General features: G+C 45.4%; 2 protein-coding genes, 1 long non-coding RNA gene and 12 other non-coding genes across 16 annotated transcripts in view; 7 read left to right on the top strand and 8 right to left on the bottom strand.

Moving 5' to 3' along the window:
• The window catches only part of Snx6 (sorting nexin 6), a 43,158-nt gene extending 4,030 nt beyond the window's left edge, over window positions 1–39,128 (top strand). For both annotated transcript variants that reach the window (XM_059279403.1, XM_059279402.1), the window contains exons 3-15: window positions 12,288–12,392; window positions 12,976–13,086; window positions 17,045–17,166; window positions 19,522–19,645; window positions 23,831–23,926; window positions 25,904–26,009; window positions 27,592–27,667; window positions 29,664–29,703; window positions 31,839–31,925; window positions 34,047–34,206; window positions 34,282–34,367; window positions 37,489–38,599; window positions 38,847–39,128. In XM_059279403.1, the coding sequence (XP_059135386.1) occupies window positions 12,288–12,392; window positions 12,976–13,086; window positions 17,045–17,166; window positions 19,522–19,645; window positions 23,831–23,926; window positions 25,904–26,009; window positions 27,592–27,667; window positions 29,664–29,703; window positions 31,839–31,925; window positions 34,047–34,206; window positions 34,282–34,367; window positions 37,489–37,542 (1,167 nt within the window). In that variant the 3' untranslated portion in view covers window positions 37,543–38,599; window positions 38,847–39,128. The remainder of the gene's footprint in view (window positions 1–12,287; window positions 12,393–12,975; window positions 13,087–17,044; window positions 17,167–19,521; window positions 19,646–23,830; window positions 23,927–25,903; window positions 26,010–27,591; window positions 27,668–29,663; window positions 29,704–31,838; window positions 31,926–34,046; window positions 34,207–34,281; window positions 34,368–37,488; window positions 38,600–38,846) is intronic.
• LOC131924829 (U6 spliceosomal RNA) lies at window positions 32,116–32,222 on the top strand. Its single transcript, XR_009383083.1, has one exon. It is a non-coding gene; the product is annotated as a U6 spliceosomal RNA (small nuclear RNA).
• A 5,239-nt stretch (window positions 39,129–44,367) lies between the features above and the next one.
• Window positions 44,368–44,532, top strand: LOC131924816 (U1 spliceosomal RNA). Its single transcript, XR_009383074.1, has one exon. It is a non-coding gene; the product is annotated as a U1 spliceosomal RNA (small nuclear RNA).
• Window positions 44,533–51,663: 7,131 nt separating this feature from the next.
• Window positions 51,664–51,827, top strand: LOC131924813 (U1 spliceosomal RNA). Its single transcript, XR_009383071.1, has one exon. It is a non-coding gene; the product is annotated as a U1 spliceosomal RNA (small nuclear RNA).
• Window positions 51,828–58,407: 6,580 nt separating this feature from the next.
• Window positions 58,408–58,571, top strand: LOC131924814 (U1 spliceosomal RNA). Its single transcript, XR_009383072.1, has one exon. It is a non-coding gene; the product is annotated as a U1 spliceosomal RNA (small nuclear RNA).
• Window positions 58,572–62,325: 3,754 nt separating this feature from the next.
• LOC131924810 (U1 spliceosomal RNA) lies at window positions 62,326–62,489 on the bottom strand. The gene has a single exon (XR_009383069.1). It is a non-coding gene; the product is annotated as a U1 spliceosomal RNA (small nuclear RNA).
• A 13,733-nt stretch (window positions 62,490–76,222) lies between these two features.
• LOC131924791 (U1 spliceosomal RNA) lies at window positions 76,223–76,386 on the top strand. Its single transcript, XR_009383053.1, has one exon. It is a non-coding gene; the product is annotated as a U1 spliceosomal RNA (small nuclear RNA).
• A 3,929-nt stretch (window positions 76,387–80,315) lies between these two features.
• LOC131924780 (U1 spliceosomal RNA) lies at window positions 80,316–80,479 on the bottom strand. Its single transcript, XR_009383046.1, has one exon. It is a non-coding gene; the product is annotated as a U1 spliceosomal RNA (small nuclear RNA).
• Window positions 80,480–87,273: 6,794 nt separating this feature from the next.
• Window positions 87,274–87,437, bottom strand: LOC131924756 (U1 spliceosomal RNA). Its single transcript, XR_009383041.1, has one exon. It is a non-coding gene; the product is annotated as a U1 spliceosomal RNA (small nuclear RNA).
• A 7,182-nt stretch (window positions 87,438–94,619) lies between these two features.
• LOC131924744 (U1 spliceosomal RNA) lies at window positions 94,620–94,783 on the bottom strand. Its single transcript, XR_009383040.1, has one exon. It is a non-coding gene; the product is annotated as a U1 spliceosomal RNA (small nuclear RNA).
• Window positions 94,784–100,281: 5,498 nt separating this feature from the next.
• Window positions 100,282–102,247, bottom strand: LOC131924099 (uncharacterized). Its single transcript, XR_009382781.1, has 2 exons — window positions 100,804–102,247; window positions 100,282–100,562 (listed from the first exon to the last, which is right to left on the bottom strand). It is a non-coding gene; the product is annotated as an uncharacterized LOC131924099 (long non-coding RNA).
• A 6,572-nt stretch (window positions 102,248–108,819) lies between these two features.
• Window positions 108,820–108,983, bottom strand: LOC131924812 (U1 spliceosomal RNA). Its single transcript, XR_009383070.1, has one exon. It is a non-coding gene; the product is annotated as a U1 spliceosomal RNA (small nuclear RNA).
• Window positions 108,984–115,067: 6,084 nt separating this feature from the next.
• LOC131924733 (U1 spliceosomal RNA) lies at window positions 115,068–115,231 on the bottom strand. Its single transcript, XR_009383029.1, has one exon. It is a non-coding gene; the product is annotated as a U1 spliceosomal RNA (small nuclear RNA).
• An 897-nt stretch (window positions 115,232–116,128) lies between these two features.
• Window positions 116,129–139,116, top strand: Eapp (E2F associated phosphoprotein). Its single transcript, XM_059279289.1, has 6 exons — window positions 116,129–116,305; window positions 119,515–119,696; window positions 121,059–121,154; window positions 126,597–126,714; window positions 130,372–130,485; window positions 138,577–139,116. Exons 1-6 carry the CDS (start codon window positions 116,232–116,234, stop codon window positions 138,842–138,844), a joined length of 852 nt encoding a protein of 283 aa, XP_059135272.1. The 5' UTR covers window positions 116,129–116,231; the 3' UTR covers window positions 138,845–139,116.
• Window positions 130,874–130,979, bottom strand: LOC131924708 (U6 spliceosomal RNA). Its single transcript, XR_009383008.1, has one exon. It is a non-coding gene; the product is annotated as a U6 spliceosomal RNA (small nuclear RNA).
• Window positions 139,117–142,124: the final 3,008 nt, after the last annotated feature.

Here is a 142,124-nt window from a genome sequence, read left to right as displayed (position 1 = left end):
TCAACCTCAGGTCATTAGGCTTGGTGGCAAGTACCTTAACCTGCTGAGCCATCATACTGGCTCCTCTGAAGCCTTGACTCCTTCATAGTTGAGAAATTAAAACTTCTGAAGAGTGTTCTTGAAATACCTCTAAAGTATTCAAGAGTAAAGTATTCTTGAAATACTTCTAGATCAGGTTAAATGTAGTGCGTGCCTGTAATCCCAGCATTTGACAGGATTGCCTTGAGTTCTAGGGTAGAGAGACTGTGTTACCTAGAAAGTGCTAGGACACCTAGACTACAAATCAAGTCCTTATCTCAACCTCTGACCGAGAAAATACAATACTTTGCAGCAGAGTCACCTGGTGTCCAGATGTAGTAGTGCCTTCCTGTGGCACTCCAGAAATTGGGACAGGAGGAGGACCAGTTCAAAGCCAGCCTGGGCTACAAAGCAAGACCCTATTTCAAAAACAGAAAGGTCTGCCCAGACCTCACTTGGGGCGTTTGAAAAGCAAAACAGAAAATCTAGGGTCCTTGCCCTCCTAACTAAATTGGGATCTCTTGGTTGGAAAGGACAGCTATTTTTAAAGTTTATTTTAGGATTTATTTTACTGTTTATGTATGCATAGATGTGTGTGTGTGTGTGTGTGTGTGTGTGTGTGTGTGTGTGTAACTTCTAGAGGAGGCCAAGAGAAAGCTTAGAATCCCCTGAAGCTGGAGTTAACAGGTGGTTGTGATTTGCCCATTTTGAGTGGTAGGAATCAAACTTGGGTCTCAGCCATCCCTCCAGCCCAGTTCTGTCCTGGCTGTGGGTCCTGGGGTTGGACTCAGGTCAGTAAGCCTGTGCAGCACACTTTACTCTCTGGCTCCCAACAACCACTTTTTAGCATTGAAGAAGTGGGTGCTTTGAACTCCTGTTCACTGAAGTTTGATGACTCTTGCACATTTAGTTTGCTGTTTTCCTCATTTTAGGGACAGAAATTGGCCTGTTTAAATGTCTGTGTCATTTCTCTCCTGATAGAAACAGATTTTAGTAGTTAGATCTTAAGGCCCTGCATTTTTTTCAGACTTTAGCTGTTCTCAACCCCTGGGTCACAACCCCTTTGGGAGTCGAATGACTCTTTCATAGAGGGTCTCCTAAGACCATCAGAAAATAGATATTTACATTACAATTCATAGCAGTAGCAAAAATACAGTTATGAAATAGCTACTAAATAATTTTATGGTTGGGGTCATCACAACATGAAAAGCTGTATTGAAGGGCCGCAGCATTAGGAAGGTTGAGAACCATTTAATGGGATAAATCCACAGAGTCTTTTTAATGATCAAAGGAATTTATTTGGGGGTAAACTCAACCATGGGAGATTTATCGTAGGGTCTGGGGAAGCTGAACTGTGTCCCGCGCTGAACGGCTGGGTCCAAGATCTCAGCATCCAGAACCACCAAGTAGCCAAGAGGGTCCAGCATACACCAGGTCTTAAGGGTCCCTGGTGGCCACGCCCAGAGACCAGTACCTCAAGGTCATAGGCAGGTGTAACAGCAGCTGCCTCACTAGGGGCAGTGCTTCAGGGCATGGCTCAAACAGCTGTCCACTACAACCATTGCTTTAGATTATTTTGCTCAGCCTTTGAAAAAGGGCATCTATTTTTTTCTTTCACACTTGTTTTTTGTTTGTTTGAGGGATGCACATGAAGGGGCAAAGGACAGCCAGTGGAGTTGGTTCTCCCCTTCACCATGTGGGATCTCAGGTTGTCGGCTCCTTTACCTACTGACACATTGACCAGCCCTTCTTTTATTTTATTTAAAATTTTTTTGTTTTTGCTTTTTGTTTTTCGAGATAGGGTTTCTCTGTATAACAGTCCTAGCAGTCCAGGAACTTGCTCTGTAGACCAGGCTGGGTTCGAAGTCACAGAGATCCATTTGCCTCTGCCTCCCAAGTGCTGGCATTAAAGGTGTGCACCTCCACTCCTGGCTCATCATGGTATTTTTATCGAGACAGGCTCTTATGACAGGAAGAACTAAAGAATAAAATAGTATTAGCTGGATATGGTGATACACAGCCATAATCCATGCTCTTGGGAGAACTGAGGCAGAGAGGGATGGCCAATTTGAGGTCAGCCTGGGCTAGATCGTGTTTCCCTACCCCCAAAAAGTTAAAACCGAAACAAAGCTGACAGTATTGGAAGCTGCTGGCTGGGCTTTGTTTTCCTCAGAAGCCACATGCAGAGAAATGAGCAGTCGTCCCATAGTAGTAAACAAACGAGTCCTTTGAACTGGAAGCACTCGCTTTTGATGGGCAGTGCGTGTGTCGGAGTGAGTGATGGTCTGATTTTCGTAGCATGTAGAGAATGCTCTTTCAATTCTAAATGGTATGCTGTCTTAAAAAAATGACTTTAGATGGGGTGGCTGCCTCTTCTGGACTCTTGGTCCAGCTGCTCCTCTGTGTTCCTTATCTTAGTGGAATCATTTTCCAGTTGTGCAAAGAACCTCTGAATCATACATGGATTTCATCCTTGTATCAGAACAGTCACTGAGGCCAATTTAATTTCACCTTAGAATACTTGCTCTTTCTTTTTAAAAATTTTACAACTTTTTAGGGGAGGGGTGTTTCGAGACAGGGGTTCTCTGTAGTTTTGGAGCCTGTCCTGGATCTCACTCTGTAGACCAGGCTGGCCTCTGCCTCCTGAGTGCTGGGACTAAAGGCGTGTGCCACCGCCGCCCAGCTAAAATATTACAACTTTTATCTGTTGTGACTGGAAGTGTGGAGGTCAGAGGACAGCATTATGAAGTTGGTTCTTTTTTGCACCTTTACATGGGCTCCAGGGATGGGTCATCAGGTTCATACTGTCAGTCATGTTCTAGTTTGCTTTCTATTGTGATGAAACACAGGCCAGAACCGTGCTGGGGAGGAAAGGGTTTATTTGGCTTACGGGTTATATAATCCAGTGAGGGAAGCCAGGGTAGCAGCTCAAGGCAGGAGCTGACAGACAGACAGACACATGGAGGAATGCTGCTTCCTGGCTTGCTCAGCGACTTTACTTACACAACCCAGGCTCACCTGAGTAGGAATAACGCTGAGCGGGTCTGAGTGTGGTAAGTGGCAAGTCCCTTCATCCACTGAGGCAGCTCATTGGCCCTGCCCTGTTTTTTTTTTTTTCAAGGCTTTGGTGTTTTTCTGGATTGTAGCAATGTCCCTTATTGGTCTTTTATCCTTCTGTTTTCTATGTGCCCTTTTTGTTTACTTAACACTTTATGATTAAAGTTATTAAATCGTTTTTCTTCCCAGGAGTACTTCCTTGTACTCCATTTCTTTTCAAGTAAGGTCTAAACGTCTTATGCTGTATTCATCACTGTCGACAACCCTTTGTGGCTGGCTGGTCCATGCCACTCCCACCCCACTGTGCTCATGAGGTGCCCCTCACACACCTTGTCCTTGACTGTCGTTTTTTGGTTATTTGCTTTTGAGACAGGGTTTCTCTGTGTAGTCCTGGCCGTCCTGGAACTTGTTCTGTAGACCAGGCTGGTCTTGAACTCAGAGATCCGCCTGCCTCTGGCTCCCAGGTGCTGGTGGCCTGCACCACCATGCCTGGTGTGGAAATTGTACTTTTAAAGATACGTGCATTATCTCTGTGCCTGTATAGTATTGACACATTTACACAGATTGAGAAAGATTAGACAACTAGTTATGGTCTTACACAGCCAGTAGGAGCTGTAGTCAGACACATACTATTCAGCTCTGGGGTCTGGACTCCTAACCTCTTTGTTGTCACCAAAATGAGCTAACTCCTGAATGTTGATCTGGGGTTTTGTAGATACAGAGGAAGGGTAGGACTGCTGGCAGAAAGGATAGTATGTGGGTCCTTTGGTTCTCCTTGGAGTGCCCGACCTGACTGACTGAGGCAGAGGATGCAAAGGTAGCTATGCTGGAAGACTGAATCTAAAGTCCATAATGACGAGAGCTGCAGGCCCTGGGAGTGCTGAGGGCCCTAAGCTAGAAAGTGCATGTGTTCAGACACTAACAGTGTTGCATTGCACTCTTAACGTGGAGAGTGGAATGTGCTTCCTTTGAGAAGAGCAAAGAAAGCAGTTAATAGGTAACTCTGGAGCACAGCAGCTGAGGTGTGAGAATGCAGAGCTAAAGCTGTGAAAGAGTCCTGGGGTGGAGAAGCCAAGGAGTGCCGGGCAAGAGTTACTTGGGTTATTTTAGCTACATGCTTATGTGTATGTCTGTGTATAGGTGTGCATGCATGAGTTCAGAGGTTGTAAGAGGACACGAGCTCCCCTGGAGCTGGAGCGGAGGCAGTTGGGAGCCCCTTGACCTGTGTGCTGAGAACGGGATTTGGGTCTTTTGCAAGAGCAGTTGGATGCTCTTCACTCCTGAGAGTCTCTCCAGCCCTTTTTTTATTTGTTTTAAAAGCACTTTATTTCTGTAAGAGTTAAACATACGTAACTGAAATTAGCATATATTCTAGACTCTGTTCTATGCGTGTATTTGGCTGAAACTCAACTTGGAATAATTATGATGCTCATTTATACCAACAAATGCTGGTAACTTGATCTGGTTAGTAAAAATTATAGATTTAGCTATATGAACGTAATATACAGGGAAATTATGGTCAGATTTATGTACAAAAATACATGAAAAAAGATTTTTATTAGCATACATAATAGGTTTCATTGTGGCATTGTTCTTTCTCTTATTTTATTTACTTAGTTTTTTTTGGTTTTTTTTTTTTTTAAATGTGTATTGGGTGTCAGATTCCCTGGAACTAGAGTTATGGACAGTTGTGAGCTGCCATGTGGGGCCTGGGAATTGAACCTGGGTCCTCTGTGAGAGCAACTAGTGCTCCTAACCGCTGAGCTATCTTTCCAGACTCCTCTTTTGTTTATTTATCTATTTATTTCTTTATTTATCTTGTTTTTTGTTTTTGTTTTTTGGTTTTTCGAGACAGGGTTTCTCTGTGTAGCTTTTATGGATCTCACTCTGTAGACCAGGCTGGCCTCGAACTCACAAAGATCTGCCTCCCAAGTGCTGGGATTAAAGGCGTGCGCCACCACCGCCCGGCTTATCTTGGTTTTTTTTTTTTTGAGACAGGGTTTCTCTGTGTAGCTCTGGCTGTCCTGGAACTCACTCTATAGACCAGGCTGGCCTCAAACTCAGAAATCTGCCTCCTGAGTGCTGGGATTAAAAGTGTGTGCCACCATGCCTGGCCCTTCTTTTTTTTTAAAAAAGAGATTACATGTATTTATTTTCTGTGTAAGGGAGGAAAGCACACTCCTGCCACGGTGTCCATGTGGGAATAGAGAACAACTAGAAGCAGCCAGTTCTCTTCTCCATGTAGGTTCTGGGGACCAAACTCCGATCAGCATGCTTGGTGGCAGTGCCCCACATTATAACATTTTGATACATATATGTAGTGTATTTTGAGCATCTTTACCATCCATCGCCCTCTCGTACCCCTACTCCCATGATCCCCTTCCTCTTTCCCACTAGCCCCTCCCTTCTACTTTTATGTACAAGGTGATTTCTATTTTATTTATTTATTTTGTTTTATTTATTTTAACTTTATTTTTATATGCATTGGTCTGAAGGTGTCAGATCCTGGAGATCTGAACTTACAGTCAGTTGTGAGCTGCCATGTGGTTGCTGGGAATTGAACCCGGGTTCTCTGGAAGAGCAGCCAGTGCTCTTAACCATTGAGCCATCTCTCCAGCCCCTATTTTGGATTTTTTGAGACAGAGTCTGTCTTTGTAGCTTTGGCTGGCCTAGAACTTGCTATGTAGACCAGGCTGGCGTCAGACTAACAGAGCTCCACCTCCTGGTTGCTAGAATTAAAGGCATGTACCACCACACCCCACTTAGTTTAATTTTTAAAGGATTTCACTTATTTATTTATTTTTTTGTTTTTCAAGACAGGGTTTCTCTGTGTAGCTTTTGCGCCTTTCCTGGAACTCACTTGGTAGCCTAGGCTGGCCTCGAACTCACAGAGATCCACCTGCCTCTGCCTCCCAAGTGCAGTGAGCCAGGGGATAAGTGGGTTAGAGTCAGGTGAGAGTTTAGAGGTCCTGGTGGGCTACTGTAAGGACTTGGGCTTCTCCGAGCGGGAACCCTTTTGAACACAGGAGTGATGTCTGGTGTAAGGAGATTGTAGTGGTGGGTCTGTAAGGAAGAGATTGCAGAAGGACAGCGCAGAAGCAAGAAACGAGCAGGAGATGGCAGTAGTTGGTTATTTTCCCTTCTTTCTCATGCACCTCTATACGTTTGCTAATGCTTTTCTAGCAGAAGAAAGTGGTTGAATTTTTTATGTTTATCTATCTTGTGTGTGCACACGTGTATGACAACTTGCTGAAGCCCTCCTTCCACTATGTGAGTTCCAGGGTCATACTCAGGCTGTCGGGCTAAACAACACTCTACCCACTGAGCCATCTCAGGAGCCCGTGAATATCTTTTTGTCTAAGCAGTTATAAGTGGAGAATTAACCAGCCAGCAACTGGCCAGCATCTTTTTCATGTTCTGGTGCTTTGAGGCAGGGTCTTACATAGCACAGGCTGCCCTCAGCTTCCTGTTTAGATAAGGATGACCTTGAACTTGTGATACTCAGGACTCCACCTTCCGAGAGCTGAGACTATTGTGTACACCACCACACCTGGTTTAGGGTCTTTAAATGATTAGTCAGTATTGTAACGTGTGTGTGCGTGTGCGTGTGTGTGTGTGTGTGTGTGTGTGTGTGTGTGTGTGTGCGTGCGCGCATGTGCTTGTGCAAGCCCCTGCGGTGCAGGTACCCTTGGAAGCCAGCTCTGGAGCTGGAGTTAACAGCGGTTGTTAGCCACCAAGTGGGTGCTATAAATCAAATTCCTGTCCTGTCCTGAAAGAACAGCAGTTACTCTTAAGTGGCTGAACCACCTCTCCAGCCTAAGGTCTCTCAGTTCTTACTTATTTGTATGTACTTTCTGAGACAGAGCTCGCTCTGTAGCCCAGGCTGGAATTCCCAGAGACCTGCCTGGCTAGTGCTGGAATTAAAGGTGTGCGCCACATCCCTGAGCCTTAGATTATTTTTAATGATACTATATCTTTGTTGCTGAATACACATGTTGTGTCCTTGTCTTTCTTATGAACAACAACACAAATGTTTAACTTATTCAGTCTCTAACTAAAAAAAGTACAAAGTTTATTGGTCCAAATAAAGATTAAACCAGTTAAAGTCTAATTAGAAAGTTCTTCAAGGGCTGGAGAGATGGCTCAGAGGTTAAGAGCACTGGCTGTTCTTCCAGAGGTCATGAGTTCAATTCCCAGCAACCACATGGTGGCTCACAACCATCCATAATGAGATCTGGTGCCCTCTTCTGACCTGCAGGTGTATATGCAGACAGAACACTATACATAATAAATAAATAAATCTTAAAAAAAAAAAAAAAAAAAAAAAAAGAAAGTTCTTCAAACTGAACTCACTAGTTGGAAAATTTTAATTAAATGTTGGTGATCACAGGTTGTCTGCATTAAGTCTTTCCCTTAATAAAACCTTCTGAAGTTACTTTTTTTTTTCCATAATGGAAAAGAGTCTACCTGGGAAATCTATATAATTTATGTAATTAACATTAAATTTACAATATAGCGTTTTATGAAATCTAAGTGAAGGTGATTGAAATTTTTTCAGTGTAATACAAAAAAAGAAAATATAGTTAAAATACAGTTTTGTGATTAACTAAAAGATTTATTTTAGTATATTAAAATATAAAAATATGCACTGAACGCTGGGTAGTGATGGTGCATGCCTTTAATCCTAGCACTCAGGAGGCAGAGGGAGGTGGATCTCTGTGAGTTCGAGACCAGCCTGGTCTAAAGATTGAGTTCCAGAACAGCCAGGGCTACACAGAGAAGCCCTGTCTCAAAAACCAGGAAAAAAAATGCGTTGAAGCAGGTTAGCAAATTAGCTTTCAGTGACACTTTGTGCTGATGTGGGAGTAATTTCATTTTATACACTGCCACCTGAGGTCAGGAAGCAGGGGGGTTTCATCTTAGAGACTGGCTTTTCCATTATATATCTTGGTAATTATTAATAGGACTTGAAAAAAAGTCTTATGTATGTGAAATGCAACTTACTGTCAAGCGAAGTAATCCTTTGTGTCTACTTTTCTATGTGCTCAGGTCCTAGGAAGTAATTATTGGGGTGTGAAGTGGGTGTAGAAACCGACTATAGGGAGAATCAGAAGGAACACTCTGGCTGAATGTTGTATTGATGATGACATATAAATGAAAGAAATCGGGTGTGAGGAGTGTTCCATTTGTATCATGAAGAGCTTTTTTTTCACCTCTGGAGATTGGTTCGTTCTCTCCCCAACCCTGTTTTTGGTTTTTTGAGACAGGGTTTCTCTGTGTAGCCCTGGACCAGAGGCTGGCCCTGAACTCAGAGATTCACCTGCCTCTGCCTCCTAAGTGCTGGGATTAAAGGTGTGCTCCACCCAACTGGTATATACTTTCTTTCTCCTTTTTCTCTCTCTTTTTTTTGTTTTGTTTTTGTTTTTGTTTTTTTGAGACAGTTTCTCTCTGTAGCTTTGCGCCTTTCCTGGAACTCACTCTGTAGCCCAGGCTGGCCTCAAACTCACAGAGATCTGCCTGCCTTTGCCTCCCAAGTGCTGGGATCAAAGACGTGCGCCACCACTGCCTGGCGGTATGTACTTTCTACAATCAACTCTAGAACTAAGTTTTGTTTTTGGAATGGGTAGTGAACTCTAATTTTAAGATGAAAAAGACATGGTAGGTTGACTTAATCACAAGTAAGGCATTAGTACGTATAATATGCGTTAGTAAGGGATACAAGAGAGAAGTCACAGAAAAGTTAGGAAGTTAAGAACTAGGGCTGGGGACGACCCACTGGATGAAATGCTTGCTGTATGAGCGTGAGGATCTCAGTTCTAATTCCCAGAGCCTGCTGATAAAAACAGGTTGGACATGGCGATATATGTTTGTGACTCAGCATTGGGGAGGTGGACACAGGCAGATCCCAGGAAGTGGTTGACCATCCAGGCTAGCCGAAACTGCCAGCTTCAGGTTTGGTGAGAGATGCTGTCGCAGAAAGTATGACGAGCTGGGCATGGTGTTGTACTCCTTTAATCCTAGTCTTGGGAGGGAGAGGCCAGCCTGATCTACATCATAAGTTCCAGTGTAGCCAGGGCTACCCAGTGATACCTCATCTCATGCAAAACAAAATATGGTGGAGAGTGACAGACATTTGCCCTTCACAGCACAAGCATTACCCTACAGCTGCAGAAGCCACACAAGAACTAAAAGCAGGAAAGTTAAGTTTGTTAAAGGGGCACAAAGGGACTCTGTGGAAGTGATAGAAATGTCCATTATCTCATTTTGGCATTTTGTAATGCGTGTGTTTGTTAAGGCTTCCAATTAATTTTGACTTGCATATTATATCTAAATTATTTGAAAATTTGAGTCAGGTGGTGGTGGCACAAGCCTTTAATTCCAGCACTGAGAAGGCAGAAGTAGGCAGATCTCTGTGCGTTCAGGCCAGCCTGGTCTACAGAGTGAGTTCCAGGATAGCCAAAACTACACAGAGAAACCCTGTCTTGAAAAAAAAAAAATGAATCATGGACTAAATCAGCATTTATCAACCTGTGGGTTGCGACCCTTTCACAGGGGTGGCCTAAGACCATTGGAAAACATAGGTGTCTACATTATGATTCATAGCAGCAGCAAATTACAGTTATGAAGTAGCAACAAAATACTTTTATGGTTGGGGTCACAACAAGAGGAACTGTATTAAAGGGTCGCAGCATTGGGAAGGTTGAGAACCTCTGCTCTAGATAAAAGTGTGCATTGTGTGATACACGGATATTTATAGAGATAGAATCAAAAACAACAAATGCTAGCTGAGCATGGTGGTGAATTCTATAATTCCATCCTACCTGTAAATGCCAGCACTCAGGAGCCCTTGAATTCAAGGTCAGCCTGGACTGTAAAGTGAAACCTTGTCTCAGAGAACAAACAAGGAAAAGCCAGGAGTTGTGCTATTGATAAAGGGGGAGGCATTGTGTTTGGTGGAGAAAGAAGGGGAAGGGAAAGAAAAAAATTACTTTAATAATCTGGAGTAATCTTTGTTTTCTGGGGCAGGGTCCGGCACATAGCTCAGGCTGGCCCATTGTTCAGTGTGTAACCTAAGCTGGCCTCAAATTCATTCCTGTTTTACCTTCTGCTTGTGGGATTACAGATGTGCACCACCACATCTGGTCAGGTTGATTCTTTTTTTTTTTTTTGTTTTTCAAGACAGGGTTTCTCTGTGTAGCTTTGCGCCTTTCCTGGGACTCACTTGGTAGCCCAGGCTGGCCTCGAACTCACAGAAATCCGCCTGCCTCCCGAGTGCTGGGATTAAAGGCGTGCACCACCGCCGCCACCCGGCCAGGTTGATTCTTATCAGTTATGTTTGGGAAATGCTAATCTAGGCAGTGCATATATGACAGATGAGGAAATGTGAGCTGGGGATGTAGCTCAGCAGTCGAGCACATGCTTGCCATGTGCAAAGATCAACCCTAACACTACCCCACTCACCCCCAGCTTGTGCTTGCTTGTGCCTGTGTGTGCATGCCAAAAAAAAAACCCAAAAAACAAAAAAACCCGCAAAATAGAGAATGTAAAGTTATTCAAAAAACTGTATTATTGATATACTAGTTTCTCTGGGTGTTGCAATGAATTAGCACAAATGGATTAGAATAACAGCAATTAATTTTTATAATTCTGCAAGTTAGAAATCAGCATTAGGAGCTGAGAGATGTCTCAGCAGCTAAGACCACTGGCTATTCTTTCAAAGGTCCAGGGTTCAGTTCCCAGCACCCACATGGTGGCTCACAACCATCGGTAATAAGATCTGGTGCCCTCTTCTGGCCCAGGTATACTGCAGAGCACTCATACATAAAATATATAAATAAAATAGTCAGCATTAACCCGGGTATCGTCGCTCCAGAGTCCTGGGGGTCTTGTTCTTTCTCTTTCGGCTTGGACGTAGCAGCAGCAGTCCTCACTGGTGGCTGCAGTGCTCCGATCTTTGCAGGCATATGCCTTCTCTCGGTTGGACTAGTTGGTCCTGTTTGGAGACAGTATCTCACTGTAGTCCTGACTGGCTTGAAACTTGCTCTGTAGATTGGGCTGCTTCTAATTTACAGAGCTCCACCCATCCTCTGCCTCTAGAGTGCTAGGCCCACCCTGCCTGGTTTGGCCTTAAAGTTTTAAAGTATACCTAGATGAGCTAGGATAATCTCATCTCAGAACTCTTAATTGAATCAAATCTGCAAAGGCCTCTTGGCTACATAAGGCCCATTCACAGATTGCAGGTTTAGATGGAGATACTTTTAGGAGCCATTAGCCAGCCTGCCACAGTAATTATTTTAAAAAAACAAACTGCCGGGCGGTGGTGGCGCACGCCTTTAATCCCAGCACTCGGGAGGCAGAGCCAGGCGGATCTCTGTGAGTTCGAGGCCAGCCTGGACTACAGAGTGAGTCCCAGGAAAGGCGCAAACCTACACAGAGAAACCCTGTCTCGAAAAAACCAAAAAAAAAAAAAAAAAACAAACTATAAAGTAAAAAGATTCCTTACTTTTTTTTTTTTTTTTTTTTTTTGGTTTTTGGAGACAGTGTTTCTCTGTGTAGTTTTGGTGTCTGTCCTGGATCTCGCTCTTTAGATCAGGCTGGCCTCGAACTCACAGAGATCCACCTGGCTCTGCCTCCCAGTGCTGGGATTAAAGGCGTGCGCCGACACCACCTGGCGATTCCTTATATTTTTGATTGTGGAGGTTAAGATGGGGTCTAGCTGTGTAGTCCAAACTGGTCTTGTGTTTATCATTCTGCCTCAGCCTCCTGAGTGCTGGGACCATAGGAGAGAGAGTTCATACCCTGATCTCTCTGTTTTGGTTTTGTGTCGTCTTGTTGTGATGGAGAATGGAATTACATAAACGTACACAGGGCCAGTTTTCCTGATACATACCTTTAATTCCCACCCTCAGAAGACAGAGACAGGAGGATCACAAGTTTGAGGCCAGCCTATCTGTCTTTTAAAAAAGAAAAGGGGACTGTAAAGATGGCTCGTCGGTTCAGACCACTTACTGCTCTTGTGCAGGACCCTAGTTCAGTTCCCAGTACCCACGTGGCAGTTCCAGGGGATCCTACTCCCTCTTCTGACCCTCAGGGGCCCCTTCATGCACACATGCACATACGCACGCTCAGACACACACACGCACGCACGCACGCACGCACGCACGCATGCACGTAAACTAGAAACTTTCTTTACACTGTGCTTTCTCTTTTAGCTTAAAGCAATCAATGTAGATCTTCAGAGTGACGCTGCCCTGCAAGTGGACATTTCGGACGCTCTCAGTGAACGGGATAAAGTCAAATTCACTGTTCACACCAAGGTAAAGTGGGGCTTGGTATTTGGTGTTCCTTTAGAAATGCTGACACTTGTGTGACGTGGTTGATTGGTTTTGATTCAATTGATTCAAAACTTAAATTTTGAATTATTGGAAAGAGGCATAGGTCTTAATTGATTCTTTAACAAACAAGTTTAGGGAAGTTACTTTTTGTTTGTTTGTTTGTTTGACCTTTTTTTTTTTTAAAAAAATATGTAGTTCTTCCTGTCTGGGAATTGACTATGTAGACCAGGCTGGAGGAGTTAATTATGATTTTAGGAGTTAACACAGAACCTACATATAATTTTAATTTCTAGGTTCGTGTGTGAGTGAGTATGTGTGTATGTGTGTCTATGTCTGTCTGTCTATCTCACTACGTAGCTCTGGCTGGCCTGGAACTCACTTTGTAGACCAGGCTGGCCTCAGCTCCCAGAGATCTGCCTGTCTTCTGTGTGAGGGCCACTACACCAGCCAATAGTATAACCTTTAAGTGATGATAACAGTATAATAAATAGGTACCTGTTGACTTTTTTTTTCAAAGATCCGAGGATAATTTTACTTTTATTCAGGAAAATTGCTGTCTTTGCAGAGTTCATTGCCAAATTTTAAACAAAATGAATTTTCAGTCGTTCGACAACATGAGGAATTTATCTGGCTACATGATTCCTTCGTTGAAAATGAAGACTATGCAGGTTACATTGTAAGTATTAGGTTTCATTTTCTTGTTAAGATTTTTTTTTTTTAATGTGCATGCATCTAGGTGTGTGAGTGGAGTTGCTCACACAGGCCAGAAGAGCTACTGTGGAGTTGGAATAACAGGAAGTTTATGAGCTACCTGACATGGGTGCTAGGAACCAAACCAGGGTTCTGTGGGAGAGCACCAAACTGCTGAGCCATCTCTCCAGCTCTTATTTTAAATTATGTGTGTATGAATCTGTGTGGGGGTATGTGCATGTTAGTACAGGTGCCTGTGGAGGCCAGAGGCATCAGATGTCCTTGGAGTTGGAGTTACAGGTGGTTGTGAGCCACCCAACAGTATTAGGAACTGATCTTGGCTCCTCTGCAAGAACTCTGTATGTCTTTACTGATAATCATCTTTCTAGCCTGGGTTTTCATTTTCTTTTTCTTTTTTTTTTTTTTTTTTTTTTTTTTTTAAAGATTTATTTATTTATTATATATACAGTATTCTGCCTGCATGTGTCCCTGCAGGCCAGAAGAGGGCACCAGATCTCATTACAGATGGTTGTGAGCCACCATGTGGTTGCTGGGAATTGAACTCAGGACCTCTGAAAGAGCAGTCGGTGCTCTTAACCACTGAGCCATCTCTCCAGCCCGGGTTTTCATTTTCTAAGAACATTTTAGAAACCCATGTGGTTTTGTTTAGCATTTTTAGTAACTGATGTGATTTGTAAAAATACCAATTGTGAGGCATTGGCCTACCACCTTTTATCCTGAGATGTCTTGTCACTTTGAAAATGTTAGACTTTTTTGCTTAACTTTGAATTCTTTTTATTTATTCAAAATAGAGTTTTGCTGTATTGTCTAGCCCTTTTGTGGTCTGGAACTCACTGTTTAGTGTGTAGTCCAGGCTGACCTTGAACCTGCAACAGTCTTGGTTCTGCCTCTCAAGTGCTAGGGTTACAGGCACGAGCCCTTCTAAACATGGATAATTAGCATTGGAGTAGGTGATTAATTGAGGAATGTTACAAACTGTACTGGTTTGGGATGCTTGAGTGGACAGAAACTGGAGTTTAGAAGGCTCCTTAAGATGTTGTAATCAGTAGTAAGTGGTTATTCTCCTCAGCTGTTGAGCACAGCCAGAGTCCTGAAATTTATGATTTCCCTGAGGTCATCATGGCCTTACTGTGTGTCTTCATCTTGAGGCCAGCACCCCCTTGAGTCATCTGTTTCTGTAGCTCAGATTTTGGTGAATGACCAATAATGTAGTCTTCTTTTTGCATTCTAATTCCGACTTTCCCCACTTTCTAGGATTAAAGTTGCACACCACTACACCTGCCTAGAAGTGTCTTAAAATTTTTTTAATTTTTAATATTTTTGTTTGTTTGTTTTGTTTTTTCAAGACAGGTTTTCTCTGTAGCTTTGGAACCTGTCCTGGAACTCACTCTGTAGACCAGGCTGGCCTCAAACTTACAGAGATCCACCTGCCTCTGCCTCTGCCTGCCAAGTGCTGGGATTAAAAGTGTGAGCCAACACCACCTGACTTTTAATGCTTATTTTAATGTGTGTGTACTTATTTGTTTGTGGAGCATATACATGGGATTGCAGACATGTGCCACTGTGTCTGGCCTGTGTGTAGGACAGGAATTCAGGTCATCAGGCTTTGTGCTGTGGTGCTATTACCCCAGGCATCTCTCCACTCCTTAAGAAGCATCCTAATGTTGTTGTCGTTGCCCATAATAAACAGTATTGTGGGAGTTGGGCACTTGGAGGGGTGAGGCAAGAGGCTTTGCTTCGGCCTCTGCCACAAGCTAATAAAATAATGTTATCCTCTATTTCTTCATTTGTAGCTAGAGTTTTCCTGCCTGGCCCACAGTCAGGACAAATCTCTGACACCCTCCAGTCCCACAGCCACTCAGACCCAACCAAGTAAACACAGAGACTTATATTGGTTACAAACTGTATGGCCGTGGCAGGCTTCTTGCTAACTGTTCTTACAGCTTAAATTAATCCATTTCTATAAATCTATACCTTGCCACATGGCTCATGGCTTACCGGCATCTTCCCATGCAGCTTGTCATGGTGGCGGCTGGCAATGTCTCCCTCCCAGCCTTCCACTTCCCAGAATTCTTCTCCTTGTCCCGCCTATACTTCCTGCCTAGCCAATGGCCAATCAGTGATTTATTTACTGACCAATCAGCAACACACTTGACATACAGACCATCCCACAGCACTTCCCCTTTTCTTTTCTTAAAAAGGAAGGTTTTAACCTTTACATATCTCCAAAGTCAGCTTGGTATATTTGGGAATTTGGGCGTAGCTTCTCTTACTACTTCCTGCTGGAGGGGGGCGCTGTATCTTATGGGGACACAAAGAAAATTTTAGGATTATGGAGTAGTCCATGAGAATGTATCATCTGAGCCAGTTGCCTTGAAATGGTTCTAGATGTTGGATCATCTGGGCCATGGTGTCATCAGAGACCTTTCAGGTGGTCTTGGCTGGTCAAGCCTGATGTATCTTAATCTGGAACAAATCCATAGCCTCTGGCTTTCTGTGGAAACAAAATCAGAGCCTCTTTTCCAAAGCAACATATCCTTACATCCAAATTTTGAAGTCAAGGTATCTTTAAAATATACATTTTGGCATAACTCAACAGCTTTTGTAATCAAATGTTTTTCTTCAGTTACGAATATCAAAGAGAACATAATCCAAATTCTCTGTGTGGTAGCCATCTTTACGTGGCTTATTTTTTTATATTAGCTTGAGCCTATTGCTTTAAACTGCAGCCTTCTAAGCCTGAAATGGCGCTGGCGCTATGGCTGCTGGCTCCGCCCACTTCAGCTTCCCAACATGGCGGTAGTACGTTTTCTGCCAGCTCTGGGAGCCATCAACTCTCAGAAATAGTGGGTCTATGCTTCTATCAAAGCAGTGTGTAGCTCAGAAACCTCTTTTTTTTTTTTTTTTTTTTTTTTTTACTAGCAAAGGCTAAATCCACCACACAGCTTAATGTGCCACTTGCAGAGGCCTCATTCCCGCCATACTGCAGGTCGAGCATGCACGCCAGGAACCCGCCATAGTAGCTCAAACACGCAGGCTGCCGCTAGCTTGAAAGAGACAACTAGGAGCTGTTTTTAGCTCCATTTTAGAATCTTTTTACTCAGGTTTTAGGTGGAAACTCTTGCCAACACGTTGGACGCCATTTGTAGCTAGAGTTTTCCTGCCTGGCCCACAGTCAGGACAAATCTCTGACACCCGCCAGTCCCACAGCCACTCAGACCCAACCAAGTAAACACAGAGACTTATATTGGTTACAAACTGTATGGCCGTGGCAGGCTTCTTGCTAACTGTTCTTACAGCTTAAATTAATCCATTTCCATTAATCTATACCTTGCCACATGGCTCATGGCTTACCGGCATCTTCCCATGCAGCTTGTCATGGTGGCGGCTGGCAGTGTCTCCCTCTCAGCCTTCCACTTCCCAGAATTCTTCTCCTTGTCCCGCCTATACTTCCTGCCTAGCCAATGGCCAATCAGTGATTTATTTACTGACCAATCAGCAACACACTTGACATACAGACCATCCCACAGCATTCATTGGTATACAGGAACCCAGAGATCTTGGTTTCTAAAACTAGTGAGGTTTTCTAATCTCAATTTTGGTATTTCTGGTGCTCAATTCATTTGGTGTACTTTGGCATTATCCATTCACTATTGTGTTTTGTTTGGTTTGAGACAGGATTTCACTTTGTAATTAAGGCTGTTCTTAAATATTAGGTAGGCCAGGTTGGTCTCAAGTTAGCAGCCATTGTACTTCAGCCTCCTGAGTACAGGAGTCCTGCAGGTTATTCTCTGACCACTGCACATGCTTGTGTGTGTGTGTGTGTGTGTGTGTGTGTGTGTGTGTGTGTGTGTGCGCGCGCGCGCACCTAAAACCAAATGTTAAAGAAAGAAGGAGTTCCTGAGTTTTTGGTTTTATTATAGATCCCACCAGCACCACCAAGACCTGATTTTGATGCTTCCCGGGAAAAACTGCAGAAGCTTGGAGAAGGGGAAGGGTCGATGACAAAGGAGGAGTTCACAAAGATGAAGCAGGAGCTGGAAGCGTACGTGACGGGTCCTGTTAGTCCTGTTAACTGCTTGTTTGGTGCCTGTTTTGAGTTCTCTGATACCATTCTTTAACCGTTTCACTGGAGTGACTGAAAAATCCAGGCTAAGTCCTCAAAGCCAGTGTAAATGATCATGATCAGAGCCTCTTCGTGAAAATCAGACAATTACACAGATTTTTAAGTTATTAAAAATTAGGATCTAAAACCTTCTTAAAATATTAGGAAGCGAGCTGGGTGGTGTTGGCACATGCCTTTAATCCCAACACTTGGGAGGCAGAGCCAGGTGGATCTCTGTGAGTTCAGTCAAGGCCAGCCTGGTCTACAGAGTGAGTTCCAGGATAGGCTCCAAAACTACACAGAGAAACCCTGTCTCGAAAAACCAAAAAAAAAAAAAAAAAGAATAGGAACAAACTAATATAAATATTTAAAAGGATGTTTTTCTCATTAAATTACTTTTAGGGGGCTAGAGAGATGTCTCAAAGGTTAGGAGTGCTTGCTGTTCTTGCAGAGGACTAAAGTGTGTCAGGTGGATTACAACAGTAACTCCAGCTTCGCAACAGCTGATGTCCTCTTCCGGCTTCCTTGGCAGTCAAACGTGCACAAACACATGTGGGCGAAATTATTTTTATATAAACTCCGCATATTAAGTCCTTGAAAAATTGATAAATTTTCACTTTAACATATTTGAGAAAATAGTTTAAACCCCCTCTTTTTTATTAAACTTTTGAACTTTCTACTTTGGGGAGATGTGAAAGTTTATTTTAATTTTTATGATGCTCAGCATCAATCTGATATCCCAGAGAGTCCATCTACCTGCCCACAACAAAGATACCTGCCAAGTACATTTCCAGATCTTAAATGATAGTTACAGAACACAATATGAATTTTACATTTTCAATATATTATTTATAATTTTATTTTTTTCAAAGTAGCAAGAAAACTTTATTCATAAATAAAGGAAAAGTAGCCAGGTGGTGGTGGCCGCACACCTTTAATCCCAGCCCTTGGGAGGCAGAGGCAGGAGGATCTCTTGTGAGTTTGAGGCCAGCCTGGTCTATAGAGCAAGTTCCAGGACGGCCAGGACTGTTTCACAGAGAACCCTGTCTTGAAAAACAAACAAACAAAAAACAAAAAATAAAAAGGAGGAAGCATAGATCAGAGATACACTGTCAGCATTGCTGGGAATGGGATTGCTCAGCAGGCAGAGCGCTTGAGTTGAGTCCCCAGATCCCACCTAAGGTGGGACGGGAGAGCTGACTCCACACACACGCACACAGTTCAAAAAGGAGACAGAGTGACTGCAGGCCATGTGAGTAACAGAACACTCGAGGACCTTGTCAGTGTTCTGAGAGTTGTCCGAGGGAGTTGTTTCTCTTGTCACCTCCTTTCTCTGTTTCTGGCCCTTCTCCTTTTGTGCATTTTCCTTACTCTTCTTTTTAGTTAGTTTTTAGGCATCTGTCCCCAGTTTTCAGAATTTCAGTAAGTTATTGGAAAGATAAATGAGCAGACTAGGTTTTTGTCAAAGTGTAAAGTGACACGTCCACTCTGTCAGCTCTGGTGCAGCAGTCTCATAGACTACTCTAGTTACCGTTGAGAAGACCGAGCTGGAACTTAGCAGAGTGCACCCTGCTGAAGCCCTGGTTTTCAGGTGGCCCTGATGATGGTTCTTTGTGGCCTGGTTAGAGAGAGCCTTGGGTTGGTCCTCCTGCTACCTCCACCCTCTGCACTGAATGACGACCCACAGAGATCAAACTGCTCCCAACATTGAGCCTCTGATGTGTGGTGTGTAAAACGTACACTTCTTGCATGAAGTTGAAGCAAGACTACCAGGCTCTTTCCTGTGCTGCTGTATGGTTGCTGGGAGTCATTGATAATATACTTCAACACATTTCTTCATTATAAGGTCATAAATAGTTACTCTGTGGTTGGTCTTTCTCACATACTTTGGTTACTATATGAAAATAATGATTAACACTAAAAATAATGATTAACAAGATTAGGAATTTTTTTGTGTTAGGTGTGTAAAGGCTATAATTATATAAAAATTGAGCTATGGTTGGTTGTATCAAATAATTTCTCTAGAGCTAAAAAACAAATACTCCAATAGTAACCCAACATCAAGTTTGTAAGACTTGAAATATTAACATTTAGATACAATAGATACTAAAATAGCATGAGGCTTTTTCAGAAGTGAACTTTATATTATTGCTAAACAGTTCAGCTAAAAGCTTTGTTGATAAGAATTATGTCTTTGCCTTTCTGGTTTTTACATTTAGAATGTTCCAGAGAACAATTGTCGGAGTGACTTCTAGTTGGTGCCATTGCTCATTTTCAATTTTATGTTGTTTCTAGTGAATATCTGGCAATTTTCAAAAAGACAGTTGCAATGCATGAGGTGTTCCTGTGTCGTGTGGCAGCGCATCCTATTTTGAGAAAAGATTTAAATTTCCACGTCTTCTTGGAGTATAATCAAGATGTAAGTATCAAATCACTGGATTTGCAGTGGTAGAAGTTGTTGTTGCTGTTTATTATTTTCTCTGATGTTTGGAAGGATGGAGGAGATAGCACTCGCTTAGCACGAGCAAGGCCCTGGGTTTTTGTAGCCTGTACCGAGAGTTTTATAATCGTAGAAAGGGCAGAGCCGTCTCCCTGCTCCAAATGCTTTGATTTTTCAAGGCAGTCTAAAGTGTCACATTTTTAGTAGTGAAGCAGAGAACTTGAGTGGACCAGTTAAGTTATAAATTGAACTTTCGTAATCTAAAGACCTGAAATAAACAACTTTGTTTTGTATTTCTCTGAGACAGAGGCCCAGGTGTCCCAGATTCCTCAAACTCTGTGCAGCCCTGAATGACACAGGACTTCTGATCCTCCTGCCCCCACCTCATGAGTGCTGTGATGATAGGCATGTGCCACTGTGCCCAGTGTTTGTGTGGTGCTGGGCGGAGAACTTAGAGATTTATTTAGCCTCTGTGAACTGAGCTACATCCCCAGGCCAAAAACTTTTTTTCAAGTCTGTATTTCAGGCTAGCTTCAAACTCTCAATACTCGCTCTGTTTACTTACTTAGTACTTAAGATTACACCAGGACTAGACTGAACTCTAACCCGCCTGGCTTCTTTTTAAACTTTTTCATACTCAGTCAATTCAGGGACTGTGATATGGCTCCAAGAGGAGAGACACCTGCATGAGTCCTGTTCCCTATAACCTTCTCATGTGACCTTTTCCCTGAACACCCAACCCCCAGCTCCAGGCCTGGGCCAGATTGTTTGATATTCAGGTATTTCAAAGTTTAGTGATATCAATGAATGTAAATCCAAATGCTTATTTTTGCAATGTAAGGAGTTCCTTTTATAAATTCAGGGGATAGATAAGCTAATTATGATATTTGGTTTTAGTAGCTCTCATGTATTGTTTATTTTTTTTATTTATTTTTTTTTTTATTTATTTATTTATTTTTTTTTTGGTTTTTCGAGACAGGGTTTCTCTATGTAGCTTTGCGCCTTTCTTGGAACTCGCTTTGGAGACCAGGCTGGCCTTGAACTCACAGAGATCCGCCTGGCTCTGCCTCCCGAGTGCTGGGATTAAAGGCGTGCGCCACCACCGCCCGGCGTATTGTTTATTTTTAAGTAAAATATATAAATATTAAAAAATAAGGGGAGGCAGAGGCAGGCAGATCTGAGTTCAAGGTCAGCCTGATCTACTACTGTCCTGAGCTAGTTCCAGGACAGCCAAGGCTACACAGAGAAACCCTATTTACAAAATACAAAACAGGGCTGGAGAGATGGCTCAGCTCAGCACTGGCTACTCTTCCAAAGGTCCTGAGTTCAATTCCCAGCAACCATATGGTGGCTCACAACCATCTGTAATGAGATCTGGTGCTCTCTTCTGGTGTGCAGGCATACATGCAGACAGAACACTGTAAACATAATAAATTAAAAAAACAACAAAAAAATTAAAAAGATATATATCAGTTATGTACAATACATTAATTATATAATATATAATTAATCAATATATATTATAAATACTTTTAAGAATAAATAATTATAAGCTGGAAAGGTGGCTCATCAGTTAAAAAGCACTGGCGGCTGCTCTTCCAGAGGACCTGGGTTCAATCCCCAGCACCCATATGGCAGCTTATAACTGTCTGTAGCTCCAGTTCCAGGGGATCCAACACCCTCACACAGACATACATACAGGCAAAACACCAATGAACATGAAATAAAAATAAATATTTTTTAAAGAAGTAAATAAGGCAGGGCGGTGGTGGTGCACACCTTTAATCCCAGCACTCGGGAGGCAGAGCCAGGCGGATCTCTGTGAGTTCGAGGCCAGCCTGGGCTACCAAGTGAGTTCCAGGAAAGGCGCAAAGCTACACAGAGAAACCCTGTCTCGAAAAACCAAAAAAAAAAAAAAAAAAAAAAAAAAAAAAAAAAAAAGGTAAATAATTGAGCGGGGCATGGTGGCGCACGCCTTTAATCCCAGCACTCAGGAGGCAGAGGCAAGTGGATCTCTGTGAGTTTGAGGCAGTCTGGAAAGGGAGTTCTAGGCCAGCCAGGGCTACACAGAGAAACAAACAAACAAAAAGTAAATAATTGTAAAAGAGATAAAACTCAGTTATAGGCACTCACCTGGCATATGAGCTCCCAGGTCTTTTGGGGGTGGGGGGTGGGGTGGGGAGACAGAGTCTCCCTATGTATAGCTGATCTGGAACTCCATACATAGAGAGTTGACCAAATAGTCTCCTCAGTGCTGGCATAAAGGGGTGCACCATCATACCCAACTCCAGCATGTTTTTTGTTTTGTTTTTCGAGACAGAATTTCTCTGTGTAGCCCTGGCTGTCCTGGATCTTGCTCTGTAGACCAGACAGGCTTCTAACTCACAGATCTTCCTGCCTCTGCCTCCCAGAGTGCTGAGCCTAAAGGTGTGCACCATCAGGCCTGGCTGTAGTTCAATTCTTATTTTATTTTACTTTATTTTTTGAGATGGTTTCACTATGTAGCTCTGCTGTTCTGGAACCCATTATATAGACCAAACTGGCCTTGAACTCACAGAGATATTCTGCCTCTGCCTCCCAGTGCTAGGATTAGAGGTGTGTGCCACCACACCTGGCTCACTTCTGGGGTTTTTATTTGTTTTATTTTGGTTGTTTGCTATGTTTTTGGTTGTGAACCTGCTAAGCCATCTCTTTAGCCCATTTTTTTTTTTTTTTAACAACTATATTAGTTGATTTTGTTGTTGTTTTGGGGAGAATGTTTCTCTGTGTAGCCCTGGCTGTCCTGGAACTCACTCTGTAGACCAGGCTGACCTTGAACTCAGAGATCTGCCTGCCTCTGCCTCCTGAGTGCTGGGATTAAAGGCTTGAACCACCATGACCAGGCTGTTTTGGTTTTTTGTTTGTCTGCCTGTTTTTGACATTATAATTTAATTACAACATTTCTCTCTTCCCTTTCTTCCCTCCAAGCCTTCATATACCCCACTCCAGTCTCCTTCAAACTCATAGCCTCTTCTATCTATTGCGTGTCTATATGTATTTGTATACACATACAGATTTGTACATATAACCTGTTAAGTCCGTATAACTTTACTTGTAGGTATGTTTCCAGGGCTGTCCTTTTGGCGCTGGACAGCCACTTGGTGTGCTCTTCGCTGGGGAGGACCGCCTCTCCCAGTCCCAGCTTTACTCAGTTGCTGTCTTAGTCAGGGTTCTATTGCTGTGAAGAGACACCATGGCCACAGCAACTCTTACAAAGGAAAACATTTAACTGGGGCTGGCTTACAGTTCAGAGGTTTAGTCCATTATTGGCATGGTGAGAAGTATGGCAGTGTGTAGGCAGACATGGTGCTGGAGAGGGAGCTGAGAGTTCTCCATCTGGAGCAGCAGGCAGCAGGAAGAAAGAGTGACACTGGGCCCGGCTTGAACTTCTGAAACCTCAAAGTGACACACTTCCTCCAATAAGACCACACCTCCCAATGCCACTCTCAAAGCATTCAAATATGTGAGCCTGTGGGGACCACCTTGAACTCACGGAGATCTGCCTGCCTCTGCAGTGCTGGGATTAAAGGTGTGTGCCGCCGCCATGCCCAGCTCTGAATTAAACGTTTGGTTGCCACTTTAGTATTATACTATTTGTCAGAGAAAGGTGAGAGTACTGCTTGCAGCTGAATTATCAGATCATCTTGTAAAATTAAGCGGGCCCTTACCATCTGAACCTTGGAGAGTGACCTTGAGCATTTGTATTTCTGCTGATTTCTTCTTTCACTTTTAAAAGAAAGGTTTCAGGGTTTTCTGAGATAGTCTTGTATAATCCAGGCTGTACTCAAACTTGCTGTGTAGCTGATCATGATCTTGAATTCCTGTTTGCTCCCATGTGCCAGGTGTGTGTCGCCATGGTTGGCACTCTTAGAGATATACACAGCAATGGTTACTTTTAATTTTAATCCCAGCACTCAGGAGGCAGAGGCAGGAGGATCTCTGTGAGTTCCAGGCCAGCGTGGTCTAGAGAGCGAGTTCCAGGCTCCAAAGTTGGACAGAGAAACCCTATCTCAAAAAAAACCAAAAAAAAAAAAAATCCTATTTAAATGTCTTAAGAGTTAAAGAGGTATTACTGTTTGTAGCTTCCAAAAATACTAACTTAAATTGCCTTTTTATTTTTTTCAGTTGAGTGTTCGAGGAAAAAATAAAAAAGAAAAGCTCGAGGATTTTTTTAAAAACATGGTTAAATCAGCAGATGGAGTGATTGTTTCAGGAGTAAAGGTAAAGTTTATACTTGAGCAGCGTTAGTTGAAAATACATACTTTTTGTTTTGTAGATTAGGTGTTACTGTTTAGCCCTGGTTGGCCTGGGACTCACAGATAGGCACAGGCAGGTGCCTCAGATTCTAGGACTAAAGATGTGCCCCACAGGGTGGGCTGCCTCTGAGCACCTGGTCTTGCTTGCAAATGTTGGGGCAGACCTGGGATTGGATCTAGTCAGATCTCAGCTGAGATTTTGGGAGTGTCTTTGGGTAAATGTATGATGTTGGGAAAAACTTTTTGCATCTTCAAAATGAAGTGATATCATCGGGTGGTGGTAGCGCACGCCTTTAATCTCAACACTCGGGAAGCAGAGGCAGGCAGTTCTCTATGAGTTCGAGGCCAGCCTGGTCTACAGAGTAAGATCCAGAACAGGCACTAAAACTACACAGAGAAACCCTGTCTCAAAAAACTTAAAAAAAAAAAAAAAGGAAGTAATATCACTTGGTTTGCGGGATTATGGGGAAGATGAAATGAAGTATGTGTGAAAATAAATTTTTTTTTTTTTTCATTTTTTGTTTGAGACAAGGTTTCTCTGTGTAACAGCTCTAGCTGTCCTGGAACTCGCTCTGTAGACCAGGCTGACCTTGAACTCAAAGAGATCTCCCTGTCTCTGCCTTCCAAGTGCTGGACTAAAGGTGTGCGCCACCACCACCTGGCGGATGAAAATATAAGAGTAACTTTTTTTCCTTAGTGGTGCTTTTAAAATGGTATGAGAGTTTACTCATCTGGGACCTTTCTTTGGTCAGTGTTACAATATCAGCAGCTGTTAAGAAAGGTGAATAGTGCTTCTGTTTCATTGTTACTGCTGCTCCGATCTGCAGGAAAGCCTGTGTGTACTATTTAACTTACACTCTGAGCTTGTGTGGACAGTTCGAGTGCCAGCCGCTCTCCAGCCAGGACAACTTGGTCTTCTCTCTGGTGTGGCTGCGCATTGATAGCTCACATTTCCGTAGCTGGTAAATGTAAACCACTGTTGGTTGTGATTTTCATAATCAGTGGACACTCTTAGCGTGTGTAATGTATTCATTTGTAGATTTTGATTACAGTCTTCATTAGAACCCTGCAAGTTAGCAGCATTTTTCCCCATAGACTGACAAGTTTAAAGCGATGTGAAATGGCACTTAGCTAGTGCAGACTTGCTGTGCAGTCTGTTGCTATAAAGCCTAAATTATATCGGTAACGCTTTCAAAGAGCAGTTGCTAGAAAGCACTATTAGTGTTTTGTTTTTGTTTTTGTTTTTGTTTTTTTAAACGTATGTCTAGCTTAATTTCGAGAAGAGATTGAGGGCTGGAGAAATGGTTCGTTCGGTGGTTAAGATCACTGGCTGCTCTTCCAGAGGACCCAGGTTTGAGCCTCAGTATCCATGTGGTCAGCTTTAGGGGCTCTCACGACCCTCTTCTGTCCTGTAGGCACTAGGTACACAGGTGGTGTGCAGACATACATGCAAGCAGAACAACAATACATACAAAGTAAAAGAAATACATGCTTGAAGTTAAAAAAAGATCGAAAATGGTGGTTACCTGTGTCACTGCTCCCAAGAGGCTCATTTGGCTGAGTTCATCCCCACAGATAGTTAGGCTAGGGGGTCCCTGAAATGCATAATGGGCCGGGAAAGCAGGTTTTCATCTCTAGATACCCAAGCATGTCTCACTTGTCCTCAGAAGCATTTGCTGCTGCCTCCCGACAGCTGTGTCTGTAGCAGCAGAGCGCAGGCCAGAGTCTGTTTCAGGACAGACACACAGGGCACTCTAGCCTTCAGCTGTAAACCACGGCCTTGTCTGCTGAAGTCTGACTGCGTGGGCACGGTCAGTGGAAAGCCTGAGTGCTGGAAGGGAGTTGTGCTCCTTTCCTGACGAAGTTTCATAATGATGTCAGGGTTTCATGTCACATAGAGCATGTGTGTGTGTAAACAGCTAGCTCTCTCCTCATCCTGCAGGACGTAGACGACTTCTTTGAGCATGAACGAACATTCCTTTTAGAATATCATAACCGAGTCAAGGATGCGTCTGCGAAATCTGACAGGATGACAAGATCTCACAAAAGTAAGACTTCTGTGGTAAAACTGTTTTGAAGATTGTCTGTTTTGCTGGACATGGTGACAGGCCTTTAATCCCAGCACTCTGAAGGCAGGGGCAGGCAGATCCTCTGAGTTTGAGGCCAGCCTGTTCTACATAATGAGTTCCAGGACAGCCAGGGCTCTGGAGAGAGACCCTGTCTCGAAAAAACAACAACAGAAAAGATTTGTTTTGTGTGTATTTGTGTGTATGCCTCATCGTATGTGTGTGTGCACCATGGAGGCCAGAAAGAGGGCATCAGATCCTCTGGAACTAGTTATAGGTGGTTGTGAGCCACCTGATGTGCGTGCGGGGAATCAAACCCAGGTCCTCTACAAGAACAGCAGATGCTCTTAACCACTGAGTTGAGTTACTCTGTTATCCACTGAGTAACATCTCTCTGCCCGACCCCCCAACTTACATTTCAGTTGAGATAATTGTAAAGTTGACATGTTACTTAGACTTGATAAAAGTCTGATTTTTAGAATGGTGGTTCTTAAATTCTGGTCTATGACACTCAGGCCCCCACAAGTGTCTTCTTTGGAACCAAATATATTCCAAGCTGACATACCCAAGGTCCTAAGGGTGGTTCCATGTTGCACTATAGTCCTCCCTCATCAGGTGAGCTGCCTGTGGATAAATCCTGAGAGTCGTGCTGAAGTGGAGTCTTTTGCCCTGTAGCATCTGAATAAAGGGGGTATCATTTGTGAGTCCCCTGTGTCTGTCAAGTCTGTTCATAATGCCTACCTGTCGACCTCCTCAGTGACTTGCAGCTTTGCTAGTATCTGTTACCAGATTATTGTAGCAGTTTCTTGGCTGGTCACTGCCTTTTCTGTCTTTCCACTTTTAGACTGTAGATAGCAGATTTGGGGGTAGAGGGGTGCTAAAATCCTTTTTAGGTTGATTTTTGCCACCTTATGGCTTAAATACTTATTGATATCTGCTGGGCGGTGGTGGCACATGCCTTTAATTGCAGCACTCAGGAGGCAGAGCCAGGCAGGTCTCTGTAAATTTGAGGCCAGCCTGGTCTACAGAGCAAGATCCAGGACAGACACCAAAAACTACACAGAGAAACCCTGTCTCAAAAAAAAAAAAAAAAAAAAAAAAAAAAGTATTTATTGATATCTATCCCACAGACCCAAACTCTTTCGGTTTGCAAGACCTTGACCTCCAAAATGTTTGCAGTTTTTCTGTCTTCATCCACTCCCCTTTGTTTCCAACAGTACTGAGTCCCACCTGCTCTGAGTGCTGTTGTGTGCCTGGGATCTTCTCTGTGCTGCTTTCTTTAGTCAGTCAGTGTGTGCACTCTTCGCTGGTGAAGATTTTCTCATCCTACACGCTTCAGTTCATTCTTCAGTTTCCATAGTCTTCTCCAACTTAGGCAGCATTGCATGCTTCTAAAGCGTTTTTACATGCCTGGTGTATCTGCCGTATTGCATTACAGCTGCTTGTACCATTTCCTTTACTGGGTGTCTCTTATTTTGTAGATAGGTAATCAGTAAATATTTTTAAATCAACAGTTAATATATTATTAAAACTTGATTTTTAATTCTTAAAACTTTCTCCATAGGTGCTGCTGATGATTACAATAGAATTGGGTCTTCATTATATGCTTTAGGAACTCAGGACTCTACAGATATATGCAAGTAAGGATTATAGTTAAGAACGTGAATATAAGGGAAGCAGCAGAGGAAACAGTGTTTGTAATTGACGTAGGCATTTTAGGATTTTTTTATCAACCCATTTATGAGAAACTGGATTTTTATTATAGTAAAATGGTTGGTTTCTTTTTTGCCTTCTCATTCTCAAATTATTATTTTAAAATATAAAACACTTCAGGCTAGGCATGGTAGTGCATACCTTTAATCCCAGCACCTAGGAAGCAAAGGCAGGCAGATATCTGTGAGTTTGAGACTAGCCTCATCTACATAATTAGTTCTAGTTCAGCCATGGCTACATAGTGAGACCCTGACTATAAATAAATACTGAACATTTAACAGATTTGCTATATATTTCATTGGAAGTCAAACTAAACTCTTTCATTTAACTTAGTCTACCACTGAGCTAAATACCCAGTACTCCCCCATCTCCCCCCACAAGTTGTTGCAAGTTTACACATGGCCCGCACAAGCTTCAGACTTGCTATGTAGCCAAGAGGGACCTTGGTCTCTGGATTCTCCTGCCTCTGCTACCTGAATGCTGGCTACTGGGATTTACAGGCACAGGCCACCATTCCTGGTACTCCAGTTAAACATTAACTTTTTTATATGTATTTTGTGTATGTGTGTGTGTGTGTGTGTGTGTGTGTGTGTGTGTGCGCGCGCGCATGCGCGCGCGCTAGGGATGTATATCATGGCAGCTCATGGGACTGAAGCTGAAGCCAGTCTGGTAGACATGACCCTTTGCCTCAAAAAGAAAATGAGGGCAGATGTGATGCGCATCTGTCCCAGGACCTGGGAGGCTAAGGCAGAACAGTGTTGAGTTAAGCCAGCCTGGACTACACAGTAAGGCCTTGTCTCGTAAAATCAAAAGAGCAGGAAGAAAATTAATCTTGGAACTGGAGAAATGGCTCAGTTTGGTTCCTAGCTTGTATGTATGTGACTTATAGCCGTGTGTAGTTGCAGTACTGGGCGATCCAACACCCTCTTCTGCTGTGGGAACAGCATACCTACATAGAAATTAATTTGTATGTACATTTATGTCCACACACATAGAAACAGTAATTTAAAGAATACATATATTTATATGTATCTGTATATTCTATCTACCTACATACATTTTTTTTTTCACTTGTATGTATGTGTGTTTGTGTGAGTATGTAACACCTGTGTGTTAGTGTCCTCGCAGGCCACACACTATGTCAGATCCTCTGGAACTGGAGTTCCAGGTTACTGTGAGCCCCTGACATGGGTGCTGGGTCCTCTGAACTGCTGAGCCATCTGCTCCAGACCCTTCCACTCCACCCTCTCTTGTTGAGATAGAGTCTTACTGTGTAACTCTTGCTGACCTCTTACCTCACAGAGGTCCGCCTGCCTCTGCCTCCTGAGAGCTGGGATTAAAGGGGTACGCCACCACCGGCCTGGCTGTTTATTTATTTGGGGTGGGGCACACATGTAAGAGCATGAGTGTAGAGTCCAGAGAACAACTTGGGGGAGTCTGTTCTCTCCTTACACCATATAGTTTCTGGGGAATCAAGATAGTAATATTCTGGGGATTTTAAATAAGCAGTTTATTGTAAGAGCAGGGAGGTTTTTATTAAACTGTTGAAGTCTTTAGTTAACAAGACCATTGGATACTTTGTGTGATGAAACAAGAATGTCTTGGGGATTTTTGTTTTGTTTTATTTATTTATTTATTTATTTATTTATTTATTTATTTATTTATTGTTTTTTTCAAGACAGGGTTTTTCTGTGTAACAGTTTGGGCTGTCTAGGAGCTCACTTTGTAGACCTGGCTGGCCTCAAACTCACTGAGATCCTTCTGCCTCTGCCTCCCAAGTGCTGGAATTAAAGGCATGTGCCACCACTGCCTGGGAAGAATGTCCTTTATTAATATGGTTTGGGGATATTGTCTCTATACACTTAAAGTGAAAAATTAATCAAATGCTGCTTCTGATGAAAGTATTTTATTTTTCCCTTGAAGGTTTTTCCTCAAAGTTTCAGAACTGTTTGATAAAACAAGAGTAAGTATTAAGCTTGAGAGAGCCGCTGCATATATAATTATACTTGTATTAATGGTAATTTATTGTGCCCCTAAAACAGTGAAACACAAGCGGTACCTCCCCAAGTTCTCAGACTTCCACACATACCTCATGACCCAGACAAAATAAAATTAATGTAAAAAATAGTTCAAAATATCAGCTATGGTGAGTCACCCCAATAACCTTAGCACCCAGAGGGCTGAAGCAGGAAGGTCCTGGTTCTAAGACAAGACTGGACCACAGAGCATGACCTATCACCCCCCCCCCAAAAAAAAAAAATTTTTTTTTTTTTTTAATTAGGACCAGTGAGGTGGCTCAGTGGTTAAAGATCCTAGCTGTCTTGACCTGAGTTCAATCCTTAGAACCCACGTGATAGAAAAAGAGAACCAACTTCTAAAGGCTGACCTCTGACCTTCAGCACTAGTACTGTGGGATATGTGGTTCCATTTTACCACATTTTGCTTCTACTAAAATGAACTTGAACATTCAGGTTGCTCTGCAAGCTTACTCACACTTGATGTTTTTTACCTGTGTTTTAGCTACTCAATGAGCATGCCTTTTAAGAAAAATAGACAGTTTTTTTTTTTTTTTAAATTTTCCAGAGCTGAGGACCAAACCCAGGGCCTTGTGCTTGCTAGGCAAGCGCTCTACCACTGAGCTAAATCCCCAACCTGACAGTTTTTTGTTTTTTTTTTGTTTTTTTGGTTTTTCGAGAGAGGGTTTCTCTGTGTAGCTTTGCGCCTTTCCTGGATCTCACTCTGTAGACCAGGCTGGCCTTGAACTCACAGAGATCCTCCTGCCTCTGCCTCCTGAGTGCTGGGATTAAAGGCGTACACCGCCACCACCCGGCTCCAACCTGACAGTTTTAACAGTAATTTCAGGTATTCATTTTTGAGTCAGGATCTATCTCAAGCTAGTCTTGAACTCTGTACAGCGGAGTTCTCCACCTCTCGAGTGCCTGGATTATAGGTGTGCACCACCATACCTGACCTGGTTTCAGATTACAGAAAAGAATTATAAAGTAGTAGGAAAAGTTATGTGCACATCGCCAAGGTTTCCTGAAACTGAACATTTCTGTGTGGTTTATAATTCTTTTATTCCGATGTCCAAGTTCATCTGTGTTGTGTCTTTGTATGCATCTCAGTTCTGTTTTTTAATACAGCCAGTACTAAAATGAAAAGGAAAAAAAGAAGAAGAAAGGAAAAGCCAGGCAGTGGTGGCACATGACTTTAATCCCAGCACTTGGGAGGCAGAGGCAGGCAAATCTCTTAAATTCAAGGCCAGCCTGGTCTACAGAGTGAGTTTCAGTATAGCCAGGGCTACACAGAGAAACCCTGTCTCAAAATATAGCCAGTAATATTGTTTTTCTCAGTGTCACCAAATAAGATCTTGCCATTGTGACTTTTTGTGGTATAACAAGTCAGGAGACACATAAAGTTTCTTATTGTATTTAACTAATATAAAACATCTCTTAGGCCAGACGTGCTGGCGCACATGTTTAATCCTAGCACTCAGGAATCTGAGGTTCAAGGACTCTGAGTTCAAGGCTAGCCAGGGCTACAGAGTGAGACATTTTCTCAAAAGCAACATTACCCTTTGTCTTCATTTCTTTTTCTTTTTTGAGGTTTTGGTTTGGTTTGGTTTGGTTTGGTTTGGCTTTGGTTTTTGTTTCTTGAGACAGGGGTGTAGCCCTGGCTGTCCTGGTACTCCATCTGTAGACCAGGCTGACCTTGAACTCACAGATCTGCCTGCCTCTGCCTCCTGAGTGCTGGAATTAAAGGTGTGCGCCACCACCTGGCAAAGAGTTCTTTTTAACTTCCCTTTCCATCGCATCTTAAATTCCTTCATCTGTTGGTGAGCACGTAGCAGTTGCCATTGTAGTAGATTCTGTAATAGTGAAGCCAAAAATGAGAGGAAAGCCAAGTTTCCAAATACAGAATTTTCCCCAAAATTCATTAGCGTTATTTGATTTCCCTTTTCATTTCTCCTTGGAATTTTGAAAGCCGCCCAGATAAAGCAGAGTGGGTTCTGTAGTTCTTGAACATTTCCACACATTAAAAATGGTTTTATTTAGAGCAGAATGTAACAGGTGATTTAATGCCGTTTCCCCTTTTCAGAAAATAGAGGCCCGAGTGTCTGCTGACGAGGACCTCAAGCTTTCTGACCTGTTAAAGTACTACCTACGGGAGTCTCAAGCAGCTAAGGTGACTGGCCGTCGTAGAGGCTATCGGGTGTGAGGCCGTGCGCTTGATGATGGGCATACTGGTTTGCATTTCCAGGGTGTGTGTAGTGCTGTGTGGTGGCTGAGATCTCAGCACATGGAGGAGGCAGCAGAAAGGAGATGAGGCTAACTTGGGCTGTGTAGTGAGACCTTGTCTTAAAAACAAGTGTTATGTGCTCGCTTCGGCAGCACATATACTAAAATTGGAACGATACAGAGAAGATTAGCATGGCCCCTGCGCAAGGATGACACGCAAATTCGTGAAGCGTTCCATATTTTTAAATCTTAAAAAAAAAACCAAAAAAAAAAAACAAGTGTTATATGAAATTACCTTTCTCAGAGCCAGCATGATGTCACACACCTTCCTTTAATCCCAGCCCTCAGGAGGCAGGTGGATCTTTGAGTTCAAGGCCAGCCTGGTCTGCAGAGCGAGTTCCAGGACAGCCAAGGCTACAGAGGGAAACCCTGTGTCAAAAAAAGTAAAATGCCGAGCCGGGCGGTGGTGGCACACGCCTTTAATCCCAGCACTCTGGAGGCAGAGCCAGGCGGATCTCTGTGAGTTCGAGGCCAGCCTGGGCTACCAAGTGAGTTCCAGGAAAGGCGCAAAGCTACACAAAGAAACCCTGTCTCGGAAAAAAAAAAAAAAAAAAAAAAAAAAAAAAAAAAAAGTAAAATGCCTAAATAAGATTTGTATACCTGCTGGTTTCTCATTTGGTCTAAATAAGTCCTTGTCTGAGGTGAGAATACTATTAAACACAAGTACCTCATACTTAAGTCAACTCACACTTCCTGCTGTGTATAAAAGACTAAGTAATCAAACAGCGAAGACCCAGAAAAATAAAATAAGACAAATAAATTAACACAGATGTAGAAAAAGCACCAAGAACACTCTAGTTTCCAAATCAGTGGCTTGAGGATTTACCGAACGAGCAGGGACAATGGTTTGCGGGGGTTTTGCTGGGATTAAGGATGTGCACCACAGCTGGTGTGGTGGTGGCGCCTGCCTTTAATCCCAGCACTCCGGAGGCAGGGGCAGGTGGATCTCTGGTCTACAGAGAGAGTTCTAGGGCAGCTTATTATAAAATGTGGTTGAAATGGCTAACTTTTTAGAACATGGCTTTAAAAGTAAATCTAGCTGGTGCTCGCTTCAGCAGCACATCTACTAAAATTGAAATACGCAGAGATTAGCCTAATGCAAATTCATGAATCCTTCTTTTGTAGGGGTGTTGAGGTAGAGTGACAGAATCTCACTGTATTGCCCTGGCTGGCCTCAAACTTACAGACATTTATTTTCCTCTGCTCACCAATGCTCAGATCAAAGGCATGCACCACCACACCCAGCTCAGTATTTTTAAGTCCATTTTGGAGATCAGCATTTACCTTTTAATAAATATTGTGGGATTTTTATGTTTTGTTTTGCTTTTTTGTTTTGTTTTCAAAAGAAGGAAGAAATCAGCTGGGTATGGTAGGCCTTGCCTTTAATCCCAGCACTGGGAAGGCAGAGGCAGGTAGATCTCTGTTGAGTGCCAGGTCAGCCTGGCTACATAGTCAAAACACTGTCTCACAAAAAGAAAAAAGGCAGCGGTGGAGTGGGGTGGGGTGTAAATCGGGTCTGTTGTGGGGTGTGCCAGTAACCCTGGCCCTTGGGAAGTGGAAACTGAGGCTCTGGAGTTCAGAGTCACCTGCAGCCTTGTAATAAGTTTGAAGCCATCCTGACTACTGGAGACCCCGTCCAGAATGGGTAAGTACATGGAGGAAGAAAGGTGATAGTGAGCATGGGTTTTCTTACTGAACAGTGACTAGTGTCTAAAATTGGTTCGGATGATTATACAGCTCTGTGCACATAGTACAAGCCCTGGGTTGTGTATTTTAAATGAGTGAGTTATAAAGTATGTGCATTTGGCGTCAATTAAGCTATTATTTATTTATAAAAACAAACAAACATTTAGGGCCTGGTGTGTAATTAGTGGTGAACTAGGAGGCCCTGGTTCCCCCAGAACAAAGCATTTACAAGTTCCCTCTGTGTGAGTGTCCCTGCGGCTGCTGGTGGTGGTGTCTAAGGCAGGAGGGCGCAGGGCACACTGAGTGTGCTTCTGTTTTGCAGGACCTCCTCTATAGAAGGTCCAGGTCGCTGGTGGACTATGAAAATGCCAATAAAGCCCTGGACAAGGCAAGAGCAAAGAACAAAGATGTTCTACAGGCAGAAACGTCCCAACAGCTGTGCTGTCAGAAGTTCGAGAAGATCTCTGAATCTGCAAAACAAGGTACTGTTGACAAACCTTTTAGTGCAAGGTGTGCTTTGTGGTGGGTCCTTCTAATTTTTATGTTTTTGTTTACAGAACTGATAGACTTTAAGACAAGAAGAGTTGCTGCATTCAGAAAAAATTTAGTGGAACTGGCAGAACTAGAACTAAAGCATGCAAAGGTAGTATCATTAAATATTGAATCATTTAAATTTTAAATTGAGTCAGTTATAAAATAGATGGTAATCCTTTGATCAACCTCCTATGGGAGATTGACACACTGTCCTTGATTTATTTGGATGCTTTACACTGTGTGTGTGTGTGTGTGTGTGTGTGTGTGTGTGTGTGTGTGTGTGTGCGCACCGCCTTGTATAAATTTGCAGGTGGAATTCAGGGCCCATGCTCACGCAGTAAAAGTGCTTACATGATTGGCCGTCTCACTGGCCTTCCCTTGGGTCTGTGGTTTCAGTACTGTGGTTATGTGCAGGGTCTTGCATGCAGGCCAGCGCTCTGCCCCTGAGTTCATTCTCATCCTGACAGAATGGGAATTAGGTTGTTTGTTTGCTGTGGTTGAGGCAGCTTCTTACTCTTGAGGCTGGGCTTAAGCTCATTAGGTAGACCAGGCTGGCTCTGGATGCAGTGATCTTCCTGCCTCAGCCTCTACTTGGGAGGTTGTTCTGTGACCTCCAAACTACACACACCCATGCATACACACACAAAATAATGTAAAAAAATACTTCTGGTGTTTGCCAGTTATAGTAATACATACCTGTAGGACACACTGAAGAGGTCACAAGTTCAAAACCAGCCTAGGCTACACCTTTAAGGCTGGAGGGGTGACACAGCAGTTAAGATCACTTGCTGCTCTTGAGGACTGGAGTTTGGTTCCCAGTACTCACATCAGGTAGCTCATAACTATCCTAGCTCCGAACCCAGGAGATAGGACATTCTTTCTTGTCCTAAATAAGTACTTGGATGTATGTGGTGTTCGCTCCCCTCAGCTGTCACCCCAGCACTTCTAGGGCACAGCTGTAATTTGAGCACTCCTAGGGCACAGCTGTAATCAGCATTCCTAGTGCACACCTGTAACCCCAGCACTCCTAGCTCAAGATGAAAGACAGAGACAGAACTGTAGATGTAACATGAATTGCTAAACAGTCTTATTAATAAAAAACCCAGAGCCAGATATTGGAGTGAACGATGAAAGATCAGAGAAGCAGAGCAGCCACACCCAACCTCACCTCCTCAACTCCTCAGCCAATCCTGTTTCCTCAGACTGGAAGCCTCTGAGTCCCACCCTGAGGGTCTCAGTTGAACTGCTGCTAAAGAACCTCTAGTTCCTGGTCCTCACGCCTTATATACCTTTCTGCTTCCTGCCCTCACTTCCTGGGATTAAGGATGTGTGTTTCCCAGTAAAGGCATGAGATATCAAGTGCTGGGATTAAAGGCGTGTACCACCACGCCTGGTCTATGTCTAATTTAGTGGCTGGCTGTGTTCTTAGATCCCCAGATAAGTTTATTAGGGTGCACAGTATATTAGGCGACAAAGTATATCACCACACAGAACTGCATAAGCTTGTGGGTCATCCAGACTGCGAGCAGCACAGCAGCAGGAAGAAGGTACAGAGTGAGGACTGACTCCTACAAGTTATCCTCTGACCTCTGCAAGAGGGGACGGATATGGCTGAAGTGTACTTACATCTCCCTCCCCTCCCCTCCCTGACCCTCCCCTCCCCCTTTCACACACAGAGTAAATCACTTTTAAGTTAAAAAAGGTAGGAGAGACAAGACTCCTGCACATGTTTGTAATTGTACACATATTCACACAATGCACAAGAAAAAATTACTTTTTGCAATTTAAAAATGGAAAAGATGGCGATGGAGAGATGGCTTCGCAGTTAAGAACACTTACTATGCTGGGTGTGGTGGCCCAGGCTTGTAATCCCACAACTCTGGAGGCCAAAGCAGGTAGATCTTTGGGAGTTTGAGGCCAGCCTGGTCTACAAAAATAGTTCCAGGAGCCAGGGATGTTACAGGGAAAGCCTGTCTCGAAACACCCCCACCCCCACCCAAAAGAGAGCTCTTACTGGTCTTGCAGAGCACTTGGGTTCGGTTCCCAGCACCCACAGGAGATTCCCAGTTCTGTCTAACTCCAGTTCTAGGAGATCTGATGTCCTTTCTGACATCCTCAAGTACAGGTGCGCAGACGACATAGAGGCAGGCAGAATACTCCTCCATACAAAGTAAGATGGCAAGTCTTTGTGTGTGTGTGTGTGTGTGTGTGTGTGTGTGTGTGTGTGTGTGTGTGAGTGAGAGAGAGACCTAATTCATTCATAGACATCTAAAATGGATTTGCATCTGTTTGTCTTTGGGAGGGGTTCTTATGGGTGTTCTAGTGCTGTAAGAGACCCCATGACACACAACACTTGCAAAGGAAAACAGTTCATTGGGGCTGCTCTATAGAGGTTTCTTTAGTCCATTATCATCATGGTGGACACCATGGCTGCGGGCGGGCAGACGTGGTGCTGGAGAGGTAGCTGAGAGTTCCACCTCTGCATCTGTAGGCGGCAGAGAGAGAACCACGGGGCCTAGCTTGGGCATTTGAAATCCCAAAGCACACCCACAATGACACACTTCCTCCAATAAGGCCACACCTCCTAAAGCTGCTCCCTAAGCGTTCAAACATGAGTCCATGGGGCCGTTCTTACTCAAACCACCGCAGTTGGGTGTGGCGGAACTGAGAAGAGACTGGGTCTCTCTATGTAGTCCTAACTGTCCTGGAACTCAGTAGATCCACCTGTGTCTGCCTCCTAAATGCTGGGATTAAAGGCATGCGCCACCATGCCCTTAGTCAAGATCTTGTAAATTTTGAAGAAAGGTCAAATGTTCTACAAATGGCTAGATGCATGTGAATTTGTAGAATACTTTTGATTGTAATGCTAGCATTTTTATTTAAAAAAGAAAAACTAGCATAGGGCTGGAGAGATGGCTCAAAGTCAGACTATGTAAACCATTAATACTGGTCTGAGTAGAAATTTGGTGAACAGGCTGGCACTTTGTGTCTTTAACCATGATAGAAGTGTTTCTAGAATTCTGGCACCAGAATACCATTTCTATTTTTTTATCCTGTCTTTTTGGTTGCTTGGTGATGCCTCTGAAGGCAGCGGGCACACCCATGGGCCCAGACATACACACGGGCAAAACACCCACACACATCACAGACAATAGAAAATATTCACAAACAGCGACTCTCAAGCTGCTGGGACTAAAGAAATTGACGGTGGGTTTGCTCCTCCCTTCCAGGGCAACCTCCAGCTGCTGCAGAATTGCCTTGCCGTTTTAAATGGAGACACATAGGCCACACTCCGCCTTCTGTTGAAAAGGGCTGCCTTCAAATCTCCTTTGTTTTCTTGATGACTTCCGGCATCTAAGCTCACTGGGAACCACAGATCAGCTGGCACCGTGCATCGGCTCTTCTTCTGAGAGACAGTGGAGTGGCGGGGCTCACCGGCCGAGGGCAGCGTCTGCCACCCCACACTTGACCTTCCGAGAAGCCCAAAGTTCAACGTCCTCTTTCCTTTATGTAGCCTGTCTTAACTGTGTTTATTTCGTGCATAGCGATCTTACGGCTGGCGGCCTTATTTACCTCTCGATCTCTTTCTTGTCCAGTTTTAACATTCTCAAGAGTCCACTGTCCACACAAGATAACGGTTGCCTTTCTGGATTTCTTTTTTTTTTAAGCATCCTGTGCCCTGCTTTCTTTCATGTATCCGTGTAAACATCTTAATGAGACTTACTTTGAATTAATGAAACGTAAAGTTTGGGGTCAGTTTTGTGAGCTCTATCAGTATGGTCGATCTCTGAAGAAAAGCAGATGTGTTCGTATGTTTGCCTTAAACTTGTGAACTAAACCAATATTGTAAAGCGCCCAGCGAGACCAGCGGCGTTTGGACTCCGTGCTCCTTGTATCGCTCTGGAATTTGGGGTAGCGATAATAAATCTACTCCAGCATTATGCTTTACAGTGCAGGTTTTTTGTTTTCCTCCCCTTCTTTCTTTTGAAATGGCCAGTTGAACCAAGTTCACCGACCGCTTTACTGTAGAGCGACCTGGTCTTCTGGGTGCACTCCACAGAAGCAGCAGCTGGACAGAGGCAGATGACTGCCTTTTCCGGAATGCAGGAGCATCACAGTTCTCTGGACCCGTCCCTAGCTCAGCCAACCGCGTCCCTCCTAGTTACCATGGCAACCATGGCAGCATATTGACTGGCACAGAGGAAAAGTCTTCTGCTAGAAGGAAGAGCTCTTGAGTTGGTGAGGGAAGTAGATTCCCCGGGATGAAAGTTGGTGTGCAGATGGGATGCCACGCCCGGGCTCTCTATGGGGAGTGGACGAGATCCCCGTTCCCAGCGTAAAGTAGGTGGAATGGATTTCTCTGTCTTTTTCCAAGTTCTATTTGGAAACCACGGGGATTCAGGCTGGTCATCCCTGGAACAGGTTTCTAGTTTGTTTACAATTTTCCAAACCGTCCCGAAGATTGCCAGAGCCGCCTTGCAGGCGGTGGCCCTGACCCCCACCCAGCCTTTCCCAGTGCATGTTCTCTGGCTGGTCGGTGTGCTGGTCAGTGTCCTCTCCGACTGACACGTGTCCCCATGCTGTTCAGAGTCGGTGTTCCTGGTGTTGGCCAAGAGATCCTTTCTGTCCTTCGTGTCTGTGACCTCCTGTGGTAGAAACACACCCACACGGTGTCCACCAGTGGGTGAGTGCAGGACCAGGAGCCCTTGCTTCGGGACCCGTCCACGCCTCACCAGCTGCCCTTGTGGCCTCAATCGGGTTTGGGAAAGATCCTCTTGACGTCTGCCTCAGTCTCTGCTCTAAAGTTCATGTTGACCTACCTCACAGGGGTGTTGTGAGGATTAATAAATGTTGGTACCATGCTTTGGAACCGTGAAGGTGCTGTGTAAATGCTGAGGGATGGTTGAGGGCCAAATTGTACGATGGTTCTCTCCCCCAAGGGTTACTGTGGTTTTGATCAATGCGGTCTCTTTGGAGGGGAGGAAGTGGAGTAGAGTGCACCCTTAGCCTCTGGTGTCTTTTTTATTTTATTTTATTTTGAAAAAAATTTTAGTTTTTTACTTATTTTTATTTACTATTTAGGGATGTTTTTACCTGACTACTGTCTGTGTACCATATGTGTGCAGTACCAGAGCAGAGTGAGTGGAGAAGAGAGAATCGGAACCCTAGAACTGGAGCATCGTTGTAGTTACTGGGAAAGGTACCCAGGTCTGAGGGAAGAGCAAGTCAGGGCTGTCAACTGATCAATTGATCTGTCCATCCATTCATCCATCCATCCATCCATCCATCCATCCATCTAATCTATCTTGGTTTTTTGAGACAGGGTTCCTCTGTGTAACTTGTCTGTCCTGGAACTCGCTCTGTAGATCAGGCTGGCCTTGAACTCTCAAAGATACCTCCAGAGTGCTGATATTAAAGGCATGAGCCACCACCGCCAGATCCTAACTTACAATTTTAAATGGGTATATGTAGTGGGTGAGGGCAGGGACTCAGATGGTCAGAGAACAACTCCAGTGAGTCTTACACCAAGTGGACTGTGGGGATCAAATTCAGGCTGTCACTGTTTGTGTTCTTACTTTGTCTCTTTGGGGGCCTCCACCCAGCTCCCAGGTAAATCACACACAGAGGCTTATCTTAATTATGAATGTCTGCTTTCAGCTTGGCTTGTTTCTTGCCAGCTTTTCTTAACTTTAAATTACCCTGTGTCTTTCCCTCTGGACTTTTCCTTTTCTTCTTAACCTTTCCTTTCACTCTGTCTCCGTGACTTGCTGTGTAGCTGGGTGGCTGGGTGGCTGGACCCTGATGTCCTCCTCTTTCTCTCGCTGATAGATCTCCTTTCTCCCAGATTTCTCCTATTTATTCTCTCTGCCGGCCAGCCCCGCCCATCCTTTCTCCTACCTCGCTATTGGTGGATCAGTTCTTTATGAGACCATCAGGTGTCTTAGACAGGCACAGTAACACAGCTTCACAGAGTTAAACAAATGCAACATGAACAAAAGTAACACCTTAAAACAATATTCCCCAACAGTCAGCCATGACAGCAAGTGTGTTTTTCCCCCTAAGCCGATTTGGCAGGCCCTGGATTCATTGTTAGAGTTTTTCAATTTTATTTAAACTTGTAGGGTGGGGGTAGGTAGTAGCAGCTGTACAGACTAGCCAGGGGACTTTGGGTGGGGGTTCCAAACATACATAATGAGTGGACAGTGCCAGGCTTTCTCACTAACACCTGGATAAATAACATGTAGGGGGCTGGAGAGATGGCTCAGCTATTAAGCACACCAGCTGCTCTTCTAGAGGTCCTGAGTTCAATTCCCAGTGACCAACCACATAGTGACTCACAGCCATCTGTAGTGGGATCTGATACTCCCTTCTGGGGTGCAGGCGTACATGCAGATAGAGCACTCACATACATAAAATAAGCAAATCAGGTTCTTTTTAGATTTATTATGAATACAGTGTTCTCCCGGCATTTATGTGTGCACGCTAGAACAGGGCACCAGATCTCATTATAGGTGTTTGTAAGACATCGACCATGTGGTCACCAGGAATTGAACTCAGGACATGTGGAAGAGCAGCCAGTGCTCTTGTCCTTGGATTCATCTCTCCAGCCCAATAAATAAATCTTTTTACAAAAACAAAAACATGTAGCTGTTCATTGTGGCATATTCCTGTAATCTCAGTGCTCAGGGGTGAGGAGGCAGGAGAGGACTGCTGCTCTAAGATTAAGGCCAGGCAAGACCACCAGTGAAAACCTGCCTCAAAAGAACAAGGGGGACCAGGTGTGGTGCACACCTTTATTGCCAGCTGCAGCAGGTGTCATTTCTGGTTCACACTCTGAATTCCAGCTGCAGCAGGTGTCATTTCTGGTTCACACTCTGAATTCCAGCTGCAGCAGGTGTCATTTCTGATCACACGCTGAACTCCAGCTGCAGCAGGTGTTATTCTGGTCACACCCTGAACTCCAGCGGCAGCAGGTGTCATTTCTGGTCACACCCTGAACTCCAGCTGCAGCAGGTGTCATTTCTGGTCACACCCTGAACTCCAGCTGCGGCAGGTGTCATTCTGGTCACACCCTGAACTCCAGCTGCAGCAGGTGTCATTCTGGTCACACCCTGAACTCCAGCTGCAGCAGGCACCATCTCTGAGTTTGAGACCGGCCTAGTCTACATAGTAAGTTCCAGACCAGCCAGGGGCTATATAGTTGCTGCTCCCCAACCCTCCCCCCACTTTTCCCCAAAATGGTTTGGAGTCAGCAAGGTGACTCATTGGGTAAAGGTGACTGCTGCCAAGCCTGACAACCCGAGTTCGATCCCCAGACCCCATGAGGTGGAAAGAGAGAACTAACTCCCAGAATCGGCCCTTGACCTGGACAACCTCGCGTGCTGTAGCACCCACACATGCTCACAACTAGATTTAATGAACGAAACCCAAAGGAAAAAGAATGTATGGGCGTACTTAGGAGAGCCGCTCTGTGCCTGTGGAACAGGTCCTTGACTAGCTGGCTGCCGGTCCCTGTAAACACATCCACTCTGGATCCCCTGCTGTGGGTGGTGTACGTTGAACATTTACCGATCATCCCCGGAGTCTAGGAGAGGTGGCACCAGTGGTTGTCATAAGCATGTGGTATTCCTAGCCCAGAAGCAGAATTGCCTACCCGGTGGGAGGCCCGGGACGTAAAGCTGAGCAGACAATGTAGGTTTGGCAGCGAGTGTGAAGAAGGGCCGAACTGGAACCGTAAGAAGCCGACTGACTTGATGACTTATTCCTACAGTGAGGCTGGAAGACTGAGTGAAGCGGAGCACGGTGCAGAAAACGATCCAGAGAAACTCGGGTAGTTGGATTTCAATACCTGCTCCATCTGGTGGCAGATTCATTATCAAGAGCGGGAGTGAGAGGCCTGAAAGATGGTCCATCTGCCAAGAGCCTGTCCTACAGGACCAGAGTGGGGTTCTCAGCACCCACTTTAGACAGCTCACGACGTCCTGTAACTCCAGTTCCAGGCTGTCTGGCACCGTCTTGGACTCTGTGGGTACCTGCACAATACACACGCACACGTACGTTGTGGTGTAGCACTCTCTTGGGAGGTTGAAACTTCTTAAGCCAGGAGGTACACGACTCAAAATAGCTTCAGAAAATCCCTGAAACTGACCAGACCCACCAGGCCCCGTCCTCCAAGGAGGGCGAGAGTCCCCCTAGAGGAGCTAGCCCCAAAGGAGCCTCTGAAAGCAGAGCAGAGGCCTGGAGGAAACAGAAACCGGCCCAGCTGTCTGGAGGAGGTGGAGATCCGAGCTGTCTGGAGGAGGTGGAGATCCGAGCTGTCTGGAGGAGGTGGAGATCAACCTAGACTCTGAAGGGGACACGCTCCTGCCTGCTTGAGCTGCCTGCAGGCTGAGCACAGTGGACTAGCCCCGTGTGCTGGGGACGGCTGGGTGGTACAGCTGTCTTTGAGTCAGTTCTGCTCGCACGAGTGAGCCCTCATCCATATCCTTGTAAATAACCCCCAGAAAACTCCTTGGTTCACCAAGGTGGCCTTTACAGAATCCACACTCTTGGCTGCTGTGGGTTCCCCCTCTAGGGTGAGTAGCCCCGTATATTGCAGCTCCCCGGGAAAAGGCTTGGCACAACACATAACAGCCACAACCAAAAAGGCTTTCGAACGGGAGATGAGACACTCCTTGAACTCTACGTTGTGTGTTTGTGGGGGGAGCATGTCCACCCACATCCATCTGTTTCCTTTAGAACACAAGCCAAATAGAAAGTGCTGGTGAGGCGCTCTCTGTTGGCATTTAACCTTGACTGAGGATCACTAAGACTGAGCACCTCAGACAGAGGAAGGACTTTTTCTCCCTCACCCAGAATGTCAGAAGAGCCTTTGGAGGGAGCTGTGTTCTGCCCTGCTGTGAATCAGCCCACCTGTGGTCTCTGCCCCAGCTCCAGGCCTCAGCCTGATTTCCAAGTAGAGCAGTGGGGAGGAGGAAGGCTGGAGCAGGGGCTTTGACTTTTATTTCCTGGCAGATGCTCTCCCTGACTGGGGTTTAAAAAGAGGTCGATACTCTAGGCCAGAACGGTCACTCTGCAGAACCCACAAGATGACTCGGTAGCCTGGGACTGAATATTAAAGGGAAAGAAGGGAGGAAGAAAGGAAAAGAAAGAAATTACTCCTATGCTGGGCGGTGGTGGCGCAGGCACTCTGGAGGCAGAGGCAGGCCGGTCTTTGAGAGTTCGAGGCCAGCCTGGAGAAACCCTGTCTTGTACACTTAACAGCTGAATATATATATATATATATATATATATATATATATATATATATATATATATATATATATATTTAAACTTGGGAGTAATAATGGATCAAAATTTACAAAATAAAGTACTGTTTAAAAAAAATCACTCTTTCAAAGTTTACTAAGTGGTCAGTTAGAGGGGTGAGAAGTTAAGCACATGTGCCTATCGACCTGAGAGGTCTCCCCAGGTCCATGTGGGGAAACGACCCCACCACCAGTCGTCCTGGCCTCCACCCACCCCCCGCCGCCATAAATATGACGTCAAGACTCAGGCCCAGTAGGTCCGGACAGTTCTCTCGCCTCTGCTTCGCAGTGTTAGGATGACAGGTGTGAGCACCACAGTCAGCGTAGTCATGGTTTCTGCTGAGAACTTCTGTGCGAAAGGAAAGTAGTTCACTGGGCCGAGGGTGCAGCTCGACCGGTGGATGGACTCGCTTGCCTGGCACGCACAAATTCCCGAGTGTGTGACCCCAGCAGTGGACGATGACACACAGGCAGGATCTGAAATTTAGGGTCCTCCTAGGCTACGTAGTGGGGTACGGGGAGTCCCTGGGGCTATCGCGGTCTCCTGGCAAAAAAAAAAAAAGCACGCGGGGCGGGGCTATGCAGACGAGGCGGCGCGCAGTGGCTGCTGGTCTTGCGGGCTCGGAGGGCGGCGTCCCGCGCGGCGACGATCCCGTGTGGGTGAGTGTGATGTCCGTGGGGCCGAGAAGACAGCGACAGGTGTGGAGGGCGTGGGCTTCGATTCGGTGTGTCCGGCGCGGTGACCGTGCGTTAAAGGGATGCGCGTGTGTAAGGCGAGCGTGCGGGCTGGGGTCACAACCCATACTTACCTGGCAGGGGGAGATACCATGATCACGAAGGTGGTTTTCCCAGGGCGAGGCTTATCTATTGCACTCCGGGTGTGCTGACCCCTGCGATTTCCCCAAATGCGGGAAACTCGACTGCATAATTTGTGGCAGTGGGGGACTGCGTTCGCGCTCTCCCCTGACATTTGTGGTACAGAAATAGGACCGCTTTCCTTATTTTCTTTCTACTGCTACAAGCTCGTTAGTGTGTCCTTACTGCTTTAACCTCATCATCCACGCCGAGTCTTAAGGTTCTTCGTAAAAGTTGAGACTCACTGGTTATCTGGCACAACTCCGAGTCCAGCAGGCTCCTTTTCTTCTGGTTCGGTACTCCTGCAGTCCTAGAACCACTTTCTGTTAGAGCCAAGGAAGGACCTCACCGTGGTGTGTCAGCTCTTTTCTCCAAGCATCAGCACCTACGTTGCCCCCCCATCCATCCATTCACTCTGCACAGTGGGCCCCTACAGTCAGGTCGGGCAGCCCCAGAGAGAAGAGGCAGAGAGTACTTCCGGGGAGACTTCCGGTCCCCATTGGACAGAGTTCAATGGAGCACTATGAGTCGCGCCAAGAAGGGTGAGAGATTTTTGTTTCTGTAGTGGAAATCTAGTAGTCATTGAATCTAAGGTAAATATTGGAATGAAACAGTTGTTTTCTGGACGTATTTAGACCTTGAAGAAATCGATGTTTAAAACAGTGATTGTTTTCTGTGATTTATAGAGTTGTTTTTCAGAAGGAGCTTTACAGCCTTGGGGTGAGTTTCGTCACAGTAAGGTCCTGGCAAACCTGGACCGTCTTGGGCTATTGAGTACTGCCAACAGTGCACATGAGGACTAAAGTCTCAGGGATAGCTGTGACGTTTTCCTTCACGAAACATGTAGATCAGACCAGGGGCTTTGGTAAGAGGAACTTGTTTTACTCTAAAACACAACTTCTGTGTACCTATCAATAAGGATGCTTCTGCGTGGCTGTTCGGGGTTCAGTCCATCGAGGCTGGACTGCCCTGCTGCCTCAGACCCTGACTACATCCTAGAGTAATCCTCATCTTACGATCTTCCCGAGTTAACTCAGAACACCAACTGTTTCATCCTCAGCTGTTGAGATTCGAGGTGCATCTGCCTGCCCGAGGCCTTTCTAATAATAAACTTAAAATCCAGCACCTTCTGCTCTCGCTGAGGGTCCCAGGTCCATCCCTCAAGTCAGATGACTACCACCCAGCCTTGCAATTCCTGCACCGGAAGACCTCTCCCCTGGCTGGCCTCTGCACACACATGGCATTCACAAACTCTAAATATCTAAACCAGGGTGAGCAGATGGATGGTTCCGGCGGTAGAACACTTCTGTGAAGTGCATGCACCTTAATCTCATACTGCATAAGGCTTCCAAACTTCTCAGCCAGGCGTGGTCGCTATAAGTTAGTGTAGTTCTAGGCCAGCCTGGGTGATGGAGTGACGAGACACCCTGTCTCAAATTCCCTCCCCAAAGCTGGTAGAAACGATTCCAGGAAAAGGGAGTAAGTACTCTCCTTTTCAGGTTAGGTTCCGTGGCTGTCACTCCTTTAAAGATGTGGTGGAGCATGGCCACCCCGGGGACTGGCTGAGCACCATTAAACCGGTCCACACACACACTCTAGTCCTTTGCCGGGGCGGCACCTTTGTTCTTGAGGAGCTCAGGCCTCTAGATCAGAGATGTCTTTGGTTCAAGCTTCTAGTGTCCCGTTTTTGCAGAATCAAAACACTTCTAGGGTCTGGAAGCCTATCAGGGGGATAGCGTGGTCGTATCTGTGAAGGCCCTCTTCTAGGTACAAGTCACTACTTGGAGTCCTCACCGGGTGGAAGATACAGTACAGTTGTATTGGAGCATTGCATTTTGGGGGCCAAATGGTGCGTGTATCCTGGGAGTGAAAAGAGATTGGGAATATGTATGGAAATCGTTGTCATGGGCACAGAAAGTGAAATCACACACACACACACACACACACACACACACACACACACACACACACCACATACAAGGGCAGGGGTGGGGACCTGGAGAGATGGCCCAGCAGTTAAGAGCACTGGCTGCTCTTCGAGAGGACCCACATGACAATTCACAACTGTGTGTAACTCCAGTTCTAGGGAATCTGGGGATCTGATGCCCTCTTCTGTCCTCCACTGGGCACTATATACATGTGATACACAGACATACACACAAGCAAAACACTTATACACATTAAATTAAAGTTACTCTCCCCCTACCCCTCTCACTTTTGTTCGTTTTTTTCCAGACAAGGTTTCTCTGTGTTGCCCTGGCTGTCCTGGAACTTGCTTTGTAGACCCAGCTGGCCTTTAACTTGCTCTGTACAGCCGGCTGGCCTCGAACTCACTGAGATCCACCTCTCTCTGCCTCCCAAGTGCTGGGATAAAAGGCTGGTACCACCATGGCCCAGATTATAAATAAATCTCTTCTTAAAAATATTGTTTTGGTGGCACATGCCTTTAATCCCAGCACTTGGGAGGCAGAGCCAAGTGGATCTCTGTGAGTTCGAGGCCAGCCTGGTCTGCAGAGCTAGATCCAGGACAGGCACCAAAAATACACAGAGAAACCCTGTCTCAAAACAGTATTGTTATAAATATTGTATTGTGTGCCAGGCAGTGGTGGCACACGGCTTTAATCTGAATACTCAGGAGGCAAAGGCAGATGGATTTCTGTGAGTTTGAGGCCAATCTGGTCTACGGAGCAAGTTCAGGACAGCCAGAGCTGTTGTTACACAGAGAAACCCTGTCTTGGAAAAAGGAATTGTACCGTTTCACGTGTGTGGATGTTTTGCCTGCATGGATGTCTGCACCACCTTGTCAAAGTGCCTGCAGAGGCCAGGAGAAGTGTAGGGACACCGGGTACTGGAGTTACAGATGATTGTGAGCCACTATGTGGGTGCCAGGTGGGAGTGGGTGCTGGGAATTGAACCCGGCATCTCTGGAAGAGTGTAGCATGCTTTGTTGTGTCCCAGCAGTCCACGAATAATGATGTGGAGGCTTCCTATTAATTATGAAAGCTCGGTCTTAGCTTAGGCTTGTCCCACTAGCTCTTACAACTTAAATTGACCAATTTATAGTAATCTACATCCTGTCTTGTGACTTTTTTCATTCTGCATGTCTGACTCCTTTCTTGTCTCCTTGGTGTCTGTCATCTCCTACTTCCTTTCTCTCTCTGCCCGGAAGTCCCGCCTATACCTCCTGCCTAGCTATTGGCCGTTCAGCTCTTTATTAAACCAACCATAGTAATATATCTTCACAGGGTGGATAAATATCTCACATCATTTCCTTCTTTCTGTCTAAATAAAAAGGAAAGGTTTTTAACTCCAACAGAGTAAAACTATATACAATAAGAACAATTATCAGGTAAGAATGACATTTACAATGTCCAGTCTATCTGTATTTGGCAAATTTAGAGAAAATATCTCAGTATGTATCCTATCTTGGTGAGTCAAAAATCTTGTACCTAAATTACTTTCTATCATAGCTTGTATTACCAGCCTAAAATTACCTTTTTAGACCTTAAACCATTTTCTTTGATAAATGACTTAAGCATTCATGTCTCTCAACCTTATACACTTTATACCTGTTTTGTGAGGTTGTTTTTTCTGTACTCCATAACAAGGAAAGCTGTAACTATATCGTCTTCAACTCCATCAGAGACCCGAGAAGGATATACTATTACCTGGGTAAACAGGAAGTGCAGAGCAAACAACTTCCAAAAGTATAGAAATGACAGAAGCAGCTGGCTGCCTGGACAGTCACCAAGGTTCCTCACCAACGTTGGGGCATCCATCTGATAGACTCCTGTGAAGCAGGAATTTTAAAGGACTGTCCTACCTTGTCTTGGCAGAATGTTACATATCTTGGGGGCTAGGGATAAGGTAAGCATAAGGTTACTAGTTGCTAACAGGATTCAGGGTATCTATAGAGACATTTTTATTCCCTTGTCCTGCTTTTGTTGACACATTCAGATTTATTGTTGCAGTTCTACACTCCTCAACTTCTGGTCAGTTGAGCCCATTACTCTTTATATCTTGTTTTGCCAAGTCTAGGATACACAGATTTATTGTCCCAGCCTTATCTTTCCCATAGGTTCAACTTTTGGTCAATTCAAAAAACGTTGATCAGCAAATACCTTTGGAGGAGGGTGGGGAAGCATCTCTCAAGATGGCTACTGATTTTTCCCTTTCAATAGGAATCTCACTTACACAACTTAAGTAAAACATAGCTCTCCAAACAGATGAAGATAGGTTTCTTCTCTATCCCAGAATCTAATCAATATTTATATGTATAACTCAGCTATTATTTGGCTTAAAAGGGCTTATTGGGAAATGTTATCATTTTTACTATTTTCTACAGAGAAAATATTTTCCAGTTTCAAATAAACTGGGACTTTTGAATTATAACCTGTTTTTATGTTCAAGTTATCTGTGTATTATTTCTCCTGCAGTTGTACATAAAATGTTTTTACATTTTAAAAAAGGACAAATACTATAGCATTGTATTACATGAAATATATAGAATATACAAATTTATAGAGACAGAAAGATCAGACGTTATCTCAAGATGGAGAAGAAAGGAATACAGAGCAATGATTTCCTAAGTACAGAATCTCTGTTTTGTGTGATGGAAAAACCCCACAAATGAACAGTAGTATCAGGACATAGTATCATGAATGTAATAAATCAATACAATTAATGTAATTAATGAATATCATAAAGTTATTGAATGAATACTGTGAATGTAATTGATGAATACAACAAATATAATTATCATGAGTGTAATTAATGAATATCATGAGTGTAATTAATATCTTGAATGTAATTCATGTCACTGAATTGTGAACTTAAAAATGGTTACAATTACAAATATTATGTTCAGCCGGGCGGTGGTGGCACACGCCTTTAATCCCAGCACTCGGGAGGCAGAGCCAGGTGGATCTCTGTGAGTTTGAGGCCAGCCTGGGCTACCAAGTGAGTTCCAGGAAAAGGTGCAAAGCTACACAGAGAAACCCTGTCTCGAAAAAACAAAAACAAAAACAAAAACAAATATTATGTTCATAAAAAAAGGTAGAATGTAATCACCATACATTGTATGTGTGTATGAAATTGAAGACAGCGATGTTCTGAAATAGAAAGTGGTGATGGTGTTTCACTAAAGCTTGCCCAGTGATTGGGCAAAACCAAAACTTCCTATACTGCTTTGTATTTGATCCCTAACCTCAAAGCCATTATCAAAATATCTTAATCTGAGAGAATTCTAAGTCTTTGTTTCAGCTACGATGCTCTCTGAAACCTGTAAACACATCTCCCAACATTAAGATTAAAAGAATGAGAGCCAACGTAGCACCTGGGATTCAATTGTTTTCTTTTTCCTTTTCTCTTTTTTATTATGTATACAGCATCTGCCTGAATGTCAGAAGAGGGCACCAGATCTCATTGCAGACGGTTGTGAACCACACAATGTGGTTGCTGGGAATTGAACCCAGGACCTCTGGAAGAGCAGCCCGTGCTCTTAGCGTCTTAACCACTGAGCCATCTTTCCAGCCTCAGGGTACTTTCAAAAGTTGAGTTCAGCACTAATGTCAACTATTCTGGGATGTTGAAGTTTCAAGTCTTTTGTGAAAAGCCACAACTTCAAGGTTGAAGCCTAGGTGCAGTGTCTTCGTTTTTTCACTTTGACAGCGAGTAACTCAGGTGACCCAGCAAGTGTGGCTCCCCGTGCCTCGGTTTAGAGGCACAATCCCTTGGGTCGCAGCACCCAGGGCCGGGGAAATATGCTGCAGGCCAAAAGCCTAATCGCAGGTTTTCGGATTTAGCATTTTTTGTTTATTTAACCCGTTAGTGCTGAGGATTGATCTCACACGCTAGGCATGTCCTCTCTCACCGAGTTATATATATATACATGTCCCTGCCCAGGTCGCAGTTTTGTGTGTTGTTGTTTTGAGACAGGGTCTCTCCGTGTAGCTGTGGCTGGCCTAGAACTCACAGAGCTCCCTCCACACAACCCGGCCCTGGAGTCTTAGTGCTTCATTCCTGTTTTGTAGCTCTGGCTGTCCCAGAACTCACTCTGTAGACCAGTCCGGCCTCCAACTCGCAGAGATCCGCCTGCCTCGGCCTCCTGAGTGCTGGCTGGGGTTATCCTTTGCCTATCGGTAACCATCCACATACAGCAGCTATACGTAATAATTCCGTTCATTAGTGACGTCTTCACGCACGCACACCATGTACGTCAACCACGTTCACGACCCTGGTCACTCCCTTGACCATTTTTAACACTTATTTTTGTGTGTACTCACGAGTGACACACCACCTGTGTGCCAGGACCTGGGCATGTCAGAAGAGGCCATGGGATCAATCCCCTGGGACTGGAGCTGGCAGATGGCTGTGAGCTGCCACGTGGGTGCGGGGATTGGAACCTCGGTCTTCCGCAAGGGCAGCCAGCGTTCTAAACCGCTGAGTCGTTTCTCCAGCCCCACAACTCCACTTCCACGTCTTGTTAGTTTGGTTTATGTGTTTGTTTTTTGTTGGTTTGTTGGTTGGTTTTGAGACGAGATCTCACCGGGGAGCCCTGGCTGGCCTGGAACTAGATATGTAGACCACAGACGTCCGGCCTCGAACTCACGCTGCTCCTGCACCGCCGGAGCGTTGGGATTGATTAAAGGGGTTGTGCTGGCCAGTTGACTGTCAACTTGACGCGAGGTCGGGCTGCAGGCTGGAAAGCCCGAAGGGCATTGCCTTCATCGGTGGTGAATGAGGGAAGACCCAGCCCACGGTGGGCGGGTACTTGTGGTCCTGGGTACTTGTGGTCCTGGGTACTTGTGGTCCTGGGTACTTGTGGTCCTGGGTACTCTGAGAAAGCCTGGCCCGCACAATCCCCGAGTGTGTGAGCCCAGCGGTGGACGACGGCACCCAGGCAGGACCAGAAGTTTAGGGTCCTCCGAGGCTACGTAGTAGGTTCAGGGAGTCCCAGGGGCCACCGCGGTCACACGGCAAAAAAAATTAAAAAAATAAAAAAGTGCGTGGGGCGGGGCTATGCAAACCAGGAGGCGCGCGGTGGCTGCCGGTCCCGGGGGCTCGGAAGGCGGCGTCCCGCGCGGTGACGATCCCGTGTGGGTGAGTGTGATGTCCGTGGGGCCGAGAAGACAGCGACGGGTGCGGAGGGCGTGGGCGTCGATTCGGTGTGTCCGGCGCGGTGACCGTGCGTTCAAGGGGCGCGCGTGTGTAAGGCGAGCGTGCGGGCTGGGGTCACAACTCATACTTACCTGGCAGGGGAGATACCATGATCACGAAGGTGGTTTTCCCAGGGCGAGGCTTATCTATTGCACTCCGGATGTGCTGACTCCTGCGATTTCCCCAAATGCGGGAAACTCGACTGCATAATTTGTGGTAGTGGGGGACTGCGTTCGCGCTCTCCCCTAGTCTTGATGGTTTCCAAAAGGAAGTGTTTTTTTCGTTGTCAAGCTGTGTTAACATTGCGCTGTTAACTGTGTGTTCTAGTGGGGTGATGTAAGGTTCTTACTAGATGGGTGAGATCCTCTGAGTGATGACTGTTAAGTAGTAACCTCAAGGAGTGTCTGGAGCATCTGCGCACACGTCCAAGTGCCCAGCCTTTCTCTCAAGCGTCACCCACGGGCTGTGGCAGAAAGTCTCCAACAAGCTCCTTTCTGGTTCTGATCTCCTGGGGTTCTAGCACCACTTTGTTAAGGCCAAGGACCTCAGATCTTTGCTCCAAGCACCAGCACCCACGTTGCCCCCCATCCATCCATCCATCCATCCATCCATCCATCCATCCATCCATCATCCATCCACTCTGCACATTGGGCCCCTGCAGTCGGGTTGGGCAGCCCCAGAGAGAAGAGGCAGAAAGTACTTTTTGGAGACTTCCGATCCCCTTAGAGTTCAATGGAGGACAAGGCGGCTCAACACGAGGGTTGAGGGATTTTTCATTTCTGTAGTAGAAAACTAGTGGAGTCATTGTATCTAAGGTAAACAGAATGAAACAGTTGTTTTCTGGAAGTATTTAGACCTTGAAGAAATCGATGTTTAAAACAGTGATTGTTTTCTGTGATTTACAGAGGTTCTTTATTTTTTAATTACACTCGCAGTATTTTTTAAATACATTCGCAGTATTCATTCAATAATTATGATGTTCACTAATTACATTAATTGTATTGATTTATTACATTCATGATATTTTCCTGATAGTACTGTCCATTTGTGGGACTTTTCCATCACACAAAACAGGAAATCATTGGTCGATTTATAGAGTTTGATAAGTCTTTGCAGCCTAATAAGGCCTCTCCGTCAATGCAGCAATCCAAATTAAACCGAACTGGAAAAGCCCAAGTTTAATGGGTAAAGCGTTCGCGGATGATTTCCCCTCAGAGGAGAAGGGGCCGAGAGACCGGAAGAACCACGTGTCTGTTTTCTGGGATGCTGCTTATAAACTCTGTGGGAGTGGTTTTGAGCCTCTCTGGGGGGAGAAGCTGTGTTTGGCCGGCTTTGAAGGGGTGGGTTTAAGGAAAGAGATGGGGAGGGCAGTTGAGGTAGATCTTCCACCAGAACACTTCAGACTCTTGGGTGTAGGGATACCAGGATGCCAGGGGTGGAGGTGGAGTGAAACAGTTGTTTTTCAGAAGGCCTTTACAGCATTTTTGGTGACTTTTGTCACAGTAAGGTCCTGGCAAACCTGGACTGTCTTGGGCTATTGAGTACTGCCAACAGTGCACATGAGGACTACAGTTGCAGGGGTAGCTGTGACGTTTTCCTTCACGAAACATGTAGATCAGACCAGGGGCTTTGGGAAGAGGAGCTTGTTTTACTCTAAAACACAATTTCTGTGTACCTATCAATAAGGATGCTTTTGCGTGGCTGTTCGGGGTTCAGTCCATTGAGGCTGGACTGCCCTGCTGCCTCAGACCCTGACTACACCGTGGCACAGATTATAAATAAATCTCTTTTTAAAAATATTGTTGCCAGACAGTGGTGGCACATGCCTTTAGTCCCAGCACTCGGGAGGCAGATCCAAGCGGATCTCTGTGAGTTCGAGGCCAGCCTGGTCTGCAGAGCTAGATCCAGGACATGCACCAAAACTACACAGAGAAAACCCTGTCTCAGAAAAATATTGTTATAAATATTGTATTGTGGGCCAGGCAGTGGTGGCACACGGCTTTAATCTGAATACTCGGGAGGCAAAGGCAGATGGATTTCTGTGAGTTTGAGGCCAATCTGGTCTACAGAGCAAGTTCAGGACAGCCAGAGCTGTTGTTACACAGAGAAACCCTGTCTTGGAAAAAAGGAATTGTACCGTTTCAGGTGTGTGGATGTTTTGCCTGCATGGATGTCTGCACCACCTTCTCAAAGTGCCCACAGAGGCCAGGAGAAGTGTAGGGACACCAGGTACTGGAGTTACAGATGATTGTGAGCCACTATGTGGGTGCCAGGTGGGAGTGGGTGCTGGGAATTGAACCCGGCGTCTCTGGAAGAGTGTAGCATGCTTTGTTGTATCCCCCCAGCTCACAAATAATGACATGGAGGCTTCCTATTAATTATGAAAGCTCGGTCTTAGCTTAGGCTTGTCCCACTAGCTCTTACAACTTAAATTGACCAATTTATAGTAATCTACATCCTGTCTTGTGACTTTTTTCATTCTGCATGTCTGACTCCTTTCTTGTCTCCTTGGTGTCTGTCATCTCCTACTTCCTTTCTCTCTCTGCCCGGAAGTCCCGCCTATACTTCCTGCCTAGCTATTGGCCATTCAGCTCTTTATTAAACCAACCATAGTAATATATCTTCACAGGGTGGATAAATATCTCACAACATTTCCTCCTTTCTGTCTAAATAAAAAGGAAAGGTTTTTAACTCCAACAGAGTAAAACTATATACAATAAGAACAATTATCAGGTAAGAATGACATTTACAATGTCCAGTCTATCTGTATTTGGCAAATTTAGAGAAAATACCTCATTATGTATCCTATCTTGGTGAGTCAAAAATTTTGTACCTAAATTACTTTCTATCATAGCTTGTATTACCAGCCTAAAATTACCTTTTTAGATTTTTGGTTTTTGTTTTTTGTTTTTCGAGACAGGGTTTCTCTGTGTAGCTTTGCGCCTCTCCTGGAACTCACTTGGTAGCCCAGGCTGGCCTCGAACTCACAGAGATCTGCCTGCCTCTGCCTCCCGAGTGCTGGGATTAAAGGCGTGCACCACCACCGCCCGGCTACCTTTTTAGATCTTAAACCATTTTCTTTGATAAATAACTTAAGCATTCATATCTCTCAACCTTATACACTTTATACCTCTTTTGTGAGGTTGTTTTTTCTGTACTCCATAACAAGGAAAGCTGTAACTATAAGTATATCATCTTCAACTCCATCAGAGACCCAAGAAGGATATACTATTACCTGAGTAAACAGGAAGTGCAGAGCAAACAACTTCCAAAAGTATAGAAATGACAGAAGCAGCTGGCTGCCTGGACAGTCACCAAGGTTCCTCACCAACATTGGGGCATCCATCTTGGGCCTACAGGTCTAGAATATCAGACAGACTCCTGTGAAGCAGGAATTTTGAAGACTGTCCTACCTTGTCTCAGCAAAGTTTAACAGTCTTTTTCCTCAGTGCCTTGCTTGTCCAGTTTGGGCAGCATACTGTCAGCAGACAAGACAGGAGCAGTGTCTTGCCCAAATAGCTAGTTTTGCCTCATTGAAAGCAAACTCCATAGGGGAGTTCTTTGATGCCCATCATCTTCTCTGAAGTAAGTTGGTGCTGCCAGGAGCAGACGTGTCTCACTGTCATGAAAAGCCTTGTGTTAACAAAACATTTTAACTGCCATAGTCTGTAGGTCTTTGAAGTGTTTGAAGACCATCTATCTATCTATCTAAAATATATCCCTGTTTGACCTTGAAAACATACCTAACATGGTTACAAGTTTGATTGTTATAGGTAATGAACTACTAACCTGCATTTCTTTATTATCCTGAATGGACTGTAATAACGACTCCCAAGGACTAGAAATTACATTGTTAAATGAGCCGCATAGGTAGGTACAACACCCTAAACAAGAGCAGAAATGTGTATACAGCATGTTCTAACGAAAATAACCTTCCTTAAATTTGTATCAATATACAAAAATATCTTAAGAGTAGAAACATATATACAGTATAACAAAAATAACCTTAAATTTGTATCAATATACAAAAATGTCTTTTTTTTTTCAGAGCTGAGGACCAAACCCTGGGCCTTGTGCTTGCTAGGCAAGTGCTCTACCGTTGAGCTAAATCACCAATCCCACAAAAAAATATGTTAAACAAGAGTAGAAATATATATATAACAAAAATAACCTTAAATTGGTATCAATATACAAAAATCCATACCAATGTAAAATATTTGAGAATAGTAGTTGTCCTTTTAGTTTAAAAGTAGATTCAATAATCTACCCTTTATCCTATCATTTCTATATCCTCTTTTTCTCTTTTCAGAACGAGATCCCTGAATCTAATCTCCTTTGTTCAGCTTTTTTTCCTGACCATGACAAATAACAACTTGTACCAACCCCCCTAAACGATGACAAATATCCATAACCCACCGAATGATCAAAAACCACCCACCCCGCCTCTTGGGAATGTGGGCGTCATGTTCTCTAAATTGCTTCCTGCTGTTTGGGGGCGGTGGCATCTCTAGGGGACCCTGAGAAAATTAAGATAATGGTCAAGACCTGGAGAGTAGCTGCATCCTTCCTTGCCAGTCTCTGTGTGATGGGAAAGTGCAGGGCTTGTCTGAAGTCCTGGCTGGAGCAGTGCGTGAGGATGAACCATCTCAGCTAGCCGCCTTGAAATTGTCCTGAGCAGTTGCAGTCCAAAGTGATCTGTGGGTGGATTTTGTCAGCTTAGTGGCTGTTGTTACCACAATTTTTGTTGCCTGGGGGACCAGCCTCCAGCAGCACAGGGCTCAAAGGGAATCCATGGAGTCTGCTTACTGTGGCTTTTTTTTTTTTTTTTTAATCTGATGGGATGAGGGGAAAGACACTTCCACACTCTCTTGATGGTTTCTCTCAGACCTTCTCTTTATTCTTCTTTTGTATTCTGAGTCTGCATTCTGTATTCTCTTTTCTTATCTCTATCCAGAGATGTCCCTTCCTTCTCTCTTGATGTTTTCCTTCTGATTCTGTCTTAGTCTTCCTTATTCTCTCATTTGTGATGTTTTCCTTCTAACTCTATCTTTATTCTATCTTATGCTCTCTCTTTATTTTTCCTCTACAGCTTATATACCCCAACAAATCCTTTCAGGCAATATAGAAATTACAACGTGGTTATATTTTATTTTTCAAGTGAGTGGTGACAATAAATACAAGTAAGAAACAGCATGTTTTCCATATCTCGTAAGTGATTAAACATTTGAAAAACAAATTATCCCAAGAACCTATGTACATTCATACCCAAGCAACTTGTTATAGATTAACAGAGTATAAGCCAGCAAGGTATTCCCCTCAGCTGGCTATTTTACTGGCAGGCTGTGTTTTGTGGTTACAAAAAAAAAAGAACCAATCACTTTATCGCAGGTTTTCGGATTTAGCGTTTTTTTGTTTATTTAACCCGTTAGTGCTGAGGATTGATCTCACACGCTAGGCATGCCCTCTCTCACCGAGTTATATATATATATGTCCCTGTCCAGGTCGCAGTTTTGTGTGTTGTTGTTCTGAGACAGGGTCTCTCCGTGTAGCTGTGGCTGGCTTAGAACTCACAGAGCTCCCACCAAAAACCCAGCCCTCGAGTCTTCGTGCTTCGTTCCTGTTTTGTAGCTCTGGCTGTCCCAGAACTCACTCTGTAGACCAGCCCGGCCTCCAACTCGCAGAGATCCGCCTGCCTCGGCCTCCTGAGTGCTGGCTGGGGTTATCCTTTGCCTATCGGTAACCATCCACATACAGCAGCTATACGTAATAATTCATTAGTGACGTCTTCACGCACGCACACCATGTACGTCAACCACGTTCACGACCCTGGTCACTCTCTTGACCATTTTTAACACTTATTTTTGTGTGTATTCACGAGTGACACACCACCTGTGTGCCAGGACCTGGGCATGTCAGAAGAGGCCATGGGATCAATCCCCTGGGACTGGAGCTGGCAGATGGCTGTGAGCTGCCACGTGGGTGCGGGGATTGGAACCTCGGTCTTCCGCAAGAGCAGCCAGCGTTCTAAACCGCTGAGTCGTTTCTCCAGCCCCACAACTCCACTTCCACGTCTTGTTAGTTTGGTTTATGTGTTTGTTTTTTGTTGGTTTGTTGGTTGGTTTTGAGACGAGATCTCACCGGGGAGCCCTGGCTGGCCTGGAACTAGATATGTAGACCACAGACGTCCGGCCTCGAACTCACGCTGCTCCTGCACCGCCGGAGCGTTGGGATTGATTAAAGGGGTTGTGCTGGCCAGCTGACTGTCAACTTGACGCGAGGTCGGGCTGCAGGCTGGAAAGCCCGAAGGGCATTGCCTTCATCGGTGGTGAATGAGGGAAGACCCAGCCCCCGGTGGGCGGGTACTTGTGGTCCTGGGTACTTGTGGTCCTGGGTACTTGTGGTCCTGGGTACTCTGAGAAAGCCTGGCCCGGACAATCCCCGAGTGTGTGAGCCCAGCGGTGGACGACGGTACCCAGGCAGGATCAGAAGTTTGGGGTCCTCCGAGGCTACGTAGTAGGTTCAGGGAGTCCCAGGGGCCACCGCGGTCGCATGGCAAAAAAAAAAAAAAAAAAAAAAAAACAAAAAACAAAAACGCGGGGCGGGGCTATGCAAACCAGGAGGCGCGCGGTGGCTGCCGGTCCCGGGGGTTCGGAGGGCGGCGTCCCGCGCGGTGACGATCCCGTGTGGGTGAGTGTGATGTCCATGGGGCCGAGAAGACAGCGACGGGTGCGGAGGGCGTGGGCGTCGATTCGGTGTGTCCGGCGCGGTGACCGTGCGTTCAAGGGTCGCGCGTGTGTAAGGCGAGCGTGCGGGCTGGGCTAGCAACTCATACTTACCTGGCAGGGGAGATACCATGATCACGAAGGTGGTTTTCCCAGGGCGAGGCTTATCTATTGCACTCCGGATGTGCTGACTCCTGCGATTTCCCCAAATGCGGGAAACTCGACTGCATAATTTGTGGTAGTGGGGGACTGCGTTCGCGCTCTCCCCTGGTCATCGTGGTTAAAAGTCAGACTTGTTTAGATCTCAGTTCTCTGCTGCAGCTGTTTTTCACTCACTAGTTATTTCAAACATCCACCTCCAAGGTGTCGGTGTTCTGTGCTTGTCGTCTGTGTCGCTGCTTTTCTGCTCTTTGCCTGCGTTTTTAATGTTGTCCACTCTCGCATGCTGGCAGTGAAAACGGATTGGGAACGTGTGTACTTGACACAAACTGGAAATTGTCCGAGAGGAGGGAACCACCACACTGCACTGCCTTACAACGTTCGGCTCCAGGGGATTTTCATTTTCCAGACAGCGTTTATTATCTGTGTTGCTCTGGATATCCTGGAACTCGCTCTGTAGACCAAGCTGACCTCGAACTCGCAGACATCCGCCTACCTCTGCCTCCCAAATTCTGGCATTAAAGGCCTTGCGTTGCCATCGCCTGCCTGCCTGCCCGCATTTTCTTAGTGAATGAGGAGGGCGGGCCCAGCTTGTTGTTGGTGCCAACCTTGGGCTAGTGGTCCCGAGTTCCCTAAGAAAAAGTCTCTGAGCAATGATGACCAAGGCGACAAGGTAAGCACACCCCTCCGTGGCCTCTGCATCAGCTCCTGCCTCCAGGCTCCTGCCTGCCCCGTTTGAGTTCCTGCCCTGACTTCCTTCAATGCCGGACTACGATGCCGAAGTGTAAAACCACGTAAACCTTTATCCTCCTGTTTGCTTTTAAAGGTCACGCTGTTTAATCACAGCAACCCTTCCTTAACTAGGAAGCTATGGAAACCATCGTTGCCAGTATAGAAAGGGAAACAAACATCGGTACATCTGTGTACCACGTTCGTGCAGTGCCCGCAGGGGCCGGGAAGAGGGTAGGGGTTGGATCCCCAGGAAATGGAGACATAGACGAGTATTGGCCCCCATGTGGCTGGTGTTGGAACCAGACCCGGGTCCTCTGTAAAGAGCAGCCGGGTGCTCTCAACAGCTGACTCATTTCTCCAGTACCCCTCCTCTCTACTTTCATATCTTACTTGTTTGGTTTGGGGTTTTGCTTTTAAACTGTGTATTTGTTGGCCGGGACCTAGATATGTAGACCAGGTGTCTTAGTCAGGGTTTCTGTTGCTGGGACAAAACACCGTGATCCAAGCAACTTGGGGAGGAAGGGGTTTGTTTATTTGGCTTATGCTTCCACATGGAAGGAACTTAGGACAGGAACGGAGCATGGCAGGACGCTGGCTGGAGGCTGGAGGCAGGAGCTGATGCAGAGGCAAGGGAGGAGTACTGGCTTGTTTCCCATGGCTCGGTCAGCCTGTTTGCTTACAGACCCTGAGACCAACAGCCCAGGGATGGGTTGGGCCATCCCAACCACTATGGGCTGGGCCTTCCCCCATCCATCACTAAGAAAATGCCTTACAGCCAGGTGGTGGCGCACACCTTTAGTCCCAGCACTTGGAGGCAGAGGCAGCTGGATCTCTGAGTTCGAGACCAGTCTGGTCTACAGAGCAAGTTCCAGGGCTACACAGAGAAACAGGTGAGACAGAGAGAGACAGAAAGACACACAGAGAGAGACAGAGACAGAGACAATGAAAGCAGAGGAAGGGAGGGACGGAGGAAAGGAAAGGAAAGGAAAATGCCTGCCAGGTGGTGGTGGTGCACTCCTTTAATCCCAGCACTGGGAGGCAGAGGCAGGTGGATCTCTGAGTTCGAGGCCAGCCTGGTCTACAAATTGAGTTCCAGGACAGCCAGGACTGTTACACAGAGAAACCGTCTCAGAAAACAAAACAAAACAGAAAGAAAAAAAGAGAAAAGACCTTACAGCCAGATCTTTTGTTTTGTTTTGTTGTTTTTCGAGACAGGGTTTCTCTGTGTAGCTTTGCGCCTTTCCTGGAACTCGCTCTGTAGACCAAGCTGGCCTCGAACTCCCAGAGATCCGCCTGCCTCTGCCTCCGGAGTGCTGGGATTAAAGGCGTGCTCCACCACCGCCCGGCCGACAGCCAGATCTTATAGAGGCATATTCTCAATTGAAGTTCCCTCCCATCCTTTGACTCTAGCTTGTGTCAAGGTGACATAAATCTAGCCAGTACGCCAGCAGTGATCCTGCACCATCTGAGTGCTGCTTGGATTAAACTGACTAGCTTTATGTCAACTTGACACAAGTTAGTGTCATCTGAGGGGAGGGAATCTCAGTTGAGAAACTGCCTCTCTAAGATCAGCGATAGGCAGGAAAGCCCGAAGGGCATTTCCTTAGTCACTGGTGAATGTGGGAATGCCCAGCCTCTTGGGGGGGGGTGCCACCCCTGGGCTGGGGGACCTGAGTGCTATAAGAAAGCAGGCTGGGCAAGCCATGAGAACCGAGCAAGCCAGTAAGCAGCATCCTTCCTTGGCCTCCATGATGATGGATTTGTGATGTGGAACTGTAGGCTGCAATAAACCCTTTCCTCCACAAGTCGCTTTTGGTCCTGGAGTTTTTTTGTTTGTTTTGTTTTGTTGGTTTCTTGAGACAGGGTTTCTCTGTGTAGCCCTGGCTGTCCTGGAACTCACTCTTTAGACCAGGCTGGGGCCTCAAACTCAGAGATCTGCCTGCCTCTGCTTCCTGAGTGCTGGGATCTTTTAAAGGCGTGTGCCACCGACACCTGTGGAGTTTTATCACAGCACTAGAAACCCTAACACACAGGCATCATATGTTTCCCAGTGAATTTCATTAGGGTTGTCTGTAGGTTGTGTGGTGTTATACACCACTGAAAAACAATGTCTTCCCTCACAGAATACTGTTGTTGTGCTGTCAAACTGCCTTCTAAATATTTATATTTTATACCCAGAGATTTGTATTGTTCTCAACTGTCTGGTCAGAGAAACGTTTCTCTGCTGCACGTTGGTGTAATGGTGACTGCAGAGATCCACAACCGGTCAAAATGCTGAGAATAAGTAACTGTGAGTGCTCAACTGCCGATGAATGGTCTACACCAACCTCCCTCACCCAAGGTTCAGGGAACTCAGAAGAGGGCCAGAAGAATGTAAGGACTGACATTGTGGGAGGAAAGCTGTGAAAAGCTGTCCGGTGGACATGATGCAGCTGTTGCACACATCACCTACCTCACAGCAGCTGTGTTTACATGCACAAGATGCTCAGTGGTTAAGAGCACTCGCTGCTATTCGAGAGGACCTGGGTTCAATTCTCAGCACCCACATAGCTGCTCAATGCTCACTCGAGTTTCAGAGGATCCGATGCCTTCTGTGGGCACCCAACAGGAATACATGCAGACAAAACACACACACACACACACACACACACACACACACACACACACAATATTCATTTGATACATTTTAAAGTTACAACTCTCGAGGCCTGGGGAGATGACAACGCTCAGAAAAATTCTAGCAGCGAGGTGAGGGACGTTCCTGTTGGACTTAGTGAATAAAGAACCTTTGTGAACTGGGGTTGGTGGGGTCCATGTACCAGAGAACGGCTGGCAGGATTTTCTCTTTCCACCATGTAAATAAACTTCAAGTACTGAACTCAGCTTTAAGGGGCTTTAGGAAGGCAGAGGCTCAAGCGCGTTTTGTGCAGCTTGATTTACACAAGAGAGTTGCTGGCCTGGAGGAGCTGGCTCTGCTGTAAGTCCAGAGCATGAGAAGTAGTACACACAGTAGAACACTCTTAAAGAAACGTATGAGTACCGACGTCACTGGTCACCAGAATCACTCGCACAAAGCACTCAGTCTCAGGAACTCAAGAACGTGAGAAAAACCTATTTTTGAGAACACGATGACCAGGGGAGAGCGCGAACGCAGTCCCCCACTACCACAAATTATGCAGTCGAGTTTCCCGCATTTGGGGAAATCGCAGGGGTCAGCACATCCGGAGTGCAATAGATAAGCCTCGCCCTGGGAAAACCACCTTCGTGATCATGGTATCTCCCCTGCCAGGTAAGTATGAGTTGCTAGCCCAACCCGCACGCTCGCCTTACACACGCGCGCCCCTTCAACGCACGGTCACCGCCCTCGCCACACCGAATCGACGCCCACGCCCTCCACACCCGTCGATGTCTTCTCGGCCAGACAGACCGCACACTCACCCACACGGGATCGCGGCCGCGCGGAACGTGGCCCGCCCAGCCCCGCGGACCGGCAGCCACTGCGCGCCGCCTCATCTGCATAGCCCCACCCCACCCTGACGTCAAAGACCCTGCTCCGAGTCTCCGCCCAGTGTGCGCCCGATGCTCGGACGCACCCCGGCGGGCCCTGGCGCCGAGCCTGAAGGGGGACGCCGCGGACGGCCAGACCTCCGCACCGACTACTGACCACCCTTTAGACACCATCCGCGGGGACCGTGTCGGGATCGCGTTTGCGTCTGCGGCCAACTTCCAGAAACGTGACGAGCCGGGGTGTCGATGAAGTGTGGACGCGAGCCTGGAGTTCCACCGCTAGCACCCAGGGTTCAAAGCCATCCCCGGCTAGGTAGAGCCCGACTGTGAGGCCAGCCTGGGCTACGGGGGGTGGGGGGTGGGGGGGGGTCACGTCTCAAAAGGAAAAACAATAATTCACTCGCCGGGGCAGAGGGCTTAGTCGGGTGACTGCTCGCTCTGCAAGCCTGAAGACCTCTGCTCTAGCCCCAGAATCCACGGGAGACTGCTTCCAGAAAGTTTGTCTCTGACCTCCGCGCTCATACGCGCGCGGGAAAAACAAAACAAACGGGGGAAAAAAGAGCCCACAAACGATAAGTTGTTTTGTTTTGTTTTAATTCAGTTGCTGCTGGGTGTGGGGGTTGCACGCTTTTAACCTCCGCATTCCAGAGGCAGAGACAGGGGCCAGGAGGCGAAGCAGAGGGAGGCAGAGGGGTCCTACTTGTCCATGTCTCGAGGAGGTCTAGGCCAGCCAGGACCACACAATCAGATCCTGTCTACTAAGGAAAAAGAAAAGAGATTCCGTTACTGGTCTCCTTCCTATCAACCACCTGTCCTGAGTTTGAGACTGAGGGCTTACAGACCCCAAACAACCTCAGGGGAGCTGCGAACCTCCCAGCTCAGCATAAGGACGAGAACACCTTCCTGCGGGGCGGTGGTGGGGCACGCCTTCAGTCCCAGCACTCGGGAGGCAGAGGCAGGCGGATCTCTGTGAGTTCCAGGACAGCCTGGGTTACAGAGTGAGTTCCAGGACAGCCAGGGCCGTTACACGGAGAAACCTTGTCTCGAAAAAACAAAACAGAACAGAACAGAACGCCTTCCTGTCAGGAGACCCAACGTTCGGCCACTTAAAGGAGAATAAAGTAGAAAAGACCCGTAATTAGATACTGATTGATTCAGTGACTTACTTAAAGTACTGCTTGGACGGCCTATTTGCCAAGCATGACTTCACTTGCTACCTGAAACGGAGTGAGCTGGAGAAGTAGTTGAAACTGTTGAGAAAAGCTGTTAAGGTCGTTGCCCTTAACAACCTGCTGACTGCGGGTATGCTTTTGGTAACTCTTGCTTCCTCGCCTGCCCCACCTCGTGTAAAATGGTAGAGTGTAAAATGAGAGAGACTGCAAACTGGACCCGGCATTGAAGCCTTTCAGGAGCTGTCCTGGGTTCCGGTGACCTCTCCTCTGTCCCCTCTCCTCTCTCCCACTCTACTGGTATGTGTTGGGTGCTTATTCTAGAAAGATCCCCGCAGCACACCGATGAAGCTTTCCTTCCCCGAAGTCTCTGCTTCTCCTCCACACCCAGTGCACCCTGATGCACAGTCTCCACTCCCAAGGAGAGACCGGTGTCCTTCAGTTGTTCTGGTCAAAGGACAATTCTGGCGGGGTAGAAGTGGGTGGGGGTGGGGTGTGGCGGGAGAGGGTGAGTTGTGGCCCACGGCTTTAATTCCAGCACCCAAGAGGCAGAGTCAGGATGATCTCTGTAAATTCAAGTGCAGCCTGGTCTACACAGTGAGTTCCAGGACAGCCAGGACTACAAAGATGGACCCCACCTTGAAAGAAAGAAAGAAGAAAGAAAGAAAGAAAGAAAGAAAGAAAGAAAGAAAGAAAGAAAGAAAGAAAGAAAGAGAAAGGAAGGAAGGAAGGAAGGAAGGAAGGAAGAACAACGAGCAAACTGGACAGTGTTGCCCCTCTAGAGGTCTGCTCCTTCCATTTCCGAGTTGCCTTGATCAATCTTGATCTAACAGAGACCACAGGGACTTTTTAATCCTACCGATTGAGAATAAGACCGCTACCACAGTTCAAAGCCTAATTTGAAGCAAGCTTTTAAATACTGGCCAGGTGGATGGGCTCTGGCCAGGTCCATACCCAGGTTCCTGGGAACAGCCCAGAATCACAGGTCCAAGCATACATCCTGATGTACCTCCAGCCTGTGAACCCCCACCCATATGTGATCAAGTACATCTGGTGCAGATGTGTCGAACAAACTTGTTTAGGGGAGTGAAAAACATGCGATTTGTTATCTCCGTAAACAGCAGGCTCCAGCATTTCAGTAACCCGCTGCCCTTGGGCAAGGGGCTTGAGATCAGAGACACCTTTGTTTCGTGGATCTCTAAGGAATAGTGATTAAAACTTAAAGTGTGGCCGGGCGGTGGTGGCGCACGCCTTTAATCCCAGCACTCGGGAGGCAGAGCCAGGCGGATCTCTGTGAGTTCGAGGCCAGCCTGGGCTACCAAGTGAGTTCCAGGAAAAGGCGCAAAGCTACACAGAGAAACCCTGTCTCGAAAAACCAAAAAAAAAAAAAAAAAAAAAAATGTTTGGCCGGGCGGTGGTGGCGCACGCCTTTAATCCCAGCACTCGGGAGGCAGAGCCAGGCGGATCTCTGTGAGTTCGAGGCCAGCCTGGACTACCAAGTGAGTTCCAGGAAAGGCGCAAAGCTACACAGAGAAACCCTGTCTCAAAAAAAAACCAAAAAAAAAAAAAAAAAAACTTAAAGTGTGACTTTAGCTCTCACACTGTAACAGGCCCCAGACCCTAATTAGTACAACTGACTCCATGATGGAGTCGTTTGTGATGGTATGGTTCAGGCCATACAGCTCAGCACATAGACAGCACCGCCTGACAAAATGAAAACAAAGATCTAACCCATCAAAGTTCATCGTTCTGGGGAATTCTCTAAATGTACTAATCTTGCTTTTTGGTTTCTGCAGTTCTGCTTCTGACTAACTGTTCTTGTTAACTGAAGTATTCCACACCTTTACACCATTAAAGTAACATTCTGTAGCATAAACAAATGTAAGACATCTTTGCCTAGTTAAAATAATATTCTACAGCAGTTTATAAAAATAGGATTTAAAAACAATGCTTGTTTAATGAGGTATTAAAGTTGGATCTCTATGTTCATATACAAGAATGTACCTTGCACTGGCAGCCAAACTTTTTAACATAAGAGTCACCCAGAAGGCGGTGGTGGCGCATGCCTTTAATCCCAGCCCTCAGGAGGCAGAGGCAGGCAGATCTCTGTGAGTTCAAGGCCAGCCTGGCCCACAGAGTGAGTTCCAGGAAAGGTGCAAAGCTATACAGAGAGACCCTGTCTCAAAAAAAAAAAAAAAAGTCACCCAGATAGTATTGTTTTTTTTTTAATTTTTAAAAATTTTAAAATTACACTCATGATATTCATTACACTCATGATATTAATTACATTTGTGGTATTCATTGATTACCGCAGTGTTCATTCAATAACTGTATTTATGATATTCATTAATTACATTAATTGCATTGATTTATTACATTCATGATATCTGTCCTGATACTACTGTTCATTTGTGGGGTTTTTCCATCACACAAAACAGAGATTCTGTACTTAGGAAATCATTGCTCTATATTCCTTTCTTCTCCATCTTGAGATAACGTCTGATCTTTCTGTCTCTATGAATTTGTATATTCAATATATTTCATGTAATACAATTCTGTAGTATTTGTCCTTTTTTTAAATGTAAAAACATTTTATGTACAACTGCAGGAGAAATAATACACAGATAGCTTGAACATAAAAACAGGTCATAATTCAAAAGTCCCAGTTTATTTGAAACTGGAAAATATTTTCTCTGTAGAAAATAGTAAAAATGATAACATTTCCCAATAAGCCCTTTTAAGCCAAATAATAGCTGAATTATACATATAAATATTGACTAGGTTCTGGGATAGAGAAGAAATCTATCTTCATCTGTTCGGAGAGCTATGTTTTACTTAAGTTGTGTAAGTGAGATTCCTATTCATCTTCCCCTTCACTGTTTGATTTACGGCAGACATTTTTCTATAGGCTAATCCATAATCTGAAAAGATTTTAGCCTCCCCTCATGAAAGTACGCCAGCATTTTCTTTCATCAGCTTGATATGGTACAAATTCTTGTCCTAATAGTGAAGTGTTTTACTAAAGCTTGCCCAGTGATTGGGCATAACCAAAACTTATTATAAGCCACAGTCATCCTAGGGTCCCCCCTGCTATATTATATAGCCGCTCTGGATCTGTGGGTTTTCTGATATCTTCTTCAATTTCTTTCTTTAGAGACTTAAAGTTCTTATCAAAAAAGTCCTTCACTTGTTTAGTTAGAGTTACCCCAAGGTATTTTATATTATTTGTGGCTATTGTAAAGGGTGATGTTTCTCTGATTTCTTTCTCAGCCCTTTTATCATTTGTGTATAGGAGGGCTACTGATTTTTTTTTAGTTGATCTTGTATCCTGCCACTTTACTGAAGGAGTTTATCAGCTATAGGAGTTCCCTGGTAGAACTTTTGGGGTCACTTATGTATACTATCATATCATCTGCAAATAGTGAAAGTTTGACTTCTTCCTTTCCAATTTGTATCCCTTTGATCTGCTTTTGTTGTCTTATTGCTCTAGCTAGAACTTCAAGTACTATACTGAATAAATATGGGGAGAGTGGACAGCCTTGTCTTGTTCCTGATTTTAGTGGAATCGCTTTGAGTTTCTCTCCGTTTAATTTGATGTTGACTGTTGGCTTATTGTAAATTGCCTTTGTTATGTTTAGGTATGTTCCTTGTATTCCTAAGCTCTCTAAGACCTTTATATGAAGGGTTGTTGGATTTTGTCAAAGGCTTTTTCAGCATCTAATGAGATGATCATGTGGTTTTTTTTCTTTCAGTTTGTTTATATTGACAGATTTTCGTATGTTGAACCATCCTTGTATCCCTGGGATGAAACCTACTTGGTCATGGTGGATAATTGTTTTGATGTATTCTTGGATTTGGTTTGCCAATATTTTGTTGAGTGTTTTTGCTTCTTCTGCCTTGGTATGTTCAGGTCTTGCAGGTGCAGAATCGCTAGGTTCTGATGGTGTCATATAGGTCTGTATGTTGTTGCCTGTATTTTTGCCCTGGTGTCTACTCATCTCTTCCTCTGCTCGGTGCAGGTGGTGTCTGTGTCTGAAGGTGCCTCTCTTGTTCTAATTGATAATCTTGGTCCACTGGGACTTCTTGGTTGAATTAGTGCTGTTGTTGGGCTCTGTTTCTCAGGGAGCAGCTTTGTTCAATCTGTGTTAGTGAATTCTGTCTCAGGGAGCAGTTGTTCCCAATTGGTGCAGGGTGGGTTTATGGCTCTGGTGGCTGTTGGTGTTGCATGGGCTGGTTTTCTTGGGGAGGGAGTAGGGAAAGGTAGCTGCCTGGTCCCTGGGGCTCCAACGGCTGGGGCCTAAGGGCTAGAGACCTGGTCTGCAGGTCCAGAGATGGGGCCTTACCTGTTCCCAGTTGGTGTAGGGTGGGCTTATGACTCTGGTGATCTGGTTTGGTGGCCAGATGGCTCCTTCTCTTGTGTCCTCCGGTCGCGTTTTTTCACTTGCCCACTCCTCAGCTGATCTTGTTTCCTCAGACTGCAGGCTGCAGGCTTCTGAAACCTCTCCGGAATGAGTCTCAACTGAACAGGTTGATCAGCAGGGCAATCTCACCAATGCCTCCAAGTTGTTGAGCTTTGCAGGATTGGCAGCTGGGCCCCTTGGGCAGAATGCTCGGTCTGTTCTGGTCACGTCCCACTATGACAGCTCCCAATATTACTGGTTTTAAAGACACAAAGGGATCACGAAGCCGGCTGGGATCTAGAAGGCAGGATATGCATGCTCCCAAGGGTGGGGCCGGAGTGTAGTGCGAATTCTAATTGGTCTTAATAATAAAAACCCAGAGTCAGATATAGGGGTAAATGCTGAAAGATCAGAGAGACAAAGGAGCAAGCCACAGCCACTTCTCACCTCGCAGATTCCTCAGCCTGAAAGGGGGCCCAAGCTCCTGTCTCTGACTGCCTTACATTCCTCTCTCGGCCCAGCCATATCACTTCCTGTCTCCACCTCCCAAGTGCTAGGATTAAAGGTGTGTGCCACCATGGCCTGGCCTCTATGGTTAACTAGTGGCTAGCTCTGCCCTCTGATCTTCAGATAAGCTTTATTTGTTAGAGCACAAACAAAATATCACATTTCCCCTTTTTGTCTAAAATCATAAAAAAGGTTATAACTAATATAAGAAAAACTATATACAATAAGTACAATAACATATGTAATATATATGGGTAATAAATCCATCAACAATGTCTAGTCCATAAACATTTGACAAATTCAGAGAAAATGCTCCATATCTATCCTATCTTGGTGAGTCCAAAATACCTAATTCACTTTCTATTCTAACTTGCATTACCCAAACTATCTTTTAAGGTCTCTCAGTCTTACACACTTTACATTTCTTTGGTGAATTTTTATTCTGAATCTGGCAAAAAGGAAAACTATAACTATAAAGTCTTCAACTCCACCAGACACCCAAGAAGGAAATACTATTACTTGAGTAAGCATATCTGACAGACTCATTGGTGAAGCAGGATTTTCTGAAGGGCTGTCTTACTTTGTCTTGGCAAAGTTCAGCAGTCCTTTCTTCTGTGTCCTGCTTGTCCCATTTTGGACAGCATGCTTTCAGCGGTCGAGGTAAGGGCATTTTCTTGCCCAGTGACTAACTTTTTGTAAGGAAAAGGGGCTGGCTAAAGAAACCAACCCTGACCCTGAAGTCCAGAACTAGGCTAAGATGGTTCAGATAAGGCCAGTGAAAGAAACACAGTTTGGCTCAGATCAGAGCCATCTCTGCCCCTGGCCAGCTGACTTGTGAAACCAACCAACCAACCACAGAGTAGGACAGTAGCACCCTGGCCCTGGAGCCCAGGACCAGGGAAAGAAACCCAGCCTGTGTTTGGGACCTGAGCCAGAAAAATGAACACTTTATCCCCAAACCCAGAACCCAGGAAATATGCCCTGACTCTGAAACTAGTACCAAAGTAACACTCTTGGCCCCCAGAATCAGAGTCAGTGAAAGAAATGTGCCCTGGCCTTAGAGGTAGTGTCAAAAAGCCAAGAAAGGCCAGTGAAAGAAACACAGTTTGGCTCTGAAATCAGGGCCATCTCTGTCCCTAGCCCACAAAACTGGCCAATCCCTGGGCAGAAAAAAACTAACCAATCACAGTTGACTCCACCCCTAAGCCATCCTATATAAACCACCCTGCCTGGTCAGTTGTGGGCTGTTCTCTCCACCCTGGTAGAGGCAGCTACTCTCCTGGACTCCTCCTTCCCAAATAAATCTCTTTCTCAAAAGAGTTTTGGGTGTGAAGATCTTCATTCACTGACATAGAGAAGGACCTTGCTGAGACATCCCATAGTGGACAGAGCAAGGAGGAGCTGAACAGATCTTTGCTGAGATGTCCCTCAGTGGACAGAGCAAGGGAGAGCTGAAAAAGTAACACTTCTCCAGAGTCAGAGGAGATTGCTACATTTCTGCAGGGGTTTCCCTTTTTGCAGAATGAAGCAAAAAAAGCAACTTATTAGGCCAGAGAAACAGAGCTCTGCTAGGAAGGCCCCTTAAGTGGGGGCTGAGTAAAGCTCAGCTGTAGCGGCTCTCCAGGAGAGGAGCAGGATTACTATATGCTGTGGGGAGATCATCCCCCAGCACACCAGATATAGCCTGAACAGTCAGGATACTCTTTCCTGCTGAAGCAGTTCTGGGCCTGACTCTCCTGAGCAGTCAGAAAAACTTCCCCTCCAGGGCTGAGCTGTCTCTTTGCAGTTCCAGCCATCAGAGCTGTCCTAAGCAGCTCCAGGTGTTGCCTGACTGCTCAAGTAGTTAGGATACCTTTCCCCAGAGTTGCAAAACTTACATTGTTGGTGCCAAAACCTGGGACCAAACCCACAGAGTTGTGACAAATTTACTTACACTTTTGCCACAAAGAAAGTAAACTCCATATGGAGTTTCTTTGATGCCCATCTTCTTCTCTGAAGTAGATTGGTGATGCCAGAAGCAGACATGTCTCATTGTCATTTAAAAAAAACCACCTATGTTATTAGGACATCTTAAAAGCCATAATCTATAGATCTCTGAAATGTTTAAAGACCACTTGTCTACCTAAAATATATCTGTTTGATCTTGAAAACATACCTAACATGACAAATTCAATTGTAATAGGAGACTAACTACTAACCTGCATTTCTTTATTATCCTAAATAGTTTGTAATAATAACTCTCAAGGACTTGCAATTTGTATTACATTGTTAAATGAGATGTATAGGTACAATACCTTGAACAAGATTAGAAATGTATCTACAGTATGTTCTAACAAAAATAATCTCAACAAAAGATCCATATCAATATAAAATATTTAAAACAGGTAGTTTCTTTTTAACCTATCATTTCTATACACCCCCTGTTTTTCTTTTCTTAGTAGACTCAATAATCTACCCATTATTTTATCATTTCCGTATCCCCCTTTTTCTTTTTTCAAAACAAGAACCCTGAATCTAATCTCCTTTGTTCAGCTTATTTTTAACCATTACCAATAACGACTTGTAACCAACCACCCTAAGCAATTACAAATATCCATAACCCATTGAAAGACTGAAAACCACCTGCCCCACCTCTTGGGAATGAATGTGGGTGTCGTGTTCTTAAAATTACTTCCTGCTATCTGGGGGTGATGGCATCTTTAGGGGATCCTGAAAAGAAAAATTTGGGTTAATCATCAAGTCCTGGGAGAGGTGCTGTATCATTTGTTGTCCAGTCTCTGCTTAATGGGAAAGTGCAGGGCTTGTCTCAAGCCCTTGCTAGAGAGGTTGGATAATCTCAGCTAGCCACCTTGAAACTGTCCTGATTATTTTGTAGTCCAAAGCTGATCTTTGGGTGGTGTTTATCAGCTTAGTGGCATTATCATAGTCCATGTGGAATTATTGTTGTGGGGCCCCATCATCCTTTTGGAGACTTCGAAGTTCACTGTTAGGTGTGGTCATGGCTCATTGCAGAAAACTTAAACATTTTAAATGTCATATGTAGCAGATCTCAAAAAGGTTAAAGGATCAATATTTGTTATGTACATCCAGAGTACCAAAACTTAATTCCTAGTTACCTGAAAAAGACTCAAACCTGAAATTATGTATAGGAAGCTGGATGAAGCCTTTTTCTAGAATTAGTTTGTACTCTATATGACTATTAATATCATGAGAAAAAGTTTAAAATATATATGTTAATCTTGTAAATTTTGACATATTTGTACCTAAAGAGAAGCTATAAAGAACCAAAATAAAACCAGAGAATTATGAGGTCAGTAGCAATAGAATAGTCCCTAAATTTTTGTTTTTCTTCTGTCCTATATGAGGTTGCTCTTCTGACATGAGACAGAGATTTTGGATTTTGCTTTAACAAGCATGTTGTGGTTTAGAGAAGGGGAGAGCCACACTACAACTCCATAGCCAGCTTTAATTTTCAATTGCACTGGAACTACAAAAAAAACCCATTTGGGTTATATGTCTGTAGAGAACAGCAGAAACAAACATTTGGGAAGATGTAAAATTTTATCCTGTTGGAAATGTGATATATTAATAGGTCAATTTACTTCTTTTCTTGGGTTATTTTTCTCCAGATGATTTGTCCTTTTTCTTCAGATGTCTCATTTGTCAATGGTCTTCAGATTCCTTAGTTTGATGCCTTCATTCTCCTGGAAAGACAAAAACAAAGCCCTGCCCCAACTCTAATTTTGGGGAGGTTGCCTTATGGTGAGTTATATCTGATCAAATGAAAAGCATTTGTTGGTCTTATAAGTTAGTTTACATTGAATGGTCACACTGGTTGATGAACTATCACCTCTTCTAATTAAGAGGTCTCTTTTGTTCAAATCTAACCTTTATCATTTTTTATGGTATCCATAGCTTTTCTTATCCTGTGGAATCAAAAGCAAAACCTCTGTTCCAACATAACACATATCCTGGTTTCTATTCTGAAGTCAGCACATTTTTAAAGTTTATAGGCTGATTCAATTCTGTAGGTTTTTTCTATTATCCAGTGTCTCTCCACAGCTGTTGTTCCTTTCTCATTATCATTTAAAAAATTCAAAGTTAATAAATCATTATGCAATCTATTTCTGGGGGTCTTTATTACTCCTTCCAGTTTATTTAGCATATCCTTTAGAGTTTGATTTGATCTTTCTATAACTGCTTTCCCTGTAGGATTGTGTGGTATAGCTGTAATATGATTTATATTGTAATAAGCAATATACCAGAGACATATGCTTGACCTTTGTCAGTCTTAATTTGTACAAGTATGCCCATGATGGTCATAACTTCTAGAAAATGTGTGATTATAGAATCAGCCTTTTCAGAATTCAAAGAAGTTTTGAAAGCCCATTGAAATCCTGCATAGGTATCAATGGTGTGGTGTACATATTTTGATTTTCCAAATTCTACAAAATGGAAACATATCCATCTGCCAGCTCATTCCTTTGAGTACTCTTTGAGTTACTTTCTGCAGGTAGTGGAGTTTGGTTGCACAAAGAACAAATAGAGACCAAGTGGTGGTAGTGTACACTTTAAATCCTAACACTCAGGAGGCAGAGGCAGGTGGATCTCTGTGAGTTTAAGGCCAGGCTAGTCTACACATCAAGTTCCAGGATAGGCTCCAAAGTTACACAGAGAAACCTTGCCTCAAAGAACAACAGCAACAACAACAAAAACCAAGGAGGACATTTCCTTATTATAATTTCCTTGGCTAATCGCCAAGTGATGGAAAAATCTTTTTTCAAACCTTTGCTATTGGCACGATGATTTAATGAAATTCTGAGGCCCCTAGCACATTTCCTATCAATAGATGATCAATTTCTTCATTACATTGTGCTAGAGGGCCGGGAGACCCAAATGGGATTGGATGTGTGTTATATTTATATGGGATGATTCCTATTCCTGATTACTTCTTGTAACTGAATAAATGGCAAAGTTAATTCTGACAAATCAGGAATAAATTCAGCAGTTTCAATGTGTAAAACAACTCTTTCTGTATACTGAGTGTTGGTAACTATGTTAAGAGACTCTGTAATCTGACCTTTGGACAGAATCATAAGGGCTTTGTACAACTTTACTTAAATTTTCTGATTTGTAACCTGCCTTTCCTTGTTTGTTTGCATCTGTATAAAATGTAGGTCTCCAGAAATTGGTGTTCCCTGTACAATGTGAGGAAGAATCCAGTTAGTTCTCTTTATAAATTTAACTCTCTTCCTTTTGGGATATTCTGGTAGGACAATCCTTCCTTCCTTCCTTTCTGCCCTGCCCCCTCTCTTTCCTTTTCTTTCTCCTTTCTTTCCCTCTTCTCCCTCTTTCTTCCTTCTTTCCTTCCTTCCTTCCTCACTCTTTCTTTCTTTCTTTCTTTCTTTCTTTCTTTCTTTCTTTCTTTCTTTCTTTCTTTCAAGGTAGGGTCCATCTTTGTAGTCCTGGCTGTCCTGGAACTCACTGTGTAGACCAGGCTGCCCTTGAATTTACAGAGATCATCCTGACTCTGCCTCTTGGGTGCTGGAATTAAAGCCGTGGGCCACAACTCACCCTCTCCCCCTCCCCGCCACACCCCACCCGCACCCACTTCTACCCCGCCAGAATTGTCCTTTGACCAGAACAACTGAAGGACACCGGTCTCTCCTTGGGAGTGGAGACTGTGCATCAGGGTGCACTGGGTGTGGAGGAGAAGCAGAGACTTTGGGGAAGGAAAGCTTCATCGGTGTGCTGCGGGGATCTTTCTAGAATAAGCACCCAACACATACCAGTGAGAGTGGGACAGAGGAGAGGGGAGAGAGGAGAGGTCACCAGGACCCAGGACAGCTCCTGAAAGGCTTCAATGCCGGGTCCAGTTTGCAGTCTCTCTCATTTTACACTCTACCGACAAGAGGTGGGGCAGGCGAGGAAGCAAGAGTTACCAAAAGCATACCCGCAGTCAGCAGGTTGTTAAGGGCAACGACCTTAACAGCTTTTCTCAACAGTTTCAACTACTTCTCCAGCTCACTCCGTTTCAGGTAGCAAGTGAAGTCATGCTTGGCAAATAGGCCGTCCAAGCAGTACTTTAAGTAAGTCACTGAATCAATCAGTATCTAATTACGGGTCTTTTCTACTTTATTCTCCTTTAAGTGGCCGAACGTTGGGTCTCCTGACAGGAAGGCGTTCTGTTCTGTTCTGTTTTGTTTTTTCGAGACAAGGTTTCTCCGTGTAACGGCCCTGGCTGTCCTGGAACTCACTCTGTAACCCAGGCTGGCCTTGAACTCACAGAGATCCGCCTGCCTCTGCCTCCCGAGTGCTGGGACTGAAGGCGTGCCCCACCACCGCCCCGCAGGAAGGTGTTCTCGTCCTTATGCTGAGCTGGGAGGTTCGCAGCTCCCCTGAGGTTGTTTGGGGTCTGTAAGCCCTCAGTCTCGAACTCAGGACAGGTGGTTGATAGGAAGGAGACCAGTAACGGAATCTCTTTTCTTTTTCCTTAGTAGACAGGATCTGATTGTGTGGTCCTGGCTGGCCTAGACCTCCTCGAGACATGGACAAGTAGGACCCCTCTGCCTCCCTCTGCTTCGCCTCCTGGCCCCTGTCTCTGCCTCTGGAATGCGGAGGTTAAAAGCGTGCAACCCCCACACCCAGCAGCAACTGAATTAAAACAAAACAAAACAACTTATCGTTTGTGGGCTCTTTTTTCCCCGTCTGTTTTGTTTCTACCGCGCGCGTATGAGCGCGGAGATCAGAGATAAACTTTCTGGAAGCAGTCTCCTGTGGATTCTGGGGCTAGAGCAGAGGTCTTCAGGCTTGCAGAGCGAGCAGTCACCCGACTAAGCCATCTGCCCCGGCGAGTGAATTATTATTTTTCCTTTTGAGACGTGACCCCCCCGTAGCCCAGGCTGGCCTCACAGCCTGTCTCTACCTAGCCGGGGATGGCTTTGAACCCTGGGTGCTAGCGGTGGAACTCCAGGCTCGCGTCCACACTTCATCGACACCCCGGCTTGTCACGTTTCTGGAAGTTGGCCGCAGACGCAAACGCGATGCCGACACGGTCCCCGCGGATGGTGTCTAAAGGGTGGTCAGTAGTCGGTGCGGAGGTCTGGCCGTCCGCGGCGTCCCCCTTCAGGCTCGGCGCCAGGGCCCACCGGGTGCGTCCCAGCGTCGGGCGCACACTGGGCGGAGACTCGGAGCAGGGCCTTTGACGTCAGGGTGGGGTGGGGCTATGCAGATGAGGCGGCGCGCAGTGTCTGCCGGTCCCGGGGGCTCGGAAGGCGGCGTCCCGCGCGGTGACGATCCCGTGTGGGTGAGTGTGATGTCCGTGGGGCCGAGAAGACAGCGACGGGTGTGGAGGGCGTGGGCGTCGATTCTGTGTGTCCGGCGCGGTGACCGTGCGTTCAATGGGCGCGCGTGTGTAAGGCGAGCGTGCGGGCTGGGCTCACAACTCATACTTACCTGGCAGGGGAGATACCATGATCACGAAGGTGGTTTTCCCAGGGCGAGGCTTATCCATTGCACTGCGGATGTGCTGACCCCTGCGATTTCCCCAAATGCGGGAAACTCGACTGCATAATTTGTGGTAGTGGGGGACTGCGTTCGCGCTCTCCCCTGGTCATCGTGTTCTCAAAAATAGGTTTTTCTCACGTTCTTGAGTTCCTGAGACTGAGTGCTTTGTGCGAGTGATTCTGGTGACCAGTGACGTCGGTACTCATACGTTTCTTTAAGAGTGTTCTACTGTGTGTACTACTTCTCATGCTCTGGACTTACAGCAGAGCCAGCTCCTCCAGGCCAGCAACTCTCTTGTGTAAATCAAGCTGCACAAAACGCGCTTGAGCCTCTGCCTTCCTAAAGCCCCTTAAAGCTGAGTTCAGTACTTGAAGTTTATTTACATGGTGGAAAGAGAAAATCCTGCCAGCCGTTCTCTGGTACATGGACCCCACCAACCCCAGTTCACAAAGGTTCTTTATTCACTACCCCACCAACCCCAGTTCACAAAGGTTCTTTATTCACTAAGTCCAACAGGAACGCCCCTCACCTGCTCGCTGCCTAGAATTTTTCTGAGCGTTGTTATCTCCCCAGGCCTCGAGAGTTGTTGTAACTTTAAAATGTATCAAATGAATGTAGTGTGTGTGTGTTTTGTCTGCATGTATTCCTGTTGGGTGCCCACAGAAGGCATCGGATCCTCTGAAACTCGAGTTACAGAGCGTTATTGAGCAGCTATGTGGGTGCTGAGAATTGAACCCAGGTCCTCTGGAATAGCAGCAAGTGCTCTTAACCACTGAGCATCTTGTGCATGTAAACACAGCTGCTGTGAGGTAGGTGATGTGTGCAACAGCTGCATCATGTCCACCGGACAGCTTTCCTCTCACAATGTCAGTCCTTACATTCTTCTGGCCCTCTTCTGAGTTCCCTGAACCTTGGGTGAGGGAGGTTGGTGTAGACCATTCATCGGCAGTTGAGCACTCACAGTTACTTATTCTCAGCATTTTGACCGGTTGTGGATCTCTGCAGTCACCATTACACCAACGTGCTGCAGAGAAACGTTTCTGGGTATAAATATAAATATTTAGAAGGCAGTTTGACAGCATGACCATTTAGCACAACAGTACTATGTGAGGGAAGACATTGTTTTTCAGTGGTAAACCACACAACCTACAGACAACCTTAATGAGATTCACTGGGAAACATTATATGATTGATGCCTGTGGCACACTCCTTTAAAAGATCCCAGCACTCAGGAGGCAGAAGCAGGCAGATCTCTGACTTTGAGGCCAGCCTGGTCTACAGAGTGAGTTCCAGGACAGCCAGGGCTACACAGAGAAACCTTGTCTCAAAAAAAAAAAAAAAAAAAAAAACCCAAAAAAACCAAAACAACAACAACAACAAAAAACAAAAACAAACAAAAAAAAACCAGCAAAACAAAACAAACAAAAAACTTTATTGCAGCCTACAGTTCCACATCACAAATCCATCATCATGGAGGCCAGGAAGGATGCTACTTACTGGCTTGCTTGCTCCTTACAGCCTGCCTGCTCAGCCTGCTTTCTTATAGCACACGGGACCACCAGCCCAGAAGTGGCACTGCCCACAAGAGGCTGGGCATTCCCACATTCACCAGTGACTAAGGAAATGCCCTTCGGGCTTTCCTGCTTATTGCCGATCTTGTAGAGGCAGTTTCTCAACTGAGATTCCCTCCCCTCAGATGACACTAACTTGTGACAAGTTGATAGAGAGCTAGCCAGTTTAATCCAAGTAGCACTCAGGTGGTGCAGGATCACTCTGAGTTCAAGACTGGCCTGGTGTACTGGCTAGATTTATGTCTGTAAATATATCTAGCTGTAGGGCCCTCTGTCTGTCTGTCTGTCTCTGTCGCTGTCTGTCTCTGTCCCTCTGTCTCTGTCTCTCTGTCTCTGTCCCCCCCTTTCTCTCTCCTCTCTCTCTCTCTCTCTCTCTCTCTCTCTCTCTCTCTGTTTTTTTTTTTTTTTTTTTTTTTTTGAGATAGGGTTTCTCTGTGTAACAGCCCTGGCTGTTCTGGAACTCGATTTGTAGTCCAGGTGTTGTGCCTATGTCTTGAGACCCCCAAGCAAGACCACCATAGAGCCAATATCCGATGCAAAACACAGGGGTTTATTGATAGCAAGCAAGCCCTGGCTTGGTCCACATCCAACACACTGGCTGGCCAGTTGAAGGAGGACGGCCCTGAGCTCTCAGGGTGAGGGGTTTTTAAAGGGAAAAACCGCAAACAGGGTGGAACAAGCCTTTGCATCATATGATGTATGTAACCTTTGAATTTACTGGTTGGGGGGTGCAGTTATCATTTGGGGAGCAGGCAGGCCTGGACAAGTCCCAGGTTTTGTCCTTGTGCCTGGCTGGCCTCCCACGTTCACATCGACCCATGCACGTATAGCTCTTAAGTTGGTGAGGGGTCCCAGACAGTCAACAACTGGCTGGACCTTGAGCAGTCAGAGTACGTGCAGAAAGGGAGCTACTGCAAGGACTATGTCATAGCCCTCCCAGAAACTGCTTGCTGGAGTCTCGGGAAACTGAAACTGAGACCTGATCTCCGCAAGAACACTGACAGCCTGTTATGGCGTCTGCTTGCTCCTTTCACAGGCCGGCCTGGAACTCAGAGATCCACCTGTCTCTGCCTCTTCAGTGCTGGGATTAAAGTCGTGCAATACCACCCGGCACTAAGGCATTTTATTAATTAGTGATCCCTGGGCTGTTGGTCTCAGGGTCTGTAAGCAAACAGGCTGACCGAGCCATGGGAAACAAGCCAGTACTCCGCCCTTGCCTCTGCATCAGCTCCTGCCTCCAGCCTCCAGCCAGCGTCCTGCCATGCTCCGTTCCTGCCCTAAGTCCCTTCGATGTGGAAGCATAAGCCAAATAAACAAACCCCTTCCTCCCCAAGTTGCTTGGATCACGGTGTTTTGTCCCAGCAACAGAAACCCTGACTAAGACACCTGGTCTACATATCTAGGTCCCGACCAGCCAACAAATACACAGTTTAAAAGCAAAACCCCAAACCAAACAAGTAAGGTATGAAAGTAGAGAGGAGGGGTACTGGAGAAATGAGTCACCTGTTGAGAGCACCCGGATGCTCTTTACAGAGGACCCGGGTCTGGTTCCAACACCAGCCACATGGGGGCCGATACTCGTCTATGTCTCCATTTCCTGGGGATCCAACCCCTACCCTCTTCCCGGCCCCTGTGGGCACTGCACGAACGTGGTACACAGATGTACCGATGTTTGTTTCCCTTTCTATACTGGCAACGATGGTTTCCATAGCTTCCTAGTTAAGGAAGGGTTGCTGTGATTAAACAGCGTGACCTTTAAAAGCAAACAGGAGGATAAAGGTTTACGTGGTTTTACACTTCGGCATCGTAGTCCGGCATTGAAGGAAGTCAGGGCAGGAACTCAAACGGGGCAGGCAGGAGCCTGGAGGCAGGAGCTGATGCAGAGGCCACAGAGGGGTGTGCTTACCTTGTCGCCTTGGTCATCATTGCTCAGAGACTTTTTCTTAGAGAACTCGGGACCACTAGCCCAAGGTTGGCACCAACAACAAGCTGGGCCCGCCCTCCTCATTCACTAAGAAAATGCGGGCAGGCAGGCAGGCGATGGTAACGCAAGGCCTTTAATGCCAGAATTTGGGAGGCAGAGGTAGGCGTATGTCTGCGAGTTCGAGGCCAGCTTGGTCTACAGAGCGAGTTCCAGGATATCCAGAGCAACACAGATAATAAACGCTGTCTGAAAAATGAAAATCCCCTGGAGCCGAACGTTGTAAGGCAGTGTAGTGTGGTGGTTCCCGGAATCCTCTCAGACAAATTCCAGTTTGTGTCAAGTACACACGTTCCCAATCCGTTTTCACTGCCAGCACGTGAGGGTGGACAACATTAAAAACGCAGGGAGAGCAGAAAAGCAGCAGCACAGACGACACGCACGCAAGACCGACAACTTGGAGATGGATGCTTGAAATAAACAGTTGAAATAAACAACAGAGAGCTGAGACCTAAACAAGTCTGACTTTCAACCACGATGACCAGGGGAGAGCGCGAACGCAGTCCCCCACTACCACAAATTATGCAGTCGAGTTTCCCGCATTTGGGGAAATCGCAGGGGTCAGCACATCCGCAGTGCAATGGATAAGCCTCGCCCTGGGAAAACCACCTTCGTGATCATGGTATCTCCCCTGCCAGGTAAGTATGAGTTGCTAGCCCAGCCCGCACGCTCGCCTTACACACGCGCGCCCATTGAACGCACGGTCACCGCGCCGGACACACAGAATCGACGCCCACGCCCTCCGCACCCGTCGCTGTCTTCTCGGCCCCATGGACATCACACTCACCCACACGGGATCGTCACCGCGCGGGACGCCGCCCTCCGAGCCCCCGGGACCGGCAGCCACTGCGCACCTCCTGGTTTGCATAGCCCCGCCCCACCTTTTTTTTTTTTTTTTTTTTTTTTTTTTTTTTTTTTTGCCAGGAGACCGCGGTGGCCCCTGGGACTCCCTGAACGTACTACGTAGCCTCGGAGGACCCTAAACTTCTGGTCCTGCCTGGGTGCCGTCGTCCACCGCTGGGCTCACACACTCGGGGATTGTGCGGACCAGGCTTTCTCAGAGTACCCAGGACCACAAGTACCCAGGACCACAAGTACCCAGGACCACAAGTACCCGCCCACCGGGGGCTGGGTCTTCCCTCATTCACCACCGATGAAGGCAATGCCCTTCGGGCTTTCCAGCCTGCAGCCCGACCTCGCGTCAAGTTGACATGCAGCTGGCCAGCACAACCCCTTTAATCAATCCCAACGCTCCGGCGGTGCAGGAGCAGCGTGAGTTCGAGGCCGGACGTCTGTGGTCTACATATCTAGTTCCAGGCCAGCCAGGGCTCCCCGGTGAGATCTCGTCTCAAAACCAACCAACAAACCAACAAAAAACAAACACATAAACCAAACTAACAAGACGTGGAAGTGGAGTTGTGGGGCTGGAGAAACGACTCAGCGGTTTAGAACGCTGGCTGCCCTTGCGGAAGACCGAGGTTCCAATCCCCGCACCCACGTGGCAGCTCACAGCCATCTGCCAGCTCCAGTCCCAGGGGATTGATCCCATGGCCTCTTCTGACATGCCCAGGTCCTGGCACACAGGTGGTGTGTCACTCGTGAGTACACACAAAAATAAGTGTTAAAAATGGTCAAGAGAGTGACCAGGGTCGTGAACGTGGTTGACGTACATGGTGTGCGTGCGTGAAGACGTCACTAATGAATGGAATTATTACGTATAGCTGCTGTATGTGGATGGTTACCGATAGGCAAAGGATAACCCCAGCCAGCACTCAGGAGGCCGAGGCAGGCGGATCTCTGCGAGTTGGAGGCCGGGCTGGTCTACAGAGTGAGTTCTGGGACAGCCAGAGCTACAAAACAGGAATGAAGCACGAAGACTCGAGGGCCGGGTTGTGTGGAGGGAGCTCTGTGAGTTCTAGGCCAGCCACAGCTACACGGAGAGACCCTGTCTCAGAACAACAACACACAAAACTGCGACCTGAGCAGGGACATATATATATATAACTCGGTGAGAGAGGACATGCCTAGCATGTGAGATCAATCCTCAGCACTAACGGGTTAAATAAACGAAAAACGCTAAATCTGAAAACCTGCGATTAGGCTTTTGGCCTGCAGCATATTTCCCCGGCCCCGGGTGCTGCGACCCAACGGATTGTGCCTCTAAACCGAGGCACGGGGAGCCACACTTGCTGGGTCACCCGAGTTACTCGCTGTCAAAGTGAAAAACGAAGACACTGCACCTAGGCTTCAACCTTGAAGTTGTGGCTTTTCACAAAAGACTTGAAACTTCAACATCCCAGAATAGTTGACATTAGTGCTGAACTCAACTTTTGAAAGTACCCTGAGGCTGGAAAGATGGCTCAGAGGTTAAGACGCTAAGAGCACGGGCTGCTCTTCCAGAGGTCCTGAGTTCAATTCCCAGCTCCCACATGGTGGCTCACAACCGTCTACAATGAGATCTGGTGCCCTCTTCTGACATTCAGGCAGAGGCTGTATACATAATAAAAAAGAGAAAAGGAAAAAGAAAACAATTGAATCCCTGGTGCCACGTTGGCTCTCATTCTTTTAATCTTAATGTTGGGAGATGTGTTTACAGGTTTCAGAGAGCATCGTAGCTGAAACAAAGACTTAGAATTCTCTCGGATTAAGATATTTTGATAATGGCTTTGAGGTTAGGGATCAAATACAAAGCAGTATAGGAAGTTTTGGTTTTGCCCAATCACTGGGCAAGCTTTAGTGAAACACCATCACCACTTTCTATTTCAGAACATCGCTGTCTTCAATTTCATACACACATATAATGTATGGTGATTACATTCTACCTTTTTTTATGAACATAATTTTTTTTTGTTTTTGTTTTTTGTTTTTTGGAGACAGGGTTTCTCTGTGTAGCTTTGCACCTTTTCCTGGAACTCACTTGGTAGCCCAGGCTGGCCTCAAACTCACAGAGATCCGCCTGGCTCTGCCTCCGGAGTGCTGGGATTAAAGGCGTGTGCCACCACCGCCCGGCTGAACATGATATTTGTAATTGTAACCATTTTTAAGTTCACAGTTCAGTGACATGAATTACATTCAAGATATTAATTACACTCATGATATTCATTAATTACACTCATGATAATTATATTTGTTGTATTCATTAATTACATTCACAGTATTCATTCAATAACTTTATTTATGATATTCATTAATTACATTAATTGTATTGATTTATTACATTCATGATATTATGTCCTGATACTACTGTTCATTTGTGGGGTTTTTCCATCACACAAAACAGAGATTCTGTACTTAGGAAATCATTGCTCTATATTCCTTTCTTCTCTATCTTGAGATGATGTCTGATCTTTCTGTCTCTATAAATTTGTATATTCTATATATTTCATGTAATACAATTCTATAGTATTTGTCCTTTTTTAAAATGTAAAAACATTTTATGTACAACCGCAGGAGAAATAATACACAGATAACTTGAACATAAAAACAGGTTATAATTCAAAAGTCCCAGTTTATTTGAAACTGGAAAATATTTTCTCTGTAGAAAATAGTAAAAATGATAACATTTCCCAATAAGCCCTTTTAAGCCAAATAATAGCTGAATTATACATATAAATATTGATTAGATTCTGGGATAGAGAAGAAACCTATCTTCATCTGTTTGGAGAGCTATGTTTTACTTAAGTTGTGTGAGATTCCTATTGAAAGGGAAAAATCAGTAGCCATCTTGAGAGATGCTTGCCCACCCTCCTCCAAAGGTATTTGCTGATCAGCGTTTTTTGAATTGACCAAAAGTTGAACCTATGGGAAAGATAAGGCTGGGACAATAAATCTGTGTATCCTAGACTTGGCAAAACAAGATATAAAGAGTAATGGGCTCAACTGACCAGAAGTTGAGGAGTGTAGAACTGCAACAATAAATCTGAAAGTGTCAACAAAAGCAGGACAAGGGAATAAAAATGTATGTCTCTATAGATACCCTGAGTCCTGTTAGCAACTAGTAACCTTATGCTTACCTTATCCCTAGCCCCCAAGATATGTAACATTCTGCCAAGACAAGGAAGGAGATTCCTTTAAAATTCCTGCTTCACAGGAGTCTATCAGATGGATGCCCCAACGTTGGTGAGGAACCTTGGTGACTGTCCAGGCAGCCAGCTGCTTCTGTCATTTCTATACTTTTGGAAGTTGTTTGCTCTGTACTTCCTGTTTACCCAGGTAACATTATAGCCTTCTCAGGTCTCTGATGGAGTTGAAGACGATATAGTTACAGCTTTCCTTGTTATGGAGTACAGAAAAAACAACCTCACAAAACAGGTATAAAGTGTATAAGGTTGAGAGACATGAATGCTTAAGTTATTTATCAAAGAAAATGGTTTAAGGTCTAAAAAGGTAATTTTAGGCTGGTAATACAAGCTATGATAGAAAGTAATTTAGGTACAAGATTTTTGACTCACCAAGATAGGATACATAATGAGATATTTTCTCTGAATTTGCCAAATACAGATAGACTGGACATTGTAAATGTCATTCTTACCTGATAATTGTTCTTATTGTATAAAGTTTTACTCTGTTGGAGTTAAAAACCTTTCCTTTTTATTTAGACAGAAAGGAGGAAATGTTGTGAGATATTTATCCACCCTGTGAAGATATATTACTATGATTGGTTTAATAAAGAGCTGAATGGCCAATAGCTAGGCAGGAGGTATAGGCGGGACTTCCGGGCAGAGAGAGAAAGGAAGTAGGAGATGACAGACACCAAGGAGACAAGAAAGGAGTCAGACATGCAGAATGAAAAAAAGCCACAAGGCAGGATGTAGATTACTATAAATTGGTCAATTTAAGTTGTAAGAGCTAGTGGGACAAGCCTAAGCTAAGACCGAGCTTTCATAATTAATAGGAAGCCTCCACGTCATTATTCGTGAGCTGGCGGGATACAACAAAGCATGCTACACTCTTCCAGAGACGCCGGGTTCAATTCCCAGCACCCACTCCCACCTGGCACCCACATAGTGGCTCACAATCATCTGTAACTCCAGTACCTGGTGTCCCTACACTTCTCCTGGCCTCTGCAGGCACTTTGACAAGGTGGTGCACAGACATCCATGCAGGCAAAACATCCACACACGTGAAATGGTACAATTCCTTTTTTCCAAGACAGGGTTTCTCTGTGTAACAACAGCTCTGGCTGTACTGAACTTGCTCTGTAGACCAGATTGGCCTCAAACTCACAGAGATCCATCTGCCTTTGCCTCCCGAGTATTCAGATTAAAGCCGTGTGCCACCACTGTCTGGCCCACAATACAATATTTATAACAATATTTTTCTGAGACAGGGTTTCTCTGTGTAGTTTTGGTGCATGTCCTGGATCTAGCTCTGCAGACCAGGCTGGCCTCGAACTCACAGAGATCCGCTTGGATCTGCCTCCCGAGTGCTGGGACTAAAGGCATGTGCCACCACTGTCTGGCAACAATATTTTTAAAAAGAGATTTATTTATAATCTGTGCCACGGTGTAGTCAGGGTCTGAGGCAGCAGGGCACAATGCCTCGATGGACTGAACCCCGAACAGTCACGCAGAAGCATCCTTATTGATAGGTACACAGAAGTTGTGTTTTACAGTAAAACAAGTTCCTCTTACCAAAGCCCCTGGTCTGATCTACATGTTTCGTGAAGGAAAACGTCACAGCTACCCCTGCAACTGTAGTCCTCATGTGCACTGTTGGCAGTACTCAATAGCCCAAGACGGTCTAGGTTTGCCAGGACCTTACTGTGACAAAAGTCACCAAAAACGCTGTAAAGCTCGTTCTGAAAAACAACTGTTTCACTCCACCTCCACCCCTGGCATCCTGGTATCCCTATACCCAAGAGTCTGAAGGGTTCTGGTGGAAGATCTACCTCAACTGCCCTCCCATCTCTTTCCTTCAACCCACCCCTTCAAAGCCCGCCAAATACAGCTTCTCCCCCCAGAGAGGCTCAAAACCACTCCCACAGAGTTTATAAGCAGCATCCCAGAAAACAGACACGTGGTTCTTCCGGTCTCTCGGCCCCTTCTCCTCTGAGGGGCGGGAAATCATCCGCGAACGCTTTACCCATTAAACTTGGGCTTTTCCAGTTCGGTTTAATTTGGATTGCTGCATTGACGGAGAGGCCTTATTGGGCTGCAAAGACTTATCAAACTCTATAAATCGAGCAATGATTTCCTGTTTTGTGTGATGGAAAAGTCCCACAAATGGACAGTACTATCAGGACAATATCATGAATGTAATAAATCAATACAATTAATGTAATTAGTGAATATCATAAGTATAATTATTGAATGAATACTGCGAATGTATTTAAAAAATACTGCGAGTGTAATTAAAAAATAAAGAACCTCTGTAAGTCACAGAAAACAATCACTGTTTTAAACATCGATTTCTTCAAGGTCTAAATACTTCCAGAAAACAACTGTTTCATTCTAATGTTTACCTTAGATACAATGACTCTACTAGATTTCCACTACAGAAATGAAAAATCCCTCAGCCCTCGTGTTGAGCCGCCTTGTCCTCCATTGAACTCTAAGGGGATCGGAAGTCTCCAAAAAGTACTTTCTGTCTCTTCTCTCTGGGGCTGCCCAACCCGACTGCAGGGGCCCACTGTGCAGAGTGGATGGATGATGGATGGATGGATGGATGGGGGGCAACGTGGGTGCTGGTGCATGGAGCTAAGAGCTGACTCGGCGAGGTCCTTGGCCTTAACAAAGTGGTTCTAGGCCGGCGGTGGTGGCTCACGCCTTTAATCCCAGCACTCGGAGGGTAGAGCCAGGTGGATCTCTGTGAGTTCGAGGCCAGCCTGGACTACCAAGTGAGTTCCAGGAAAGACACAAGCTACACAGAGAAACCCTGTCTCGAAAAACAAAACAAAACAAAAAAACAAAAAAACAAAAAACAAAACAAAACAAAAACAAACAAAAAAAACCAAAGTGGTTCTAGAACCCCAGGAGATCAGAACCAGAAAGGAGCCTGTTGGAGACTTTCTGCCACAGCCAGTGGGTGACGCTTGAGAAAGGCTGGGCACTTGGACGTGTGCACAGATGCTCCAGATGGCCGATCCAGAACGTACCTACTGCAGGATGCCAAAGCTGTTCAAGGGAGTCAGGGCAGTCTCCTGGGATTCCTGCGACTCCCAAAAACCCATGGTAGTTGTTGTTCCTCAACTCTCCCCGAAAACAGTTTGTATATAAAGCTAACAGTACCACACAAGTGTGTGAACCCTAAAACTCCCTAGGTGAAGAACTGAAGACAATTGTCACAGTCCTTGAGGTTGCTACTGAACAATCACCACTCAGATGATCTCACCCATCTAGTAATAATCTTACATCACCCCACCAGAATACTCAGCTAACAGCACAAAGTTAACACAGCGTAATAAAAAAGAAAATCTTCTTTTGGTGAAACCACGATGACCAGGGGAGAGCGCGAACGCAGTCCCCCACTACCACAAATTATGCAGTCGAGTTTCCCGCATTTGGGGAAATCGCAGGGGTCAGCACATCCGGAGTGCAATGGATAAGCCTCGCCCTGGGAAAACCACCTTCGTGATCATGGTATCTCCCCTGCCAGGTAAGTATGAGTTGTGACACCAGCCCGCACGCTCGCCTTACACACGCGCGCCCATTGAACGCACGGTCACCGCGCCGGACACACAGAATCGACGCCCACGCCCTCCACACCCGTCGCTGTCTTCTCGGCCCCACGGACATCACACTCACCCACACGGGATCGTCGCCGCGCGGGACGCCGCCTTCCGAGCCCGCGGGACCGGCAGCCACTGCGCGCCGCCTGGTTTGCATAGCCCCGCCCCGCGTGTTTTTTTTGTTTTGTTTTTTTTTTGTTTGTTTGTTTGTTTTTGCCATGCCACCGCGGTGGCCCCTGTGACTCCCTGAACGTACTACGTAGCCTCGGAGGACCCTAAACTTCTGATCCTGCCTGGGTGCCGTCGTCCACCGCTGGCCTCACGCACTCGGGGATTGTGCGGGCCAGGCTTTCTCAGAGTACCCAGGACCACAAGTACCCAGGACCACAAGTACCCGCCCACCGGGGGCTGGGTCTTCCCTCATTCACCACCGATGAAGGCAATGCCCTTCGGGCTTTCCAGCCTGCAGCCCGATCTCGCGTCAAGTTGACAGTCAACTGGCCAGCACAACCCCTTTAATCAATCCCAACGCTCCGGCGGTGCAGGAGCAGCGTGAGTTCGAGGCCGGACGTCTGTGGTCTACATATCTAGTTCCAGGCCAGCCAGGGCTCCCCGGTGAGATCTCGTCTCAAAACCAACCAACAAACCAACAAAAAACAAACACATAAACCAAACTAACGAGACGTGGAAGTGGAGTTGTGGGGCTGGAGAAACGACTCAGCGGTTTAGGACGCTGGCTGCTCTTGCGGAAGACCGAGGTTCCAATCCCCGCACCCACGTGGCAGCTCACAGCCATCTGCCAGCTCCAGTCCCCTGCAGGGGATCCCATGGCCTCTTCTGACATGCCCAGGTCCTGGCACACAGGTGGTGTGTCACTCGTGAATACACACAAAAATAAGTGTTAAAAATGGTCAAGAGAGTGACCAGGGTCGTGAACGTGGTTGACGTACGTGGTGTGCGTGCGTGAAGACGTCACTAATGAATGGCATTATTACGTATAGCTGCTGTATGTGGATGGTTACCCATAGGCAACCGATAGGCAAAGGATAACCCCAGCCAGCACTCAGGAGGCCGAGACAGGCGGATCTCTGCGAGTTGGAGGCCGGGCTGGTCTACAGAGTGAGTTCTGGGACAGCCAGAGCTACAAAACAGGAACGAAGCACTAAGACTCCAGGGCCGGGTTGTGTGGAGGGAGCTCTGTGAGTTCTAGGCCAGCCACAGCTACACGGAGAGACCCTGTCTCAAAACAACAACACACAAAACTGCGACCTGGGCAGGGACATGTATATATATATAACTCGGGGAGAGAGGGCATGCCTAACGTGTGAGATCGATCCTCAGCACTAACGGGTTAAATAACAAAAAACGCTAAATCCAAAAACCTGCGATTAGGCTTTTGGCCTGCAGCATATTTCCCCGGCCCCGGGTGCTGCGACCCAACGGATTGTGCCTCTAAACCGAGGCACGGGGAGCCACACTTGCTGGGTCACCCGAGTTACTCGCTGTCAAAGTGAAAAACGAAGACACTGCACCTAGGCTTCAACCTTGAAGTTGTGGCTTTTCACAAAAGACTTGAAACTTCAACATCCCAGAATAGTTGACATTAGTGCTGAACTCAACTTTTGAAAGTACCCTGAGGCTGGAAAGATGGCTCAGAGGTTAAGACGCTAAGAGCACGGGCTGCTCTTCCAGAGGTCCTGAGTTCAATTCCCAGCTCCCACATGGTGGCTCACAACCGTCTACAATGAGATCTGGTGCCCTCTTCTGACATTCAGGCAGAGGCTGTATACATAATAAAAAAGAGAAAAGGAAAAAGAAAACAATTGAATCCCAGGTGCCACGTTGGCTCTCATTCTTTTAATCTTAATGTTGGGAGATGTGTTTACAGGTTTCAGAGAGCATCGTAGCTGAAACAAAGACTTAGAATTCTCTCGGATTAAGATATTTTGATAATGGCTTTGAGGTTAGGGATCAAATACAAAGCAGTATAGGAAGTTTTGGTTTTGCCCAATCACTGGGCAAGCTTTAGTGAAACACCATCACCACTTTCTATTTCAGAACATCGCTGTCTTCAAATTCATACACACATATAATGTATGGTGATTACATTCTACCTTTTTTTATGAACATAATATTTTTTTGTTTTGTTTTGTTTTGTTTTGTTTTTTCGAGACAGGGTTTCTCTGTGTAGCTTTGCACCTTTTCCTGGAACTCACTTGGTAGCCCAGGCTGGCCTCGAGCTCACAGAGATCCGCCTGGCTCTGCCTCCCGAGTGCTGGGATTAAAGGCGTGTGCAACCACCGCCCGGCTGAACATAATATTTGTAATTGTAACCATTTTATGTTCACAATTCAGTGACATGAATTGCATTCAAGATATTAATTACACTCATGATATTCATTAATTACACTCATGATAATTATATTTGTTGTATTCATTAATTACATTCACAGTATTCATTCAATAACTTTATTTATGATATTCATTAATTACACTAATTGTATTGATTTATTACATTCATGATATTATGTCCTGATACTACCTGTCCGTTTGTGGGACTTTTCCATCACACAAAACAGAAACTCTGTACCTAGGAAATCATTGCTCTATATTCCTTTCTTCTCCATCCTGAGATAACGTCTGATCTTTCTGTCTCTATAAATTTGTATATTCTATATATTTCATGTAATACAATTCTATAGTATTTGTCCTTTTTTAAAATGTAAAAACATTTTATGTACAACTGCAGGAGAAATAATACACAGATAACTTGAACATGAACACAGGTTATAATTCAAAAGTCCCAGTTTATTTGAAACTGGAAAATATTTTCTCTGTAGAAAATAGTAAAAATGATAACATTTCCTGATAAGCCCTTTTAAGCCAAATAATAGCTGAATTATACATATAAATATTGATTAGATTCTGGGATAGAGAAGAAACCTATCTTCATCTGTTTGGAGAGCTATGTTTTACTTAAGTTGTGTAAGTGAGAATCCTATTGAAAGGGAAAAATCAGTAGCCATCTTGAGAGATGCTTCCCCACCCTCCTCCAAAGGTATTTGCTGATCAACGTTTTTTGAATTGACCAAAAGTTGAACTTATGGGAAAGATAAGGCTGGGACAATAAATCTGTGTATCCTAGACTTGGCAAAACAAGATATAAAGAGTAATGGGCTCAACTGACCAGAAGTTGAGGAGTGTAGAACTGCAACAATAAATCTGAAAGTGTCAACAAAAGCAGGACAAGGGAATAAAAATGTATGTCTCTATAGATACCCTGAATCCTGTTAGCAACTAGTAACCTTATGCTTACCTTATCCCTAGCCCCCAAGATATGTAACATTCTGCCAAGACAAGGAAGGAGATTCCTTTAAAATTCCTGCTTCACAGGAGTCTATCAGATGGATGCCCCAACGTTGGTGAGGAACCTTGGTGACTGTCCAGGCAGCCAGCTGCTTCTGTCATTTCTATACTTTTGGAAGTTGTTTGCTCTGTACTTCCTGTTTACCCAGGTAACATTATAGCCTTCTCAGGTCTCTGATGGAGTTGAAGACGATATAGTTACAGCTTTCCTTGTTATGGAGTACAGAAAAAACAACCTCACAAAACAGGTATAAAGTGTATAAGGTTGAGAGACATGAATGCTTAAGTTATTTATCAAAGAAAATGGTTTAAGGTCTAAAAAGGTAATTTTAGGCTGGTAATACAAGCTATGATAGAAAGTAATTTAGGTACAAGATTTTTGACTCACCAAGATAGGATACATAATGAGATATTTTCTCTGAATTTGCCAAATACAGATAGACTGGACATTGTAAATGTCATTCTTACCTGATAATTGTTCTTATTGTATAAAGTTTTACTCTGTTGGAGTTAAAAACCTTTCCTTTTTATTTAGACAGAAAGGAGGAAATGTTGTGAGATATTTATCCACCCTGTGAAGATATATTACTATGATTGGTTTAATAAAGAGCTGAATGGCCAATAGCTAGGCAGGAGGTATAGGCGGGACTTCCGGGCAGAGAGAGAAAGGAAGTAGATGACAGACACCAAGGAGACATGATAGGAGTCAGACATGCAGAATGAAAAAAGCCACAAGGCAGGATGTAGATTACTATAAATTGGTCAATTTAAGTTGTAAGAGCTAGTGGGACAAGCCTAAGCTAAGACCGAGCTTTCATAATTAATAGGAAGCCTCCGTGTCATTATTTGTGAGCTGGCAGGATACAACAAAGCATGCTACACTCTTCCAGAGATGCCGGGTTCAATTCCCAGCACCCACTCCCACCTGGCACCCACATAGTGGCTCACAATCATCTGTAACTCCAGTACCCGGTGTCCCTATACTTCTTCTCCTGGCCTCTGTGGGCACTTTGACAAGGTGGTGCACAGACATCCATGCAGGCAAAACATCCACACACGTGAAACGGTACAATTCCTTTTTCCAAGACAGGGTTTCTCTGTGTAACAACAGCTCTGGCTGTCCTGAACTTGCTCTGTAGACCAGATTGGCCTCAAACTCACAGAAATCCATCTGCCTTTGTCTCCCGAGTACTCAGATTAAAGCCGTGTGCCACCACTGTCTGGCATACAATACAATATTTATAACAATACTGTTTTGAGACAGGGTTTCTCTGTGTATTTTTGGTGCCTGTCCTGGATCTAGCTCTGCAGACCAGGCTGGCCTCGAACTCACAGAGATCCACTTGGCTCTGCCTCCCAAGTGCTGGGATTAAAGGCATGTGCCACCACCACAATATTTTTAAGAAGAGATTTATTTATAATCTGGGCCATGGTGGTACCAGCCTTTTATCCCAGCACTTGGGAGGCAGAGAGAGGTGGATCTCAGTGAGTTCGAGGCCAGCCGGCTGTACAGAGCAAGTTAAAGGCCAGCTGGGTCTACAAAGCAAGTTCCAGGACAGCCAGGGCAACACAGAGAAACCTTGTCTGGAAAAAAAACGAACAAAAGTGAGAGGGGTAGGGGGAGAGTGACTTTAATTTTATGTGTATAAGTGTTTTGCTTGTGTGTATGTCTGTGTATCACATGTATATAGTGCCCAGTGGAGGACAGAAGAGGGCATCAGATCCCCCAGATTCCCTAGAACTGGAGTTACACACAGTTGCGAATTGTCATGTGGGTCCTCTGGAAGAGCAGCCAGTGCGCTCTTAACTGCTGGGCCATCTCTCCAGGTCCCCACCCCTGCCCTTGTATGTGGTGTGTGTGTGTGTGTGTGTGTGTGTGTGTGTGTGTGTGATTTCACTTTCTGTGCCCATGACAACGATTTCCATACATATTCCCAATCCCTTTTCACTCCCAGGATACAGGCACCATTTGGCCCCCAAAATGCAATGCTCCAATACAACTGTACTGTATCTTCCACCCGGTGAGGACTCCAAGTAGTGACTTGTACCTAGAAGAGGGCCTTCACAGATACGACCACGCTATCCCCCTGATAGGCTTCCAGACCCTAGAAGTGTTTTGATTCTGCAAAAACGGGACACTAGAAGCTTGAACCAAAGACATCTCTGATCTAGAGGCCTGAGCTCCTCAAGAACAAAGGTGCCGCCCCAGCAAAGGACTAGAGTGTGTGTGTGGACCGGTTTAATGGTGCTCAGCCAGTCCCCGGGGTGGCCATGCTCCACCACATCTTTAAAGGAGTGACAGCCACGGAACCTAACCTGAAAAGGAGAGTACTTACTCCCTTTTCCTGGAATCGTTTCTGCCAGCTTTGGGGAGGGAATTTGAGACAGGGTGTCTCGTCACTCCATCACCCAGGCTGGCCTAGAACTACGCTAATTCAGAGCAACCACGCCTGGCTGAGAAGTTTGGAAGCCTTATGCAGTATGAGATTAAGGTGCATGCACTTCACGGAAGTGTTCTACCGCCGGAACCATCCATCTGCTCACCCTGGTTTAGATATTTAGAGTTTGTGAATGCCATGTGTGTGCAGAGGCCAGCCAGGGGAGAGGTCTTCCGGTGCAGGAATTGCAAGGCTGGGTGGTAGTCATCTGACTTGAGGGATGGACCTGGGACCCTCAGCGAGAGCAGAAGGTGCTGGATTTTAAGTTTATTATTAGAAAGGCCTTGGGCAGGCAGATGCACCCTGAATCTCAACAGCTGAGGATGAAACAGTTGGTGTTCTGAGTTAACTCGGGAAGATCGTAAGATGAGGATTACTCTAGGATGTAGTCAGGGTCTGAGGCAGCAGGGCAGTCCAGCCTCAATGGACTGAACCCCGAACAGCCACGCAGAAGCATCCTTATTGATAGGTACACAGATGTTGTGTTTTAGAGTAAAACAAGTTCCTCTTACCAAAGCCCCTGGTCTGATCTACATGTTTCGTGAAGGAAAACGTCACAGCTACCCCTGCAACTGTAGTCCTCATGTGCACTGTTGGCAGTACTCAATAGCCCAAGACGGTCCAGGTTTGCCAGGACCTTACTGTGACAAAAGTCACCAAAAATGCTGTAAAGCTCCTTCTGAAAAACAACTCTATAAATCACAGAAAACAATCACTGTTTTAAACATCGATTTCTTCAAGGTCTAAATACGTCCAGAAAACAATTGTTTCATTCCAATATTCACCTTAGATTCAATAACTCTACTAGATTTCCACTACAGAAACAAAAATCTCTCACCCTTCTTGGCGCGACTCATAGTGCTCCATTGAACTCTGTCCAACGGGGACCGGAAGTCTCCCCGAAAGTACTCTCTGCCTCTTCTCTCTGGGGCTGCCCTACCTGACTGTAGGGGCCCACTGGATGGATGGGGGGGCAACGTAGGTGCTGATGCTTGGAGAAAAGAGCTGACACACCACGGTGAGGTCCTTCCTTGGCTCTAACAGAAAGTGGTTCTAAGACTGCAGGAGTACCGAACCAGAAGAAAAGGAGCCTGCTGGACTCGGGGAGTTGTGACAGATAACCAGTGGTTGACCGGTGTCTACTTCCTAATCACCGCTCATAAAGTCTCAACTCTTCGAGGAACAACCTAGGATTGGGACCACACGACATGGATCGTGGATCATTGTGAGGTCAAAGCAGCAAGAACACACTAACGCACCTGTAGCAGTCGAAAATAACAAGGAAAGTGGTCTTATTTTTGTACCACAAATGTCAGGGGAGAGCGCGAACGCAGTCCCCCACTACCACAAATTATGCAGTCGAGTTTCCCGCATTTGGGGAAATCGCAGGGGTCAGCACATCCGGAGTGCAATGGATAAGCCTCGCCCTGGGAAAACCACCTTCGTGATCATGGTATCTCCCCTGCCAGGTAAGTATGAGTTGTGACCCCAGCCCGTACGCTCGCCTTACACACGCGCGCCCCTTGAACGCACGGTCACCGCGCCGGACACACCGAATCGACGCCCACGCCCTCCGCACCCGTCGCTGTCTTCTCGGCCCCACGGACATCACACTCACCCACACGGGATCGTCACCGCGCGGGACGCCGCCCTCCGAACCCGTAAGACCGGCAGCCACTGCGCCCCACCTCGTCTGCATAGCCCCGCCCCACGTGCTTTTTTTTTTTTTTTTTTGCCAGGAGACCGCGATAGCCCCAGGGACTCCCCGTACCCCACTACATAGCCTAGGAGGACCCTAAACTTCCGATCCTGTCGTGTGCCATCGTCCACTGCTGGGGTCACACACTCGGGAATTTGTGCGGGCCAGGCAAGCGAGTCCATCCACCGGTCGAGCTGCACCCTCGGCCCAGTGAACTACTTTCCTTTCGCACAGAAGTTCGCTGCAAGTTCTCAGCAGAAACCATGACTACGCTGACTGTGGTGCTCACACCTGTCATCCTAACACTGCGAAGCAGAGGCGAGAGAACTGTCCGGACCTACTGGGCCTGAGTCTTGACGTCATATTTATGGCGGCGGGGGGTGGGTGGAGGCCAGGACGACTGGTGGTGGGGTCGTTTCCCCACATGGACCCGGGGAGACCTCTCAGGTCGATAGGCACATGTGCTTAACTTCTCACCCCTCTAACTGACCACTTAGTAAACTTTGAAAGAGTGATTTTTTTTAAACAGTACTTTATTTTGTAAATTTTGACCCATTATTACTCCCAAGTTTATATATATATATATATATATATATATATATATATATATATATTTTCAGCTGTTAAGTGTACAAGACAGGGTGTAGTTTTGGTGCCTGTCCTGGATCTCACTCTGTAGTCCAGGCTGGCCTCGAACTCTCAGAGACCCGCCTGCCTCTGCCTCCCGAGTGTGTGCGCCACCACCGCCCAGCATAGGAGTGATTTCTTTCTTTTCCTTTCTTCCTCCCTTCTTTCCCTTTAATATTCAGTCCCAGGCTAGCCTGGCTCTCTCTCGGCTACCGAGTCATCTTGTGGGTTCTGCAGAGTGACCGTTCTGGCCTAGAGTATCGACCTCTTTTTAAACCCCAGTCAGGGAGAGCATCTGCCAGGAAATAAAAGTCAAAGCCCCTGCTCCAGTCTTCCTCCTCCCCACTGCTCTACTTGGAAATCAGGTTGAGGCCTGGAGCTGGGGCAGAGACCACAGGTGGGCTGATTCACAGCAGGGCAGAACACAGCTCCCTCCAAAGGCTCTTCTGACATTCTGGGTGAGGGAGAAAAAGTCCTTCCTCTGTCTGAGGGGCTCAGTCTTAGTGATCCTCAGTCAAGGTTAAATGCCAACAGAGAGCGCCTCACCAGCACTTTCTATTTGGCTTGCTGTTTCAAAAGAAACAGACGGGGGCTGGAGAGATGGCTCAGTGGTTAAGAGCACCGACTGCTCTTCCAGAGGTCCTGAGTTCAATTCCTAGCAACCACATGGTGGCTCACAACCACTTGTAATGAGATCTGGTGCCCCCTTCTGTCCTGCAGGTGTACATGCAGGAAGAATACTGTATATATAATAAATAAATAAATCTTAAAAAAAAAAAAAAAAAAAAAGCCGGGCAGTGGTGGCACACGCCTTTAATCCCAGCACTCAGGAGGCAGAGCCAGGCGGATCTCTCTGAGTTCAAGGCCAGCCTGGGCTACCAAGTGAGTTCCAGGAAAGGAGCAAAGCTACACAGAGAAACCCTGTCTCGGAAAGAAAAAAAAAAACAAAAAACAGATGGATGTGGGTGGACATGCTCCCCCCCCCCCTCCCGACAACGTAGAGTTCAAGGAGTGTCTCATCTCCCGTTCGAAAGACTTTTTTGTTGTGGCTGTTGTTGTCATGTGTTGTGCCAAGCCTTTTCCCGGAGAGCTGCAGCATACACAGCTACTCACCCTAGAGGGGGAGCCCACAGCAGACAAGAGTGTGGATTCTGTAAAGGCCACCTTGGTGAACCAATGAGTTTTCTGGGGCTTATTTACAAGGATATGGATAAGGGCTCACTCGTGGGAGCAGAACTGACTCAAAGACAGCTGTACCACCCAGCCGTCCCCAGCACACGGGACTAGTCCACTGTGCTCAGCCTGCAGGCAGCTCAAGCAGGCAGGAGCGTGTCCCCTTCAGAGTCTAGGTTGATCTCCACCTCCTCCAGGCCGCTCAGCAGATCTCCACCTCCTCCAGACAGCTGGGCAGGTTTCTGTTTCCTCCAGGCCTCTGCTCTGCTTTCAGAGGCTTCTTCGCAGCTAGCTCCTCTAGGGGGACTCTTGCCCTCCTGGGAGGACGGAGCCTGGTGGGTCTGGTCAGTTTCAAGGACTTCTTGAAGCTATTTTGAGTCGTGTACCTCCTGGCTTAAGAAGTTTCAACCTCCCAAGAGAGTGCTACACCACAACGTACGTGTGCGTGTGTATTATGCGCAGGTACCCACAGAGTCCAAGACGGTGCCAGACAGCCTGGAACTGGAGTTACAGGACGTCGTGAGCTGTCTAAAGTGGGTGCTGAGACCCCCACTCTGGTCCTGTAGGACAGGCTCTTGGCAGATGGACCATCTTTCAGGCCTCTCACTCCTGCTCTTGATAATGAATCTGCCACCAGATGGAGCAGGTATTGAAATCCAACTACCCAAGTTTCTCTGGATCATTTTCTGCACCGTGCTCCGCTTCACTCAGTCTTCCAGCCTCACTGTAGGAATAAGTCATCAAGTCAATCGGCTTCTTATGGTTCCAGTTCGGCCCTTCTTCACACAAGCTGCCAAACCTTGCATTGTCTGCTCAGCTCTACATCCCAGGCCTCCCCCCAGGTAGGCAATTCTGCTTCTGGGCTTGGAATACCACATGCTTATGGCAACCACTGGTGCCACCTCTCCTTAGACTCCGGGGATGATCGGTAAATGTTCAACGTACACCACCCACAGCAGGGGATCCAGAGTGGATGCATTTACAGGGACCGGCAGCCAGCTAGTCAAGGACCTGTTCCACAGGCACAGAGCGGCTCTCCTAAGTACGCCCATACATTCTTTTTCCTCTGGGTTTCGTTCATTAAATCTAGTTGTGAGCATGTGTGGGTGCTACAGCACGCGAGGTTGTCCAGGTCAAGGTCCGATTCTGGGAGTTGGTTCTCTCTTTCCACCCCATGGGGTCTGGAGATCGAACTCGGGTTGTCAGGCTTGGCAGCAGTCACCTTTACCCAATGAGTCACCTTGCTGACTCCAAACCATTTTGGGGAACAGTGGGGGGTGGGTTGGGGAGCAGCAGCTATATAGCCCTAGGCTGGCCTGGAACTTACTATGTAGACTAGGCCGGTCTCAAACTCAGAGACGGTGCCTGCTGCAGCTGGATTTCAGGGTGTGACCAGAAATGACACCTGCTGGAGTTCAGGGTGTGACCAGAAATGACACCTGCTGCAGCTGGAGTTCAGGGTGTGACCAGAATGACACCTGCTGCAGCTGGAATTCAGAGTGTGAATCAGAAATGACACCTGCTGCAGCTGGAATTCAGAGTGTGAACCAGAAATGACACCTGCTGCAGCTGGCAATAAAGGTGTGCACCACCACACCTGGTCCCCCTTGTTCTTTTGAGGCAGGTTTTCACTGGTGGTCTTGCCTGGCCTTAATCTTAGAGCAGCAGTCCTCTCCTGCCTCCTCACCCCTGAGCACTGAGATTACAGGAATATGCCACAATGAACAGCTACATGTTTTTGTTTTTCTAAAAAGATTTATTTATTGGGCTGGAGAGATGAATCCAAGGACAAGAGCACTGGCTGCTCTTCCACATGTCCTGAGTTCAATGCCTGGTGACCACATGGTCGATGTCTTACAAACACTTATAATGAGATCTGGTGCCCTGTTCTAGTATGCACACATAAATGCCGGGAGAACACTGTATTCATAATAAATCTAAAAAGAACCTGATTTGCTTATTTTATGTATGTGAGTGCTCTATCTGCATGTATGCCTGCACCCCAGAAGGGAGTATCAGATCCCACTACAGATGGCTGTGAGTCACTATGTGGTTGGTCACTGGGAATTGAACTCAGGACCTCTAGAAGAGCAGCTGGTGTGCTTAATAGCTGAGCCATCTCTCCAGCCCCCTACATGTTATTTATCCAGGTGTTAGTGAGAAAGCCTGGCACTGTCCACTCATGTATGTTTGGAACCCCCACCCAAAGTCCCCTGGCTAGTCTGTACAGCTGCTACTACCTACCCCCACCCCACAAGTTTAAATAAAATTTAAAAACTCTAACAATGAATCCAGGGCCTGCCAAATCGGCTTAGGGGGAAAAACACACTTGCTGTCATGGCTGACTGTTGGGGAATGTTGTTTTAAGGTGTTACTTTTGTTCATGTTGCATTTGTTTAACTCTGTGAAGCTGTGTTACTGTGCCTGTCTAAGACACCTGATGGTCTAATAAAGAACTGATCCGCCAATAGTGAAGCAGGAAAAGGATGGGCAGGACTGGCCGGCAGAGAGAATAAATAGGAGAAATCTGGGAGAAAGGAGATCTATCAGCGAGAGAAAGAGGAGGACATCAGGGTCCAGCCACCCAGCTACACAGCAAGTCACGGAGACAGAGTGAAAGGAAAGGTTAAGAAGAAAAGGTAAAGTCCAGAGGGAAAGACACAGGGTAATTTAAAGTTAAGAAAAGCTGGCAAGAAACAAGCCAAGCTGAAAGCAGACATAATTAAGAATTAAGCCTCTGTGTGTGATTTATCTGGGAGCTAGGTGGAGGCCCCCAAAGAGACAAAGTAAGAACACAAACAGTGACAGCCTGAATTTGATCCCCACAGTCCACTTGGTGTAAGACTCACTGGAGTTGTTCTCTGACCATCTGAGTCCCTGCCCTCACCCACTACATACACCCGTTTAAAATTGTAAGTTAGGATCTGGCGGTGGTGGCTCATGCCTTTAATATCAGCACTCTGGAGGTATCTTTGAGAGTTCAAGGCCAGCCTGATCTACAGAGCGAGTTCCAGGACAGACAAGTTACACAGAGGAACCCTGTCTCAAAAAACCAAGATAGATTAGATGGATGGATGGATGGATGGATGGACAGATCAATTGATCAGTTGACAGCCCTGACTTGCTCTTCCCTCAGACCTGGGTACCTTTCCCAGTAACTACAACGATGCTCCAGTTCTAGGGTTCCGATTCTCTCTTCTCCACTCACTCTGCTCTGGTACTGCACACACATGGTACACAGACAGTAGTCAGGTAAAAACATCCCTAAATAGTAAATAAAAATAAGTAAAAAACTAAAATTTTTTTCAAAATAAAATAAAATAAAAAAGACACCAGAGGCTAAGGGTGCACTCTACTCCACTTCCTCCCCTCCAAAGAGACCACATTGATCAAAACCACAGTAACCCTTGGGGGAGAGAACCATCGTACAATTTGGCCCTCAACCATCCCTCAGCATTTACACAGCACCTTCACGGTTCCAAAGCATGGTACCAACATTTATTAATCCTCACAACACCCCTGTGAGGTAAGTCAACATGTCCTTTAGAGCAGAGACTGAGGCAGAAGTCAAGAGGATCTTTCCCAAACCCGATTGAGGCCACAAGGGCAGCTGGTGAGGCGTGGACGGTCCCGAAGCAAGGGCTCCTGGTCCATCACTCACCCACTGGTGGACACCGTGTGGGCGTGTTTCTACCACGGAAGGTCACAGACACGAAGGACAGAAAGGATCTCTCGGCCAACACCAGGAACACCGACTCTGAACAGCACGGGGACACGTGTCAGTCGGAGAGGACACTGACCAGCACACCGACCAGCCAGAGAACATGCACTGGGAAAGGCTGGGTCAGGGCCACCGCCTGCGAGGCGGCCCCGGGAATCTTTGGGACGGTTTGGAAAATTGTAAACAAACTAGGAACCTGTTCCAGGGATGACCAGCCTGAATCCCCGTGATTTCCAAATAGGACTTGGAAAAAGACAGAGAAATCTATTCCACCTACTTTACGCTGGGAACGGGGATCTCGTCCACTCCCCATAGAGAGCCCGGGCGTGGCATCCCATCTGCACACCAGCTTTCATCCCGGGGAATCTACTTCCCTCACCAACTCAAGAGCTCTTCCTTCTAGCGGAAGGCTTTTCCTCTGTGCCGGTCAATATGCTGCCATGGTTGCCATGGTAACTAGGAGGGACGCGGTTGGCTGAGCTAGGGACCGGTCCAGAGAACTGTGATGCTCCTGCATTCCGGAAAAGGCAGATGTCTGCCTCTGTCCAGCTGCTGCTTCTGTGGCGTGCACCCAGAAGACCAGGTCGCTCTACAGTAAAGCGGTCGGTGAACTTGGTTCAGTTGGCCATTTCAAAAGAAAGAAGGGGAAGAAAACAAAAAACCTGCACTGTAAAGCATAATGCTGGAGTAGATTTATTATCGCTACCCCAAATTCCAGAGCGATACAAGGAGCACGGAGTCCAAACGCCGCTGGTCTCGCTGGGCGCTTTACAATATTGGTTTAGTTCACAAGTTTAAGGCAAACATACGAACACATCTGCTTTTCTTCAGAGATCGACCATACTGATAGAGCTCACAAAACTGACCCCAAACTTTACGTTTCATTAATTCAAATTAAGTCTCATTAAGATGTTTACACAGATACATGAAAGAACGCAGGGCACAGGATGCTTAAAAAAAAAGAAATCCAGAAAGGCAACCGTTATCTTGTGTGGACAGTGGACTCTTGAGAATGTTAAAACCGGACAAGAGATCGAGAGGTAAATAAGGCCGCCAGCCATAAGATCGCTACCCACGAAATAAACACAGTTAAGACAGGCTACATAAAGGAAAGAGGACGTTGAACTTTGGGCTTCTCGGAAGGTCAAGTGCGGGGTGGCAGACGCTGCCCTCGGCCGGTGAGCCCCGCCACTCCACTGTCTCTCAGAAGAAGAGCGGATGCACCGTGCCAGCTGATCTGTGGTTCCCAGTGAGCTTAGATGCCGGAAGTCATCAAGAAAACAAAGGAGATTTGAAGGCAGCCCTTTTCAACAGAAGGCGGAGTGTGGCCTATGTGTCTCCATTTAAAACGGCAAGGCAATTCTGCAGCAGCTGGAGGTTGCCCTGGAAGGGAGGAGCAAACCCACCGTCAATTTCTTTAGTCCCAGCAGCTTGAGAGTCGCTGTTTGTGAATATTTTCTATTGTCTGTGATGTGTGTGGGTGTTTTGCCTGTGTGTATGTCTGGCCCATGGGTGTGCCCGCTGCCTTCAGAGGCATCACCGAGCAACCAAAAAGACAGGATAAAAAGATAGAAATGGTATTCTGGTGCCAGAATTCTAGAAACACTTCTATCATGGTTAAAGACACAAAGTGCCTGCTTGTTCACCAAATTTCCACCTAGTCCAGTATTAATGGTTTACCATAGTCTGACTTTGAGCCATCTCTCCAGCCCTACGTTAGTATTTTTTTAATAAAAATGCTAGCATTACAATCAAAAGTATTCTACAAAATTCACATGCTTCTAGCCATTTGTAGAACATTTACAAGAGATCTTGACTAAAGGCATGGTGGTACATGCCTTTAATCCCAGCATTTGGGAGGCAGACACAGGTGGATCTATTGAGTTCCAGGACAGTTAGGACTTCATAGAGAGACCCAGTCTCTTCTCAGTTCCGCCACACCCAACTGCGGTGGTTTGAGTAAGAATGGCCCCATGGACTCATGTTTGAACGCTTAGGGAGCAGCTTTAGGAGGTGTGGCCTTATTGGAGGAAGTGTGTCATTGTGGGTGGGCATTGCGGTTTCAAAAGCCCAAGCTAGGCCCCGTGGTTCTCTCTCTGCCGCCTACAGATGCAGAGGTGGAACTCTCAGCTACCTCTCCAGCACCACGTCTGCCTGCCCGCAGCCATGGTGTCCACCATGATGATAACGGACTAAAGAAACCTCTATAGAGCAGCCCCAATGAACTGTTTTCCTTTTCAAGTGTTGTGTGTCATGGGGTCTCTTACAGCACTACAACACCCATAAGAACCCTCCAAAAGACAAACAGACGCAAATCCATTTTAGATGTCTGTGAATGAATTAGGTCTCTCTCTCACTCACACACACACACACACACACACACACACACACACACACACCCAGAAAGACTTGCCATCTTACTTTGTATGGAGGAGTATTCTGCCTGCCTCTATGTCGTCTGCGCACCTGTACTTGAGGATGTCAGAAAGGACATCAGATCTCCTAGAACTGGAGTTAGACAGAACTGGGAATCTCCTGTGGGTGCTGGGAACCGAACCCAAGTGCTCTGCAAGACCAGTAAGAGCTCTCTTTTGGGTGGGTGGGGGTTTCGAGACAGGCTTTCCCTGTAACATCCCTGGCTCCTGGAACTAGCTTTGTAGACCAGGTTGGCCTCAAACTCCCAAAGATCTTCCTGCTTTGGCCTCCAGAGTTGTGGGATTACAAGCCTGGGCCACCACACCCAGCATAGTAAGTGTTCTTAACTGCGAAGCCATCTCTCCATCGCCATCTTTTCCATTTTTAAATTTCAAAAAGTAATTTTTCTTGTGCATTGTGTGAATATGTGTACAATTACAAACATGTGCAGGAGTCTTGTCTCTCCTACCGTTTTTAACTTAAAAGTGATTTACTCTGTGTGTGAAAGGGGGAGGGGAGGGTCAGGGAGGGGAGGGGAGGGAGATGTAAGTACACTTCAGCCATCTGTCCCCTCTTGCAGAGGTCAGAGGATAACTTGTAGGAGTCAGTCCTCACTCTGTACCTTCTTCCTGTTGCTGTGCTGCTCCCAGTCTGGATGACCCACAAGCTTCTGCACAGTTCTGTCTCTCTGCCTTTCATCTTGTCCTAGGAGTGCTGGGGTTACAGATGTGCACTAGAGTGCTAGGATTACAGATGTGCACTATGAGTGCTGGGGTTATAGATGTGCACTAGAGGGCTTGGGTTACAGATGTGCACTAGGAGTTCTGCATTACAGATGTGCACTAAAGGGCTGGGGTTACAGATGTGCACTAGCGGGCTGGGGTTACAGATGTGCACTAGAGGGCTGGGGTTACAAATGCTCCCCCCACATTCAGCTTTATTAGAGTGTCAGGTTTTCAGGCTTGAGAAGCAAATGCTTTTACCTGTCAAGTCCTCCTTCTAAGTGCTGGGGTTAAAGGCGTGTGCCACCATACCCAGCTCATTTCTATTGTTTTAAGCTGTTCAACGTGAGAGAAGAGAGATAAAGAGCTAGAGAGAATGAGAGAGACAGAGACAGAGACAGAGACAGAGAGACAGAGAGACCTTAGTTCCTATTTGGGTTATTGGGCTGCATATAGAACTCAGTTAATAAGTGCTAATGAAATTGTGTTCAGTTTACAAGTTTACTCAGGGATCTTCCCAAAAGAGTGAGGTCCAAAGAAATGATCAAAGTATGCTGTTTTTAGACAAAGAATAACTAAATGTTGAAGAAATAATAGGCCCAATGTATACATTGTCCAGGGTGATAAATTCTAAGAACATTGGTAAAAGATAAGGATGTAGAAGCATCCAGTGGAGGAAAAGATTTATTTTGAACTTATTTATTTAGGTCCATTGTTCTCTCAATTACCAGTCTGGTTGATCAGAACTATTTTCTGTCTTGGTGTTAAAACCAGTGAAGGCCTGGGCAGCCAGTCACCTCTTGAACTAATTGCTATTGCCAATTACTATTACAAGGGGGACACCTCAGTTTTCAGGCATGATTTACGTGTCCATGGTTTATGGTTAGGGACTGAGGGCCTAATTCTATAATGGTGTCTCATCTCCTAGTCATTTGCTGACTAGGTGTTCCACACATATGCGCTGTTCACAAAAGAACCAACTGAGTCTTGTGTCCCTTTTCTGACCTTGTTCTTATTTCAACTGCCAAGATGAACAGCTTCAGAGATCTCAGTTCATCACCTAGACATGAGATGTAACATGCAAATTTAAATATCGACCAATGGAGACCGAATTTTTATTTCAATCTCCCTTTTCATAGGAGACCAGAGTGGGAATCTGAATGGAACTTCCCTTTAGAATTCCCACCGCTCTTCCTCCCGTCCCAATCCCCCACCCCCACCATGCTGGGGACCTGACGGTGACAAATGCTCACATATTTGAACACTTGTTCCCCAGTTGGCCACACTGTTTGGGGAGGCTATGGAGCTTTTGGGACTGGAGACTTGCTGGAACAAGTACATCACGGTGTGTGTGTGTGTGTGTGTGTGTGTGTGTGTGTGTGTGTGTGATTCAAGAGCTTATATCTTTGTCCACTAGCAGTTTGCTCTCTCTATGGATTATTATGGACTCCTGGGAACCATAAACCAAATTAGACACATTTGTCTCCTAAAAAAATATGACAGGATTTAGCATGGTGTGGTGACACATACCTTTTAGGTGTAAGTCATTAAACCGGATGGGAAGTTTTTCCTTAGAGTAGTACGGAGTCAGTCTGCCTGCTTCTGCTCTTTTTTTTTTTTTTTTTTTTTTAAAGATGTATTTATTTATTTATTACGTATATAGCATGTATGACTGCAGGCCAGAAGAGGGCACCAGATCTCATTACAGATGGTTGTGAGCCACCATGTGGTTGCTGGGAATTGAATTCAGGACCTCTGGAAGAACAGTCAGTGCTCTTAACCTCTGAGCCATCTCTCCAGCCCTGCTTCTGCTCTTAAGTGCTGGTATCAAAGGTACGCACCATCACCCTTAGTCAGCTAAAGCTTTACATTTTTATTTCTTTATTTATATACATGGTTTCTCTGTTTATCTCTGGCCGTCCTGGAACACACTCTGTAGACCAAGCTGGTCTCAAATTCAGAGATCTACCTGCCTCTGCCTCTGGAGTGCTGAAATTATAGGCCAGTACTGCCCAGCAAGCTTTAATTTTTTTTTTTAATTTTATTTTGGGGCCTGGAGAAATAGCTCACTCATTGTTTAAGAGCACTTGTTGCTCTTATAGAGGACCCAGCTTTGGTTCCCAGCACCCAATTTAGATGTTTCACAACTGCCTATAACTATAGGCCCTGAGATATGATCCAACACCCTCCTCTGGTCTCTGCAGGTACCCATACACATGTGACACACACACACACATGCATATATATATATATAAATGACTTTTTGAAAATTTAAAAATTGAGACTGGAGAGATGCTTCAGTTAAGAGCACTGACTACTCTTCCAGAGGATCCAGGTGCATGTCCCAGCATCCACATTGCAGATCACACCTCTCCGTAACTCCAGTTCCAGGGCTTGTGACACACACCCATGCAGGTATACATGCAGGCAAAACACCAATGAACATAAAGTAAAAATAAAAAAAGGGAAAAAATTAGAAAGTTCTTAGGGCTGGGCATTTAATCCCCAGCACTTGAGACAGGCAGATCTCTATGAGTTCAAGGCTAGCCTGGTCTACATAGTGAGTTCCAGGTGGGAGGAAAAAAGAAAAGAAAAAAAAAGTAAAGAAAAATATGACTCAGCAGGTGAGGGCCCTTGCCACTGAAGCTGATTGAGTTCCATTCCCAGAATTCACAGGGCAAGTGTGAGCTGGCTCCTGCGACATGGGTGCTTTCCTACCCCATGGGAACATTTTAAAATGTCTATTATTTTGTTGAGACTGGCTCTCACCACATAGCCCTGGAACTCATTATATAGACCAGGCTGGTCTCAAACTCACAGAAACCTGCCTTGCTTTTGCCTCCTGAATGCTGGGTTAAAGATGTACTTCATTGTGCATAGGGGAAAAAAAAAAAAAAAGCCGGACCGTGGCGGCGGCGGTGGCGGCGGCGGTGGCACACGCCTTTAATCCCAGCACTCAGGAGGCAGAGGCAGGCGGCTCTCTGTGAGTTCGAGACCAGCCTGGTCTACAGAGTGAGATCCAGGACAGGCACCAAAACTACACAGAGAAACCCTGTCTTGAAAAACAAAAACAAAACAAACAAAAAAAAAAGAAAAAAAATTATGCATGGACATGTTTGTGGTATGCACCATGTTCACAAGTGTGGGGACACGTGTGCACTTGCACATGTATGTGCAATGTGGGCAGAAGTTAGAGTTTGCAATAGAATATCTTCCTTGATCTCTTTTTCTTCTCTTCTCTTCTCTTCTCTTCTCTCTCTCTCTCTCTCTCTCTCTCTCTCTCTCTCTCTCTCTCTCTCTCTCTCTCTCTCTCTCTCAAAAACTGAGGCAGTGTCTCTTGCTGTGAACCGGAGCTGGCTAATTCAGCTAGTCTATAAGTCTATAGCCAGCTTGTCCTGGAGAGTCAGTCTCCTTTCTCTACTTCTGGAACTGGAGTTACAACAGATGAGCTGCCCGGACTCAGCGCTGGAAACGCTGGTCCTCTGCAAGAGCAGTGAGTGCTCTTCATCACTGAGCTACCTCTTCAGCCCCTTGTGCAGATTTTGTGAGTGCCTGTAAACACAGTTTCTGTGAGGTGATGTGCACAACGGCTGCATCATGTCGGAAAGACAGCATTTCACAGCTCTCCTCCCACACTGTCAGTTCTTACATTGTTCTGGCCCTTTTCTGAGTTCCCTGAAGCTTGAGTGGGGGAGGTTGGTGTAGACCACTCATCAGCAGTTGAGCGCTCACAGTTACTTATTCTCAGCATTTTGACCGGTTGTGGATCTCTGCAGTAACCACTGTTGGATCCCAAAGTTTAGGGTCACAAGTGGGTGCCCCAAGAACCCAGACTCCAGTCCAGTTGATGCAACAGCACGAGGATTTTATTAAAGAAACATCTGTACAGATGGGCAAACTCTGCTCCAAAGAGCAAGAGTCGCATCTTACTACAGCCCCATAAGGGCTTTTAAAGGAAAAACCCACAAAATTAATAAGATTACAATTTCCATACAATTTCATTTTACAAGAACATGGTCTGATCACAGGGTGATCACAGACGGGGTTCAGTTACGTAAACCTCAAGGGGGGTATCAGGGCGGGAGTGGAGTACAGGTCACGGTGGTCCTTCCTGGAACACCTGCAACTATCCCAGTCACAGATGAGCACATCTCTTAACAGAAATCTTTTTACATTGTTATATTGTTACAGGGGTGATTGAGTAGTGGCTGAGTTAGGTTGCCCTGGGAACTAGATTTTTAGTTTCTCATTTCCTGGTGCTTGAAGTTACTGTCTTTCTGAGGCTTGGGGATGTAAGCCTGAAGGGCTAGGGTCTTTCACCACTACATCAACGTGCAGCAGAGAAACGTTTCTCTGACCAGACAGTTGAGAACAACACAAATCTGGGTATAAATATACATATTTAGAAGGCAGTTTGACAGCATGATCTTTTAGCACAACAACACTCCTAGTGCACATCTGTAACCCCAGCACTCCTAGGGAGACTTTCCCTCCTAGTGACATATTTCCACACGCATACAGACAAGCTTAATGAAATTCACTGGGTCACAACAAATGATGCCTATCTGAGGGTTTCTATTGCTGTGATAAAACCCCATGACCAAAAGCAATTTGGTCAGTTCACATCACCGTCTATCACTGAAGAAAGGGCAAGAATCAAGGCAGAAGAAACCCGGGGGGCAAAAACTAAAGCAGACGACATGGAGAAGGAATGTTGCTTCAGGCTTCTGTAGGTGATTTGCTCCATCTCCTATGCCAAGGACCACTCAGGGGCGGTATCATGCTCAGGGCTGAATCTCTACCACAAACAAAACAACCTCAGGATCTTCATCTAACGGTAGACATTATTAAAGATGTGGTTTCTTAAAATAGTGTGGGTCTACAACCCAAATATCTTAAGAACGTGGTACCTTTTAGCTTTGCATCGTTTAAAGGCAGCATGCTACCAAACTTTTTAACATTTTAATGACCATTTAATGACTACCAAAGCTCTCAATACTTAGGTTGTGGTAGTTAATACTAGAGTGAAATATACTCTTAAATCTCACTTAACAGCTTAAATGAGCTCTAAACGTGTTTTTCTATTACTGTGGCAGTGGGTGGGAACTGCTGTCATCAGAAGGAAACAAAACAGTCTGTTCTTGAACTTTGAAAATCAGGGGAGAGCGCGAACGCAGTCCCCCACTACCGCAAATTATGCAGTCGAGTTTCCCGCATTTGGGGAAATCGCAGGGGTCAGCACATCCGGAGTGCAATGGATAAGCCTCGCCCTGGGAAAACCACCTTCGTGATCATGGTATCTCCCCTGCCAGGTAAGTATGAGTTGCTCGCCCAGCACGCACGCTCGCCTTACACACGCGCGCCCATTTAACACACGGTCACCGCGCCGGACACACAGAATCGACGCCCACGCCCTCCGCACCCGTCGCTGTCTTCTCGGCCCCACGGACATCACACTCACCCACACGGTATCCTCATGGCGCGGGACGCCGCCTTCCCAGCCCCCGGGACCGGCAGCCACCGCGCGCCGCCTGGTTTGCATAGCCCCGCCCCGCTTTTTTTTTTTTTTCTTTTTTCTTTTCGGCCAGGAGACCGTGATAGCCCCAGGGACTCCCTGAACTTACTACCTTACTACGTAGCCTAGGAGAACCCTAAACTTCCGATCCTGCCGTGTGCCATCGTCCACTGCTGGGGTCACACACTCGGGAATTTGTGCGATCCAGGCAAGCGAGTCCATCCACCGGTCGAGCTGCACCCTCGGCCCAGTGAACTACTTTCCTTTCGCACAGAAGTTCGCTGCAAGTTCTCAGCAGAAACCATGACTACGCTGACTGTGGTGCTCACACCTGCCATCCTAACACTGCGAAGCAGAGGCGAGAGAAATGTCCGGACCTACTGGGCCTGAGTCTTGACGTCATATTTATGGCGGCGGGGGGTGGGTGGAGGCCAGGACGACTGGTGGTGGGGTCGTTTCCCCACATGGACCCGGGGAGACCTCTCAGGTCGATAGGCACATGTGCTTAACTTCTCACCCCTCTAACTGACCATTCGGTAAACTTTGAAGGAGTGATTTCTTTCTTTTCCTTTCTTCTCCCTTCCTTCCCTTTAATATTCAGTCCCAGGCTAGCCTGGCTCTCTCTCGGCTACCGAGTCATCTTGTGGGTTCTGCAGAGTGACCGTTCTGGCCTAGAGTATCGACCTCTTTTTAAACCCCAGCCAGGGAGAGCACCTGCCAGGAAATAAAAGTCAAAGCCCCTGCTCCAGTCTTCCTCCTCCCCACTGCTCTACTTGGAAATCAGGCTGAGGCCTGGAGCTGGGGCAGCTGGCCGGTAGGGCAGAGACCACAGGTGGGCTGATTCACAGCAGGGCAGAACACAGCTCCCTCCAAAGGCTCTTCTGACATTCTGGGTGAGGGAGGAAAAGTCCTTCCTCTGTCTGAGGGGCTCAGTCTTAGTGATCCTCAGTCAAGGTTAAATGCCAACAGAGAGCGCCTCACCAGCACTTTCTATCTGGCTTGTGTTCTAAAGGAAACAGATGGATGTGGGTGGACATGCTCCCCCCCCCCCCCCCCCCCCACAACGTAGAGTTCAAGGAGTGTCTCATCTCCCGTTCGAAAGCCTTTTTGGTTGTGGCTGTTGTTGTTATGTGTTGTGCCAAGCCTTGTCCCGGGGAGCTGCAGCATACACAGCTACTCACCCTAGAGGGGGAGCCCACAGCAGACAAGAGTGTGGATTCTGTAAAGGCCACCTTGGTGAACCAATGAGTTTTCTGGGGCTTATTTACAAGGATATGGATGAGGGCTCACTCGTGGGAGCAGAACTGACTCAAAGACAGCTGTACCTACCACCCAGCGGTCCCCAGCACACGGGACTAGTCCACTGTGCTCAGCCTGCAGGCAGCTCAAGCAGGCAGGAGCATGTCCCCTTCAGAGTCTAGGTTGATCTCCACCTCCTCCAGGCCGCTCAGCAGATCTCCACCTCCTCCAGACAGCTGGGCCGGTTTCTGTTTCCTCCAGGCCTCTGCTCTGCTTTCAGAGGCTCCTTTGCGGCTAGCTCCTCTAGGGGGACCCTCACCCTCCTGGGAGGACGGAGCCTGGTGGGTCTGGTCAGTTTCAGGGACTTCCTGAAGCTATTTTGAGTCGTGTACCTCCTGGCTTAAGAAGTTTCAACCTCCCAGGAGAGTGCTACACCACAACGTACGTGTGCGTGTGTATTATGCGCAGGTACCCACAAGAGTCCAAGACGGTGCCAGACAGCCTGGAACTGGAGTTACAGGACGTCGTGAGCTGTCTAAAGTGGGTGCTGAGAACCCCACTCTGGTCCTGTAGGACAGGCTCTTGGCAGATGGACCATCTTTCAGGCCTCTCACTCCTGCTCTTGATAATGAATCTGCCACCAGATGGAGCAGGTATTCAATTCCAATTACCCGAGGTTCTCTGGATCGTTTTCTGCACCGTGCTCCGCTTCACTCAGTCTTCCAGCCTCACTGTAGGAATAAGTCATCAAGTCAATCGGCTTCTTACGGTTCCAGTTCGGCCCTTCCTCACACTCGCTGCCAAACCTACATTGTCTGCTCAGCTTTACGTCCCGGGCCTCCCCCCGGGTAGGCAATTCTGCTTCTGGGCTTGGAATACCACATGCTTATGGCAACCACTGGTGCCACCTCTCCTAGACTCCGGGGATGATCGGTAAATGTTCAATGTACACCACCCACAGCAGGGGATCCAGAGTGGATGCGTTTACAGGGACCGGCAGCCAGCTAGTCAAGGACCTGTTCCACAGGCACAGAGCGGCTCTCCTAAGTACGCCCATACATTCTTTTTCCTCTGGGTTTCGTTCATTAAATCTAGTTGTGAGCATGTGTGGGTGCTACAGCACGCGAGGTTGTCCAGGTCAAGGGCCGATTCTGGGAGTTGGTTCTCTCCTTCCACCCCATGGGGTCTGGGGATCGAACTCAGGTTGTCAGGCTTGGCAGCAGTCACCTTTACCCAATGAGTCACCTTGCTGCCCCCAAACCATTTTGGGGATCAGTGGGGGGTGGGTTGGGGAGCAGCAACTATATAGCCCGAGGCTGGTCTGGAACTTACTATGTAGACTAGGCCGGCCTCAAACTCAGAGATGGTGCCTGCTGCAGCTGGAGTTCAGGGTGTGACCAGAAATGACACCTGCTGCAGCTGGAGTTCAGGGTGTGACCAGAATGACACCTGCTGCAGCTGGAGTTCAGGGTGTGACCAGAATGACACCTGCTGCAGCTGGAGTTCAGAGTGTGAACCAGAAATGACACCTGCTGCAGCTGGCAATAAAGGTGTGCACCACCACACCTGGTCCCCCTTGTTCTTTTGAGGCAGGTTTTCACTGGTGGTCTTGCCTGGCCTTAATCTTAGAGCAGCAGTCCTCTCCTGCCTCCTCACCCCTGAGCACTGAGATTACAGGAATATGCCACAATGAACAGCTACATGTTTTTGTTTTTGTAAAAAGATTTATTTATTGGGCTGGAGAGATGAATCCAAGGACAAGAGCACTGGCTGCTCTTCCACATGTCCTGAGTTCAATGCCTGGTGACCACATGGTCGATGTCTTACAAACACCTATAATGAGATCTGGTGCCCTGTTCTAGCGTGCACACATAAATGCCGGGAGAACACTGTATTCATAATAAATCTAAAAAGAACCTGATTTGCTTATTTTATGTATGTGAGTGCTCTATCTGCATGTACGCCTGCACCCCAGAAGGGAGTATCAGATCCCACTACAGATGGCTGTGAGTCACTATGTGGTTGGTGGCTGGGAATCGAACTCAGGACCTCTAGAAGAGCAGCTGGTGTGCTTAACAGCTGAGCCATCTCTCCAGCCCCCTACATGTTATTTATCCAGGTGTTAGTGAGAAAGCCTGGCACTGTCCACTCATGTATGTTTGGAACCCCCACCCAAAGTCCCCTGGCTAGTCTGTACAGCTGCTACTACCTACCCCCACCCCACAAGTTTAAATAAAATTTAAAAACTCTAACAATGAATCCAGGGCCTGCCAAATCGGCTTAGGGGGAAAACACACTTGCTGTCATGGCTGACTGTTGGGGAATATTGTTTTAAGGTGTGTTACTTTTGTTCATGTTGCATTTGTTTAACTCTGTGAAGCTGTGTTACTGTGCCTGTCTAAGACACCTGATGGTCTCATAAAGAACTGATCCACCAATAGTGAGGTAGGAGAAAGGATGGGCGGGGCTGGCTGGCAGAGAGAATAAATAGGAGAAATCTGGAAGAAAGGAGATCTATCAGCGAGAGAAAGAGGAGGACATCAGGGTCCAGCCACCCAGCTACTCTTCCAGAGGATCCAGATGTATGTCCCAGCATCCACATTGCAGATCACACCTCTCCGTAACTCCAGTTCCAGGGCTTGTGACACACACTCGTGCAGATATACGTGCAGGCAAAACACCAATGAACATAAAATAAAAATAAAAAAAGGGAAAAAATTAGAAAGTTCTTAGGGCTGGGCATTTAATCCCCAGCACTTGAGACACAGAGACAGGCAGATCGCTGTGAGTTCAAGGCTAGCCTGGTCTACATAGTGAGTTCCAGGAGGGAGGAAAAAAAGTAAAGAAAAATATGACTCAGCAGGTGAGGGCCCTTGCCACTGAAGCTGATTGAGTTCCATTCCCAGAATTCACAGGGCAGGAGTGAGCTGGCTTTTGCGAGTTATCCTCTGCAGTGGGTGTTTTCCTCCCCATGGGAACATTTTAAAATGTCTATTATTTTGTTGAGACTGGCTCTCGCCACATAGCTCATTATATAGACCAGGCTGGTCTCAAACTTACAGAAATCTGCCTTGCTTTTGCCTCCTGAATGCTGGGTTAAAGATGTACCTCATCGTGCATAGAAAAAAAAAAAATTAAGCTGACGGCGGTGGTGCAAACCTTTAATCCCAGCACTCGGGAGGCAGAGGCAGGCGGCTCTCTGTGAGTTCGAGACCAGCCTGGTCTACTGTGTGAGATCCAGGACAGGCACCAAAACTACACAGAGAAACCCTGTCTCGAAAAACAAAAACAAAACAAACAAACAAAAAAAAAAAAAGAAAAAAATATGCATGGACATGTTTGTGTGCACTTGCACATGTATGTGCAATGTGGGCAGAAGTTAGAGGTTGCAATAGAATATCTTCCTTGATCTCTCTCTCTCTCTCTCTCTCTCTCTCTCTCTCTCTCTCTCTCTCTCTCTCAAAAACTGAGGCAGTGTCTCTTGCTGTGAACCGGAGCTGGCAGATTCAGCTAGTCTATAAGTTTATAGCCAGCTTGTCCTGGAGAGTCAGTCTCCTTTCTCTACTTCTGGAACTGGAGTTACAACAGATGAGCTGCCCGGACTCAGTGCTGGAAACGCTGGTCCTCTGCAAGAGCAGTGAGTGCTCTTCATCACTGAGCTACCTCTTCAGCCCCTTGTGCCGTTTTTGTGAGTGCCTGTAAACACAGTTTCTGTGAGGTGATGTGCACAACGGCTGCATCATGTTGGGAAGACAGCATTTCACAGCTCTCCTCCCACACTGTCAGTTCTTACATTGTTCTGGCCCTCTTCTGAGTTCCCTGAACCTTGGCTGGGGGAGGTTGGTGTAGACCACTCATCAGCAGTTGAGCACTCACAGTTACTTATTCTCAGCATTTTTACTGGTTGTGGATCTCTGCAGTAACCACTACATCAACGTGCAGCAGAGAAACGTTTCTCTGACCAGACAGTTGAGAACAACACAAATCTGGGTATAAATATACATATTTAGAAGGCAGTTTGACAGCATGATCGTTTAGCACAACAGCACTCCTAGTGAACATCTGTAACCCCAGCACTCCTAGGGAGACTTTTCCTCCTAGTGACATATTTCCATACACAGACAAGCTTAATAAAATTCACTGGGTCACAAATGATGCCTATCTTAGGGTTTCTATTGCTGTGATAAAAACCCCATGACCAAAAGCAACTTGGTCAGTTCACATCACCGTCTATCACTGAAGAAAGGGCAAGAATCAAGGCAGAAGAAACCCGGGGGGCAAAAACTAAAGCAGACGACACGGAGAGGGAATGTTGCTTCAGGCTTCCGTAGGAGGTTTGCTCCATCTCCTGCACCCACGACCACTCAAGAGGAGGCACCACCCTCAGGGCTGAACCTCCACCACAAACAAAACGATCTACCGGATCGTCATCCAACGGCAGGCATTATTAAAGATGTGGTTTCTTAAAATAGCGTGTGTCTACAACCCAAAGGCCGTAAAAATATGGTACCTTTCAGTTTTGCTACGTCCTTTTAAGGGCAGTATTCTCATCATTTACCTAACAGCAAAATGAGATCTAAAAGCGTTTCATTACTGTGGGCTGCCACTGTACACTAAAGTAAAAGATTCTCTTCTTAAAACTTTCAAAACCAGGGGAGAGCGCGAACGCAGTCCCCCACTACCACAAATTATGCAGTCGAGTTTCCCGCATTTGGGGAAATCGCAGGGGTCAGCACATCCGGAGTGCAATGGATAAGCCTCGCCCTGGGAAAACCACCTTCGTGATCATGGTATCTCCCCTGCCAGGTAAGTATGAGTTACTCAGGCCGGGCCCAGGCTCTCCATCATTACAGTCATACTCATCACTTACGGCCTTTTCTTTACAGTGCCTTCTTTCCCTCACATTCCCTTGATCTAACGGTGCACTCTTAAAACACCCTGGACGTCATGTGAATCTTATTCATCTGCGGCGTGGGAAGTCTACGTGCGGGGAACCGGCATCCTCTGCGTGCATGTCATTTACATGCAGTACGCCTCTGTGGTGACGTTGCGGGAACGCGTGTGTGGGACACTAAAGTAAGACTCCGCCCGCTAAGGCTGGAGGCCGGAGGGGCGGGGCTTGTTGTTTGAGGGTCAAGTCTGGAAACCAAAAGGGAGGTGAAAACCTGTCTTCGAGGTCCGTGGCCGCCCAGGGGCTCACAGGCTTTGGGCAAAAAAACAAAACAAAACAAAACAAAAAAACCCTTCTAGCTCGTCGTTTCCGCCAGCGGATGGAACTCATCCTCACAGGATTCAGCTCTAGGAGATTCACCCTTGTAATGTTTAAGTACTTATAGAAAATCTTTTTTTCCATGGTATTTTTCTGAGTTCTATCATTTATTTGCACACAGGCACTAAGCCTAATAAAAACCTGGGGAGAAAGGCCAAGATAACAACTTGGAAGAAAGAAATCAGAGTGGGTGGAGGCACACAACTGTAATCTCAGCGCTCCGCAGGTCAACGTGGGCGAAGCGAAGTCAGCCTGGGCTACACGGCGAGTGTCAGGTCAGTGAGACCAGTGCGACCGCCTCGAAAACTAAAGCAACAACAACAAAAACCCATAAAAAGACAACTGCTGTTTCCAGCGGAAAAGAAAACGCAAAGTACCGTGGTGATCCCGTCCCGGCTTTGCAGCTTGGGAAGGCCTGCGCAGGCGCACCGGAAGGACTCGGGTTACGAGCGGAAGTGGGGTCTCCGGACGCTTTAGGGAAGGAACCCGCGGAGTACACAGACGCCGCGGCCGTCCGTGGTCCCCGTAGGCTCCCTTAGGCCGCCATGAACCGGCTCCAGGATGACTACGACCCCTACGCGGTGGAAGAGCCGAGCGACGAGGAGCCGGCTCTGAGCAGGTGGGCCGCCGCCCCGCGGTGTCCGCCCGGCCCTGGCCGGGGCCGTAGTGCTCGACGCGCCTGCCGAGCCTGGGCGCCGCGTCGCCCGCTTCGCTTGTAGGAGCCTCGGGGTGCCTGGTGAGGCTGCTCAGTCTCTGGGGGAGCCAGGATGGACAGCAGTGCGGGAAGAGGGGTGTCCCGGAATCACGGGGGCCCCGAGCGTAAATCCTCAGATGGAGCCCTGCTTCTTTCTTACCGTTTACTAGCACTGGGACCGAAGGCAAGTCGGTTCTCGGCTTCGCATCTGTAAATGGAAATACGAGTGTGGAACTGGTGAGGGCCACGGGCCTTAGCATGAGGTACTCATCTGGAAGACTGTCAAATAGAAATAACGGAATACTGAACGGGGAGTATAAATAGAAATAATAGAGATAAATACAGAATTCTTGTCTTCCATGGGCTTATCTTATAACGGGGAATGAAGTGCGTATCTTCGAAGGCCATCGTAGATGACCTCAGATAGGCATAGATGAAGTTCTGTGGTACTTTTGGAAAGGGAGTATTTATCGTACTTGAGGGAACTTGGAGTGTTTTTACTTACACACATCTACATCTTCCCCCCCCCCCCATTTTCTTTAACCTTGCTGAGTATTAAACCAGGATATTTTTATCTATATGTTTTTTTTTTTAATTTCAATTTTAGTTTTGAGACACGGTCTCATTGTGTAGCTCTGCCTGGCTTGGAACTCACTCTGTAGACCAGGTTGGCCTTGGATTCAGAGATCCACTTGCCTTTGCTTCCAAGTGCTGGTGTTAAAGGCTCGCACACACACACCTGGCTTGTTTACTTCTCTATTAACCTAGATTCTAGAACAGTGGTTCTCAACCTTCCTAATGCTGGGGCCCTTTAATATGGCTCTTCATGTTGTGGTGACCCTCAACCATAAAATTATTTCGTTGCTTGTCTGGGTGCTCTGTGTTGTGTGGGTTGGTCAAAGAAAGTTCACTCCAAGACGAATTTTAGGCTTTCTGGCAGCAGGAAGGGGCAGTTTCTATGAACTGAACCCTGAATAACTGCACAAAGATGTATTTATTGATTGTTACACAGAAGTTGGTTTTTGAGTAAAACAAGTTCCCCATCCCAAAGCCCCTGATCTAAAGTCATATGTCCTTCTGAAGAAAACATCACACCTATGCCTCTTTAGTCCTTACTATGTACTGTTTGCAGTACCCAATAATCCAAGGTATCTAGGTGTGCCCGGACCATCTTGTGACCAAAGTCATGCAAAGGCTCTAAAGCTCCTTCAGAAAGACAACTCTATAGATAGCAGCCAAGGCTCACTGTCTTCCACAATGATTTCTTCAAGGTCAAAGTACTGCTAGAAAACAACCATTCCTTTTGAAGTTTACCTTTGATACAATGAAAAACAACTATTTCATTCTAATGTAGATACAATGATTCTACTAATTCTTCTTGCTACAGTTGCTACTTTATAATTTCGCTGTTATAAAGTATAATGTAAATATGTATATGCAGGGTATCTGCTATGTGACTCACAAGGGGGTCATGATTCACAAGGGGCTTGAGAACCACTGCAGAAAATTAAGGCATGTCCGCTGGGAAGACGGTTTAGTTTGTAATAGCACTTGCTGTGCGAGCCTGAGGACCTGAGTTCTAGCCCCTGAACTCGTGTAAGAAGCTGGGTGTGTTAGTACTGTCTTTAATCCCAGCACTTGTGTGGTGAGATGGGAGGTGGAGACAAGCGGAGAATTCAGGTCATCAGACTTGGTGACAGGTACTTTACCTGCCGATGAGCTATCTTGCTGGCCCCAACTTAATTCATTTTTGTTGTTTTATTCCTCCTAATTTCTGATTTAATTCTATTATAATTCTGTTGATAGGAAACTAATCACAGAAGGCAATATAAATTGACAGAAGTTGTTTAGGAGAATTCAGAATGTAGTGTTAGTTTCTTGGGATTAGTGATATAGCTCAGTGGTAGAGCAGCTGCCTAGTGTGCGTGAAGCCTTGGGTTCAGTTACCAGCACCAGGAAAAAATAATCATTGTACATAGTTTTCTCCTTTTACAGTTTCTGGAGCACTGTATCTTTTAAATTATAATATTTAATTGCTTTATATTTTATGTTGATATATTAACTGTATATTAATTGTATATATATTTTGTCTAAATAAAACTCTCAGTTCTGTGAAGTAAGCTTTATTAGTTGATAGAATTATGACTTGGTACAAGTATTGGAAAGCAATGTGATAATACAAGAGGTTAGAAAGAGGGATGGAAAGATGGCTCAATGGTTAAGAGTATTGGCTGCTCTTCTAGAGGACCTGGGTTCGATTCCCAGCACTCACATGGCAGCTCACAACCATATAACTGTAACTCCGGTTCTAGGGGATCCAGTGCCCTTTTCTGGCCTCTGTGGACACCAGGCAACACAGTTGATGCACAGATATACATACAAGCAGAGCAGAATACCCATACACACACACACACACACACACACACACACACACACACACACACGAAAGAAGAAGCCAGGCAGTGGTGGTGCACACCTTTAATCCCAGCACTCAGGAGGCAGAGGCAGATGGATCTCTGAATTCGAGGCCAGCCTGGTCTACAGATGAGTTGCAGGACTACATAGGAATCTTGTCTCGAAAAACCAAAACCAACCAACCAACCAAACAAACAAACAAAAACCCAACCAAACAACCAAACAACCAAATAAAAAAACTAGAACAAAACCCCTGAAAATTGGAAGGATTAGCTGATGTATTGTCTACTAATGATCATTGCTATATGTAATGTGATAGGTATGTCAGATGTAAATTTGTAAAACTTATATTTGCTGTTGAGCAGTAAGATGATAGAAGTTTTAAGTGATTTTATTTTGCTTTGTGATGCTACACTTCAAACCTAGGGCCTTGCACATGCTATGTGAGTGCTCTACCACTATGCCACATCCCAGCCCTGATTTTAATATTTTTAATATTCGGGGTTGGAGAGATGGCTCAGTGGTTGCTCTTCCAAAGAGGTCCTGGGTTCAATTCCCAGCAACCACATGGTGCCTCACAACTATCTATAGTGGTATCTGATGCCCTATTCTGGCATAAAGGCATACATGCAGATAAAGCTCTCATATACATAAAGTAAATAAATAAATTTAAAAAATATTTTAATATTCATATTTCCTGTGCTTTAAATGTATGCTAGTTCTGAAGATGAAGTGGATGTGCTTTTACATGGAACTCCTGACCAAAAACGAAAACTCATCCGGGAGTGTCTTACTGGAGAAAGTGAGTCATCTAGTGAAGATGAATTTGAAAAGGAAATGGAAGCCGAACTGAACTCTACCATCAAAACAATGGAGGATAAGTTATCCTCTATGGGGACAGGTAAGCTTGGGGCTCAGCTCTCACAGACAGCCTGTAATGGATTGTGTTCTTCTGTGTCTCTCTGTGTAGGTGTTCAAGAATCATTCATTGTGTGTTTGTGCGTGCATGTGTGTGTGTGTGTGTGCGCACGCGTGTGTGTGCACATGCGCGCGAAGTGTATGAATGATGGGTGGTGATGGGGGTCTTGTGTTTACTAGGCAAATGTTCTACCACCAAGTTACAGCCCAGCCTCTTAAAATTTTGAGACAGGGTCTGGCCAAGTTACTCAGTCTGGCCTTGAACTCACTGTAGCCTTCGTGATCCTTCTGCCTCTGCCTCCTGAGTAGCTGGTGGCAGATCTGCATGAATGGGTCTGATTAATACAGTACTTACTAAATGAAGGAATGAATGTGCTTGACAATCTCTACCAGAGTTTTTACTAATGACTGACATGTGTCATGTGTTATTGGAAAGATACTATTTCGTAGCAAGTACTTGTATTATTTCCTTTTGTAGTTTTTAACACATGCCGGGCATAGTGGCACATGCCTTTAATCCCAGCACTCAAGAAGCAGATCTCGCCGGGCGGTGGTGGCGCACGCCTTTAATCCCAGCACTCGGGAGGCAGAGCCAGGAGGATCTCTGTGAGTTTGAGGCCAGCCTGGGCTACCAAGTGAGTTCCAGGAAAGGCGCAAAGCTACACAGAAAAACCCTGTCTCGAAAAGAAAACAACCAAAAAAAAAAAAAAAAAAAAAGAAGAAGCAGATCTCTGAGTTTGAGGCCAACCTGGTCTACAGAGTGAGTTCCAGAACAGCCAGGGCTACACAGAGAAACCCTGTCTCAAAAAAAAAAAAAAAAACAAAGAAAACCACAAGCATACAAAACATTTTTAGGGTTTGATGGCAGATTTAATGGCATGTCACTGCAAATTCCTGTCTCTTTGTAGTGAGTAATAAACATATTTCTTTTTAGCTCTTTATGTATAATTTACTTGACCCAAAAATTGGTTTGTGAAAGTAGGACTGATGCCCCTTGAAGCAAGACATCCCTTTCCTGTTCTCCATGGCTATTTGTATTGCGAATTAAAAGGTATATAGAATGTATATGCTGAAAACCTGGAAATACAGCATTTAAATTTTAATTGGATTTTTGGGGAGAAAGAATGATTTTCTCCTAATTTGGAAAACTCGTCAAGGAGTAATTTCCTATTTGTGCCTAGGACACAGATACCACATAAGTCACTGGTATAAACATATTGACACACAAATGAGACTGTGAATAAATTAATACTGTTTGAAGTGATGGAGATATATATGGAAGCCTTTTGTTCTTTTTTGGGATCAGATGTGGTTTAGTTTGTAAACTTTACTTCTGGTTTGGTAGGGACTTCCTCAGGAGTTGGGAGTGGTGGAGGAGTTACAACGAAGTACTATGACGACATTTATTTTGATTCCGACTCTGAGGATGAAGACAAAGCAGGTGAGTTCCTTTTGTTTAGCAGTGTATTCTGTGAACAATATCTGCCTTAGCAGTTACTTGATAGTAGATTTTTCATCTGAGTTTTATTTTTTTTTAAATCTTTCGTTAATGGGTATTTGGCCTGCATGTATCTGTGCACCATGTGCATGCCTGGTGCCTTTGGAGGCCTGGAGAGGGTGTTAGATTCCCCAGAACTGGAGTTAGAGATGTTTGTGAGCCACCATGTGGGTGCTGGAAATCAAACCTGGGTCCCCTGGCCAAACCTGGGTCCTCTGGAACAGCAGCCAGTGCTCTTAACTGCTGAGCCATTTTTCCAGCTCCTCTATTTAAAGTTTATTTTATTTTATTTTATTTTTCTCGGAGCTGAGGACTAGTGCTTGCTAGGCAAGCACTCTACCACTGAGCTAAATCCCCAGCCCCTAAAGTTTATTTTTAAGAAATAGGCTAAGCCAAGTGTGGTGGCCACGTCTTTAGTCCCAGCACTCAGGGAGACAGAGGCAGGCCAGCCAGAGCTACACAGTAAGACCCGATCTCAAAAGAAAAAAAAAGAAAGAAAGAAATTGTATGTTGTTGATGGAGGTGCAGAATTGGTTAGTAAGAAAGGCAGATGTGTGCGTTACAACAGCAGTTCTCACCATGTGGGTCGTCGAAGAGCATCAGAAAACACATATTTCCAGTGTTCTTAGGAACTGAGACACTGCTCCTCTATCCTCCTTTCCGTAGTCTGCCCACGTGCAGATAGACCCACACGTGAGTACCAACCCCTTCACATACACCCTGAACAAATAAAGGTGTGTGTGTGTAGACCCATCGCACATGTGTAGAGAGCAGCTGATGGGTTGAAAGAAGCAGTATTGGAAGTAAAACTACACTTGATGAATTGTAATTACTGGGTAATGTAAAATCATCAACTACAGCAAGAAAAAAATCTGTACCATGGGAACTTTATCTGGCTGCTGATTGGTCTTTTATATTCTGCTATGGTTGATGTGAATACTGCCCCCTATTGATAGTAGATAGTAACAGGTATGTAAACCACAAAACAACAAAAAACAGAGAATGGTAAATCATAGGAATTTTTTTTTGTTTTTTGAGACAGGGCTTCTCTGCATAACATCTCTAGCTGTCCTGAAACTCACTTTGTAGACTGGGCTGGGCTTAACCTTACAGAGATCCACTTGCCTCTGCCTCCCAAGTGCTGGGAATAACTGGCCAGTCATAGGAAATTTTAATGAACTGCATTGACTGAAATAGGCTATGTATCATCTTTTGTCTTATAAAAGCTATTGTTATATATTGTTTTCATTAGAAAACCATCCTATGACAATGGATTATGTATAGAAAAATGTTAAGAAACTGTAGTGAAGATTTTTTTACAGTATGGTTTTACCTCAATAATTACAGCAGAAATTTAGAAATCATGATTTGTTATTTGTTGTGAAGTTCTATTAGCAAAGTCTATGAAGGTGAACACACTAAACGCCATTTTGATAGCGAGCCTCTGAGCTCTGCCAGCAAGGATACCAACTAATTTAGAAGCAAAGCCGATGGACTCAGGAAAGCCTGACTTGCCAGGCGGTGGTGGCGCAGGCCTTTAATCCCAGCACTTGGGAAGTAGAGGCAGGTGGATCTCTGTGAGTTCGAGGCCAGCCTGGGCTACAGAGTAAGTTCCAGGACAGCCATGGCTACACAGAGAAATTGTCTCAAAAGAAACCCCCCAAAAAAGGAAAGCCAAAATTGACACTGGTGGCAAGTACCACAAACAAAATAGAGCAGCCATTGAAGCTTCCTATTTGGTGGCACTCAGACCCGCCACAGCTATGACATCTCATACCGTTGCTGAGGAGTTACTGTTGCCTGTGGCCAAAGACAGTGTCCAAGTTATGATTGGAGATGACCTTGTTACATAATTAATACAGTTTCCTTATCTAAGGACACTGTCTGCAGAAGAATAGATGGCATGTCTGCTGATATTCTTGATCAGGGAATCCAGGAGATCAAATCTGCTCCACTCCATATTTACTGTGCAGCTCGATGAATCCACAGACACTGCAAACTGTTCACAGTTACTGGTTTACAGGAGGTATATTAATGATGGCGACGTTAAAGATGAGTTTCTTTTTTGCAAAGCTCTTGAATCAATAACCACTGCATGTGAAGTATTCGACATGGTTCATTTCTGAAAGAGCGGAAGATCTCTTGGGAAAGGGTTTGTGGTGTTGGCACAGACGGTGCTCCTGCTGTGCTAGGGTGTCGATCTGGACTTCAGTGTGGTGCTCAGTGAGGCACCACAGTCATCGGGCCTCACTGTGTGATTCACGGGCAAATATTAGCAGCGAGGATGCTGCCACAAGGGTTACAAGAAGTCATGGAAAACGTAATAAGTTCTGTCAGTTTGTCACCGTGAGAGCGCTTTAAACAGTCGACTGTTTTTACAACTGCAGTGAGTTGGATACTCCGAACAAAGCTCTGCTATTTCACACTAAAGTGTGATGGTTGTCCAAAGGAAACGTTTTAAAATGTGTTTTTGAGCTTTGTGATGAACTCAATTTTATTTTAGACTTATTTACTTATGTATTTTATGTACATGAATGCTCTGTCTTCATGTACACCAGAAGGAGGGCATCAGATCATGTTACAAATGGTTGTGAGCCACCATGTGGTTGCTGGGAATTGAGCTCAGGACCTCTGGAAGAGCAGCTAGTGCTCTTAACCGCTAGGCCACCTCTCCAGCCCCCTCAGAAAGCAAGACTGTAGTTGGAAGCACTTTTCAGCGGTGAAAATGAATTGCAAGGGCTGGAGAGATGGGTCAGTGGTTGGGAGCAGTGGCTGTTCTTCTGGTAGACCCGGGTTCAATTCCCAGCACCCACATGGCAGCTCTCAACTGTCCCATTTCCAAGGGAACAAAGACTACTCACCCATCTCTCTCCAGTTAAAAAAAAAGAAAAAAAAAAAAAAAGAAAATTATTGCAGAAAATAGCTTACTTGGTGGACATCTTTGCCACCTTGAATGAATTAAATTTATCACTGCAAGGACCAAATGCAGCATGCCTAGATTTGTCTGAAAAGATCCGATCATTCCAAATGAAACTTCAGCTTTGGCAAAAATAAATAAATAAAAAAAAAGATGAGACAGCACAAGAGGAATTCACTGAACATAAACAGCCATGCAGTGAGAACTGACTTCTCTACGATGCCATTACAGAATTCTGGATCGAGTGTCTGCACTCATTTCCTCTCTTCTCTGAGACTGAGTTGCACCTTCTTCCATTTCCAACAACATATCTTTGTGAAACAGGGTGTTCCAGCTTACTGGTTATCAAGCCTAAATACAGAAGTAGACTGTGCTTTTGCAAAGACTGCCCTGAGAATTTCTGATCTGGTGAGAAAGAAGCAGTCTAAACCTTTGCACTGAGGTTGGCTTTTTATACACACTGTTGCAAAATGTAGCAGTGTAGTTTACTGTTGTTATTAAGATTGTTACCCTTGCTACACCAAGCTTCAAGACAAAATTTTGTTTATTTGTAATTAAAAATAAATATTCCACAATATATAATTACTTATTGTTTTTGTAATTAATCACTGTGCTTTAATTATGTTCATTTTGTAGCTGCAAATACATCCTGCTTATCAGATATTTACATTATGACTCATACAGTAACAAAATTACAGTTATGAAGTAGCAACGAAAATAATTTTATGGTTGGGGGTCACCACAACATGAGGAACTGTATTAAAGGATCAAAGTATTAGGAAGGTTGAGAACCACTGGATTAAAGGCATGTGCCACCACATCTGGCTGGAAATATATATATATTATATATATATATAAATTTTATATTTATGTATCCACACATACATGTTTAGATACATGCACACATACATGTGTATATATAAATATGTGTATGGTTGTGTGTATACATACATACATATATATATATATAAATATATAAATATATAAATATATAAAAATATTTTTTTCTCCCCATTTTCAAGACAGGGTTTCTTTGTAGCCCGTGGCTGTCCTGGAACTTGTTCTGTAGACCAGGCTGATCTTGAACTCAGACATCCCTTTCAGGGGCGTGTGCCACCACCATCCGGCTCTTAGGTTTTTATGTTGACCTCCACCTATTTGTTACATGTATTAGGCTGGCCTCCAGCTCACAGAGACCTAGCTGCCTCTGCCCTGCCCTACTACCCTCCACCCCACAGTGCTGGGATTAAAGGACCACACCTGCCTAAGAGCATAGTTTTAGAAGTCTGCTTTTTTGTTTTAAGTACTTTGGGTCCTCAAGAATGTTAGGCAAGGGGCTAGAGCAGTGGTCACAACCCACAGGTTGAGAAAATTGCATTACATTGTTAATGGTACAATTAGAAATATACATATAGCATTTTCTAACAATATCAATTTCAATATATATAATTTGTATACAATATAAAACAATCCAATCCAATGTAAAGTATTTACATTTCTTTCTTTCTTTCTTTCTCTTTTTTTTAAAATAAGAACCTTAAATCTAATCTCCTTTGCTTAGCCCTTTTCCTCACCCTTTACAACAACTTGTAACCAACCCCCCTAATCAATGAAAATTATCCCAGACCCAAAACCCATTAAAAGACCTAAAAGACCAAAAAAAACAATCACCCCACACCACCTCTTGAGGAATGTGGGCGTCGTATTCTTGAAATTGCTTCCTGCTGGGCTAGAGAGATGGTCCAGAGGTTAAGAGCACTCGCTGTTCTTGTAGAGGGCCTGGGTTCAGTTCCCAGCACTCACATTGCCCCTCACAGCTGTCCATAACTCCAGTTCCAGAGGACCTGGGGCCCCTTTTTGGCCTCAGCAAGCATTAGGCATTCATGGAGTATATTTGTATACATTCAGGCAAAACACTTATATCCATAAAATAAAAAGCGATAAACCTCAAAAGAATTACCATTTCAGTTTTAAATATTTTTGTTTTGATTTTAGTATTTATTTGAGAGATGGTCTCAGAGTGTAACCCCATCTAACCTAGAATTCACTATGCAGCCCAGGCTGGCCTTGAACTCAAAAGATTCACCTGCCTTTGCTTCAGGAGTGCTGGGATTACAGGAGTGCCCCACCACGCCTCCTCTATCTTTAATTTAGTGTCTTAATTGGACAAAACTCTTATTTGAAGAATAGCAGTATTTATTTAATTTCATGTAATGTTTTTTGGGGTAAGGTTTTGTTTTTGTTGCCAGGGTGGCCTGGGACTCACTGTGTAGTCCAGGTGTGGCAGTTCTCCTGCCTCGACCTCCTGAGGGTTGGGATTGCTGGCTAAATGAAGGCTTTAGACATCCTTTTAAAGGATAATGTAAATAGAATAATACATAGTATGGGAATCAGAAGTCATTTTATATTAAAGAGTTGTAAACTTTAAGCATGATTCTGATCCATAGTCTCAACCTTTTAAAAATTAGCACACGTGACCAAGAAAAAGAAGAAGAAACAGCGCAGGATCCCAACAAATGATGAGCTGCTGTATGACCCTGAGAAAGACAACAGAGACCAAGCCTGGGTTGATGCACAGAGAAGGGGGTAAGAATTTAAATCTGTAATCTTTAGAGAAAGAGTGCTTTTTCCCTGCTTTCGTATTTTACTGTATTTGTATTTATTTTCACACAAACACTTCAAAAACAATTTGAAGACGAAAACTTGAATAGTTTATTCGAAAATAACGAGCAAATTTTAGTCAGGTAATTGATTATTTACTCATTCATTTGTTTGTTTATTTATTTATCTATCTACTTATTTATTTGCAAGACAAGGTTTGTCTGTCTAGCCCTGACTGTCCTGGAACTCACACTATGGACCAGGCTGGGCTTGAACTCAGATCCACCTGCCTCTGCCTGGAATTAAAGGTCTGCTCCATCACTACCTGGCTGAATTTTTCTTTATTTTTAAAATAGATTCTCATGTAGCCCCTGCTGCTTCAAAACTTAGTATGTGGTTGGGGCTGGCCTTAAACTCCTGGTCTTGCTGCCTCTACCTTCCAGATGCTATCTGGAGTTACAGGTTTGTGTCGTCACAACAGTTAATTGTTGAGTTATTGGTGGATCTAAACTGTCATAGTCAGTCTCTTCATTTAAGAATTGTTCTTGTGAGACAGGGTCTTGCTATGCAGCCCTGGCTGGCCTGGTACTCATTATGTATGTTGCTCTGTACAGCAGTCCCTCCTCAACCTCTTTAGTGCTGGGATTATAGGTATGTGCCACCATGCCTGGCCTTCTCTCTTACCACCACCCAATGGTACTAGGAATTGTTTGAACCTAGGCTCCTGAGCATACTGGGCAAGTGTTGTATCACGGATCTCTATCCTTAACCTTCCTTTTTTTTTTTTAAATTTTATTTATTTATTTTATGTATATGAGTGCTCTACCTGCATGTATGCCTTTATGCCAGAAGAGGGCATCAGATCCCAGTATTGATGGTTGTGAGCTATCATGGTATGTGATGGCTGGGAATTGAACTCAGGACCTCTGGAAGAGCAGCCAATGCTCTTAACCACTGAGCCATCTTTCCAGCCCTGGCTTTTTGCTTTTTAAAACAAGGTCTCATTAAGTTGTTCAGGCTGGTCTTGAAGTCACTTTGTAGCCCAGTGGGCCTGGAACTTGCAGTCCTCCTGCCTCAGCTATATCAGAAGCAGGGATTATGGGCCTGTACCAGTAGGCCTGATTATAAAACTATCTTTTCAGTGGTTGGTTGGTTTGTATTTTGGTCTTTCCAAACTAGCTTTTCCCTAATAGACATGTTAAAACTTTTTTTTTTTTAATTTTTTTGTTTGTGGAGACAGGGTCTGTCCCAGACTGGCCTTGAAGTCCCAGGGCTACCCTGGCCTCCCAAATACCAGGATTATGAGTATGTACCATCAGGCTTATTTTATAATTTTAAATTATTTTGAGAACAGAGTTTTAGCTTTTAAGTTAATTTTATTTTTTGATGTCTTGGAACTCACTCTGTAGACCAGGCTGGCCTTGAATACACAGAGATCCGTCTACCTCTGCCTCCCAAATATTTTTTGTTATTTTGTTTTTTAGTCCCGAGTTCTGAGATTAAAAGTTGGCATTACTTTGCAGGCCCAAGAGCAAAATGCTTTGGTGGCTCGTCTGCACTGTAGCCCAGTACTCTTTTTATGGCTGAGCAGTGCCATTGCATGGTATATCTTGATTTTTTTTTTATCCAGATGTCCACCCAAGGATGTTCTAAGTACCTTTTGACTGTCATGAGTAGTGTTGGCAACAGTGGTGTACAGATGTTTGTTTGAGTCCCTACTTCTGTGTTTTGGTTACAAATCTAGGAGGGGCATTGGAGGATCACATGGTAACTCTGTGTATGAACTTTTTGTGTGCGGTGCCGGAGATTGAATTTATGCTGTTGTACATGCTAGGCAGGCACCTAGCTGCTAGCTAGCTGCTGAGCTACACTTGGTGCCCAGGAGGCTGTGCTTCAGTCCAGATGGGGATGGCTGTCTGTTTTCCAGGTCTGGAGGGTTGATGTTGCTGTGGGATCTCTGTACACACCCTTAGCTCCAGTTCTTTCCCTGTGCCCTTTTCCTCGCTTGGATTTATGCATGTGCTGCTTCCTCCAGCGCCCCCTGCTGTTTACTTCCTGAAACTTCCTTTATTTTGTTTTGGGGTCAGGCTCTCCAAGGAAGCATGGTTTGGCCTGGGATTTACTGTGTAGCTCAGGCTGGCATTGGGAGCTTTTGTTCTTCCTGCCTTAGCTTTCCACTTTACATTTATTTATTTAAAATTTAGTATTGCTATGTGCATGCATGGCAAGGCATCCTTGTGGAGGTCAGAGGACAGCTTCTGGGAGTCAGTTCTCTTTCCATCATGTAAGTTCTCCAGGTTGAACTCCGCTTGTCATGTTAGTGGCAAGCACCTTTACCTGGTAAGCCATCCTACCAGCTCCTCTATCTTCAGTTTTTGTAACAGTCTCTACTGAACCCAGAGCTCTGCTCGGCTGAGTTCCAGGTATCTGCCTGTCTCCATCCTGCTGTCCCGGAGAGCACTGTGGCCCGTGCCTCTGTGCCTGCTCTTTATGTGGGCTTTGGGCTCTTAGCTCAGGCCTTAAACTTTGCAGAGCAGGTGCATCTCCAAGCATCTCCCCAGCTGTGCCGTGCCCCTCCCCCCCAGGTGCTCTGAGCTCACTGTATAGTCCAGGCTGAGTTTGTAATCTCCTGCTGTTGTCTCTGTACTGCTAGGAATACAGGTGTGGGACACCTTGCCTGGCCGATTTACATTTTTTCAGACAGGGGACAAGGTTTCTCTGTATAGCTCTGTTTGTCCTGGAACTCACACTGTAGACCAGGCTGGCCTTGAACTCAGAGATCTGCCTGCCTCTACCTCCCAAGTGCTGGAGTGAAAGGCCACCAGTGCCTGGCTTAAGTTTGTGACTACAAACGTAAAAATAGTTTCTCAGATTTTCCTTGTTTTTGGTCTCTTAAGTATCTTGAATCATGGCCAGATGTGAGAAAGAGTTAGTTTCCTGTTAGAATTCACCTGAGATTTCCTCACAATCACACTGATATTATGGGTTTTGGTTTGTTGTCAGATTTGGTTTTTATGAGACACATTTCATTTTAGCTCATACTGACCTTGAACTCTGGATCCCCCTGCTTCTGTCTCTGGTGCTGGGATTTCAGGCATGGACCACCACATCCCACCACACTGTCTGCTTTGAAAGAAAATTACTGTGTGCAGTCCAGACTTAAGGAGTTAGGCTCTGCCACCTTGAAATTTGATTTCATTTATTTATTTATTTTTATTTTTTAGCACTTTTTTTTTTTTAAACTTTCTGCCTCTCCAAGATGTTTTAGATAGATCTTGTAAACCAGATCCCTAGAATTATCCATTTCTGGTGCTGGAGAGATGGCTCATGGGTTAAGAGCACTTGTTCTTGCAGAGGACCTGAGTTTGGTTTCTAGTGCCCACATGGTGACTCTCAGTTCCTGGAGACCCCACACCTTCTTCTGACCTCCCAGGGCACCAGGCATGCATGTAGTGCACTTAGCTACATGTAGATAAGACATTCATATCCATAAAGAAAAATAGATAAAAAATATAAATAATAATAATGAAGTAACTAGTCATTTCTCTGAGTACTGATTCCATTTTCTGGACAGTGACATTAGAAACCAGGATTTGGTTGATTAATGTATTTTTCCTTCTCAAATGTATTTTTCTGTGTTAGTTATCATGCTTTTGGATTGCGGAGACCACATCAGAAACAACAGCCTGTCCCAAACAGTGATGCTGTTTTGAATTGCCCTGCCTGTATGACTACACTGTGCCTTGATTGCCAAAGGTAAGAGACAGAGGTAAACATATCACATGCACCCAAACGAGCGTACTCCCACCCTCGAACAAACCTTTCCCAGAACCAAAACAGTTTGGTGGGCCTTTGCTTAAATCAGAAGTAGACTTTTTTGCTGTTTATGTAAACATTTATTTGACCAAAATGTAGAAAAGTAGTAACTATAACATACGATACAGTTGCAGGAATCTGAAGAACAGAGTGGGTTTGCTGAAAGTTCATCTCTCTGGTAGTGTGATGCTTAAAACACAGGAGCGAGAGCAAGGCAGGGTTGGTGTACCCCTTGATCCCAGCACTCGGGAGGCAGAGGCAGGAGGAGCTCTGTGAGTTCAAGGCCAGCCTGTTCTACAGAGCTACACAGAGAAACCCTGTCTCAGGAAAAAAAAAAAAAAAAAAAAATTAATGTCATCCTTGAACAGGGGCATGCTAATTTTCTTTGTATTGTTTCAGTTTTAATATATGTGCTGCTGAATTGAATCGAGCACAAGAGACAGTTTTTAAAAATAACAGTTATTAACAGTTATTGCCGGGTGAGGAGAAGCACATCTTTAATACGAGCATTTGGGAGGTGGAGGCAGATGGATCTCTGTGAGTTTGAGGCCAGCCTGGTCTACAGAGCGAGTTCCAGGACATCCAGGGATATACAGAGAAACCCTGTCTTGAAAAGCCCCCCCCCCAAAAAAAAACTATTATTAGTGCAATTATTCACTAATAGTAATTCAAACCTCTGCTGGTCTGTAATCCCAGTACTTGCAGGTTCAAACAGGATGATTGCTATAGGTTCAAGACTGCTCTCAGCTACAAAGTGAGGACCTGCCTCAAAAAACAAGAATGGGCTGAGAGGTGGCTCAGAGGTTAAGAGCACTGGCTGTTCTTCCAGAGGTCCTGAGTTCAGTTCCCAGCAAACATGGTGGCCCACCACCATCTGTAGTGAGATCTGGTGCCCTCTTCTGGTGTGCAGGCGTACATGCTGGCAGAACACTGAATACACAATAAATAAACACATCTGTAAGAACTCAGGTTTGGTTCTCAGCCCCCAGAGGGCAGCTCAGGGGATCCAGAACCTTCTTCTAACCTGTGCAAGCATCAGGCATGCATGTGGTGTACATACATACAGACAAAACAGTTGTACATATAAAAATACAATAAATCTTTGGTTTTTTTTTTTTTTTTGGAGACAGGGTTTCTCTCTGTTGTAGATCCCTGGCTGTCCTGGAACTTGCTCTGTAGCCCAGGCTGGCCTTGAACTCAGAGATCTGCCTGCCTCCCAAGTGCTGGGATTAAAGGCGTGCACCACTGCTCCTGGCCTAATCTTTTTTCTTTTTTTCTTTATTTTACATGCCAACCACAGTTTCTCCTCCCTCCTCTCCCCCTCTTTCCTCCCCCTACCTCCCTTCTACCCCTTCCCCATCCACTCCTCTTCCATCTCCATTCAGAAAGGGTAAGGCCTCCCATGGGAGTCAACAGAGCATGGTACATCAAGCTGAGGCAGGACCAAGCCCCTCTCCACTGCATCAAGGCTGAACAAGGCATCCCACCATAGGGAATAGGTTCCAAAAGCCCAGCTCATGAGCCAGGGACAGGTCCTGGTCCCACTGCTAGGGGCCTCATAAACAGACCAAGCTACACAACTGTCACCCACATGCAGAGGGCCTAGGTCGGTCCCATGCAGGCCCCCTAGCTGTCAGTCCAGAATCTGTGAGCTCCCATAAGTTCAGGTCAGCTGTCTCTGTGGGTTTCCCTGTCATGTGTCTTGACCCCCCCCCCCCCTTTGCTAATATAATCCCTCCTCCCTCTCTTCAACTGGGCTCCTGGAGTTCAGCCCAGTGCTTGACTGTGGTTCTCTGCATCTGCTTCCATCAGTTACTGAATGAAAGGTCTATGATGACAATTAGGGTAGTCACCATTTGATTACAGGAAAAGATCAGTTCAGGCACTATTGCTAGGAGTCTTAGCTGGGGTCATCCTTGTGGATCCTGGGAGTTTTCCCAGTACCAGGTTTCTCTCTAACCCTATAATGGCTCCCTCCATCAAGATATCTCTTCCACTGCTCTCCCTCTCTGTCCCTCTCCCAACTCGGCCATCCTGATCCCTTATGTTCCCACCCCTCCACACTCCCCCTTCCCCCAGTTTACCCAGGAAATCTCATCTATTTCCCCTTCACAGGGTAATCCATGTGTCCCTCTTAGGGTCCTCCTTGTTACCTAGCTTCTCTGGGGCCTAAACTTTTTTTTTAAACAAAACAATACAAACCTCAAATAATTCTAGACAGAACATTAAGTGTTTCTGACTTTGGTTGAAGTGTCAGCCACTGTTGTGAGGTATCATGGTCCTCTTACTTGCATTTTGTTTCCCTCCAATTGGATTTTAGACTTGAATCAGTTAAGTATTTCTGCACATATGGAGATTTAAAGTGTGTGTTTTGTCGTTGTTTGTTTTCGGAAACAGTCTCGCTATGTAGACTAGGCAGGCCTCAAACTCTGGGCAGTCCTTTCTCGTCTCTAATATACTGTGGTTCCTTGCTGGCTCCTTCCTGTAAGAGTTCTCTAGAATTTGGTTCAAACTGCACACATCTAAAACCACAGCATTTGGAAGGTGGAGAGGAAGAGCCTGATTTCTAAGCTTACTTCAGCTACATATCAAGTTCAAGTCCAGCTTGGATTGTATAGCAAGACTTTGTCTTGAAAAATAAAATTTAGGTGAGATGGCCTAGATGATAAAGATGTTGGTAAACCACCCAACCTGAGCTCCACTCCAAGACCCATGTCGTGGGAGAAGAGAACTGACTCTCTCTGAGCTCCACATACATTCTGTGCTGTGTGCCCACCTCTCCAAACCCCACCTCCACAGATGCAGGGCTGGCATGGTGGTGCATGCCTGCGTCCCCGACCTGGAAGGCAAAGCATGAGGACCAAGAGTTAGAGGTCAGCCTTAGTTACAGAGCTGGTCTGAGTAAAGACCTGCCTCAAAAAACTTAAACATAGCCAGGTGGTGGTGGCGGGGGCGGCGGTAGCTGCTGCCGCTGCCGCCGCCGCCGCTGCCGCCGCCGCCGCCGCCGCCGCACGCCTTTAATCCTAGCACTTGGGAGGCAGAGGCAGAGACAGGTGAATCTCTGTGAGTTCGAGGCCAGCCTGGTCTACAAAGTGAGTTCCAGAACAGCCAGGACTGTTACACAGAGGAACCCTATCTCGAAAAATTCAAATAAATAAATAAGCAAAAATTTAAACATTTTCCATCAAATTCCCAGCAACTTTTTTGTCTTCCTAAGTTTGTTTGTTTGTTTATTTTTTGGTGTTTTGAGACAAAGTTTCCCTGTGAAATAGTGCTGGCTGTCCAGGAACTCACTCTGTAGACCAGGCTGTCTTCGAACTCACAGAGATCTGCCTGCCTAAAGGCGTGTGCCACCACCACCCAGCTGTCTTCCTAAGTTTAAGAAACAAATTTAAAAATTACTCTAGAAATAATTATTTTTTCTGGGATCAAAGTTGTCCCCCCCCCCCTTTATTTTTTATTTTATTTTTTTCTTTCGAGACAGGGTTTCTCTGTGTAGGTGTGAGTCCCCACCGCCTGGCTTCCCCCCTTTATTTTTATTGTATGTGTACTGGTGCTTTGCTTGCACGTATGTCTGTGCGTTGTATGTGTGCACTGCCCACAGAGGCCAGAAGAGGGTGTCAGATCCCTTTGGACTGGAATTATAGAAGGATGTAAGCTGCCATGTGGGTGGTGGGAATCGAACCCAGGACCCTGGAAGAGCAGCTAGTGTTCTTAACAGCTGAGCCATCTTAAAGCAATAGGAAAAAAAATATGCTGTTTTCTACTCAGGTGGCAGAGGCAGGTGGTGAAGGGACACTAGCCCACTGGAGCATGTGGCTCTGGCAGGCCTTGCCCTTCTCCGTTCCCTCTGCCTAGCTAGAAACTGTTACTGTTTAGGTTACGTCCCTAAAGCTAGCCCCTAAGGGCTGTCCCCTTATTTGGCCACTTCCTCCTCCTGAGGCTGACTACCAAGGACCAGCTATCAAAGTATTGAAGTCCAGCAATCAAAAGCTTCCTTTGGTTCACCTAATTAACATGCCCAGTCAAGATATACCACTGTATCCTAGCCCATTCTAACACAGACCACCCTTTTCCTCCTCTTAAATATTACACCTGCAAGCTCATTTGCTGCCTGAGTCAGAAAGCAGCCACTTTAACTTTTCTTCCCCACTTAATAAAGGATCTCTCTGTGAAAACAGGTGTTTGTGTGTAGTTTGTGCCTGATCTGGGGTCCGTGAGGGACACCCCTCCCAAAAAAAAAATTATTTCTAGAGTAATTTTTGAATTTGTTTCTTTTTTTTTTTTTCTAAACATTTATTTATCTTATATATGTGACTACCTTATCTGCATGTGTGACTTTATGCCAGAAGGGGGCATCAGATCCCACTATAGACAGTTGTGAGCCACCATGTGGGTGCTGGGAATTGAACTCAGGTCCTCTGGAAGAACAGCCAGTGCTCTTAACCACAGAGCCATCTCTCCAGCCCTTGAATTTGTTTCTTAAACTTAGGAAGACAGCTGGGTGGTGGTGGCACACGCCTTTAGGCAGGCAGATCTTTGTGAGTTCGAAGCCAGCCTGGTCTACAGAGTGAGTTCCTGGACAGCCACTGGACAGTTTTGTGCATGGTGACAGATATGGATCTCAGGTGGGCCTCTGAGAGTTCCAGGCCAGCCAGGGAAACATAGTGAGAACATATCTCAAAAGGAGAAAACAAAATTTTATTATTTTTTATTTATTTTTATTTATTTTTCTATTATCAGCTTGATACAGTATAAATTCTTATCCTAATAGTGAAACGTTTCATTGAGGCTTGCCCAGTAATTGAGTAAAACTAAAACTTATAAGCCAGAGTCATCCTAGGGTCCTCCCTGCTATATAGCCTCCCTGGTTCTGTCTGTAGGTTGCAGTCTGATTGTCCTTTGCTTTATATCTAGAATCCACTTATGAGTGAGTACATACCATGTTTGTCCTTCTGGGTCAAACATATTTTCTTAATCCATTCTTCTGTTGACGGGCATCTAGGTTGTTTCCAGGTTCTGGCTATTATGCATAATGCTGCTATGAACATGGTTGAGCATGTATCTTTGTGGTATGATTGAGCATTCCTTGGGTATATGCCCAAGAGTGGTATGGCTGGGTCTTGAGGTAGATCGATTCCCAATTTTCTGAGAAACTACCATACTGATTTCCACAGTGGTTGTACAAGTTTACATTCCCACCAACAGTGGAGGAGTGTTCCCCTTGCTCCGCATCCTCTCCAACATAGACTGTCATTAGTGTTTTTGATCTTAGCCATTCTGACAGGTGTAAGGTGATATCTCAGATTCAATCAGTCGTTTTGATTTGCATTACCCTGATGACTGAGGATGTTGAGCAATTTCTTTCTTTCTTTTTTTTTTTTTTTGGTTTTTCGAGACAGGGTTTCTCTGTGTAGCTTTGCGCCTTTCCTGGAACTCACTTGGTAGTCCAGGCTGGCCTCGAACTCACAGAGATCCGCCTGGCTCTGCCTCCCGAGTGCTGGGATTAAAGGCGTGCGCCACCACCGCCCGGCGAGCAATTTCTTAAATGTCTTTCAGCCATTTGAGATTCTTCTTTTGAGAATTCTGTTTAGCTCTTTAGCCCATTTTTTGATTGGATTGTTCAGTATTTTGATGTCTAGTTTCTTGGGTTCTTTATATACTTTGGAGATCAGTCCTCTGTCAGATGTGGGGTTGGTGAAGGTCTTTTGCCATTCTGTAGGCTCTTTTTGTCTTATTGACCATGTCTTTTGCCCTACAAAAGCTTCTCAGTTTCAAGAGGTCCCATTTATTAATTGTTGCGCTCAGTGTCTGTGCTGCTGGTGTTATATTTAGGAAGTGATCTCCTGTGCCAATGCATTCCAGAGTACTTCCTACTTTCTCTTCTATTAATTTTAGTGTAACTGGATTTATGTTGAGGTCTTTGATCCACTTGGACTTGAGTTTTGTGCATGGTGACAGATATGGATCTAATTGTAATCTTTTACATATTGACATCCAGTTATGCCAGCACCATTTGTTGAAGATACTTTTCTTTTTTCCATTGTATAGTTTTAGCTTCTTTGTCAAAAATCAGGTGTTCATATGTGTGTGGATTAATGTCAAGGTCTTCAATTCGATTCCATTGGTCCGTATGTCGGTTTTTATACCAGTACCAACCTGTTTTTATTACTATAGCTCTATAGTAGAGCTTGATGTTAGGGATGGTGATGCCTCCAGAGGTTGCTTTATTATATAGGATTCTTTTAGCTATCCTGGGTCTTTTGTTTTTCCACATGAAGTTGAGTATTTTTCTTTCCAAGTCTGTGAAGAATTGTGTTGGGATTTTGAATCTGTAGATTGCTTTTGGTAAGATTGCCATTTTTACTATGTTAATCCTACCTATCCATGAGCATGGTAGATTCTTCCATTTTCTGATATCTTCTTCAATTTCTTTCTTTAGAGATTTAAAGTTGTTATCAAAAAGGTCCTTCACTTGTTTAGTTAGTGTTATCCCAAGGTATTTTATATTATTTGTGGCTATTTTAAAGGGTGATGTTTCTCTGACTTCTTTCTCATCCCTGTTATCATTTGTGTATAGGAGGGCTACTGATTTTTTTGAGTTGATCTTGTATCCTGCCACTTTACTGAAGGAGTTTATCAGCTGTAGGAGTTCCCTGGTAGAATTTTTGGGGTCACTTATATATACTCTCATATCATCTGCAAATAGTGTAAGTTTGACTTCTTCCCTTCCAATTTGTATCCCTTTGATCTCCTTTTGTTGTCTTATTGCTCTAGCTAGAACTTCAAGTACTATATTGAATAAATATGAGGAGAGTGGACAGCCTTGTCTTGTTCCTGATTTTAGTGGAATCGCTTTGAGTTTCTCTCCGTTTAATTTGATGTTGGCTGTTGGCTTGCTATAAATTGCCTTTATTATGTTTAGGAATGTTCCTTGTATTCCTGATCTCTCTAAGACCTTTATCATGAAGGGGTGTTGGATTTTGTCAAAGGCTTTTTCAGCATCTAATGAGATGATCATGTGGTTTTTTTTCTTTCAGTTTGTTTATATGGTGTATTACACTGACAGATTTTCGTATGTTCAACCATTCTTGCATCCCTGGGATGAAACCTACTTGGTCATGGTGGATAATTCTTTTTGATGTGTTCTTGGATTTGGTTTGCCAATATTTTGTTGAGTATTTTTGCATCAATGGAAAACAAAATTTTAAAAGCTTCAAATGGAGCCAGGCATGGTGGCACATGCCTTTGAGCTTGGTAATCAGGAGGCAGAAGCAGGCAAATCTCTGTAAGTATGAGACCAGCTTGGTTTACATATGGAGTTCCAGGCCAGTCAGGGCTACACAGTGAGACCCTGTCTAAAAAAAATTAATTTTTTCAGTGCTGGAGATCAAACCTCAAGACTTTGGGCATGCTTTACCATTGAACTATATTCCCAGCCCAGCAATATGTTCCCATTTATTTATTTGTCTGTCTGTCTACTATCTGTCTGTCTATCTATCTATCTATCTATCTATCTATCTATCTATCTATCTATCTATCTATCTATTTTTGAGGCAGGGTCTCTGTGTAGCCCTGGTTGTCCTACAACTCACTATGTAGTAGTCTGTCTGTCTGTCTATCCATTTATTTTTGAGGCAGAGTCTCTATATAGCCCTGGTTGTCCTAGAATTCACTATGTAGATCAGGCTGGCCTTGAACTCACAGAGACCCCTCTGTCTCTGCCTCCTTAGAGTGCTGGAATCTAAGGCGTGTGCCACTGTGCCCAACCTTACATTACATTTAAGAAATATATTTCTCCATGGAATGATGGTGCATGCCTGCATTCTCATTATTTGAGAGGTTGAGACAGGAAGATTGTGAGTTCCAGGTTAGCTTTTGTAGGTCTGTCTCAAAAAAAATAAGTAAATAAACGACTCTTTCAAATTTAATCCCCATCTTTATTTTGGTGGCTGTTCATGTAGGTGTTCTCAATTTGATCTAAAAATGACTACTATTAAATCCAAACTCTCCTTTTTATTCTCCTCCTAGGCATGAATCCTACAAGACTCAGTACAGAGCAATGTTTGTGATGAATTGTTCTGTCAACAGAGAGGAGGTTCTAAGATACAAGAATCCAGAAAACAGGAAGAAAAAGCGGGGTGCTAAGAAGATGAGGTCTAACCCTGAAGGTCCCGTGGAGACAGACGTGGAGGAAATCTATCACCCTGTCATGTGCACAGAGTGTTCCACTGAAGTGGCAGTCTATGACAAAGATGAAGTCTTTCATTTCTTCAACGTTTTAGCAAGCCACTCTTGAACAGTGTGACAGGTAATTGACTTCCCAGCACTGTATAAAGCAGATGTGGACTCCTATTTTCCTCTTTCCTAGTCATATCTTTCAGTGACATTGAGTCATTAAAACAGTATTTATCTCTATGGAAAGAATGGTTATCAACCTCTACTTCTTCTCCCTTTTTTCTTTTTAATTTTCCCATGAGTAATGACGGGACTGATTATTCATTTCATTTTTGGTGCATCTTTGAAGACTTTGGGGTTCCTTATTTATTAAATTAGCTTCCTGGAATTAAATGGTTTTGGAGTATTTGTTTCTTAGTGTTTGGTCCATTTTTTATTGCTATAACAAAGTACTAGAGGTTGGGTGCTTTATAAAGAAATGAGTTTTAGGGGTTGACAAGATGGCTCTGCACTTGGCATGCAAGCCTCACAACCTGGGATTGTTCAGTCCCTGGAACCCTCAGTGGAAGGACAGGGTAACTTTCAAGTTTTCCTGTGACTGACCTAAACATATGTGCAGGAGCGGGCGGGCGCGCACACACACGCACACCCACAGAGGACCTGAAAAGTGGGGGAGTGTTGACAAGTTGGTGGGGTAGCAGACAGAAATGGGGCAGCAAGTCAGAGCAAAGTTGAGTGGTGTGCATGTGAAAATGTTTTGTATGCTTACTAAAAACAACACTAAATAAAGTACTATTAACAACTATTGTTCATGTCCTTTCACTTAGAAAAGACTTGAGATATCACGTATTTCCTGAGGCTATTTGGGCTGGACACAGTTGTGCTACAGTGTTCCCCTCTGATTTTCATCCATAGCTTTGAATATCTTTCTGTTCTTTTATCAGGATGATTGCTGTAACTGACCTGTAGGTGATTGTATCCGAGATGACAGTGTTTCTCAGCATAGCCTTCTCATTTTATCACTATACGTACTTTTCTCTTTATGTTAAGCAGCTGCCCATAATCCTTTGAAGGATCACTTATAGCCTTCTTTTGCCTCAACTCTCTTAACCTTCACAGGACATCATGTAGCCCAGGCTGCCCTTAAACTCACCATGTAGCTGAGGATGACCCTGAGCTCCTGATCCTCTTGCTCCTACCTCCCTGTTGCCTCGATTATAGATGTCTGCTCTACCTCCATTTTAAATGGAGCATAAAATATTTTAAACAGATCCCACTGCAGCTAATTGTTCCTTCCTCGGCTTGGCTTATTGTGTGCTGCCCTGCTGCTGTGTAACCTGACCTCAGGCGTATGGAATAACGTGCATTCGTTGTCTTGTCAGGAGCCTGGCCACAGTTAAGCAGTGCATTCAACACGAGCTCACAAAGGCGATAAGGAGCCGGGTTAGGTAGTGTTCTCTCTTGGAGACGTGGCCAGGCAAGTGTCCGTTCTAGTGTCTCAGGCCATTGGCAGAGTGTGTGTGCATCTTTACAGCCACAGGACTGAAGTGCCTTTCCCCTTTGCTGGTTGTCAGCCAGGAGGAGTGAAGGTGACACTTGGTTTTTTCCTGATTGATTAGCCAGGAGATGCTCTCAGGTCCCAGAGGCCACCTGCCTCCAGATGTAGAAATATACAAACTATTAAATGTCACTTGTTAAGTGTTTTATTATGTTTCAAAGGAACACACACACACACTCTTCTATCTGTATGGCAGATGTTGGCCATACAGTTTGTTGCTTTCTTAGTTCCTAATCTGAACTCCTAGACACTCTGGGAGCGGTCATTGCCCTGGGCTTTTGATCCTCACCAGGGATCTGGAGCAGAAGGAACAGGTCAAGATGCTGTAAGGAGGGAAGCTGACCACGGTGAGGAAGCAGGGACCTCTACCACATCCCAATCTGAAGACTTTTTTTGGTCAATAATTTTTGAGTGACTTCTTTGTGTTTTTGATATTCGACTGTCACTGACTCACTGGTTTGCTGTGGTTTCTTAGCAGTCATGCAGACATGGGAAGTTTGGTTGTTTGTTTCAATTTTTCCTGTACTGGGGATTTTACCCAGAGTCTTATGCATGCCAGGAAGTACTTTACCACAGAGCTATAACCTAGCCACAGGCCTGGGGGAACTCACTTCCTAAATGTAAAAATCAAAGAGGTTACCCCACAAATATATACAGTTACTGTGTCAATTAAAAAGTAAGCATTAGCTGGGCATGGACGTTGCATGCCTTTAATCATAGCACTCAAGAGGCAGAGACAGGCAGATCTCCATGAGTTCAAGACTAGCCTGGTCTACATAGCCGGTTTCAGGTCAGCCAGGGCTGTATAGAGAAATCCTAACTCAAACAAACAAACAAATAAATAATCATACATACATACATACATACATACATGTTTAAATACCCTTAAGCTTACAGTTTTACTTTTAGCTGGAATCAAGGCTTGCCCCTACCCTGTCCACTCCCCTGTGTACTGGAAATTTTGGACCTCTGCACTCAGCTGCAATGCTGGTTTGGGTGTTTCTCAGAGTTAATATGTTGGGAATTTAATTCCTAAAGTCATAGGGTAATGGCTTTGGAGATGGACCTTTGGGAGGTAGTTAGGATTAGATGACCGCCCCCACCCCCCCCATGATGGCATCCATGGACCTTTGGGAGGTAGTTGGGATTAGATGATTCTCCCCCACCCCCTTGATGGCATCCATGGTTTTCTCAGAAGAGGAAGGGAAACCTTTTCCATCATGGCAGTTGCTGTCTTGCCCTGTGGTGCTATTACATTATGATGCAAATGCCAAGCAGATGCTGATGCAATGCTCTCCTCCTCCCCCAGCCTCTGGGACTGTAGGCCACAGAGTCCAGCCATGACTCAGTGGGAAGGTGTTACATAAATTCGAACACCATCCATCAGCCATCCCTGGGACAGACCTGGGACTGGTGTGTCACAGCACTAACCTTCCAGCTTATCTGAATGGAAAGATGGAATGGCACTTGCAAACCTTATCTAAAGGAGTAAGTTACCCCCACCACAGGACTGTGATATGCTAGCATTTAGTCACTGTGAGAGGAGTCTTCCAATTTGTGCTATACTGAAAGTTCACCTGAAATCCGGGAAGTGTGACCATTTAAAGATGACTTAAGTTCAGTGGGGTTTAGGTTAGCCTAATATGTAAGCGGTCTGAACAGATCTCATGTACAGTTTTATAATCATTTTATAGTGGAGGAGTTTCAGAGACATACTGCCTATGAAAGTCTCTATAGGGAACCAAATGTCTGAAGCAGGTGAGTTAGGGATGGTGTTTGAGATGCAGAACTGAGGGCTTGCTGTAGCATAGGTCTTGAGAATGGCAGTGGAAGCTGAGAAGCC

This window comes from Peromyscus eremicus, chromosome 14, assembly GCF_949786415.1.
Source record: "Peromyscus eremicus chromosome 14, PerEre_H2_v1, whole genome shotgun sequence".
In the NCBI taxonomy this organism is placed as follows: Eukaryota; Metazoa; Chordata; class Mammalia; order Rodentia; family Cricetidae; genus Peromyscus; species Peromyscus eremicus.
The sequence above is the reverse complement of the archived record's forward strand: the minus strand, read 5'-3'. Positions and strand labels throughout refer to the sequence as shown.

What these genes read in the sequence shown, in the direction of transcription:
- Eapp (XM_059279289.1), top strand. Translation starts at nt 116,232, where the DNA reads ATGAACCGGCTCCAGGATGACTACGACCCCTACGCGGTGGAAGAGCCG. An exon ending in GTTGATGCACAGAGAAGGGG is followed by an intron (nt 126,715 to 130,371) that starts GTAAGAATTTAA and finishes TTTCTGTGTTAG; the next exon opens with TTATCATGCTTTTGGATTGC. An exon ending in CTGTGCCTTGATTGCCAAAG is followed by an intron (nt 130,486 to 138,576) that starts GTAAGAGACAGA and finishes TTCTCCTCCTAG; the next exon opens with GCATGAATCCTACAAGACTC.